The following is a 131034-nucleotide window of genomic DNA, read 5'->3' as shown; positions in this document are numbered from 1 at the left end:
TTCCATGTCAGTTGTTAATGTATTTGTATGAGTCCTTTACATGTTTTGTATGTTCTTACAAAAAAGAAAAAGGCAAATCTTGGAAGTTGCATATGGTGATGTGGAAAGAGATGTTTTGAATATTGGAGAGATTTGTGCAAAAAATATTAAAAAAAAAAGAAAAAATGAAATGCGGGTGGTCGTGCCCGCAAAGATGTGCATAATACAATAGTAATAACATATAATAGAATCCAATAGAACGACATTGTGCAATAAAACAAGTAAACAGAGTAGGGCATATCGGTATATGTACATAAGTTATTTACAGAGCATGGTAGGACATGCTAGGTCCTGTGGTAGTGCAATATTAGCTACGGATGAGGCACTGGGTCTTTATGCACATGCTATATTGGTGGTCAATGTCACTTCGGATTGCTACGACACATCTCTACTGCTTGTGACAGGCTGTGGTGCGTTCCAGACTTTACTCCTGTTGGGAAACTATAGCGATGGTCTGTGCTCACCACACTTTTCTTCGGCCTCCCCGCAGCGAGCCGTCGTCGACCCCCGAGCTTCATTTTACGACGGGCAACAGAGGTGGGTTGAGCCGCTATACTTGGCCCAGCACGGTTAGCGACTCGCCTGAGTGCGTGTGCACGTTTTGATGCATGGCTGATACCAGAGCGGCCGAAGGTGTGTAGCGCTGACAGCAGCTTGGAGGGATTCCCCTTCAGCTGATTGAAGGTCTTTATCATGGCTTTATCATCACCACCCTCTGTAGAGCCTCTTGCTCTGCCTTTGTGCAGCTGGATAACCACACAGACTTCACACAGACTGTCTGTACAATACTGCTGTAGGCCTATAATACTTATGTAAATAAGTAAGGCAATTGAAATATATCTGCAGTACAGCTCAATACACACAATTGTTAAGGGGATGCAGACCAGAGAAAGACTTCCGTCTTGTTTACATCAGGGTCCCCCATTTTCAATTCATCATAAATGTACAGTTCCCTCCCCCTTGTATATATTTACTGTATGTCACAAATGTAACAGTACTGCATGGTCTGCATCCCCTTAACAATTGTGTGTATTGAGCTGTACTGCATTCTGCAATCTGTTAATAAAGTTTTCAATCAATCAATCAATAAATCAATCAATCAATCAATCGGTCACTGTACCCATTCTGCAATCTGTTAATAAAGTTTTCAATCAATCAATCAATCAATCAATCAATCGGTCAGGTCACGTGTACCCATTCTACAATCTGTTAATAAAGTTTTCAATCAATCAATCAGGGCCTGTGGTCACGTGTACCCATTCGGCAATCTGTTAATAAAGTTTTCAATCAATCAATCAATCTGTTAATAAAGTTTTCAATCAATCAATCAATGAATCAATGAATCAATGAATCAATCAATCAATCAATCAATCCCGCAGTGCAACGTGACCCAAATCATACGGCAATCTGTTAATAAAGTTTTCAATCAATCAATCAATCAATCCCGCAGTGCAACGTGCAACGTGACCCAAAATCACGTGACCAAAATCAGCCAATGGAAGCGAGGGGTTGCTATGTGCGGGCTTGTATGTGCGGGGCTTGTAAGCGCTGGTCTGAACGGCTGCAGCTGGGTACTATTGCATCATAGCAGCATGAGAGAGGGGAGTGGGTACAGGCATGGGCATGGTAATAGTAGAAGACAATAGGAAATATAGGCAATAAAATTATAGTACAGTAGAAAGTAAAAATAAGCAGTGTAAACAATATAATGAACTGTGAATATAGGCATATGAGCAAGTAGGCAGGGTAATTAGGAGGATGTGGTGTCCATTAATTAAATCTGATTACAACATAATTGTAAATAATAAGATTATTTTTATAGAATGTATGTTTAATGGTTGCATGATATGTTTGTTTTAGCTGCATTGTGTACAGAGTATGTGTGTGTGTGTGTGTGTGTGTGTGTGTGTGTGTGTGTGTGTGTGTGTGTGCGTGCGTGCATGCGTGCGTGTGTGTGTGTGTGAAACCAGACATTTCTAATGTCACTTGCTTTTATTTCATCTTTCATTCACATTGTATTAATTATTTCCAAGAAAAGGACAAGCTTGTCTGTGACATCACAACAGGGATCACAATGTGCATACAGTAGGTCTACAATAATCACTAGATCATGAAGCCTTTTCACTTGAATGCTTTTAGTGCAACTAAAGAGTCAGACAATTCAAGGGGCTCTGGGGGGAAAAGACTGAAATAAAACTCACAATATAGACTTGAAGGCATAGTGAGCATGTAACTCCCTTGCATTATATACATTACTCTATGTCAATAAACATGACTTTAAAATAACAGAGTTGTTGCTCACTTTTGACACAAAATAACCAGAGCCTCTTATGTTAGCCTCCCAGTAAAGGTCATGTGGAGTTTTCATCCCAGGTCGATCAGATCATCACTGTGGCCCTCTTCACCTTCATCCCAGGTCTATCAAATCCTCACCCTCTTCAACCTGCCTACTCTTCAACCACTCCTCCCTCAGTTGCATCACTTCCTGGCCATAATGTTCATGGAGCTTGCTGAATTCTTCCAGGGGATCCAAGCCCACCAGTGGCCATTCCCCATAAAGTGGAGCGGGTCCATTAAGCGGAGTGACATGAGCGTTTCTCTTGGGCCAATGCTTAGGAGACTTCTTATTGGCCACTTTGGTCGGCATTGATGGTGCTTGCAAAACATTACTGGCGCTGAAGCTTCTCCCCTCTCTGACCATCATTCTTGCCCCTTGTGTCGGGTACTGTGACCCTGAGTCCAATGAGGTCATGGATCGGTTGAGACCCTTCGCCGTCAGAGCGCCAACAGAATCACTAGAGCCACGGTTACGTTTAGCCTCTGCAAATAGAAAACAGGATCGGCAGATATAAATGGAACCATTACTCACACAGACTGAAAGAGATGACTTAACAAACAATGGCCAAAATATTCACCTTCATACTGCCTTTCCAAATTTCTCACCAGCAGCGATAGATAACAGTGGCTGGCTGACAGCAAAGCTGTGACCCAAGTCTCTTGGCTCTGACGATCTTCCGCTGCAAACCTGTACGTTTTGAGTCCAGGCCCTTGGAACACAATGGAGAATGCTAGCTGTCCGCCAGACTCACAGTGCCGGACTGCACAACCCTCAAGGACAATAACACCCAATAGGTGGCGATCAGCGGGGCGATCCTGGTAGAACAGTAGGTTTGCCTTCAGCACGAACCATCTCCTCTGGTAAGAAGCGTTCCTCTCTCTCTGTGGACAAACATGTTAAAATAGAGGTGTGACATTATGGTGAGGTTAGGTGGCAAGGGAAGTACAACCAGAAATTAATATTTAAGACAGTATAAGTTTAACAACAATGTATGTGTTTCATGTTTTGACAAAACCTTTTTGTAGAGATACCCCTCTTTGTCCACAGGAGAGGTGCAGGACAGGTAATGGGTTAAGATCTTCTCGTGGAGTTTCATCACAACACCTAGTAAAGAATCTGGTTCCACATGGCGGATGGTACCTATTACAATAGATTCAATGTATTGTCATTGCACAAGTACATATACAGAGTACAATGAACTGAAGTTAGCATCTAACCAGAGTGCAAAGGTGCAGTGAAGTGCATTGTTGTGGTATACATGTATAAAATGTGTATATATGTGTAACAGTTGTCATATCGTCACCTCAAACTTCGATGCCCCGAGGGAGTTTCGAACCCGTGGTCTGCCGCACCACGGGTCGACAGCACAGACCGCTATACCAAGAAGTGAACTCACTGCTTTGCAACGTGTCTATGTGAGAGTGAGTTTAACCCATAGTACCGCTACTCGCCCCAGTCACTTCACAACATCTGAAGTCCATCATGACTGCGCTTCGCGGTACCATCCGTAACATATGGAGCAACAGAGTAAATATGCTAAGCTAATGTATGTACAGTATTATTATATACAGTGGTACAAGTATGAATCCATTATGATTGATATAAATAATATGAGTAGTAAATAATATAATGGTATTAAATAATATGACTACGACGATACTTGACAGAATAGGAGGACAGGATCTTCTTCAGAAAAAAACAAAATCACAATCATAAAACATGGATTTATTACACTAATATAATTACCTTTCAGATGAGCTCACTAGGTCCGTTTCTTTACTGTTCTCCAAGGAGTAATTGTTGTGCAGCATCAATCAGCCCCAAGTACAAACAAGTAAATGCAAGTATGAGCTGTAAGAAGTAGCATAACCAAATAAGCAAGGTCAAATTACAGTAGCGTAAATATATCTTAGTATGTACAATGATTCACGTAACAATCTTTTATTCTCCATTAGGTTTATCAACTATGATTCCTCGTACCTCCCTCTACAAGAAAGAAAATACTCCGGCTTACCTCTGACAAAAGGTGAACGGCTGACGGGTCACCCTATCCATCCAAAGACAGGTTTTACATTGTTGACAGCTATTTATTTGATGGTCCTTCTCAGTCCAACACACGCAGTCGTTTCCCTGGTTGGGATCCATCTAGAACAAGACAATGTTTAAATATAAAGTTTCAGGTTACTAACACCGGTCCTCCCACGGGTACTAGAGGACGAGTGTTGAAATATAAATAACTCGACCCACTTCCTGGTAACAGAACCCTGGTCCCTGACACATTATATTCCCTCTCCCTCCACGCACGAGTCCACCTTGTACTGATGGGTCAGACTCGACCAATCCAAAAAGTCCTGCACCTCCTACTCAAAAAACCTTGCTACCTGGAAACGAAATGCTGAAGTGATGTTTGATGCTTCTGCCTTTTCTCTCTCACTTCCACATTCTATGCGAAATGTGAAATCTCCTTTTGTTGTTGTATAATAGACTGTAGTGCACAAACTCCCACACATGGATATGCAAATCGTTACTGATGTTTCTCTGTAGATTGTTGACAGTGTTGCAAACAATCAGGGGGAAGATAGTTCCTTGAGGTAAAGCAATGAATGACATAACAAGAGGATTTATGTGTTCTCCTTTATTGCTTCAGAAGAAATGTAGTGCCTGCGCCTTACCAAACCAACCTTCCACAAACGAATGGCATCGCTGAAAAGGGAGGCATTATTCAATTTTAAGGAACAGGCTTAAGCCCAGGGGCCCAATGGTGTTGGTGAAAATATTGTAAATGAGTAACATTAGACCACCACAATTTCCTAAGCACCAACTGTCAAGTATCTGCGGTGACATACACCACTCCAGCTTCTGCTCTGTGCTGTGAGGTGAGAAGGGGGGGGGGGGGGGACTGGAGGAAACACAAGATGATGGCAGATCGGTTGGCTCAAAACTGGATTTTAACAGCCAGACCATGTACATGTCAAAATACTTCCCAAAGGTCTGTGAATACCACAACCACAACACCAGAGCGGAGCTCCACAAATCATGTCAAACCCAGATTCAGCTCAAACAAGGGACAAAACACGTTTTGCAATTATGCCACATCAATGTGGAACGCCCTACCCACAACTGTAAAGGAATGTGAATCACTACCCACTTTCAAAACCACTCTCAAAGAGCACCTACGGGAGACTGCAATTCGAAACTGGCCCCTGTAAATGTCCTAACCCAACTCCTAACCCAACCCCCTCCAATGTACAGTAAATGTCCTAACCCAATAATACACGAGACCCTCTTCTTGGGACCAAGTAAGGTTTTGTCGATAATCCAATGTACAGTTACCGCCCCACCCCGCCTACCCAACCCACCCCACCACCTCCAATGTACAGTTTCCCCCCCCACCCCACCGTTAGATTCTGATCAATCTGGCCAGTATCACGTCTTCTTGTGTTATCCTCTCTCCATCCACTCCTCTGCGTTGTGTACTTTTAATGATCCTGACGTCTCATATACTGGCTGATACAATCTTTATCTCTCCCCGTTAGTGCGATCCGCAAACCATAATAATTCTCCACCTTCGTAAGAATTCAACACTTTGACACAGCGTAATACCTTACAAGGAGAAGCAGTGTTTATTTACATAAACAGAGACCTCATAATCAGATGGGAACCAATTCGTATTGTCCTTGTAAAATCTATTCTAATGATCTTTCGGTGTGTTCAGTCTATCGTCCTTCTGCTATTCAGTCCAATGGTGGTCAGGCCTGGTCGTAGCCAGAACCCTTCTCCCGTTAGCCAAAACTAATGATGATGTATCATTCCTCCTCCTCCCCCCCCCTCTCCGTGATGAGAGGAGAGAGTCTCTCAGTCCTAGTCAGATTGTAGTCTGCCCTTAGCCGCTCTTGGTCTGGCTTACACCTGGAAACACTGTTAGATTTATAGGACCTTCGCCATAGCAACAACGGCCCGCCCCTCTTCTGGTTGTCATGCGCTGTCATGACAACTGCTAATAACCTTTCACACATTTCAAAACGTTTCATTACTGTCAAAACCTCCATCGCGCTCTGCCTCTGTGCCCTGCCACGGTATCAGCTTGTTGTGTCTTAGATCGGAATTCAAAACATTCTGCTGGCTGCTAAACATTCTGCTGGCTATGCCTCTGAACCGCTTCTTCTATCACCGTCTGCATGCACTTCGACCTCTCTGACACGTTACATGCTACCATCTCCCCCCAATCTATACATCACATACATTGAAAAACACCCCAGAACCCTATTTTCTCTCACCACCCTAGCCATTCCCACATAAATTAGACAATTAAACAGGGGGTATGTTGGTGTTTGTACAACTTTAGGACAAAACAAACTGCTTTTAAACTCTTTAACCCATGTTTTCCATACTGATGGACTGAAGGAGCCACACACTGTGATGTAAAGCTATTTAATTGTTGCATTCCTCCCCTAATTTGCAGCTGGAGTAGAGTGTGAGACACCGCCAGGCGAAAGAAAACCTGGGAGACCCAAAACTGACTGGCACAGAACTGGGACAGAGGAGCTGGACAAGATGAACCTGGGGAGAGAGAAAGAGGCACAACATGTTGCCTAGGACACAATGTGATGGAGAGAGCTCATTGCAGCCTTAAGTCGCCTAGGGGATGAAGAGGAGCAAGTAAGTAGAGCGGGAGAGATATTGAATGTTTAGAACGTTTTGAAATAACATTGTGCAGGTTCACACAAGACATTGTGTAGTTTCACACACCACAGATGGTAGAGAGTGCAGGAAATACAAGTTCTTGGTGCTTGAAGTGTAACCATGTTGAAACCTAGAGTGTGTGTGTGTGTGTGTGTGTGCGTGCGTGCGTGTGTGTGCGTGTGTGTGTGTGTGCGTGTGTGTGTGTGTGTGGGGGGGGAGGTAGGCATGTTGTCTACAGAGAAAACTGGGAGGTGATTTCTGATTTTGAAAAGTAAAGAGTCTATGGACTGGGGGTGGGGGGGTGTATTGGTGGAGGTGAGTGGGTATGGGGGGGTGTATTGGTGGAGGTGAGTGGGTATGGGGGGGGGGGTTGTATTGGTGGAGGTGAGTGGGTATGGGGGGGTGTATTGGTGGAGGTGAGTGGGTATGGAGAGGTGTATTGGTGGAGGTGAGTGGGTATAGAGAGGTGTATTGGTGGAGGTGAGTGGGTATGGGGGGCGGTGTATTGGTGGAGGTAAGTGGGTATGGGGGGGGGGGTGTATTGGTGGAGGTGAGTGGATATGGGGGGTGTATTGGTGGAGGTGAGTGGGTATGGGGGGGTGTATTGGTGGAGGTGAGTGGGTATGGGGGGTGTATTGGTGGAGGTGAGTGGATATGGGGGGTGTATTGGTGGAGGTGAGTGGGTATGGGGGGGTGTATTGGTGGAGGTGAGTGGGTATGGGGGGTGTATTGGTGGAGGTGAGTGGGTATGGGGGGGGGGTGTATTGGTGGAGGTGAGTGGGTATGGGGGGTGTATTGGTGGAGGTGAGTGGGTATGGGGGGTGTATTGGTGGAGGTGAGTGGGTATGGGGGGTGTATTGGTGGAGGTGAGTGGGTATGGGGGGGTGTATTGGTGGAGTTGAGTGGGTATGGAGAGGTGTATTGGTGGAGGTGAGTGGGTATGGGGGGGTGTATTGGTGGAGGTGAGTGGGTATGGGGGGGTGTATTGGTGGAGGTGAGTGGGTATGGAGAGGTGTATTGGTGGAGGTGAGTGGGTATAGAGAGGTGTATTGGTGGAGGTGAGTGGGTATGGGGGGGTGTATTGGTGGAGGTGAGTGGGTATAGAGAGGTGTATTGGTGGAGGTGAGTGGGTATGGGGGGGTGTATTGGTGGAGGTAAGTGGGTATGGGGGGGTGTATTGGTGGAGGTGAGTGGGTATAGAGAGGTGTATTGGTGGAGGTGAGTGGGTATGGGGGGGTGTATTGGTGGAGGTGAGTGGGTATGGGGGGGGTGTATTGGTGGAGGTGAGTGGGTATAGAGAGGTGTATTGGTGGAGGTGAGTGGGTATAGAGAGGTGTATTGGTGGAGGTGAGTGGGTATGGGGGGGGTGTATTGGTGGAGGTGAGTGGGTATAGAGAGGTGTATTGGTGGAGGTGAGTGGGTATGGGGGGGTGTATTGGTGGAGGTGAGTGGGTATGGGGGGGGGGGTGTATTGGTGGAGGTAAGTGGGTATGGGGGGGGGTGTATTGGTGGAGGTGAGTGGATATGGGGGGTGTATTGGTGGAGGTGAGTGGGTATGGGGGGTGTATTGGTGGAGGTGAGTGGGTATGGGGGGTGTATTGGTGGAGGTGAGTGGGTATGGGGGGTGTATTGGTGGAGGTGAGTGGGTATGGGGGGTGTATTGGTGGAGGTGAGTGGGTATGGGGGGGGTGTATTGGTGGAGGTGAGTGGGTATGGGGGGTGTATTGGTGGAGGTGAGTGGGTATGGGGGGGTGTATTGGTGGAGGTGAGTGGGTATGGGGGGGTGTATTGGTGGAGTTGAGTGGGTATGGGGGGGGTGTATTGGTGGAGGTGAGTGGGTATGGAGAGGTGTATTGGTGGAGGTGAGTGGGTATGGGGAGGTGTATTGGTGGAGGTGAGTGGGTATGGAGAGGTGTATTGGTGGAGGTGAGTGGGTATGGGGGGGTGTATTGGTGGAGGTGAGTGGGTATGGAGAGGTGTATTGGTGGAGGTGAGTGGGTATGGAGAGGTGTATTGGTGGAGGTGAGTGGGTATGGAGAGGTGTATTGGTGGAGGTGAGTGGGTATGGGGAGGTGTATTGGTGGAGGTGAGTGGGTATGGAGAGGTGTATTGGTAGAGGTGAGTGGGTATGGAGAGGTGTATTGGTGGAGGTGAGTGGGTATGGAGAGGTGTATTGGTGGAGGTAAGTGGGTATGGGGAGGTGTATTGGTGGAGGTGAGTGGGTATGGAGGGGTGTATTGGTGGATGAGGGTGGTGATGAGACTTGGCTTGGGACACACATTTGGCAATAATCCCTATAAAATGGTAGAGAGGGTCATGTTCAATCTACAGTATGACACATGCTGTCAATCTAAAGGAGCAGCCACAACCACAGGCATGGACTGCTGCCGGCAGCTAGAGAACAACAACAGCTGCAGAACTTGAGAACTGTTAGAAATGTCTGACTCTTAACCACTAAGCCCTGCATGGACTCTAGCGCAGTGTGTATTATGACCGAGAGGAGCATAGATAGATATATATCTGCACATTTTCCCCTCTACTGTTTACTTTTATTATTTTCCCCCAAGGGGATCTTATCTTACAACACACACACACACTATATTGGAAATGGATCCTAAAGACCTGAACGCCACACAAGGCGTGCCAGAGATCCATATCTTTATACGTATATATATATTCTTACTGTATATATATTCTAACTGTATGTATATATATATTATTATTACTGTGTATATATACATACATGTGTGTATTGAACCGTACGCGTCTTCAGGGCAAAATGCGGAATGAATGAATGAATGAAATGAATGAATGAATGAAATGAATGAATGAATGAAAAACTTTATTAACAGATTGCAGAATGGGTACAGTACAGTACAGCTCAATACATACAATTGTTAAGGGGATGCAGACCAGAGAAAGACTTTCGTCTTGTTTACATCAGGGTCCCCCATTTTCAATTCATCGTATTGAAACGATTCATTCAAGCGCTCTTGCACTCTTCGGCTGTGATAAATATAGACGCGAACCGTACTGTATTGTACCCATTCTGCAATCTGTTAATAAAATGTCCAATCAATCAATCAATCTTCCCCCTCCCCCCACAAGCTCCATGTAACGCGGAAGTGCAGTGGTCTCCCACGCACGCACGCACTCCTTTACCTAACCGGATCCGGAGGCGGATATGATGATGATCGTACTAGTAATTGAATGTCTATGAAAAAATTTCTTCAGGTTTGGACATGATTAACGTTATTATTATTAGCATTTTTTGTTAACTGTGCTCATCTATATATTTAACCATATCAAACCATAAAGCTAAATGGTACGACAAGTTTGTCAAGATTTGGGCAACAATGCGTCGCTTGTTCTGCGCGCGCAGTCTGTCGTTAGCTCGCTAGTTAACGTTAGCAACACAGAATAACAACTTGGTCTTTAGGTAAACGTGCTAAGTTAACTTACCATTGCTATAATATATAACCACGTTTTTCCTTCGCAGCAGCATGTCTAAAAGAAAAGTGACGTTTGAAGATGGTGACGGAGAGACTATTGAGGTGGAAGATGAAGTTCCTAACAAGAAGGTAACGTTAGCTAACGTTCATATACCGTCGCTAGAATCCACATGTTATATAATAAAGTTAGGACTTCTGTTTCCCTGTTTCCCTTTCTGTCTTGTTGCAAACATATATATCTGATCTCACGTCAGATTAACATCGCATAGAGTAGTGCACACAGTTTGGGCCGAAGGAAACGTATCTTGTTCCAATGCTTTTCTTGATTATTATTTCCTCGCTCAAAGTCGGGTTCCCGCTCGGTTGTATATTAAGTAATCATATCACAACAACCGGGCAAATTAGCATGGACTGACATTAATTTGAGATCTCTAGGCGACGGTATGTCATGTAATTTTATTTCACTTCATCAGAAGCATTTTAACTATTGCCTAGCTATACCTACATATTGATTGATTACAAATTATATGAACAGATTGCAGAATGGGTACAATACAGTACAGCTCAATAATACACACAATTGTTAAGGGGATGCACTGCAGACCCGACTTTCGTCTTGTTTACATCAGGGTCCCCCATTTTCAATTCATAGTGACATTTATGACTATACACAACATACAGATATACAGTACTGTTACATCCAGACATTTATGACATACAAGATATACAAATATACAGTACTGTTTATTTACAGACAGTTTCTAAAAGAGAATATATACATTTGAGGGGGAAGAAACTGTGCAATCTGTGTTGAACATGATTTGTGGAACTCCCTCTGGTGGTCGAGTCGTGGTATTCACTGACCTTTGGGAAGTATTTTGACATGTACATGGGAATCTTAGTGGTGTATATAAAATATAGGCCACTTATTTATATATATATAAGTTATAAATTTGTCAAACGTCCACCCCGAAGCTGTTGAAATGGACCAATTTCAGTGGAGTCTTGTCCGTTTACTGAGGGCTGCCATCGTGATTAGAACGTACAATCCGTTAAGTTTCATTCGATTCATCACGGCAGCGCCCAGTAAACAGGCTTTCCACTGATTTTTTTCTGTGTAACAGTTAAGTGTTTGACAAATTAGTGGCAGAGATTTTATGTTTAGGAAAATATCCCCTCCAGGGTTATTTTAAACCCTTAGATTATTTTTCTATATTAAATAACAATTTGTATAAATATGGATTTCCCCACCAAATTGTTAAATGGTTAAGCAGCATCTCTTCACATTTGCCCTCATTGAGAATGCAAGGTTTTATGAATATATGTAAATTGACAACAAGCACCCATTGATATATAGGAACTCCTAAATCTGCAGCTTGTATTCTTTTAAGACCTGTCAATACCTACTTAGCTTTCTGTGTATGCTGAAGCTAAAGGTTTAAAGTTACCACATGTTGAATCATGACCGGTTCGACCTATTAATAACATCACACATGCAACTCAGATTTCAGGGAAGTACAGGGAAGATAATTGATTTGATTGTTGAAGATGGATGAAGTTCAATATGTAGTCTTGCATAGCCAATACCTTTATCCACACTGTGTGCCAGCGCCAGAGAGAGGTCTGGCTGAACCTATTATCATTCTGCTATAGGGGGAAAACGCTCAGACTTGTTTGTATTTCTTTAGGGGGGCAGAGTTCAGACTGAAATAGTTGGCCAATGACATGCTTATACCCGCAATATCAGTCCTGTGATCCAGACTGAACAATATGTGGATGCCTTCTAGCCATGACCAAATTATACAGTAGAGCATTTTATAACACAGATATGTTTGTTTGCCTTGTCCTAAATGTGTTCAATTGAGGGCACTACTATTCTGCCTCTAGACTGCACGCAAAACTCAGTTTTGTTTTGTCTCATATTGCTCTGGGTTTTTTTCATGACCATGTGAGCCACTTTCATATGTGGTCCTAAATCAGATACAGGTCTGATTTTCTTTGTCGGAATTCATGCGACTTTTACGTCTTTCTAGATTGACATTCATACACATCACAATTCTGCACTGGTGGGAGCCACTCTGTGAATACAAACATGAAAGAGAGCTGTGATGGAGGTGGTCAGTGGAGGGAGGGACAGTGATGTTTTTACCTTATTGGTATTTGGGGTGATATTTATGTACAAGCAAAACCTGAGGGGATGTATAATAACAGGTCTGTTTGAAAGCATATTGAAAGAAGAAATGCCTCTCATTCACCTCCTCCTCACCCCCATTATATCATCTGCTCACAAATTAGCTGGCCTCCACTGCACATCAACTTAAACCATAAACTGTGACTTCAGTGTCTCCATGTTTTCATCCATCTTTGTTATTGTTCATTTGAGCATGCGGGTCAGTTCATAAGCGTGACCAGTTCGCACTTGAATTGAGCACTAAGGCTTGCAGTGTGACTAACCTATCAATCAAATTTATTTATATAGCACATTTAAACATGACACTTGTTAACCAAAGTGCTTCACATAGGATGCTTGGTTCATACACATACAGCTCATTATAGTAATATTCCACAATTATTACATTTGATAGTAATAATGGCACACATAAATTCACACCGACATGCGCATTTGTTGATACATGCAGGACTAGTCTAACCTATGTAAGGTTGTGAGTGAACCTGGCTCTACTAGGTTCAAGGCAGTACTACTATTTTACCTTTTTATGTGAATCAAGTGTGCCTATTATGTCATGATAGGAATGTCTAGCAGTTTAATATTAAACTGTACAAATTAAATTAATACAGTAAAAAAAAATGACCTGAATGGCAGCAGGTTTTTCAGGTTACTGTTGTGACCATGTTGATCAGATCACAAGTTTAGTTGTGCTGCTACACTGACAATTGTACTTTTGTTTCTCTTGTTTGACTTTGTAGGTTTGCGAGGCTGTGAGTGAATCTGGCTCCAGGTTAAAGTTCAAGGGCAAACATTCCCTTGATAGTGATGAAGAGGATGAAGAAGACGACAAGGAGAGCACCAAATATGACATATTGGCCAGCGATGATGTGGACGGTATGTTTCATCAGTTATTTGGGCTTACATTTTTAATTGGTGTCTGGTTGGCTTGAAACACTGTCTGCTGTGATCGATCAATATGTTGCCATTACCTCCGATTTAGTCTCTCTCCACACTATGTTAGGGCTGTGCCGGAGAGAGGTCTCGAGAGGAGTGTTCCGACTGAAATAGTTGGCCAATGACATGCTAATACCCGCAATATCAGTCCTGTGATCCAGACTGAACAATATGTGGATGCCTTCTAGCCATGACCAAATGATACAGTTGAGCATTTTATAACACAGATATGTTTGCCTTGTCCTAAATGTGTTCAATTGAGGGCACTACTATTCTGCCTCTAGACTGCATTTTTTTTGCTCATGTGACTTCTTATCTGGGGTTTTTCATGACCATGTGGGCCACTTTCATATGTGGTCCTAAATCAGATACAGGTTTACAGATACAAGTTTCTGACTGAAGGTTGCTGGTTTGAATTCCTTGACTGGTTAGGGCGAAAAACTGATTAGAAAAGTATACCTCCGCCCCCCAGCAACTTCAAAAGTGCCGTTAAGGCGGCCGGGTAGCGCAGCGGACTAAGCTTCTGTCTACCACCACAGAGCCAGTGGGATCGAATCCGGCTGTGGTGCTTCCGGGTTGGCAGTGTTGGCGGGTGGGAAGCCGGCGTGGGTGGGTCCTGGTCGTTGTAAACAACGACTCCTACAGTTCGGTCGGGGCGCCTGCACAGCAAGGGAAGGATCTGGGAGAGGTAGTGTGACCTTCCACACGTTACACTCTCCCAGTGAGAGTCCGTGCTGCCAGGTGAAAAGAAGCGGTGGGCTGGCTACACATGTGTCGGAGGAAGCATGTGATATTGTGATAGTCTCCGCCCTCCCAGACCGACGGTAGGGGGTAGAGTGCGCAACGACCAGGAAGGGAATTGGGAATTGGCATAACGACTAACATTGGGATGGGAGAAAAACGGAAAAAGAAGGGGGGAAAAGATAATAATAATAATAAAAAATAAAAAAGTGCCGTTAAGTTGAGCAAGGCAGTTCGTGTTTTTCACTTTGTTTTCAGGCCAGGAGGGAGCGACCATTGACTGTGACGAAGGGGTTCCCATTACTCCCTTCAACCTGGACGAGGAGATGCAGGAGGGACACTTTGACAATGCGGGAAACTACTATGTTAAAAAGGAAGAAGAGATCAGGGACAACTGGCTGGACAACATTGACTGGGTGAGTGCTGTTTATTTCAACGACTTCGCCTTACATTTTTGAAGGAAGTCCAAACGGCAGTAATCAATCTTGAGGAAACTGATAGCCGTCTGACTATCTTCAGAATGTATGTGAAACCGGGCGGCTAAGTGGCGCAGTGGGCAAGGCTCTCGCCACTAACGCAGGAGATGCTGGGTTCGAGCCGTTCATACTAATACAATTGGCAGTATTAGGGGGTGGGAAAGCCGGTGGGTGGGGATCGGACGTTGTGGACAGCGACTCCCGTCTCCTACAGGTCGGTTGATGCGCCTGTACAGCAGAATTAGGAAGCAACGGGGGCAGCGTGAGCCTCTCACGCGTTACTCCTCGCGGCTGAGAGACCGCGCTGTACAGGTGAAAAGATGCGACAGTTGCCTCCTCGTGTACCGGAGGGCACACGCAGGGAACAAAATAAACTTTTTGACTTACCAGCCATTTGGCTGGTAGATTTAAAAAACTACCAGCCAGGGGGCGGCTAGGTGGTGCAGTGGGCAAGGCACTCGCCTCCAATGCTGGAGACGCTGGGTTCGAACCCAGCCAGGGAACAAATTTAACTTTTTGACTTACCAGCCATTTGGCTGGTAGATTTTAAAAACTACCAGCCGGGCAGATTTTTTACCAGCCAAAAATCCAATTAGTATTTATATTGTAACGTTTGGCCACTTTAAATCATTGCACAGAGAGAGAGAGAGGTAGATAGATAGATAGATAGATAGATAGATAGATAGATAGATAGATAGATAGATAGATAGATAGATAGATAGATAGATAGAGAGAGAAGGCAGGCCTGAAAACCTACCTGTTCAAAAAGGCCTTTGACTGTTGGCTTTTTATTTTAATTTTATTGCGCTTTTGTTTTTAAATTGTCTGTTTATACTATGTTTTTAATTAACTATGTTCTATTTTTATCTTATTTTTATTCTGTATTTTATTTTATTTGTTTTACTAATAACCATTTTATTTCTATTTTTTTAACTGTTTTAACCATGTAGTGTAGCACTTTGGGATCCCAGTGAACAAAAAGTGCATTACAAATCCAATCTATTATTATAATGTGTAGCTGCCGCCCTGGCGGACATCTGTGCTCTACTGAGTGCACCTTTCTAGTCTAGAGAGAGAGAGCGCTGATTCTCCATAGCTGAGCAGGGTTGCATTTTGTCAACACAAGTTGGAACCCTGGAGGAAGCGATATAAGGAAACGAATTGCCAATAAATGTGAAGTTATCTTTGAACCTGTTGCAGGGAATATGCCTCCACATATTTGGTCAAATCAAATGCGAAATAGTAAAATATCAGAGCACAATCAAACGCGATTGCAGGGTTTTCTTGTAGGCTAAAGAACGGGTGATGTAAGACCTCATGTGCGTCTCATGTTACAAACTTGACCTCGTGAGCAGAGCGCATCTCATTTACATTTAAAGGTTCATTGTTTGTAAACATTAGAACGGACACGTGACACACACACACAGTTTCAACTCACCACCGCCGCATCATATTGACGCCGAGCAGTGCGAGCACAGACGACCCATTACCTGCCGGCCGAGGTAGATGCATGCAGTATTTTGTTAGCCGCCAGGTGGCGGGCAGACCTTAAATTCTAATCGCCAGACAATAAATCTACAAGCCAATGGCGCTGGGCGTCTAACTATTTTGTACCCTGAACCCAGCGCTCCACATTGCTTTCAGTTTAGGGGTAGGCAACCCTAGGCACGCGTGCCTGCATAGGCACGCAGGGGCATTTTCATAGGCACAGGGGGCAGCATTAAAAAAAAATATATATATATATATAATATAATTTTTTTTTTTTTTTTTTTTTTGCTTTGAAATATTATAGTGAAATATTTTGCACTGTTGTCGCATTTATCTTGTTGAAATCCTCCCACAGGTTCTTTTTACTACCACATATTTAATTGAGACCCTTTATTTGTTTATTATTTCAATTTAGCTGGAAATACATTTGCTACATCATTCAGTAACATTTGCAGAGCCTTATAACAAAAACATTATTACGGTCGCCATTGTGACCAGTGGGATTAATCAACAAATTTTATTTTTTATTTTTCTATTTCATTGAACATTGCACATGTTAAAAGCCATTTTTACTCAAAATGTGAGTATTACCAAGTCAACTTGTGTTCTTAAAACAATGACAATAAACATAGTTTTATTAGGTTGAAATAATGTGGTTGTGTACTTATTTTTCTGTTAACTTATTATGGATTGAAAACTGAAAACCTTAATGCACAGTAACTGAACTCAATATTTTTAAGTTCTGGTAACTTATTATTATTTATTTTTTTACAGTGTAGTCTTGCGATCAATCAAAACTTATTTACACGATATACCTCACATTCACCCTCCATTCACATCCTGGTGTTCTCCATTAGGCCTGTAGGTGGAGCTATGACAGCACACGATGGTGTGTGATGTGTCCAAAAATGAATGGGCAAATGTGAGTGAAATGGTCGCACTGTATGCAGCAGCTGTTTGTCTGCATTGCATTCCCCCCCCAACTCAGATTTAGGGTTAATACAACCATCATAATAATATTGTTAATAATAACAATAACAATAATGATGTAATAATGTAAAAATTATCATTAAAAAGACCTGATTATGAGAAAATAAATGTACGATGCATGGAATATTGTTGAGGCACACTAGTTACAACTATATTTCAAACAGGCACTCCTTGTCAAAAAGGTTGCTGACCCCTGGTTTAGCTGGTCGTCCGTACTAATACACATTGGCAGTATTAGGGGGAGGGAAACTGATGGGTGGGGATCGGACGTTGTGGACAGCGACTCCTACAGGTCGGTTGGTGCGCCTGCGTAGTAGAATCAAGAAGCAACGGGGGCGGCGTCCCTCCAAAGCCCAGACCCCTGACGCTGAAAGATCGCGCTGCGCAGGTGAAAAGATGCGACGGCTGCTACCTCAAGTACCGGAAGGGACTCGTGCTATGTATGGCTTCGTCCACATTGCAGCCGGCTTGTGGGAGGCATGAAACAGCGTTCGAGACAGGGGAGGGTTGAATTGGACCATACAAAATTGGGATGGGAGAAAAATTGAAAATGGGAGAAAAAGTGGATTAAAAAAAAAACTACCAGCCAGGCAGATTTTTTCCCAGCCAAAAATTATAAATAGCTTTTTAGTATATCGCCATGTGTTATTATTACTATATAATACTCTCGTATGCTATTTTCAATTAATATCATAAACAACATAAGGAATATTAGCATAATTTTGAGTGGACTGAAGGAATGAGTCAGCGTTAATAGTTTTAAATGCAAATAATTTATTGAAACATAGAAGTGGGGTTGGGACACACACACACTGTTTCAACTCGCCACCCTAGGGCTGGGCGATATGGAAAAAAATCATATCGCGATAACGATATGATAATTTTATTTTATTTCTCGATATCGATAATTATCGAATTGTTATAAGTATAAAAAAAAAATTTAAAAAAAAAACATTTTTTTTTTTTTTTTAACAACAGATGTATGTTTATTTTGCAGCAATTCTTTGTCACTGCCGCCATCTTTAGTGTTACATCCCCTCACACTCCAGTTCTCAGGCTGCAGCTGGTTTAAAAGCTAAAGTAAACCGGCTTCTCTGCTGGCTGTGGCTCCAGAGGAGTTGAACAGTTCTGGCTCTGCTAGTTTATTTTCGATCTTTTGGCGCTTTTTTGGTGGACAAACCACTGCACATGTGCACTGTGACTCGTGACTGGAGTCTAGTTCTGCTAGCACACATAGCCTACTGTGTACAGACGGTTTCAAAATGTATTTTAAATTAGAAAGCAAACAAAATAAATGGACAAGAGAAAAAGAAATCTGAATTTGGTCAGTATTGTCATTTGGACAAGCAAAGCCATTACTTTAAGTTGCAGGCAAGAAAGACAAGTCTGTCCACTGTCTCTGGTTTTAAAACTGCCCTGTTGCAGGTAAAAAAACAAATAAAAAAAAAAAAAAAAAAAAAAAACGATTTTTCGATTTTTTTTTAAATTTCGATTATTAAAATATATCGCGATATTTATCGTTATCGTTATATCGCCCAGCCCTACGCCACCCCGCATCATATTGTAGTATAGTCTGTCTTCAAACTTTTTTATATTTGAATATCAACATTATCTGTCCATCCTCAGTAATCCTCAGTTTACTATAATATACTCGTGTCCTGAGTCCTGACTAGTGACTTCATCGTCTTTCCAAACGCACGCACACACACAGAGAAAGGGAGAGTGCCCCCCCCCCCCATTTCCCTTTCCCCAGTCCACACTGTCTGCTGTTCTCTATGGCTCTGCTGCTGATCAGGATTAGCTTGTTAGCTTACGCTAACGTGACTCGCGGAGTTGCCACGGGTTTTTTCAAAATAAGAGTATCATATGAACCGAACGTTGCTAGCTGATGGAGCCATAGATATTATGACTGGAGCTGCGCTTGGGGCGGAAATGAGACCCGCACAGGATTTTCAAAACAAGAGTATCGATATGAACTACACGCCAGGTGGCGGGCAGACCTCTCATTGTTAGTCGCCAAACCTTAAATCTGCCCGCCATTGGCGGTTGGCGGGTACTTATTTTGTTCCCTGGAGACACGTGATGCAAGGCTTGGTCCACATTGCAGCCGACCAGTGGGAGGCATGGTCTAACAACGTTTGAGACAGGGGAGGGTAGAATTGGATAATTCAAAAAAATTGGGATGGGAGAAAAATAGAAAATGGGGAGAAAAAGTAGGTAAAAAAATAAAAGTATGTGAAACTGATGACAATTTCATCACAAAAATTACTCCCCTTTCTTTGTTGAACATGTGTGGTGGCAAAGTTATCCCTGTCTGTTGTTGATCCTGTGTGCTAAAGCTATCCCGGTCTGTTGTTCAACCTGTGCACTGCAGCCTGTCTGTTGTTCAACCTGTGCAGTCTGTCTGTTGTTCAACCTGTGCACTCTTGTCTGTTGTTCAACCTGTGCACTCTGTCTGTTGTTCAACCTGTGCAGTCTGTCTGTTGTTTAACCTGTGCAGCCTGTCTGTTGTTCAACCCGTGTGCTAACAAAGCTATCCATGTCTGTTGTTGAACCTGTGTGGTGACAGTTACACCTGTCTGTTGTTGAACATGTGTGCTGCTAACAAAGCTATCCCTGTCTGTTGTTTAACCTGTGTGGTGACTGGTGACCGTTATCCCTGTCTGTTGTTTAACCTGTGTGGTGACAGTTATCCCTGTCTGTTGTTTAACACTTTCCGTGCCAGCCATGCGGTGCCCCGGAACCCTGTTGCGTGCCACCACCCACTTCAATGACAGAGCTCTCATATTTGCGAACGCATAAACTATATCTTAAATTATGGCTATGTGTCTAATATGGCCGTCGCTTATCAATGACTTGTTTGCAGTCAACATTGTCGAAACGGATTGTTTTTTAATCGGTTCATTTCCGTTTTACACCATTTTGAAAAACGCTCGTTTTTTGAAAGTTTCAGAAAAAGATAAAGATTCTGTGATAAACGCCCTTTACTGGAGTACACTGGAATACACAAAACACGTTGTAATTTGTCTGCCTATTTATGAATCGTTTTCAAATAAACGCTAGATTATCGATAGTATATGTGTACTTATGCACGCTATAGAAGCGGGCTGAAAAATCGATTATCTTATTTCCTGATCGCACACAGACACACACATGACACACGCTGATATATAGGTGAAAATAGCTCTGATTATCCCAAGACTGGTAAAATAGATTCCTTACCTCAGATCAGATGTTCTCCAAAAAGATTATTCCAATTCCTGATCGCCATTCCAAATATCGATCGCGTTTATTGATCCAACGCTGGGTACTGAAAACACATATTCTCTGCTGTTCTGGTGGTGGACAATGACTTGGATCGTCTCCGGTTACTTGTCTGACAAGTAAAATGTGGAAGCAGGACTTTTTTTTCTCCATGCGTTTCATTCAATCCAATCCAAAGGGGTGCAGTACCATCCGGAGAGACGATAGGGGGCGGTATTTTCCCTGTTCGAGTTCAGACAGATCCCCACTGGTAACGTGAGGCTAGATTGATGAAAAATGAATGGAAATCGATAATAAAAAACGATTAAAAACGAGATCTCTCGTCGGCTGGCACTCAACGGTTGGCATGAACTAACGAGAAATCTCGTCGTTGGCACTGAAAGTGTTAACCTGTGTGGAGACAGTTATCCCTGTCTGTTGTTGATCCTGTGTGCTAACAAAGCTATCCCTGTCTGTTGTTGATCCTGTGTGCTAACAAAGCTATCCCTATCTGTTGTTGATCCTGTGTGCTAACAAAGCTATCAACCTGTGAAGCCTGTCTGTTGTTCTACCTGTGCAGCCTGTCTGTTGTTCTACCTGTGCAGTCTGTCTGTTGTTCAACCTGTGCAGCCTGTCTGTTGTTCAACCTGTGAAGCCTGTCTGTTGTTCTACCTGTGCAGCCTGTCTGTTGTTCAACCTGTGCAGTAACCACGTCATCCATGTCCCTCCAGGTGAAGATCAGAGAGCAGCCGTTCAAACCAAAGAAGAAGGGTCTAGCAGCCAAACGCAGACGCAGAGCGGGGGATGAGGACGAGGCGGAGGACGAGAAGCGGAGAGAGGAACAGCAGGCGACCGGCGACAACGAGGAGGAGGAGATGGAGGAAGAGAAGGAGCCCGAAGAGGACCCCCTGGCGTCCTTCACCCAGCAGCAGCTCACGGAGGCCGTGGTGGAGCTGCTGTTGCCCGGGGAGACGGTCGCCGCTGGACTCCGGCGGCTCGGGGGCCTGAGCGTACGCAAGAAGCGGAAGCTCCGGGAGGAGTCGGACGGCGTGGAAGAGAACAAGCGGGATACGGAGACGCTGGACAGGCTCACGGCGCTGGCCGACAGACTGGTGGGGAACGGGGTGTTTGAGATCTATCAGCAAACCAAGGAGAAACTGGCCTATAAACTGAAGCGCATGATGAACCAGAAGCAGCCGGGGGCGAGGAGTAAACCCAAAGATGGCGACGACGATGATGATGATGAAGAACAAGATGAACTTGATATGATTGGAGACAAATTTGATGAGAAGCACAGTGACAAAATGCAGGACGAAGGGGAAGATAACGATCAAGGTTACTAAGAGTTTACTATAGTACAACCACAAAGAGAAGAGGCTGCACTCTTGGATCAATGCAAATGTCATATTACTCTGCTTTCTGTCATTCAGACATTTGTCAGAGCATCCAATGTTTGCGTATCCTCTTATAATGTATGTGTATGCTCTGATGAAGGTCTAATAAGTAAGCTCTGTAATAAATGTGAAAATTGCATGGATCTAAGGGTCCTTTATAGGGTTGGGTACTGTTCACATTTGAACCTGTACCAGTTCCTGGAATCTGGTATTGGTAACGGTAATAACATTTAGTTATGTATTGTTGTAACACACCACACAAAATAAATCTCATGTATTATCCAATGCCAATCAGAGAGCGTCTCCGAGAAATGCGTCTAGGTTTCGTAATCACGCGTCTGGTCTTTCTAAAGACCCCAGAGATGGGAGTAATATATATATTTGTGGAAAAGGCTCCCTCTTGTCTAGTATATTACACTCTTGTACTTTATACTAAACATGTAAGGTACAGAAATTGGGTACTGATTCATCTAGCGTGAATCGGTACTCTAGTACTGATGTAATTGGGTCGGTACCCTTAAAAGTACAGAGTTCAGTACCCAACGTAGGGTCCCATAGAATCTGCTTTTTTTTAAAGGCAAAATTTACCCATCTCAAACTCCTGCAAGTTGCAGGAAAGCAACTGTTGCAATTGGAGGATGGAGAAAAGGCGCTGGGGAGATTTGCCTGCTTAATGTCTTCCTGTTCTTGTCTCCTCAGCGAGTGATTCAGTGATGTGGGAGTACAAGTGGGACAATGAGGAGGGTTCTGAGCTCTACGGCCCCTTCAACAGCCAGCAGATGCAGGTATGAAGCAAATTGAGCATGATAAGAGCGCTCATTGTCAACATAGCCAACAAAAAGACCGAAACCTACAATGCAAGTAGGGTCCATTTAGCCAACACCAGATTATAGCTCATATCCTGAATTCATAGAACTCCGTTAAATACACGTCACAGAAGGCGGTCGGGTGGCGTAGCGGAGATTGCGCTCGTCACCAATGCAAGAGGCTGCGGTCTCGACTCCCGGAGTCGGCATTGCCCTGCGGCTTGGGCCGGTCGTCATACTAACTCGTTTGGCTGAGTTAGGGGGAGGGAAGTCGTGGGTGGTAATCTGGCGTTGTGCACAGCAGGTCAGGTCTGGGCGCCTGCTCAGCGAAAGGCAGGAAATGGTGAAGGCAGCGTGACCTCCCACGCGTTACGCTTCACCAATGAGAGTCCTCGCTGCCAGGTGAAACAAGAGCCACTGGCTGTCTCCACATGTGTCGGAGGAAGCATGTGGTGGACTTCAGGGTTCGCTTGTACCGACCAGTAGGAGGAACATGTGCACAACAACCAGGTAGGGGAGGGGGGGAATTGGCATAACGACTAAATTGGGATGGGGAGAAAAAATTGAAAATCAGGCGGATAAAAAAAAGAAAATGCACGTCACAGAGCCGTATTGCGATGACCGCGGTCAGTGTACCTTTTTCTCAAACTACTCGATGAAGTGGCGTGTTCGCTTCGGGTGTTCAGATTCGGGCAGACTTGAGTGTGTATATAAGGCAGTGCACATGCTTAGGGACCACAGTGTTCCGTTTACTGCTGCACATAGATGGAGTTCGACTACTTTTAACTTTGCACAGATTACAACGCCCGGGTTACACTCTTGATCATTTTGAGGAGGCTGAAGGCAACACTGAAGCTAAATGGATCTGGTTTGGTTGGACCCATACTGCTGTATTTGTATGAGGAGTATTTGTAGTGCAACTTCAGCACTAGGAAAGGCACTACATGTAAATCCCATAATGTCTGCGTATGGATTAGGACTGGTTCTACCTTTCACCTGAATCTGGCCAGGTGGGCCTTAATCTTCTTACTGTGTTTTCCAGGGCTGGGTGGATGAAGACTACTTCAAAGATGGTGTTTACTGCAGGAAGGTCGGCCAAGATGGCACTTCGCAATTCTACAATTCCAAGAGATTGGATTTTGAGCTTTATACATGACTTCTGACTGGAATCACACGGATGACTGGCGTCATCCTCTCTCTCTCTCACTCTCTCTGTGTCCTCTCTCTCACTCTCTGTGTGTCCTCTCTTCCATTCTCTCTCTCTCTGTGTGTCCTCTCTTCCACACACGTTCAGTGGTTTGGTATCCAATCCGGAAATTGCGCCACACAGCCTTGAGTTCCTGTATATTGTTTTTAAATAAAACATATTTGTGTCTTGATACTCTAGTCTAAACCATTTCTTCTTGAGTGCTAAAATACTGTCTGGCAAGCTGGGTCTGTAGCTTGCATTCTTGACCAGTTTGATTCTGAACTGAGTTTATAGAACTATTTGAAGTGTTTGACCTAATGTCTATGCATACATCAGCCAATATGCTAATTATGAGAATGATACCCCTACTTAAAAATGTTTATCAGGGTGTAAACACTTGAATTATGTTGCTTCAGTCAGCGTACTAGTGTGTGGACTTGTATGCTGTGATAATAGTATGGACCCCAGAGGTTACCTATCTACAGTATATGTAGGCCTGTCAATCGGAATTCGCAACACTGCCCAATAAATTCAACAAGATTATTTGACTCTGGTTTACCGGTATTCCAATTTCCAAATAATAGGGATTTGTCAATATGTGCATATAAATATAAGCTACTATATTAACTTTTTCTTAATTATTATTCAGATGATTTAGGTGAAAGGCATTGTGTGTAGTTTCCACACGAATATACAAATGTAGACGCCTTGACTTACACTGTCATAGTAGATGGATAATTGACGCCCCTTAGGGGAAATTTGTTTCCACAGCCTGTACACAAGAACAATTAAGGAACACAAAACAGCCACAACAGTCCATTAATTGTTATTGTTAATTGGGGGCGGTAATGCTTTTTTACAGATCAGAGATGACATGATTTATAGACGTCAACCTGACATGGTCATAATTCTAAGAGAAATTGTGATTCCCGTTTTTTTTATTTTATTTTTTAATACATTTAATTTACATAAATGTTTTTGGATAAACATACAAAAACAATAGTATTCACTTTAAAAAAAAACGTTTTAATGAAAATATAGAATAAAGACTACATAAGTGTGTATGGGGAGGGGGTGGGCACATGCGCTGTGGATTATACCCAGAACGTTCCTGCACTTAAAGCTGGCTGCGTCAATTTGGCACCTAGGTACAGGGATAGAAGTGGTGATAGAAGCCTGTAGAGGAATTGTGACTAGATTTGAAGCATCCCCGAAGCAGGGAGAGTGGAGGGGACCTGAGATGAGTCTTTTGCCAGAGCCCAAGAGAGTATTGCTGAGAGTCAGATTTTAGACGGATCTTGGAAGAGGGGTGTTCACTCACTGGGACCAGCGACAAAGTGCTAAACATGTTGGAGATCTGGAAGACCTCCTTCGAAGGCTCTGGTGTATTTTTGTAGACTACTCATATTGGACTATGCTGTTTTTTACCTGGTCAGTTATTATGAGTATGTATATTGGGGACTGGAGTAAGGACATGCATATCTCTGTAGACTTAGCTGCAACAAGGCTTCAGAACCCCAAAAGTGTCCCTAGGGGAACTTGATGAATGTCACCCTTATCTTAAAAAGATGAATGTTATAGCCAATACATGATCTTTCAACATTTCTCCTAGGTCACTTGAAAAAGGTATTTACCCAGGACTGTAATGACCTTTGTGGCCTTTGAACCGGCACAGCTGTAACTACAGTAAGGCCAGTTGCTGTATAGGAACAAATAACTCAAGGAATTGTCTTACATTGTGAGTTTTGTGACGCTATCAGAAAACATACAAATAGGACCATGTTCTTGTAAGAGTTCGGTTGACTTTCTAGGGAAGGTTCCGAGTTTGGCTGTGTTGTGAACTCAATCTTTTTCTGCAGAAATTATTAAGATGCCTGTATTCAATAAAGTATTTTTGAAACTGGATCAACAGAGTCCCAGGCAGGTTTTTTTTCCTTCTATCTTTTCTTCAAAATATACTACACAGTGTTGTGGAAACTACTCCAAGAGAAGAAACGATGAGCTGAGTAATTCTGATTGAGTCAAGTTGTAAAAAATGAACATAGATTTATTCTCTGTGATCCCAGTGAACGTGCTCAGTTACTAATCAGAGACCAAGTGTACACAAGCGTCTGACCAGGAAATGAGACACTGAACATGACATGACGTACATTAAGATGACCAAACAGGTGAACATAGATTTAACATAGAAGAAAAAATAAAAACAGAAGATAGGTCTAAGGGTTGGTGTCCCTGAGACAAGACTGGAGTCAAGATTAAACAAGAAAAGAACAAGATGTGATTTACTTGGAAATGTCTATCTGTCCTGGCCCTTGAGGTTATAACACTATACCTTATGCATACTGCACCTTATGTGACACTGTGAATATATATTTCAGTTAGTTAGATAGTCAATTATATTGACCTATTTGTTTACACTGCTTGTGTTGTTTTTACTACCTGTACCCCCCTTCCCCCATGCTGCTATGATGCCTGAATTTCCCCAAGGGGATCAATAAAGGAATATCTTATCTTATCTTATTTTAAGAACATCAGCCAGACTGTCGCCCTAGTGTCTTTGAGCTCTGCTAGTTAACCTATATTAAACTAGTCAAGGCTATCGTATATGTATGATATGGAATATGTATTTCAACACATCTATAATGACATGATAATATTTCTATTACAACCGCTTACAGCAGACCAGCACTCTATCTGGGGAGACAAACAGCCTGTGTGTGCTGCTAGCTAGCCCAGCCACCACTGTGTCGCCAACTGTGGTACTGACACGTTGGTTGAACAGTTGTTAATCTGAGAGGAATGGTGGTGTTGACAGCAGATGACAGGGGTAGCAGTGGTCCCTATAGTTTAATTGTAGATGCACAGAGGTAAGACTGCTGAAGTTCTACTAAAGTGAAATATCCCTTAAAGTCTTTTTGTTTCCAACACATTCTACATGTTTAGAAAATAGTTGCTGAAAACATGTGAAAAGACTTTAGCTGTGCCTAACATCTTGGCTTGTTGACACACTGGAGCCATCCTTAGCATAACCCATCCCCTAACACTAAAAACTAGCCCTTTCCTAATGCAATAATGGAAGGCAAGCAGCAGCAGCCCTGTAACCAAAATGAGCTCCATGTGGCCTATGATGTTAGAGGACTATGAGGACAAAAAAGACAGTGTTCAGGAGGTGCTTGAATTGCCACCTGTACCCTCACATCTGCAGGTAGCCTGCTCCTCCGGGTCCCCAGTACCAGGCTCTGCACCATAGTGGGCCGAGCCTTCTGGAACAGCCTCCCCATCCAGCTGAGGGCACCACAGAGCCTGGACTCCTTTAAACACCTACTGGTTGGTTCACATCCATAGACCTGAAGGATGTGTATTTTTTTTCACATTCCAATTTTTACTCCTCACAGGACATTTCTGCACTTTTTCATTCGGGGAGTAGCGTACGAATACCAGAGGATGCAGTTTGGCTATTCCCTGGCCCCTCGCACTTTCACTAAGTGCTTGGAGACTGCTCAGACCTCTGTGTTGTCAGGGAATAAGAACCTGTTCGCTGTTTACAAACATACCGTGTTCGAGCCAATCAGCAATACGGGAGACTGCTATTCGAAACTGGCCCCTGTAAATGTCCTAACCCAACCCCCTCCAATGTACAGTAAATGTCCTAACCCAATAATACACGAAACCCTCTTCTTGGGACCAAGTAAGGTTTTGTCGATATTCCAATGTACAGTTTCGCCTACCCAACCCCCCCACCCCACCCACCCAACCAACCACCTCCAATGTACAGTCCCCCCCCCCCCCCCAACTACCCAACGCAATGTATAACCCCTTTGCCCATTTCTAAATCGCCTCGTTAAAACAAATAAAGCATTAACATTGGCATGGTGTACCTTTCTGTGCTTATTCATCCACAATCGCTCAACATGAAAATATTCGCAATTAATCATAAATAAAAAAAACGCGACATTTTATTTCAAACAATAATGTTAGTGATAGAAGGGAACTCATTTTGTGCAAAAATGTAAAGCTTTTCAATTTCCATGTGGCAGAATTGTTACAATAGCCGATAATCCATTTTCCCACTGATAAATCCCTATACCGGTGGAACAACCAGTGACGTCAGACTACACCTGTTGAGTCGAGTAGGGTAAATCTGCAGTGCCGCAGCCCGGGGCCTGTACTGTGCGTCGGGGCCTGTACTGTGTGGTGCACTACTGCGCATGCGAGAAACAAAGTAACATATAATATAGGACACTAGAAACATAAAGTAACATACGGAAAATAGGACCTAATGTCCAAAATAGCGAAATAGGTACTTACATTTTCACTGAAAAACATCTTTGGTTATTATTATTTTTTTTTTTTAATGATCTTTTCCCCCTTCTTTTTCTGTTTTTCTCCCCTCCCAATGTTAGTCGTTATGCCAATTCCCAATCCCCTTCCTGGTCGTTGCGCACTCTACCCCCTACCGTCGGTCTGGGAGGGCGGAGACTATCACATGTTTCCTCCGACACATGTGTAGCCATCCCACCACTTCTTTTCACCTGGCAGCGCGGACTCTCACTGGGAGAGTGTAACGTGTAGAAGGTCACACTATCTCCTAGATCAGGGCTATTCAACTGGCGGCCCGCATCCGGCCCGCGGGATAATTCTGACCGGCCCGCAAAAGATTACATGATAATTAAAAAAAATAATAAAAAAATTATAATTATTTTTTTCTTTTCATGTCAACGTTCAGATTTCATTGATAAAGTGAGGGAAAACTTTGCAAGTCGATTTGATGAATTTGACATGCCCAGAGAATTGATGCATTTTGTGAGCAACCCATTAAGCCAATGTAGCTGCTATTTCCACAAAAGGACAAGAGTTCCTTGCATCACTTCACATTGATGAAGGTCTCCTGCAACTTGAAATAATTGACATGCAAGCATCATCTGCTCTGAAGCAGGCACTTGAGAATGAATCCACCACAACATTTTGGATAAAGTGTATTCATGTCAACACATTCCCCAAAATAAAAACGCTGGCAATATCTGTGCTAACAATGTTTGGCTCAACATACACCTGTGAATCCAGTTTCTCTCACATGAATGCCATTAAAACAAGCAACCGTGCCTCCTTGACAAATGAGCATTTGCATCACTGTTTGCGGGTAGCCCTCACTTCCTATGAACCCTCTTTCTCTGCCATTGCCCAGTCAAAGAAGTGCAATCTCTCTCATTAGATGTGTGTATGTAGGCTAGGCCTGTCTGCCCCCCACCCCCCCTGACGTTTGAGAGTTAAGAGTGGACAATAAGTGCTAATAAGATGCTGTGATTTTCTGTTGTTGCACAGACATGAAGCACTTTTTCATAAGCTCAGCTGCACTATAAATGTGTTTTTTTGTTCAAGTGTTGATGTTAGAATGTTCAGATGCACATGATGCACTTGTTTGTTTTTTATTTTATTTTTATATTGAAATGTTGAAGAGGAGATGTTGCAGTTGTTGCACAGTCATAAATGAAGCACTTTTTGCAGGAGATGTTGCAGATGTGGCACATAAATGAAGCACTTTTTTTTAAAAGTATACTACTTTTGCAATGTAGTTAAATAAAAGTTGGGTAGGTGGGGAAAACTGTACATTGGAGGTGGGTGGGGGGGGACTACATTGGAAGCAGGTGAGAGTCCATTTTTTTCTAGCTCTTTCTAGCTCTGGTTTAATTAACCTAGTATTACTTATTACTATAAGCATTCATTATTCTTCGTTGAAAAATAACCAAAGATGTCTTTCAGTGAAAATGTAAGTACCTATTATGCTATTTTGGACATTAAGTCCTACTTTCCGTATGGTACTTTATGTTTCTAGTGTCCTATATTATATGTTACTTTGTTTCTCGCATGTGCAGTAGTGCACCGCACAGTACAGGCCACGATGCACAGTACAGGCCCGACGCACGGCACAGTACAGGCCCCGGGCTGCGGCACTGCAGATTTAGCCTATTGGATGAGTCTGGGCTTTGCTGTGAACTGGAAGAAGAGCACTCCTCTTCTCAGCCAGCAGGAGGAGTTCCTAGTTTTATTCCTGAACTCAAGTTCTATGGTAGCATCTGGCACTCAGCAGCACCAGGAGGACATCCAAATCTAATCTACAATCCAAATTTATTTGTAAGGCCCGACAACACACGTTAATGTCCCCATGGGCCGGACACGTCTTCTTTAAACAAGTCAAGAAGAAACATCACAATAAATCAAGAACAAAACAAAAACACCATGACGTCCAACAAATTTAAAAGAAAGAAAAGAAATTAATGCAACACTCCCAGACATACCCCACGTGAAAGTAAGGAAAAACTCACTAAAACCTAGCAATAGGAAAGAATGCACCAGAGGCAATGTGGAGGAGAAACCTTAGAAGGGCCGTTCAAGGGGGGATCTCCCTTCTAGATGTCGGTGATAGTGTTGCATCCTCGGTCTGCTCAGAGAGTTCCATCAGGTCGGTTACAGCTCTGTCTGTGATGCGCCTGGTCGGCAGGATGTGTCATGGTTATCTGAAAGGTAGAAGACATCTTTCAACGGTTTATTCAAAAGTGAATCAAGCAATAGTTACAGACAGGTATACGTTGCAAGGAAAAAGTGCATTGCAACAGGCAGACATTCTAGATTCTGCCCAGAACATAAAGACTGAGTTTCCTATATGTCGTCACTAAGCCAATGAAAATGCTTCTTCAGAAAATGGAATCAGAATACAGGGCTGACACAAGTCTATACATGGTTATAGTTACAGTAAGACTAGGGTAGGATTACGGCTGAGTCCAACACTTCTCAGTTCAGACAGAGGTGCTGTTGTATAAGTCCACAGGAATGTATGACATTCCCTGCATGAACACATATATAATTTGCCAGCTTTAATACAGTAAATAACAGTACATTTGTACACTGTTTAAGTCATTTACAATAGATACAACTATAGATAGATAGATAGATAGATAGATAGATAGATAGATAGATAGATAGATAGATAGATAGATAGATAGATAGATAGATAGATAGATAGATAGATAGATAGATAGATAGATAGATAGATAGATAGATAGATAGATAGATAGATAGATAGATAGATAGATAGATAGATAGATAGATAGATAGATAGATAGATAGATAGATAGATAGATAGATAGATAGATAGATAGATAGATAGATAGATAGATAGATAGATAGATAGATAGATAGATAGATAGATAGATAGATAGATAGATAGATAGATAGATAGATAGATAGATAGATAGATAGATAGATAGATAGATAGATAGATAGATAGATAGATAGATAGATAGATAGATAGATAGATAGATAGATAGATAGATAGATAGATAGATAGATAGATAGATAGATAGATAGATAGATAGATAGATAGATAGATAGATAGATAGATAGATAGATAGATAGATAGATAGATAGATAGATAGATAGATAGATAGATAGATAGATAGATAGATAGATAGATAGATAGATAGATAGATAGATAGATAGATAGATAGATAGATAGATAGATAGATAGATAGATAGATAGATAGATAGATAGATAGATAGATAGATAGATAGATAGATAGATAGATAGATAGATAGATAGATAGATAGATAGATAGATAGATAGATAGATAGATAGATAGATAGATAGATAGATAGATAGATAGATAGATAGATAGATAGATAGATAGATAGATAGATAGATAGATAGATAGATAGATAGATAGATAGATAGATAGATAGATAGATAGATAGATAGATAGATAGATAGATAGATAGATAGATAGATAGATAGATAGATAGATAGATAGATAGATAGATAGATAGATAGATAGATAGATAGATAGATAGATAGATAGATAGATAGATAGATAGATAGATAGATAGATAGATAGATAGATAGATAGATAGATATGGCAAGTGGAGGCGTCTGAAAGTCCCTCTATCTGTGATAAGGGACCTCAACCACTCGAGGGAGCCAGAGACCCTCGCTGGAAGTGTTGATTGATTGATTGAAAAGTTTATTAACAGATTGCAGAATGGGTACAGTACAGTACAGCTCAATACATACAATTGTTAAGGGGATGCAGACCAGAGAAAGACTTTCATCTTGTTTACATTAGGGTCCCCCATCTTAGTGGTGTAGTGTATCTTGTAGACCAGGCCCATTGCAAGTTGCTGTACTCTGTCGTCTACTCTAAGCCATCCTAGGTTGTCAAAATGGGCAGGGGTGAGGTGGGTTCTAGGAGTAGTAAGGTCAAGCAGTAGTCTGACCAGTTTGTTTTGTGATGTTTGTAATCTTGTTTTTAGCGCCTTTGAGGTGCTTTGGTACCATGAGGTGCAAGCATAGTCGTAGTACCCTTGAATGAGTGCTCCTGCCAGAGTCTTCAGGGTATTCTTGTTTACCAGAGAGGAGATCCGGTACAAGAATCTAGTTCGTTGGTTAACTTTTTTTTATTACATTGGATGCCATTTTGTCACAGGAAAGATTTGCCTCTAGGATGGAACCTATATGTAATTTCATCTTTCCTTGTGACAATATTGTCACCCACTGTAACTGAGAAGCCGTCGGTCTTGCTGAGTTTGTTATTTGATCCGAAGAGAATGGACTCTGTTTTACCCAGGTGTAATTTTCTCCCGGGCAAATATTGCGGCATGGTCATGCTGGACCTACAAAAGGCCTTCGACACTGTCAATCACACCATTCTGATTGACAAGCTAAAAGCAATTGGTTTTGATAGTCTATCAGTGAGCTGGATACAATCCTACCTGGAGGGGAGAGAACAGATGGTGGAGGTAAACGGTAAACCTCTCCATAAAACAGGGACACGTCCCCAAGGACTTCAAAATTGCGAGGGTGACCCCTCTGCACAAAAAGGGCAGCAAATTAGACCCAGGCAACTACCGCCCTGTTTCTATTCTCACCTCCATCTCGAAAGTCATGGAAAAAATAGTCTACGAACAGGTTGAAAAGTACCTAGCGGAAAAAAATCTAATCTACGAATTCCAATCTGGCTTCAGAACATCCCACTCCACTGACACATGCCTTCTCTATTTGAATGACCACATCAAACAAGAGGTGGACGCAGGCAAATACTGCGGCATGGTCATGCTGGACCTACAAAAGGCCTTTGACACGGTCAATCACTCCATTCTGATTGACAAGCTAAAAGCAATTGGTTTTGATAGTCTATCAGTGAGCTGGATGCAATCCTACCTTGAGGGGAGGGAACAGATGGTGGAGGTAAACGGTACCCTATCCCCCCCCCCTCACAGTGAGCTGTGGTGTTCCACAAGGAAGCATACTAGGACCGCTACTGTTCCTAATTTATGCAAATGACATGTCGTCAGCTTGTGACTGCAACTTGTTCCTGTTTGCGGACGACTCAGCCCTGCTGGTCTCTGACAAGAACAAGTTACAGGTTGAAAAAACCCTCAGCTCGGAACTAGGCAGAATCTGCATATGGCTCGCTGATAACAAACTATCATTACACATGGGCAAAACAGAGTCCATTCTCTTCGGTTCAAATAACAAACTCAGCAAGACCGACGGCTTCTCAGTTACAGTGGGTGACAATATTGTCACAAGGAAAGATGAAATTACCTACCTGGGTTCCATCCTAGAGGCTAATCTCTCCTGTGACAAAATGGCATCCAATGTAATAAAAAAAGTCAACCAACGAACTCGATTCTTGTACCGGATCTCCTCTCTGGTAAACAAGAATACCCTGAAGACTCTGGCAGGAGCACTCATTCAGGGGTACTACGACTATGCTTGCACCTCATGGTACCAAAGCACCTCAAAGGCGCTAAAAACAAAATTACAAACATCTCAAAACAAACTGGTCAGACTACTGCTTGACCTTACTCCTAGAACCCACCTCACCCCTGCCCACTTTGACAACCTAGGATGGCTTAGAGTAGACGACAGAGTACAGCAACTTGCAATGGGCCTGGTCTACAAGATACACTACACGACCAAGGTACCCATGTACATGTCAAAATACTTCCCAAAGGTCAGTGAATACCACGATCACAACACCAGAGGGAGCTCCACAAATCATGTTAAACCCAGATTCGGCTCAAATAAGGGACTAAACACGTTTCGCAATTATGCCACATCAATGTGGAACGCCCTACCCAAAGCTGTAAAGGAATGTGGATCACTACCCACTTTCAAAACCTCTCTCAAGGGACACCTACGGGAGACTGCAATTCAACACTGGCCCCTGTAAATATCCTAACCCAACCCCCTCCAATGTACAGTCATTTACCTAGTATGGTTTTGTCAATAGTCCAATGTACAATTTTGTTTGTTTGTACAGTGTCTCCCCCCCCCCCCCCCCTCAATGTACAGTTTTGCTTGTATATACAGTGTGCCCCCCCCCCCCCCCCCAACCACCTCCAATGTAGATTACCCAGTATGGTTGTCAATATCCCAGTGTACCCAACCCCCCCCACCCAACCTCCTCCAATGTAGTTTCTACGTCAAATGTATATACTCCCTTTTCCTGACTCCTTCTGTATCACAAACAGTACTGTATTTGCAAATCTGGTATGTCATAAATGTATAGATGTAGCAGTACTGACTATCTGTATGTCATGTATGTCATATATGTCCTGATGAATTGAAAATGGGGGACCCTGATGTAAACAAGACGAAAGTCTTTCTCTGGTCTGCATCCCCTTAACAATTGTGTGTATTGAGCTGTACTGTATTGTACCCATTCTGCAATCTGTTAATAAAGTTTTCAATCAATCAATCAATCAAAACCCTACCCCCCCCCCCCCCCCCCACCCCCCCACCCCCCCCTATGCTGTGGTGTTCCACAAGGAAGCATACTAGGACCGCTACTCTTCCTAATTTATGCAAATGACATGTCATCAGCCTGTGACTGCAACTTGTTCCTGTTTGCGGACGACTCAGCCCTGCTGGTCTCTGACAAGAACAAGTTGCAGGTTGAAAAAACCCTCAGCTCGGAACTAGGCAAAATCTGCATATGGCTCGCCGACAACATACTATCATTACACATGGGCAAAACAGAGTCCATTCTCTTCGGTTCAAATAACAAACTCAGCAGGGTGACAATATTGTCACAAGGAAAGACGAAATTACCTACCTGGGTTCCATCCTAGAGAATCTTTCCTGTGACAAAATGGCATCCAATGTAATAAAAAAAGTCAACCAACAAACTAGATTCTTGTACCGGATCTCCTCTCTGGTAAACAAGAATACCCTGAAGACTCTGGCAGGAGCACTCATTCAAGGGTACTACGACTATGCGTGCACCTCATGGTACCAAAGCACCTCAAAGGCGCTTAAAACAAAATTACAAACATCACAAAACAAACTGGTCAGACTACTACTTGACCTTACCCCCAGAACCCACCTCACCCCTGCCCACTTTGACAACCTAGGATGGCTTAGAGTAGACGACAGAGTACAGCAACTTGCAATGGGCCTGGTCTACAAGATACACTATACGACTAAGGTACCCATGTACATGTCAAAATACTTCCCAAAGGTCAGTGAATACCACAACCACTACACCAGAGGAAGCTCAACAAATCATGTTAAACCCAGATTCGGCTCAAACAAGGGACTAAACACGGTTCGCAATTATGCCACATCAATGTGGAACGCCCTACCCAAAGCTGTAAAGGAATGTGAATCCCTACCCACATTCAAAACTGCTCTTAAAGAGCACCTACAGGAGGCTGCAATTCTAAACTGGCCACCGTAAATGCCCAAAACCCCCACCACCTCCTAATAGACAGTCTCCTCCCCACCGCATGTACATATTCCCTCCCCGCCGTATGGATATTTCTCTCCCACCCACCCACCCCCTCCTAATGTACAGTCCCCTCCCCATCATATGTATATACTCTGTCAGGATCTAGGGGTAACAGTACTGTATATTTGAATACCGTTTATGTCACAAATGTATCAGTACTAAATACCTATATGTCCCTATGCCATAAATGTCATGTATGTTGTGTATGTCATAAATGTCTATATGAATTGAAAATGGGGGACCCTGATGGAAACAAGACAAACGTCTTTTTCTGGTCTGCATCCCATTAACAATTGTATGTATTGAGCCGTACTGTATTGTTTGTACCCATTCTGCAATCTGTTAAATAAAGTTTTCATTCATTCATTCAGCTCACTGATAGACTATCAAAACCAAGTGGAGAGGACTTGAATGTGCACAGGGATGGAATTCGTGCGTTGATGAATTGAAAATGGGGGACCCTGATGTAAACAAGACGAAAGTCTTTCTGATTGATTGATTGATTGATTGAAAACTTTATTAACAGATTGCAGAATGGGTACAGTACAGTACAGCTCAATACACACAATTGTTAAGGGGATGCAGACCAGAGAAAGACTTTCGTCTTGTTTCCACCAGGGTCCCCCATTTTCAATTCATCAGGATTCTCTGGTCTGCATCCCCTTAACAATTGTATGTATTGAGCTGTACTGTACTGTACCCATTCTGCAATCTGTTAATAAAGTTTTCATTCATTCATTCATTCATGGTTCCATTTGGGTCCCAATTTATTGCGGTACAAATCAAGGGGATTACCGTGTGTGTCAGTTCACTCGAGGACGGACTGCATCCTCTTTTATTGGCTGTACGTCACCCAACGTTGCCCGTAGCTTCCTTTCATTGGTTACATTTCTGGAGGGATACGCCAGACGCGTGATTTCTTCCCGTAGTCTATGTTTGCGAAGACGCTCTCTGATTGGCTAGCCGCGTACAGCGAAGACCCCCTCTGATTGATCTAGCGCCGAAGGGTCTCTTCCTCCTAACAATTGATATTGATTGATTGATTGATTGATTGAAAACTTTATTAACAGATTGCAGAATGGGTACAATACAGCACAGCTCAATACACACAATTGTTAAGGGGATGCAGACCAGAGAAAGACTTTCGTCTTGTTTACATCAGGGTCCCCCATTTTCAATTCATCAGGACATATCATGACATATACAGATATACAGTACTGCTACATCTATACATTTATGACATACCAGATTTGCAAATACAGTACTGTTTGTGATACAAAAAGAGTCCAGAAAAGAGTATATACATTTGACGTAAAAACTATACATTGGGGGAGGTTGGGTAGGTGGGGTGGGTGGGGGCTGTACATATGTTGTATGCTGTACATGCTTCCCTGTGCTGTTGTATGCTGTACATATGTTGTTCCCTAACCCTAACATTAACCTTAACCTTAACCTTAACCTTCCTTAACCCTAACCCTAACCCTAACCCTAACCCTAACCCTAACCCTAACTCTAAGCATAACCCACTTCGAAAGAGGGCCAAAGCATAACCACTTTGAAGCAGAGAATTATGTACAAGGCGGAAGAGACCCTTCGGCGCTAAACCAATCAGCCGCTGTACGCGGCTAGCCAATCAGAGATCGTCTTCGCAAACATAGGCCACGGGGAAAAATCCGCACCGACTATTAACCGAAAGCCGATTGGTTTATCCGCCTGTCTGGTTGTAGCGTTTGGTAAACGGACACGGCGTCTGCAAGGCGACGCTGTAGGGCGCCGTACCCCGGCATGTCTTGTTTGTGATGATGTTTGTGTGGAACCAACCATACGTCTGTCAATGGAGTAGGCTACTAGTGACCTGTCAAGATATCAGTGTGGTGAGTTCATCAAACGTTAGCTTATTACATTTTTTCATTTTTTTTAATAAACTGGTCATTTTGTGCAAGCTTAGTCAGTGGCTACGACTCGTCTAAAAGGTGGCTAAGACTATTCCCTGGCCCGGTGGAGAAACCTAGTGGACGTTATTCACTAACGCATTTAGCTAACGACGTTATAGCGTATAACATTATATATTGATTAAACCATGTGTAGATGGGATTGTTTTAACTTTATTTATATGGCTCACACGTCACATGTATAATAACTGTTACCTATCACATTGTGTTGTGTTCTTCTCACACAGCATCATTGGCCTAGTAGCAGGTAACGTTTCATGTTCGAAACTTTGGATCTTCCAGCAAATAGACAGCTCTTTTGATCAAAGCGGCTTTAAAAAAAAAAGACAAAAAAAGGCCTCAGTTATTATCAATCAATGAATTATTAATATAACGTTGCTCCAATTGTCTCATATTCCGTCAGTTATACACATTGATCATCTTAATTAGGCCTTATCGCGGAAGTAGTCGATTGAAATATATATTTTTTTTAAATCCTACGATTTTGGTCCATTTGTGCTAGCGTTGTTAACCTAGCTGGCTGGAGAGAGACATAACGTCAACGTTTCTTGAAGTTTAATCTCCATGACAACTCGAAGGATATTCAAATATTGTTAGTCTCTAGAACACTGGTTCTCTGGGTTCCAGGGACCCAGCTAAATTACCAATAGTTTAATTTAACTCATTATAATTGTGAAATGTGTTTTATTCATTATGTTTTATTCACTAGATGTTAACCAAATGAGACTATGTTATCTCCTCATCTACAGTATAGACTGTTTTGGAATTGTGGACTAAATCACATCAAACAACAAATATCTTCTCAGATGGGGGACCTTGACACAAAATCTTCAGGTGTCAATTTAGGGGTCCTTGACATGAAAACGTCTGAGAAGAACCAATGCTCCACAAAGCATACATCTTTGCCCAACGTTAATTATTTAGCTAATTTAACTCGCTTGCATTTTATTTTAGAAACAATTATTTATTCCGCCTGGTCTTCGTTGCAGAACCCGTCCCTAGCCAGCCAGATAGTAAGTGAATCGTTTCGTATACTTTCCAATGCTCCGACATTTGAATTGACACGCTGCATGTTTTCTTTTTTTTCCCCTTTGGTTATTGTTATTTTCAGCAGAAGACGGGGGAGAGAGAACACGGGGATGTTGACTTATCCCCCTGACTCACTCCCTCCAATAATTTGTCCGATGGAGGAAGATGCCATTCCGTCAAAGTCTTTCTGTAGTGCACCCCCCCACAGTGACCCTCAACCACCCATCCTCCCCCTTTTCTCCGTCACCCCCAGGTATAGTTCTCCCGGCAACCACCTTTTTTCCCCCTTTGGCTCTCCCGTTTTCCCCTTCCGATTTCCCCCTCTGCTTATTTTGACACACTTCCCTCCCGACACGTAGATGACATGTAGCCCAACTACTGCACGTGGTCAGTCCTCCTCAGTGTTTAACAAAACGTGCAGATTGTTGACTGTGGGCTGTTTTATTTTTTCTCTGTGTTCCCAGCATTGAGGATGATGGGCGGCCCAGTAAGAGGAGGAGCGGGCGCATCCAGGGGTTTAAGGAGCCGAGGCAGAAGAGGCAGAGCCACAAGGACAACGTCGCAGCCCAGAGACCATCGAGACGAACCCCGTCCTCCACCGACAGAGCGAGGGAGAATAACATGGTAGCAGCTAAAACTTAATACTTTTTCCCCCCAATAATATTCTCTATTAAGAAAATCCTATTCCTCATCCCCTTGTTTCTCCAGCTGTCCTACGACTCCTCGGCTACACTGTCTGTGATGTCTTCTTCCCTCCACCCCGCCCTTTAAAACTTAAAATACTTAATGTATGTATTTTTATGGACTTGCATTGCCAAATACACACAGCTCACACGATGCCTGTGTCCCTGATCTCTAGGTGCCAGTGTCTCAGTCCGTGTCAGTAAAACTGTTCAGAGCTGATGCAGCCCCCACACAACAACCAAGACAAAACCAGGTTTGTGTGATTGATTGATTGAAAACTTTATTAACAGATTGCAGAATGGGTACAATACAGTACGGCTCAATACAAACAATTGTTAAGGGGATGCAGACCAGAGAAATACTTTAGTCTTGTTTACATCAGGGTCCCCCATTTTGACAGCCATCATCGTAACATGTATGACATACACGACATACAGATAAACAGTACTGTTACATCCAGACATTTATGACATATAAGAGACAGAGTTTCTAAAAGAGAGCATATATACTATTATATATACATTTGAGGGGGAAGAAACTGTACATTGGAGGGGGTTGGGTGGTATTAAGTTTCCATATCTATATTCCTGTCAATGTCAGTAATAGGGCTGTATCAACATTCTTTTTATTCCGTTCATTTGACACTCGGAAGGAGGTTTTCACACGAAGCTACAAATATTTGGGACTTCAACTCCAAATTTGGTCTGCTTTTGAATGAAAACAAGAGCCGTCACTTGACCTTTATGATCATCACTTAACCCACATCTTTAGACTAGACTATTAATTGTAACTACTGCTTGGTGGTTTGTCTTCCATATTGCCAAAATGTTTGGTCCATCTTGACAGTAAAACATATTTTCTTTTTATAAAGACATTTTAGTACTAGTTTAGTAGCCTAGCATTTTGTTAGCAACTGCACATAATGATAAAATCTGCAACATTCACACGTTGGAAGCTTTGAATGATGTAGTTCAGCCCTAGTCTGTAATCTGTTTGGACAACAGGGTGTTTGGGCCACAGCTATACAGTATGGCTGTGTATAGTAACAGTAATGACCTATACAGTGTATTGGTGATCGGGTTAATTGGGTGATCTAATCCTCCTTCACGGTCTGTTGCATCTAACACAGACAACCAATCGCTCGTCTGTTAATGTGACCTACTATTGCCTAGAGCAGTGGTTCCCAAAGTCGGGGTCGCGACCCAAAGGTGGGCCGCGAGCAGCCACGGATGGGCCGCGAGATGATTTAAAAAAAATTAAATTTTTTTTTTTTTTTTTTTTATTTAATTATTTAAAAAAAAATTGTCAGGCCACTGAACTTAGAAGCAGGCTAGGACAGTGTTTCTAGTTGTATTCTAAAATTCTATTCTATTGTATTCTAAAATGTGACTATATGGTTTTATATTAACTTAATAAATAAACAAAAACGAAAAATCTACTTATTTCAACGAACATTTCAAACTAAATAACAGATTATGCACATAAAACGCTGAAAACAACCGAAGCAACAATAGTATTTTAATGAGGCTATTATTATTATCATTATTATTTTGCAACAAGTTAGCCCTCTCATAAATAGCACATATAAATGAATAACTAACTTGAACTAACTTAATAGGATTGAAGTGATATTTGGCTTAAAAAATCGGTCGCATGGCAAAAAAAAAAAAAAAAAAGCCAGACAATGTGCATTGGGCCGCGGCTCTCTGACGCCTTATTTTCTGGGCCCCGGCCTGAAAAGTTTGGGAACCCCTGGCCTAGAGGCCATAGATAATACAGAGTACAGTATCATCTTTGTTGAACTGTTTTGTGGTTGCACAAAACCTTTTAAGTGAGCTCATGTATTTCTTTATCATATTTTAATCTTAAATATTTTATTTCCAGGATTCACTTGATCTCGATGTTGATACAGAGTGCCCAACAATGTGAGTATGGTAGCTTATTGTTTTTAGCTGTGATCAGCAGCTCTATAGCCTGCTCTGTTTTTTGGTCTGTCCATAAAAGTGTCCTCACCCACTAGAGTAGTGACCACAGTTTTCACCTAGGAGGCTGACATTTGGCATGTGTTTGTGTGAAGGTGTGTATGAATGCATGCATGTAGATGTATGTGGTCACAGACTCTGTTTCAAATGACAAATATCTAGCTTTTATATTTATTTGAAGGAAAATGATAGGAAATTAATAATAACATTGTTGGCCTCATCGCTTATTAAAGTGCCCTAATTCTCACACGTCGGACATTGTCTCCCTATTCATTGGAGACAGGCATTCATTTTAGTTGGATTAACTTTAGTTGGATACATTTTAGTTGGATTATTTTAAGGATTAGATTGAATTGCCTTATAAACCAAATGCTCAATATCTGTCGGGGTCGGGTGGCACCACAGCAAAAGTGAATTTCCTTCCCTTAGGAATGACAACATTTTACTGTATGCTTTATGATTATTTTTGTCTTTTTTTTTTACATTTATTATAGACAAAAGACCCAGACAGACACAAGGAGGAAGGCAACTCCATCAACCACACAAAATGTAGAGAAACAGCCCATCGTAAATTCTGAGCGCGACCTTGACACCAATCAGTCGGCCATGTTTGATGACGGGGAGCGTGTCGCTGGACGGGCCGCAGAGACGTCGTCCTCTGTGAAAAGATGGGTGATTGGCCCGCTGTTTCAGTCGTTCAAATCCAAGATGGCCAGTTTCACGGAGATTGTCATGAGCCCCGTTAGACTGTTCAAACCTCCTCCTCCACCGCCGTCCTGTGACCACCCAGATGAGGTCGACCAGAGCGAGCCACCTGCTGCCGGTACGTCTAGCGATGAACTCACAGAGGCCGGAGAAGATTTGGATGTACAAGGACAAATGGAGAATGGGAGTGAGGACAGTGAAGCTGTCACAGAATCAGAGAATTGGCACATCTCCTGTACCAATATTGGTTCCAAACAAAAAAATCAAGCTGACCATCTTACTGGTTATTCGGCCCAACTAAAGTTGTCTGAAACCGGAATTCTGAGGAAGAGCCTTGAAATAGCTGTTGATAAACATCCAGTTGTACAAGAATTTATGTTTGATGTGGATTTGTCATCACACGGTCGTGTACAGGGGGATAAATGTGAATTGACTTTGGAGGAAACAAACGCTAATTCAGTGCCTTTACAACGCAGTCCTTTACTCCGTGATAGCTTTGAAGACGGGTCGGAATCGACTAAATCCTCTCTCACCACCACCTCCTCTCTGTCCCTCCACCCCTCTGACCAGACACTCGGTGAGGAGCAGAATGTCAAGATGGGCGGCGCTCAGTTGAAACGGTCACGTCAAAAATGTATCGGTAATAGGTCTTCATCGCAGAAAGTTTCCTCCAAGACTTTGCCGTCCGATATCTCTACTGCCACCTCAGAGCAAGATGGCTCCTGCCGTTTACCAGTCGAAATGGCAGAGTCCGAGCCCAGTGATGAGCAGTTTTCCCAAATTAATATTACGGAGAAGGTCAGTAGCTTATTTGATAATGAAAGAACCCTGTCATTGCCATCCTCAGTCTGTTACACTCCACCTGGCACACTCTGTCAAGCAGATAATAGCGGTAAAAGAGACAATGGGCTTTCTGTTCGAAAAAGCGCATGGAACACCTCCAGGGGTATTGCTGTCGATGAAAGCCTAGCGAGCTCCGCTCCAGATCCAGAACTTGTTGAAAAGCAACAAGGGGAGTGGCAAGGAGAGCAGGACACTGTTCTGGAGTCGACTCTTCGAGTTGGGAAAGCTAAGAGGAGATTACAACTGGCCTCTCGGGCAGATAGCGAGGCTGACTTGGCGAAGAGGAAAAGGCCACTGAGAGCCGATAAAGACGGTAGAAAAACGGGTGTGCGGTCAGACCGGGGCGCGTTGACGGACTTGAAACGATCAAAGAACGAGGTGGTTCCAAGAGATGCTGTCATAGATATGGAAACGGCTCTGAAACCTGCCGGGACCAAGGTGCCTGTTTCAAACGGTGTAAGAGGGAGGGGGGGTCAGAAGAGGTGGGCCACGATTAATGAATCCATAATACATATGGAGACTGAAAAACCCCCTGGTACCACGACAGCGTCCTCACCGGACCGTTGCATCGGTGCCTCTGAGAACAGCCAAGACGGCGGCAGTGATCGGGGGAATACCAGTGGTTCAAACAAAAGGCCCAAGAGAATAACTGCCTTCAATTGCGGTGAACCTGATAAGAATGTTCACAATATGAATGTGGAAACTACAGTGATAACAACTTTGATAAAGGAAGTGAAGGAAGAGCAGTTGACAGAATTCATCGTCCAGCCTTTAGATGCTATCCGTGTCAGATCTCAACTAGCGCCCAAGGCCCAGCAAAAATCCCTCTGCAAAAAAAGGGATATTTCACCCATGTTGGATGTGGAGTTGTCCAAGAGTTCGACCAAGGCCATGAAGTTGGACAAGAAACCACTCAAACGGAAACCACGAAGACAAGAGATTTCAACTTCAGAACTGGGCAACATTTTGGATTCTAACTCATCAGACCTGTTGGTGGAGATGTTAGAAGCCGGGCTTCAGGAAGTGAGAAGGGAAACGGGACAGAGTCAGCCAACCGATAGGCCAAGAAAGAAAGTGAGGGCATCTCCAGGATCAGATGGAACAGCGGTGGCAGAGGATTCCTGTCAGGGGTACAAGACGACGGTCACAGAAGGTCACTTCGAAGAAGACGAAGCTGAATCTTCATCTGTCCAACCGGAACCAGTTGAAGATGAATGTAAAGCTACACCCTCTCGTCTATACCCAGAATGTTATGTACATTTGAATTCACACACAGTGAAACATATAATTGCCAATTGCAAAAAAGAGACTACTACTGTTTCTCTGGCAGACGAGACAATTCCTACTGACTTTGAATCCACTAGTCACGGTCAGAACAAAACTACTGATGAAGTCCTGAACGGGGAGCAGGAGAAAGAGGAACCATGTGTAGATGGGGTTGGCATTGGCATCAATGAGCCTGGGTTGAGGCATATCACAAGAAGGTTAAAAAATAGGAGAGCAGAGAGCCAAAGGAGAAAGTGCAGGCTTATTGTTGGCATAAGACTTGAAGATGAAGTGGCAGAGGAGACAATCACTGGTGAGGACATGGACCTGTCCATAGCGGAAAGCGTTTCATCAGAGGACAACAGCCTTTCTCAAAGCCTGTTGCGGAGCTACTCCTGCCCGGATATTCTCTCGCTCCTCCACCGCGATGTGCCCTGGGGCTCTGCACTACCTTCGCTGCAGCACATCAGGGTCCACGAGTCGCACCAGCACCAGGCTCCCCACATTCCTCCCATTCACCACGCGCACAAATCAGCCACGCGTACCCGCCGGCACACAGTCAGCAGTGTGGAAATGGAGAGAGAGATCGCCCCGCTGTGCCTGCGCAAGGAGGTGTACCCCGCGAGGAGAGCCGCTTCCTACGGCGGCTCCTCCTGCCACCTGTCTCCCAGCACGCTGCTATCTCCCGCCACCTCCCTCTCGGCCCTCGCCTCCCGTTTTCTCTTGAGCCCCCTGGCCTTCCTCTCTAAGAAACTGGAGCAGAGGGGAGCCGCCAGCAGCAGCAGTAGTGTTTGTAGTCATGTTTCCTCCCCCACCTCCCCCGGCGTTTTCCTCTCCACGCCCCCTTCATGGCTCCCATTTGCCGGTTTCCACCCAAAGGCTGATGCCTCTACCACCACAGAGTCCGTCCTTTGCAGGTAATAGACCCGTTTATTCAACCTTCATTCAAGCAGCCGAGGTAACTTAAAGGGGGATGCCTTCCAAATTAAGATTTGCAATATGTTATTTCCATGGCCTAAGAAAGTTCAATCAATATTTGTGAACATGAGCTGCTCTCTCTAGAAACCAGAGAAGTAAGACTCAAACTTGTGATGTCGTCAGGTATAAAGTCTGGAGCTGCTCCATAGACAATGAATGGGACAATGAATTTTGTGGACCCACAGAATGTCTGTATGACCTTTTTATATTATTATTATTTTATATTAACTTTATTCTATTGTAGTGTTTGCAGTTCAGACTCTGTGTCATCGACCACATCTTTCCCAATTCATTGTCTATGGAGCAGCTTCAGACTTTATACCGGATGTCTTCACAAATTAAGAGTTTTAGCACTCTTAACTCTCTCTGGGAGAGAGTTGTTTGTGTTTACTAATATTTTCTATCTTGGATCATAAGAGTAACATGTATGCATTCTGAAATTGGGTATAGTTCCCCTTAAGACCACATTATTTATAGGAACAACCTGGGGGGAGGGATTGTGGGGGGGGGTGTAGTCACACAACCATAAACACACTACCTATTACCACCACAGTCTGTGTTGCCAGATGACCATAATTATTGTATTTGTGTGATAATTATGTCTGTACAATTGGTTTTGCCCTCTGTATGCCTTGCAAAAGAAAATGTTCCTTAAAAAAAAAAAAAACATAACTATAAGCCTCTGGGACAATACTTTAACATTTCCTATCTGGCAAAATTTTATTGAGCAATCCCTGAATGTTTTCAACGCTGATTGATTGCTTTTCTGATTTCTAGCTTAGGAGAGAGTGGTGCATGTTCACAAATACATCCTCATTTAAGTGCCTTGCTCGAGGGCATTTCAACGGTAGTTGAAATAACCAGATTTGTTTCTGGGATTCAAACTGCCGACCTTTCGGTCACGAGCCGACATCTCTAAACCTTTTGGCTACCAATGACCCCCAAATGTATTGTCTTCATCTCCACTGTCTTCATCTCCAGTGACGGGAACTTTCATGGTGATTCTTAAAGTGTGTCGACATTGTGCACCGACTGTGAATTGATCCCTTCCTCTAGCTCTTTGTCACAGGTTCCCTCGGAGTGCGAGAGTGAGACGGGCAGCAGGCAGCAGAGTGAGGAGGAGGAAGACAGGGAGGATACCAGCTGTTCCAGTCAGGAGTGCGAGAGTGAGACCAGGCAGCAGAGTGAGGATGATGAAGATGGCACAAGCTGCTCCAGTCAGGAGTGCGAGAGTGAGACCAGGCAGCAGAGTGAGGAGGATGAAGATGGCACAAGCTGCTCCAGTCAGGAGTTTGAGGACTTGGGGATGAGAGAGGAGAAATCTCTGTCGGATTCTGAATTCAAGGTATCATTATATACAGTAGTGTAATGTCAACACTTGAACACAGAATTGCGTATTCAACAAAGCCCATGTAATAAGGTTATTTAAACCTATGTGGACACTTTTTTAACTCTTCATTACAACTCTCATTCTAAAATCTAAAATATACAGCCAAAGATATACAGAGATATACAGTAACTGTACAGTACTAAGTGTAAAATTGTAATGTCGATTTTAAAAGTAAAAGTCCAGGAAGTTTTTACAATTTACATTTAGTACTGTACACTTACTGGATATCTCTGTATATTTTTGGCTGTATATTTTATATTTTAGAATGTATATACAATACATAACAGAATGTATATCCCGGACCGTATTTTATTCTTTATTCTTATTCGTGACTTTTGTTTCTGACTACCTAAATGTTTACTGTGAGCGATCTGTAGTGCTGAATTTCCCTCGGGATGAATAAAGTATTTCTATTCTATTTTATATTCTATTCTATTCAGCTGCCCAGTGATATTAAGCCCTTAAGCCGCTTAATCCTGAGCATCCTTGCACAGGATGGAGGTCTTCTCCGTTCTCACTTGGAATCACATTCTTGACACCAAAAACAACATTTCGGTCCCGATGAAGGTCTGAGGATTGCAATCTAATCTACTCTACAGGTGGTGATTAAGCACGAGGAGCGAGGGAAAGTGTCGTCCATTAGAATCCGCAAAGCTTTACCCAAAGCGCAGAACAACCTCACACCTATGGGCCTGCCTAAAGCTATCAGGTATGTATCTTATACATAAGCCCCGGAAGATTCAATGTCACAGACAAATGGGATCAATTCCGGTCAAATATTATCTGTGCTTATTACATGGCATTTTAACAATCGCCGAAATGCTTGATTGTGATTGGTCAATAGCCCCTGACAGCGGTGAATTATTTTTTTCGCAGCTGGAGCAATCAAGCCCACTGACGCACTGTTTCAGTGCAATCAGACACACCTGCCGGCGATAATAATAATCACTTTATTTGGGCTGACAGAGCCACAGAACAACTGCGTCTGCATTTGATCTTGTCTTGTCGATGGTGTAAAATGAATTAGGTATATTGTTAGTAAGTTAGCCATGTAATAAGCGGGATAATGTATAGCTATACTCGGTCATTGTCGCAAAATAATTGACCTTCACTGACGTTCTAAACTCCGTGTCGGTCAATTATTTTGCGACAATGACCTCGTCATTATCCCTTACTTATTGAGCTTATTGCAATAACGTTATACTCGATGCTTAATACTTATTATCAATCAAAACGGTCACAGTTACCATTTGTAATGATTACCGTTACATTACCTCCACTCTGTCTGCACTGCAGCAGCTCTCTTCACTCATGGAAAGGCAGATTTCTTCTATCTTTTCCTTCCATCCCCTAATTTAGTCATTATGCAAATTCTCCCCTGGTTGCACAGCTCTACTCGGTCTGGGGAAGGGTGTACCAGGGGTTCTCAATCTTTCTGCTGCCAAGGCACCCCTGTGTTCAATAAAATATTCCAGGGCACCCCTACATACGATAAAGACTTTTCCGGTCCCGTCTTTTTTGCTACAATGATGACAAAAGTGCTTGCTTTCAAAATAATGTTTATTTAAGAAACCGAGAAACACATTTGTATGTATATGCAGGCTATATAATGCATTATTAACAGGTGTTTCAGGTCTAAATGGCTTAGTACTGTTGACATTACACTGCTTGTAGTAGTAAATCAAATAGCATATTTCTTTAAATAAAATTACAGAAAATTATCACTAAAGTGCTATCTGTTGCAGCTGCACTGTTCTCCATAAAAATAGCATATTTGGATAAGTTTGACCATTTCTCAAAAACAGAAAATCATGTATTTTTTTTTAAATACAGAAAAGGATCACCAAGTTACCATTTCTCAAAAAATATAAATAAATACAGAAAATAAGCACTCGTTCACTCAGTGGACATTTCTAGCTCAATGCGAGGTCTGCTGCTGCTGGCTAATAATACGGTCAATACGTGGGGAGATCTTTGACAAGGCAACACGCATGTCATCCTCAAGGCTCAACTTGGCCCTATATTTTGTTTTCAGAGCTGTCATGGATGAAAAGCCAGCTTCACACCGATATGTGGTGCTGAATGGTATCAACACCTTAACTGCTGCATCATGAGATACTTGGTACTCAGCACCACACTCTGAAACTAGCTCTCCAGGTGGTATCAGATGAGATTTCAATGAGTTCTTCCAAGAGTTTGGATGGAGATGTGTCAGGAAGCTTTGTCTCAATGTTGTCTGTAAAGTTTTTTTTTATCCAGAGTAACTTGGTGATCCTTTTCTGTGTTTTATTAAATAAGGATTTTCAGATTTAGAGAAATGGTCAAACTTATCCAAATATGGTATTTTCATGGAAAACAGTGCAGCTGCAACAGATAGCACTTTAGTGATAATTTTCTGTAATCCAAAAAGAATGTTAAAAAAAATTGTGAAAAATCTTAAGGCACCCCTGGCATCTCTGCGGCACCCTAGGGAGAGCCTAATGCACACAGAGATTCACGCTATCTCCCCCAGATCCCTTCCCTGCTGAACAGGTGCTCGACCAGTAGGAGTCGCTCTTGCAACAACCAGGACTCATACTCTCACTGGCTTCCCACCTGCGAACACTGTTTATTGTGTTTGTAGGGACGACTGACCAAGCCGGAGGTACCGCTGACACTGTGATTTGAACCCCGGGTCACTGCAGGGAACGGCAGATTTCTTGAGAAAGTGTTATGCAACAGCCAGGATGTCTGGCTGTTTGGGTCCATGTAGCACAAGCTAGCCACAATTTAACCGTGTCCGTCGTCCATATCAATAGACTATGAGCGCTACGCGAAGTAGGCGGCATGTTGTTGGCACAAACCATTGTTTTTATCTTTTAGATAACACTAAGGTAGCTGTATTTCAATGCAACAAACGTTTAGTGGTAACTAGGGATGGGTACCGAATTCGGTACTTTTAAAGGTACTTACCGAAACACGTCGGTACTACAGAGTATCGATTCACGTGAGATACAGCCGACTCGTCACATGAAAATTCCTCCTCACCTGAAAGCCATAAATCAACTTGCCGGCTCTTTCCACAGCAAAACGGTAGGCAAGGCACCCTGGTCTAGAAATGCAGGCCAATCTATGTTGTTAAGTCTATCTGTTCAGTACTGCTCAGCACTGTTTCAAGATGCACAATGAGAGAATTGTTGAATATATATAGATACACAAATGTTCTAGAATGTTTGATTATGACATCATACTGTGACATCACGAATGCTCTAGAATGGTCCATTATGACATGTGCCATCACAAATGTTCTAGAATGTTTGACTATGACATCATACTGTGACATCACGAATGTTCTAAAATGTTCTATTATGACGAATAATAAGGTTCAATGCCTTATCTAAATCCAATCAATATTCCTAATGCCGTTTCAATGTAAGGTTATAAAAATAAACATATAAACATAAAACATTCATCTAATACAATAACCTAAATATATAGCTTTGGCTCCTCTACAATACTCTTACCTAGGATTTGACTTGATTCAACAACAAAGCAGTCGGGGCAATGGCAAGCCGAATACAGTCGAAAGTGTTGTTATTTGAAGTTTGGATATTTTTTTTCACGACTGAGGTAGGTAGATTACATTTTTAGAGACTAAAGTACCGAAAAAGGGTACCGGTACCGTATCGGTTCAAATGTGAACGGTACCCATCCCTAGTGGTAACATTACTCCAGTCCATAGAATCCTTCTTTGTTTTCCTGGCTCTCACACATTATCTCGCGAATTCAGCTGGATTGCAAGGTAAACACACACGCCTCACAGGATTTCAGCAAGATACTTCTGTTTCACAAACTAGATTTCAGTTTCAGTAGAAAAAACAAGCACTTTTAGTGGACGCACGTTACTTGGTAACCAAATGAAAATTAGAGGGAATTTTCACAGGACATTATGACATATCATGTGGACGGGAGGCCCAGATGCTTTAAAAGATACAAGGTTTCGCTCCATTCCTCCCGACTCCTCTCTCTCTCTCTCTCAGTGCATGAGTGAGGTTGGTGCTTCAGAACATGCTGTCTCTCAGAGCAGGAGCTCATTTAGCCTCAGCTGTTTCTCAGCACTGACAGCAAGCAGGAAATGGTCTATAGACATCGCTCATTTGCTTATTACTACCTCACGTGTTCACTTTATTTAAAATTTTTATTTCATACATTCACCCTATAAAATGAATTGATGATCGGTTAACCAGATATCCTTGCACGTCCCTTGTTTGTTAAATAGTTCAGCTTTTGATCAATAATGCTTTGAAACTGGACATTTCTTAGATATCAAGTCGAGATGATAATATGCTGGCTGACTGAGGATGAGAGATATGAAACGCTGTTCGTCATCCAAAAATGAATGGGTGAAAAGTGCTGTATAAAAATGCAGTCCATTTACTAAAAATGATTTCAGTATTGGCAACATGCATTATTTATAGCAAAGTTGTAACATTTGGTGTCAACAAGAGCTCCTGCCATCATAATGACTTGGCTGTCTGTCAGCCAATATGGCAGGCGGCGTGACTAGAGCCAGTCGAGAGCTTCCTTACACAACAGAAGCCAGACTGAGGAGGATTCATTCTGACACTGCATGTATTACAACAGGGTGAAGAAGAAGCTGTTCAGTCTGGAGGAAATATACACCAACAAGAACTTCGCCAAGCCCCCTGAAGGGTAAGATGATTCACGTATGCATTAATAATTTAGGCTAGTCCCCAACTAAGGATTTGTATAGTCGACTATGATTGACCAAAATGTGACGATAGTTGACTGGCAGAACCACAGCAGCACATTTTTAGGATGGGAAAGAACCTTTAGACAATACTTTAACTCTTAACAAAGGACCATACCAGTCTAATGTTGACTTCCCGCCATTAACTCATTCAGCGCCAACCGCTTAATCCACGAGATGGCGCTAGTGCGCCACCGCTCTAAGTCAATGGTGGGACTGAGATTTGCGAGTCCTTAAAATATATTTTAAAGTATAGCTATGGGTCTAATACACCTGTCGATTATCAGTTAGTTGCATCCAGTCAAATGTACAAAACGGATTGTTTTTTCATCTGTACATTTCCGTTTTATAGCCTTTTGAATATGAGTATAACTTTGGGTGCCTCTGAGTAATTCCAGAGAAAGACGGATACCGGTAATAGCGTTTTAGTGGAATACACTAAACGCGTTGTAATTTTTCGCCTGATTATCGTATCTTCCTGAAATCAACACTAGATTATCAGTATTATCCTTCCTCGTGCATACATGAAAAGAGCATTGGACCGCGGGGCTCCGCCGCAGCCTCCTCAACACACGCACACAGCCACACACACACACAGCCGCAACTCGCAGGTGCAGGTGCAGATGCATCAGTGTATCTGCCTACCTCGCCTGAGTATTTAAACCACGCCTGCACGGCTTGGATTGTCCCAGAAAATAAAATAGACTATTCCCAATGGGGTGCAATACCAACTGGAAGGCGTAGGCGGCGGTATTTGCCCTTTTGCAAGCTCGGACCCATTCCCAACGATAACATCAGGCTGGATGGATGAAAATGAATGGATATCGCTAATTTTAAAAATAACCATTAAAACCCGACTATACTCTGGTCTGGCGCTCAAGCGATGGCGAGTTAACCCGACTATCATCGTGACTGGCGCTGAATGAGTTAACAGAGATTGCCCCTCACAAATATTGTGTTCGTAGGCATTTACGGTGTGTTTTAGCTGGTGTGTGTTTAGTTTGAAATTCCTTTGACATTGAAAAGGGGTGGAAAATACTCCATGAGACTTGAAAGTTGTTTGAAAGTTACCCAGCCTTCTTGAAACCACTATAATTTTTATTTGCACTACTGTACATTCGACTAGAAGCCCTGCACGTCAAACTTCCACATTCAGTTGGGCGTGCTTGTCATTAACTCCCAGGCGCTCCCGATTGCGAATTTGACTAGCTTGTAGTAGAGTAATACAGTAACATTAGTGAAAATAAATAATTGTAATTTTTACAAGGGTAACTAAATTACCTATGCCTAGAGACATTTAAGTTTCATGGAGCATATTTTCAACATCAATGGCATATTATACACCTATGCAGACGAAATGTGTTAATGACAGGGACAGTCTGGGGACAGTCAGCATTTGACTGGTATGGTCCTTGAAACTCAATAGGCTCTGGATAAATCTACACAGTACCAGTGTTTGACTGATGGCTAGTGTTAATTCCCCAGCTTAAATCTGAAGAAAAAAAAATCTAACCCTAACTAACCGTACTGTCATGCACTTGTCCTAATAAACTAACCTACACTGTAGCACTCAACACTTTGATGAACATTGTTGCTCAGCTGATAGAGTTGTGCCCTTCCTGATGGCTTGTCGTACAGAACTTGTAAGTCGCTTTGGATAAAAGCGTCAGCTAAATGACTAAATGTAAATGTAAAACTGCTTAGTTTTAACCATGCACAATATTTGATTGTTAAATGGCACATTTATGCATTACATGTTTTATAGCTCAAGTCTTCATCAGCCATTTTTAGAAATAGAGAAACGGCATATTTTGCCGTTTGGAATACAGTCGACACTAGAGGTGCACCGACACCAATATACTTGATTATTGTAACGGATACCAAGAACAACCGAGTACTGCTAGCACAATACTATTTAATAATAATGAAAGGATGATCAATTCATCAGATTAGACAATAAAATGGGTGGTTGACATTTGGTTAGTTTCAGATTTTACAGAATATAAAGTAGCTGTCAAAAATGTTCCTGACACTGGGAATACATTCCATGAGGTCCATAGATGTCCCTAGATACCAAGAATATGCAAATAGCCTCATTTACTTGGGTATGTACTTTTAGGTGGATTTTCTAACCTGCCTGGTTAAATAACATAATAATAATAATAATAAAGTACTTTAAATCGGTCATAAATGAGTGGTGTCTGTGTATCTGTAGTTGACACCAGAACCTCGACAGTGTTTTCGTTCAGCGACCTCACTGTTGTATATTGTATATAAATATATATTGACTTTACCTACTTTTTACTTAATTTTTTTAACTTACTTTCTCTTTACTGTATGTAGCACACTCTCAGGGGCTCATAAGAAACAAGAATTTCATAATATAAAGTATTCTGTATTTTGTTCGGACAAATAAAAAAACAAACTTGAACTCTGACCCCGTCGTTAATCCTCCTCCTCCCTCCCTCACTCCGCCTCAGCCGGCTGGAGACCATCTTCGAGCTGCCGCTCAGCCGGCGGAACGGCTCCGAGTCTCACTTCGGACATAGGCGCGTGAAGCGCGTGGTGGAGTTCCCCGAGGTCGGCGTGGTCAGGAAACCAAAGAAGTCGCTCGCCGGCGCCGGGAAGGCCGGAGCGACATCTGTCCCGGGGGGGCGGCCGAGACGCGGGGGCTACCTCTCTTCCAAAGAGGAGCCGCCCATCAGCATGCAGGAGCTGGACTCGCTCCTTTGCACCAAACTGGCCCAGTTGGATCTCTGGCTAACGTCGGACCAGGAAAGCTGCTGACCCAGTCGAGGTATCTTTTGGTCTTCGCTGGGAAAGTGTTAACGGAGAGATCCACCACAGAGCTCTTTTGTCGATATCACATTTTTGTAAATGATTGTCACCACCACATCCATCCATCCATCCAATATGAAGATTTACATCATGTTATAGAACTTTTAACCACTCGGGTGCTTTTCTGTCCATCCAGTCTACTTCTTAGTGTTGTTATGAGAATAGAATTATTAGAAGAATTGTGCTATTTTGAAATGTTCACTGTATAGCACTTGTAGACTGAGAGTGAAAGAAAAAAATTTAACATTGCCGTATAGTCTGACCTGGATCGTATTTGCTTCTATTTTATAGAGGAGGTCGTTGTGTATATAGTACATGCATTTGTTATGAATTGTATTTCGCATTGCTACTGTACTTATTTCTGCACTCATTTTGATACCCCCGACACACACACACACACACATACATACACTCGTCTGCTGGATACCTGAGGGCCTACAATAGCTAATATCACTGACTGACTGGCTCCCCATTGTTGTGTGTCGTGGCCGTGCCTATAAGTCATGCCTCTTGTTACCACATGTATGGTAATTATCGTATTTGTACAATATTTTATGCTCTGTATAGGCGTACAATCGGTTATGACTTGCAAGTGATAATATTCCTCCCTCCTGAGAGGAGACACGGGACTCGATCCTAGGCCAGCAGGGGGCACTTTGTGGTTCCAGGGGCGAGGGTTTTGACCACTGCACCATCTCTGGGCATGGGTCGTCTGTACAGTATGTTCGGTTTGACTTAGACCTACCCAGGCCTGCCGTCCAAGTGGGTGTTTCTGGACATGTCCTTTTGACTATTTTCTACCCTCAAATAATACTGGCATCAATCTCTGTGCTTTTGCAAAGTCTGACTTGAAATCTGAATCAACACAGTAGTCATTGCGTTTTATGTATGTATGTGTGTGTGCATCCTTATTAAAGGTGCTGTACGTGGTATTCTTTTGTGTAAATAATATTTATGTTAATATTAATAAATGTATGTGTTAAATAGCTCTACATTCCAACAGCCATTGCTGATATAGTGTTTGATCAGTACCGTGGGTCTCCCAGTCCCTCCGCTCTGCAGTAAACAGGAAATGCATTTTCTGGTATCCCGTTCCCACTTTATCCAATCAGGAGAGAGAACCCTAGATCTTTTTACTTATTTCAAGAAATCTTGCCAAGCCAAATTTACTTACTGCACTGGTAGATTATTTATTAGGACTTATTTCAAGGACACATTTGTGTAAAACTAGCTGGATTGGATAAAGTGAGTGGATACCAGAACATTTATTTTGTGTTTACTGCAGAGCGGAGGGACTGGGAGACCCACATTATTGACCAAACAAACACTTGTGGGCTAGATCCACAAAAAATGTATTGCACGGTGCTAATTGCACCCTTACTTACAATTCATCATGAATTGAAAATGGGGGACCCTGATGTAAACGAGACGAAAGTCTTTCTCTGGTCTGCATCCCCTTAACAATTGTGTGTATTGAGCCGTACTGTATTGTACCCATTTCATTTTCATGACATTTTTATTAACAGATTGCAGACCAGAGAAAGACTTTCGTCTTGTTTACATCAGGGTCCCCCATTTTCAATTAATAATGAATTGTAAGTAAGGGTGCAATTAGCACCGTGCAATCCGTTCTTTGTGGATCTAGCCCTCGGTATCAGTGATGGCTGTCGGAATGTAGAGCTACTTATTTTAACAAAAATAAACAACCACTTACAGCGCCTTTAAGGAGTTTGACCTTTTGCAGCTTTGTTTAAATACTCAATGTCCTATGGCAGCTACCCTCCTGCTGAACACACCTGTAAACATGCCATGAAGAGATTCTTTGCATTTGTCTGTTGACTTCTTTGTACATTGTCGCCATTCACAGCCTTCAAGTACTCTGTCCAAGTACAGTACATTGTCTCTGCCAGTGTCTCAACGTAGTAGTATGGGAAATTAAATGTAGGTTATGTCATTCGGCTCAGGGTAAGAAAAGTTAGTTCCGTGTTCAAAACCGTTCATGTTCTGTGGCAATAACTTTTGAGGCTGAAGGAGTTTTACTGTACAAAACAATGACATTTAAATGTTACGCCACTTCAACAAGCATTTATATAATACATGGTATAGATGTCCAAATACCACTGTTGTTCTCTTGTGCTTTTCCGTATTGTATTGTATGTATCTGGATGGTTATTTGTGATTTTTATATTTTGATAGCTAAATGTAATCTGTTGATAAACGGCCTGTATAGGTTTATGTACAACTTTGCCTAATATGAATACAATTGCCTTAACTATGAGATTTGCTGTTTAAATAGATGTATTTGTATGTATTGGAACATTATAACAAGCTTGGCACTATTTTAATGAGGACATGAGAAGGAGTTTGAATACATTCAGAGCACAAGCGTTCTTGTTTTTTTTTATATCAATGCAATTTGTTTGAATAAAAAATACAGCATATTTACACATAATGACATGAATAAAGTAAATGTATTAACAATGCAATGATATACGCTACCTAAAGAACCTATTGTGTAACTTTATGGAATGTTGGCAAATCAAAGAGCAGCATTTCAGTGTTCACTGTTTGTAAAAAAGATAAAAAATGTATAATGATCATTTAAAAAAAAAAAAGTGCCGCTGTGGGTTTGTTATCTTTGTAATGGTTTGTTACAGTTCCAATAAAGACCTGATCATATTACATTTACTTTTCTAATTAATTGTACTGTAGGATAAAATGTTTGTGAGTGTCAAAAGTTAAGTCAAAGTCTTTATTTCTACAGTTACTGTTAATATACCAATAATACTATTAGTAAGGTTAACTTAAATTGTAAATGGCCTTTGAAAAATAAATAGGCTAACTGAATCTTTACCTTGGAACAAAATATTTACCTGCACAAAAATATCAAAGGAATGACAAAGTAATATATTGATATTTGTTTGTAAATGTAAAAGTTTGTTCTGGACCCATGCTTATGTCAAATAAATTATACAGCGTTTATAAAGCCCCCTGTCCCCCGTCAATTTCTCAATGCTCATTCATTCAGTCTTGGACTTGAGTTCATATTTTGTCCAATAAATAATAACAGTACAGTGTATATAAAAAGAAAACGAGTTTTTCCAATTGCATTCCTCCTCTCAGAGACGTTTCACGTCAAGTGCTTGACCTGTCACTTCCGATTGATGTGGGAAGGTGTAATAAGCCACGCCAGGAATGTCCAAGAGGAAGTAGGGCGCACGTGGAACTGAGCCAGCAGTGATCGCTTAGGGTGATCTGTTCAGTGGAGTCATCCCAGCTGTTAGTGTTTTGTGTTGCTCAAAGTGTGTCACGTCTTTGTCGCTGTTGCTGGGTTACAAGCAGCCATGAACCACATGTGATGTATCCATTCAAATCCAGGCATACGACCGTAGACTAGAGGGATCCGTGTCCCAGGGTCCAGGAGAGTTGGATCAGTCTATCAGTGTGAGAAGGTATGAAACCAGGCCCAGTAACAGTGGGGTACAGACCAGGATAGACACCCACACGGCAATGGAAATGATGCCCCATCTTCTTGCCCGACGGGTGAATTTCATTCTTTCTGGATCAGTTGCCCCTTCAGCCTGTGAAGATAAGGAGGATAACATGATGTGTACAATAACAATCTTCATAGATGTATGCAGAATAATGTGCTCATCTTCTGAAAAATGTAGACTCCAGTATTATGATTTTTCAAAGAGAGTAACATTCATTTGAGGAATAAAATGCTAAATAACCATATAGCGACTAGCCTACCTTGACTGAATTTATCAATGCCACAATTCCGATGCACGTGATGCCACAGATGATGCTGCCTATTGCCAGCTTCCTGTGGTGGTTGTCCTGGCAACCGGAGGCAGCAATATGGCCACAGAAGGCGGGTATTCGGATGCTAGTGGAGTAATTTTTCGTATCGTCCTTTTCACTGCACCCTGGAACGGTATTCAGTGCCATCTCTTCATCCTTCACTTGGTGTTGGTGAGCAGCTGGGAGAGACATTTCTGCAGGAATAGGAGATATAAAAGTAATTAAAAGATAAGTTCAGAATGTTTGACCCCAAACCCTATTTCCTACTTGTAGATTATGTTACCAGCCCTGAAATAAATGCTGGAACCTGCTCACGGTGCACCCAAAGTAGGATGTATTACTTTGCAATAGATTTGTGGCTAACTATCCAGAAGTACGGGTATTCAGTATGAAAAACAGCATGGATTGTGCTGAGAAAGGACAGATCGACATCATCATTGGCTTCTTTGGCCTAAGACTATAACCAGGAGAACTGGAGTACCGTAATTCCTCTAATAGTAACCCCGGCTTGTATTTGTTTCAACTGTAGCGGGTACCAGACTTGTATTAGGAGGAGGCCTGTATAAGAGGGAGGCCTATATTTCAAATTTTCAAACGGATCATAATGAATAAATCAACATTTTGTGTCAGTTTGAACCCAGTAAAATGTACTAGGTTCATTTATTGAAACCAAGTACTGTATGAAATAGTAAACAGTGCAATTACAGGTGGTCACTGGTCATTTCAACGTTTTCAAAGTGAAATCAAGTAACTAGCTCAGTATGCAGCTCAGTATATTAGTAACCCGGCTTGTATTAGGAGGCCGGCTTATAATTGCTTAGCTCAAGAGCGCACCCGGCCATTAATAGAGACCCGGCTTGTATTTGAGACCCGGTTACTATTAGAGGAATTACGGTATATGATTTGATACAAATACAATTTATTTTACATTTCTTGCTTGTTTTTATTCACTTCTACTTTTTGTGTGTTGTATGTTTTGTAAATCGGACCCCAGGTAGACTAGTTGGCGCTTTTTGCATCAACTAATGGGGATCCAAATAAACTGAACTAAACCTACTGCAAAGAAAAGTTGATAATTGGAATCAATAGAGGCAACTACAATATCTCTATGTACAGTAGTGGAGGGAGTACACAGTTCCTTTACTTAGGTAAACGTAGAAATACCCAGATAAGATAGTACTCTGGTAAAAGTAAAGGTCCTTCATTTGAAATTTGACTTAAGTAATAGTATTAGTATTGAATGTACTTACGTATCAAAAGTAAAAGTACATATTCTTGTATTTCAGTGCTTGGGAGCATGCAATCCCTTGAGCTATTGACCTCTGAAGGTTATATTAAAGTGGTCCAGTTATGCTGCTCTGATTATCTCCTCTTTAGGTTTGCTTGTTCTAAATACTTAATCGTCATCAATTTATGCCATGCCTTTTTTTTAAGTAACCGGTAACTAACGGATAAATGTAGTGGATTAAAAAGTACAATATTTACTTGGAAATGTAGTAGAGTAAAAGTACAAAGTTCCCTAAAATGAAAAGTAGAGAAGTACAGCTGTCGATCACTTTGGATATCCTCTCCAACAACAAACTGTCTAAAAAATGCTGCAGGGGATGTATTGCAAAACAACAGCCTTTGGGTAGTTTCCGCACAAAACGGAAAGCAGACGAGCATTTTACAATACAGGATGTAGTGTGTCATCTGTGTCTGCTATGCATTGAACAGGAGCCAGAATAACATTACCATTACATTGATGTGATTATGTCCAACTGCTGGGGTAGCAAGTTGATGTTCAGGGTAATGTTTATCAAAACATTAAAAGAACAATTTGAACATAAAAGACATGCACCCCATTCATTGTTTTACTATTCAATTCTAGTTCCAATCATTTATTTCATTATCATATGGGTGATGGAATGTTTGTGTTCAATACAAATAAACTGTTAAGTCCTATGAATCAACAGGAGACTGGGATAGAAACCGATAGATCAGTGGAATGACACTGTGAAAGTGCCCTAAACCAGTTTATATTAAAGTTAAAAGTTTCTATTCCAGAATCACACGACCAGAAATCAAAATAGGATTCTTAAAGGTAATGAGAACACATAACCTGAAATTAATCTAACTTCCATTCAACAAGACCATATGTCACAATTCACAAGCGTAAGAATTCCACACCACATAATCATGCTTTACTTACAAGTACAGACCTGACAAAGGTGCTTTTGAGAAGAAACACTCCTCTCTCCAATCTCAGTCCACTCCTTTAGGCAAATTTAAAAAAAGAAATCCGTACAGTAATTGTAGCGATAAGACTTGATAAGACCTCTTGTTGGATATACTGGAGGCAGGTGTCGCAGTGTTTAGAGATCACAGCTAGGCTCCTTCCTTGGAATATGAAGAGTTATCAGAATATTCCAAACGTGGGCTATCCAAAGGCTACCCTGCACTTGTCCTCTGAACTTCAAAATGTTTGGATCTGGGATTTTCTCTTGAAGTCCCTGCGTCGGAGCTGCCGTCACCACGGGTCGTTGGGGCACAGAAGTGGCACAGAATTGACACAGAGTGACTAAAACTCATCTGTAGTGAAACTACGTCCACGCCCATTTATATTGTTCATAGTCTCTACTCCCTCCTTTCTTCCCACACACTCCCAGTCTCCTCTCTGGTTACTTTTATTGTCCCTCTGTTTCCCCCTCAGCGACCGGTTATAGCCTTCCGCTCTCATGTAGTTAAGAGAATACTACCAGCCTTCCCTCCCCTCTGCAACATTCCTATGGAACTGGGATAGGTGTGTCACAACACGCCGTGCCCTTTAGGCAAAATAGACATACAAACAGCCTGCCTGCCTGCCTGCCTGCTCGGCTTCTAAAGCTATCTATAAAGAAACATTTCTAACACTGATAACAATCAATAAAAAGATAATCATTTTAAATAGAGAGACATTCTTTCTCATTCCCCTCGTGTTAGAAGGTCCACAGTCCTGTTCACAAGTTAATGTGCACACACACACACTCACACACGCACACACACACACACACATTCTTGACTTCCGCCATCCAACTGCTCTCTGACCTGGAGATAAGAAATACATTTACTCTGTTGCAGTTGAGTCAGTGTTCTGGGACTATACCTGACTGCATTCTTTCTAAGGTGATGGCACGCATTGTACTCACTCCCTGGGCCAGCCCCCACTCCCTGTGCAAGACAAAACATCTCCTTTACAGAGACGACGAGGAGGAGGGATTTTACCTGACGTTTGGGCCAATCATGTTTTCCCCAAACTGGACGACTAAAGGACCAAAGTCATAAAACAGGCCTGTGTCCTGAAACATCACTCAGCAACGTCCAGCCCACCCCACCAGTAGGTTGTGTTGGCTGAATCCAGTCTGCTGCTCCACTTAAGAAAACACAGCACTGGAGTGAACCGTTTAAATGGCAGATATAAGAGGGGGGGGGGGCACCCATTACCACGCCCTACTAGCCCTTAGGATTTCACTAGAGATGCCACTTGGAAAATTGGTAGGAAGAGGCGGCAGTTGTTGTCATCGTCCACGTCTGTCTTGAAGCTTTGTGGCGGGAACATGATCATTTCATGCTGGTTTAATAATTCAGACACTTTGCACCTCGGGAGTGATTTGAAACCAAAGTGTGATTTGAAACCATTGGAATGAAATGAGGCTCAAGAGAGTCTGCAGGAACACACATACACCAGGATTCTGGTCATGTTAATGGAATGCAGACTTATAGGAATCATTTACTTTATACAAATGTGTGTGTGTATTGAATATAATCTCGCTGATAAATTCGCTCAGAGACATGGATATCTGAGGGAGGAAAGAGAGGAAGAGTTCAGTATCATCGGCATAGCAATGATACGAGAAGGCATGAGACGTGATACTGTTGCCCAGAGATTTGGTGTAGACTAGAGGGAGAAGAGGAGGGGTCCAAGGACCGAACCCTGGGGGACACCCATCCAAAGGGGGCGGGGGCCGACAGGGTCCCTCTCCATGATACTCGGTAGGAGCGGTCGTCGAGGTAGGATGTCAGCCATGCCAGCGCAGAGCCAGCCACTCCCATTCCTGCGAGGGATGCAAGGAGGATCTGATGGTTGACTGTGTTGAAGGCTGCCGACAGGTCCAGGAGAATCAGGACAGAGGAGAGGCCCTTTGCTTTTGCTAAGTGAAGAGCCTCTGTGACCGCTATGAGGGCCGTCTCTGTGGAGTGACCAGTCCTGAAGCCTGACTGATTAGGGTCTAGGAGGTCATTCTGTAAGAGATAATCAGTAATTTAGTTGGATACAGCACGTTCAAGTGTTTTAGAAAGGAAGGAGAAGAGAGACAGGACGATAGTTGTCTATGACGGTGGGGTTCATGGTTGTTTTATGAGCGGTGTGACTCACTGTTTTAGGGAGGTGGGGACCACCTCCGAGTTGAGGGAGGAGTTGATGGTTGCCGTTAGGAATGGTAGGATGTCTGGTGCTATGGTCTAGAGGAGTGGGGAGGGTATCGGGTCCAGCTGGCATGTAGTGGGACGGTTCGACGTTACCAGTGTCAAGGCCTCACATCTGTAATGGGAGAGAAAGATGACAGAGTAAAGGATGAGGTTCTCGATTCAGCCTTTGGAATGGGTGGGGGTTGGGAGAAGCAGCTGCGGGTGTTCCCCACTTTTTTTCCTCAAAGAAAAAAACTCAGTCTTCGGCAGAGAGAGAGGAGGGGGGAGTGAGGAGGGGGGACATGGTGACGTGCAGTTTGTGAAGGTTCTTGGCAGAGGCCTCAATCTTATGGTGAAATAAAGAAGCTTTGGCATTAGTAATGGTTTTGGAGAAAGCCAACGAGAGGTTGTGATAGGTGGTGATGTCACCAGTGAGGCGTGACTTTCTATACTTCCTCTCGGCCGCTCTCAGGACCTGGGTCCACATTTTCTCAGTTTGAGTCCTGGATTGAAATGTTAAACCCTGGTTATAATTACTCTCTCTGTAAAGCGGAGAACTGCTGTGGTTCCACTGAGGCCATTTTCATTAAAATATCTCTAGGTGAGAGGGGTCAAAGGTCAAGGAACCCCTTTGAAAATAGCCATGCTCATTTTCTACCCATCAAAAATGTAGCCTGACTTTGGAGGAATATCCACCTCCTTTGCCATGAGACGGCGACATCTGTTCCTAAAGATCCCTCAAGATCTCTAGTTCCGCACGACAGCGACTACTTTCACTCTGGCCTATAAAAAAGAAAGCGAGCCTGCAGCTCGAACCCGCGGGAGAGACGGCTAATCGACCCACATCCCCGCCCTTCTTGTCATTTCATGGTCGCCGTGCCCCGAGGTGGCCTTACAGGATCCTCGGATACTCCACTGTCTCTTTCCAGAGGAGGAAGGGCCTCCCTGTAAAATTCGGAGTAACCACAGCATTATTCCTCGTCCAGCAGTTCAGTTCACGTCACCCCCCCCCCCCCGCTCTGTCCCTCCGCCTCAATCTCAGTCAGGTTTTCTTCCCTCTGTGCCTTCGATCTCTCTCTCCTTCATTTACAGACTCTCCTTTAGAATAGATTCTCTTCTTCTCTTCATTCCCGTATCTTTCTGTCAGCGTCTGTCTCTTCTCCACCTTCTCCGACACTCTTCTCTTTCATGCTCTGTCTTCATCTCCCACTGTCTCCATTTTTTGTATCTAACCCACTACCCTCTCCCCTTTCTCTCTCTTCATAAACACAGGGTCTTAAAACTTTTCTATATAGTCAGGCCTTTAATTGATCATGTATGCGGTGTAACATTTGTGTATGTGGTTGTGTTATTTTAATTAACTTTTTGTAAAGTATTTTTTGTTACCTGTTACCTGTTACCTATCCACTTCGTGCCTAGTGGCACATAAGGCCTTCACAGAGCGTTTCCACTTAGTATTTTTAAAGTATTTTTTTTTTTTTTTTACAAGCTTTTAATTTATATTATATGTGATGTAACGTTATGTTATGTTATTTTGATTAACTTTTGCCTGCCTGTAAAGCACTCTGTGATTTTAATCTTGAGAAGCGCTATACAAATAAAATGTACTTTACCTTACCTTCACCCCCCCCCCTCTCTCTCTCTCACTCTCACACGCATAACTGTTAACTGCAATCTGTTAAATAAAGTTTTCATTCATTCATTCATTCATTCATCCATTCATTCATTCATTCATTAGTAGGCTATATTAAAAAGTACCTTTACTTTGAAATGTAGTGGAGTAAAAGTACAAAGTCTTCTAAAATGTAAATACTCAAGTACCTCAAAAGTGTGCTTAGGTACAGTGCTTGAGTAAAAATACTTACACACACATAGTGAAATAACGCCACCCTGCAAAGGAATCAAACGCACCTTATTCAGAGCTCCACCAATAGGAATCCATACAGTATCAAGGCGGAACAACACGGAAGTACAACAAGGAAAACATGGAGAGAGATATGATGAGAGAGCGACACGTAGCTCTTCAATACTTAGCGGAACTGTGTCAAATGTTTCGCTGTAATGTGTAATGTAATCGCATTTCAGTGATTCTAGTACAGTGTGCATTAGCTACTTAGCTGCACTAATAAATTACTGTAGCTTTCTCGACCCTCTTGCGATATTTAATTCGAACGAAATGGAGAGAAAGAAAGACATAATTTTGGCAACAGAGAAATATGGCTCCAGCGAATCATGGACATATGTTGGGAAGAGTGGAGGAATGGAGAGAAAAAGAGAGGGGGTTGATGGATCCAGAGGGAATTCCATTATTGGCGTATTCAAAGTGAGCATCAAGTCATCAATTGTCGTTGAATTAAATGCACAGTTAGTTCATGCACCGTTTCCATCACATCTACATTGTTCTGTCTTTATAGAGCGTCTTCCTACCACAAGGGTATCCAGAGAGTGTCAGTGGTGATTACCTGCAGTATCAATTCTGGGACACCATGCAGGTATTAGTGGACTAATGATGACTGCATACTTACTAACAGTTAAGAAGATGACCATCCTTGATGATTGATTGATTGAAAATTGTATTAACAGATTGCAGAATGGGTACAATAGAGTACAGCTCAATACACACAATGTATAATGATGTACAATGTATGATGAATTGAAAATGGATGACCCTTATGTAAACAAGACTAAAGTATTTTTCTGGTCTGCATCCTCTTAGCAGTTGTTTGTATTGAGCCGTACTGTATTGTACCCATTCTGCAATTTGTTAATAAAGTTTTCAATCAATCAACCACGAACACTTATTCACCCTCTGCTATTCTCACAGGCTTTCTCCAGTTCGCTGTCCGGAACTCTCGCAACCCAAGCCTCTCTGAGAGGTGTAGGTGTTGGAAACCAGGAAGCAACGGTAGCCGCTGCAACAATTACTTGGTTACTGAGAGGTAAGGTGTTATCAATTAAATTCAATACACATACAGAATCACAGATGTGCAAAACTGTGTTATTACAACTGCTGACTGACTAAGTTGCAAAATGTCATTATCTTCTGTAGATGGCACTGGGATGTTGGGAAGAATCCTCTTTGCCTGGCAGAAAGGGTAGGTCATTTAGTTTGTTTGTCAATGTAAATGTAGTTTATTTACACACTTTAAAATGCATGCCCCTCTCAAATGCACTCTGGCAGTTTACAATTGGGAAAATTGCTGTGCAAAATACATATTTCAAACACATATTTCCTAACAGTCCAAATATATATATAATATAAAATAAAATAAAAACATGCTATAGGAGTACTGCAAATACTAACTACAGAGGGTCTATGACTCTGTTTTGCACCTGACCTGTATGTTTAGGGTGTGACGGACCTCTTGAGTGTGATCTGTAATCTGATTCTTTCTAGAGACTGGCCCTGTTTGGGATGTTAAAATGCCAAACAACAACAGCATATTTCACAACCGGACGGATGTATGTGGATTACACAGTTTTCAGGTCGTTTTCTGGAGTGACAAACCTTCCCAGTCTTCCCAGTCTTGACCATGCTTGAATGCATGTTTGATTCTTTCGTGATTTCATCCACCTGCATGTCCCATCGCAAGTCACCTTGTACCCGCAAGCCAAGAAGCTTTGTGGCTGGAACAATCCATCCGAATGCCTTCAGTACTCAAGTCAGGCATGGGTTCTTTGAGAAGCAGACATATTGAGTACCTTGCATTTGGTCAGATTACATTTCATTCTATTTGCCTCACTCCAGCCTGATGGTTCATAAAGGTCTTTTTGCATGGTGCTGGATTCCTTTACCCTCTTAATCCAGCAAATTCAAATCGTCCAGAAACGTCCACCTTTCTGCTCCTGCCGATAAAGGCATACATTTTAGCCCAAGAAGAGTATTGGACCCCAAATTGTCCCTTAGGCCTCAAGAAAGAGTCCCATTCAGAGAGGGTAGACTGATGCCTCACCCGCTGTCATCTTCCTGTCAGAAAGCTGCTCACCCATGGTAGTAGATCTGGAGGAACCCCTAGTTCACATACTGTAGGTCAGTGACTGCTAGCGTGTGGACAACTCTGTCTTGGAGAAGAGTCTGTGAGAACCAGGCCATTCCACTTGTTTCTGTGGTAGATATTTAAGAGGCCGTGGGTTGTAGATCTTCCCTTTTAACATTCAAATTGCTCTGTGTCTATTATATTATTATTATCTCATAATCCAGTTTGCTGCGTGCCTTTCCCCAGCTTTTGGCAGTAATGAGGTTAAAGATACTGGCCTAAGTTGGTCTCACCTTTGGGAGAGGAATAGTTGTGGCCTCCTTCCATTGCATTGGTACCAGACCTTGCCTCGGGATATGGTCATAATGCACCATTAGTGGGCTCAGGTCATATGCAAACTCCCTTATGAGTATACTACACATAAAATGGTACACTACACACATACAAAAATGTATGGAACCTGCCTGGAACTTATTGGCGAGAGATCTTTCATTACAGACCAATAGGTTCGGAACAGAGCTGGACTTTAGGTCATCGTCAATGCATTTGATCAATTTCAAATTGCTCTTATTTACTGATCTGGGAACAACCGTGTTCAGGACGGTCAGTATTAATTTGATTAGGTCTGAATCCTTGGATTGTTTCTACGTTCCCCTGGGTATTTCTGCCTCATTTTTTATCTCTTGGCCGCGACCTGAGCCTAAATACACAGAGACGTGTCAGCTTTTGTTTAAGTGCTGGGTGTATTGGCTGTCCCCTGGTCTGGAGGCTGAATAGTAAGTTTGTTGAGGTATGGTATGTCATGTTAACAGTGTAGTGACCAGGAAACAAAGTCTCCAATAGTTGTCAGTCACCATCCAGACCCCCTCATTATGTCCTCACCATGGTCTCTGGAGCCACACCAGGTCCACAGACTTGAAGAAGAAAGAACAAGTCAGAGGCTTGGTGCACCACGAAGGAGAAGGCAGTGTTTCCTTAAAAATCCATCAAAAATCTTCAATGGAGAACTGCATCCATACTTTTTTAGTTAGAACATGTGTTATTATTCAAACCTTTGTTTTGTATTTTGTATTGAGAGACCTAGTTCACGTGGCTGCCCTTAGAAGCACCACCTAGTGGTTCATAATGGTTATTAATGCATTATATGTCTGTTTTCAGGAGTAAACTGGACTCTGAAGCCAAGAAATGGAGGTATATTCGGGCTCTAAAACATTTCAGTGTTGGTCAATACGTTGAATATCACAAGACAATTTGACATTTCTGACAATTGCATTTTCTACCAGGCTCTTTGCTGATGTTCTCAATGACATTGCCATGTTCATGGAGATTCTGGCTCCAAACTTTCCCACTTGCTTCACATTGATTGTGTGCACTGCAGGGATATTCAAGGTGTGGTAACATGCCCCTTCACTGTTATTGTAGTTGTAATTGACAATAATTGAGTTGGTATTTTTTGAATGGTTACAAACAGATTTACAGATGTATATCTCTTTCCCAGTCCATTGTAGGAGTTGCAGGCGGGGCAACCAGAGCTGCCTTGACAGTTCATCAAGCTCGTAGAGACAACATGGCTGACATTTCTGCCAAAGATGGCAGCCAGGTGCTTTTTACATTTCATCTGACCTCTTGCCAAGTGGTGCATAGCCTCTGAATATATGTTGTGAAAAGATGATATTTTACTGACGTATGTCTTTTATTCCATGCAGGAGACTTTGGTGAATCTGGCTGGACTGCTGGTCAGTCTAATCCTTATTCCCCTTGTCACTGACAATCCAATGTGAGTCCTCTCATCAAAAGACTTGTTCATCTGGACATTTTAAACCCAAAAAAGTCGTCTTAAAATTCTGGTATTTGGTGGATTGATATAGTCCTGCAGTTTTGTCGATTGACATCTTAACTCGTCCTGTCCCCATCTGTTTCAACTCCTCAGCCTGACCCTTGGCCTTTTCTTCCTCTTCACAATACTCCACCTCTTTGCTAATTACAAAGCAGTGCGCTCGGTTGTCATGGAGACCTTAAATGAAGCACGGCTTTCAATTGTGCTGCACCAGTACCTGAGTGACGGACAGATCCTCAGTCCTGTGGAGGCTAATCGGCGAGAACCGGTGTTCTTGGGTAAGAACAATTGTGAAAGCTGTGACCATCTTTTGTCTCTCCAAAGAAAAAGCTATCGATGCTTTCAGTATCTAGTGGTAACGGCAACAACGGTTTATTATTTATAACTCTTAGTTGTCAAGTGTCTTTTAATACACTCTTCTATTTTACTCCCTTTCAGATTTCAGGAGAAAAGTGCACGTCAAACTCGGAGTGATGCTAGCAGAAATTATACAGAGGTAATTTCACACAGCGAGTCGTACCCTTGAAGTAAACATGGATAAAGCGTAAAGGTTCAACCCAGTTTGATTCTAACTTCCTTCATTATGTAGCCCAGAAGAACTGAACCTGGCTTTGAAGAACAACCACATGCCTTACCTCGTAGGAGTGAGAAACGGTTTGTAAACTCGTATGACATCATCTTCCCCGTCTTTAGGTGCCTTGAGTCATCTTTTTTTTGTATCCACTTTTTCTCCCATTTTCTATATTTTCTCCCATCCCAATTTCGTATCATCCAATTCAACCCTCCCCTGTCACGAACGCTGTTTCTTGCCTCCCACAAGCCGGCTGCAATGTGGACTAAGTCATACATAGCACAAGTCCCCTCCGGTACTTGAGGTAACAGCAGTCGCATCTTTTCACCTGCGCAGCTCGATCTCTCAGTGGCGAGGAGTAACGCGTGGGAGGCTCACGCTGCCCCCGACACTTCCTGATTCTACTGCGCAGGCGCACCAACCGACCTGTAGGAGTCGCTGTCCACAACGCCCGATCCCCACCCATCAGTTTCCCACCCCCTAATACGGCCAATGTGTAAACTATCATTACACATGGGCAAAACAGAGTCCATTCTCTTCGGTTCAAATAACAAACTCAGCAAGACCGACGGCTTCTCAGTTACAGTGGGTGACAATATTGTCACAAGGAAAGATGAAATTACCTACCTGGGTTCCATCCTAGAGGCTAATCTCTCCGGTGACAAAATGGCATCCAATGTAATAAAAAAAGTCAACCAACGAACTCGATTCTTGTACCGGATCTCCTCTCTGGTAAACAAGAATACCCTGAAGACTCTGGCAGGAGCACTCATTCAGGGGTACTACGACTATGCTTGCACCTCATGGTACCAAAGCACCTCAAAGGCGCTAAAAACAAAATTACAAACATCTCAAAACAAACTGGTCAGACTACTGCTTGACCTTACTCCTAGAACCCACCTCACCCCTGCCCACTTTGACAACCTAGGATGGCTTAGAGTAGATGACAGAGTACAGCAACTTGCAATGGGCCTGGTCTACAAGATACACTACACGACCAAGGTACCCATGTACATGGCAAAATACTTCCCAAAGGTCAGTGAATACCACGATCACAACACCAGAGGGAGCTCCACAAATCATGTTAAACCCAGATTCGGCTCAAATAAGGGACTAAACACGTTTCGCAATTATGCCACATCAATGTGGAACGCCCTACCCAAAGCTGTAAAGGAATGTGGATCACTACCCACTTTCAAAACCTCTCTCAAGAGACACCTACGGGAGACTGCAATTCAACACTGGCCCCTGTAAATATCCTAACCCAACCCCCTCCAATGTACAGTCATTTACCTAGTATGGTTTTGTCAATAGTCCAATGTACAATTTTGTTTGTTTGTACAGAGTCTCCCCCCCCTCAATGTACAGTTTTGCTTGCTTATACAGTGTGCCCCCCCCCCCCCCCCCCCCAACCACCTCCAATGTAAATTACCCAGTATGGTTGTCAATATCCCAGTGTACCCAACCCCCCCCACCCAACCTCCTCCAATGTACAGTTTCTACGTCAAATGTATATACTCCCTTTTCTTGACTCCTTCTGTATCACAAACAGTACTGTATTTGCAAATCTGGTATGTCATAAATGTATAGATGTAGCAGTACTGACTATCTGTATGTCATGTATGTCATATATGTCCTGATGAATTGAAAATGGGGGACCCTGGTGGAAACAAGACGAAAGTCTTTCTCTGGTCTGCATCCCCTTAACAATTGTGTGTATTGAGCTGTACTGTATTGTACCCATTCTGCAATCTGTTAATACAGTTTTCAATCAATCAATCAATTAGTACGGACGACCAGCTAAACTGAAAGCAAATGTGGAGCGCTGGGCTCGAACAGGCAAGCCCAGCGTCTCCAGATTTCGTGGCGAGCGCCTTGCCCACTACGCCACATAGCCGCCCTTGTGCCTTGAGTCATCTTTTGATACACAGAACAGCATTGTCCTTATAGCATATAGGGCGGGCCATATGAAATATATAAACGATGACTTCATATTAGGACTGAACACTATGTGGAATTTATATCGCAATATGAAAGGACAACATACCGACAACCTGAAAGACTGCCATATGGATTTATTATTATGATTAGAATACACATTATTAAAGAGAAAATTTGATTTGAGAAGAGTCTGGCAGATGTGCTTCACTCACAAGCTGAAATGTGACGTTCATATAATAAATACAAAGATTGGTCATCACTGGGAAGTCCAATTGACCGATATTAAACCCTGCCCTCTTTTCTTGATCCTCCACAGTTGTGATTGGAGAATCAAGAAAAGAGGGCAGGGTTTGAGATTGGTCAATAGGATATGGGGGGTGGTATTGGATTTAGATACTGTATTGTGTATTCTCACAATACTACTGATTGGGTTTCAAACCACATAAAAAGGAAATGTAGATTCTAAACGTAAGACTAGAAAAAAAAATCCAATTCTATCCATATCGTCCAGCCCTGCTTAACGAAATTATTAGGATTAGAAAATAAATAGTGTTTTGTCTCTCACTCAGGCTGTGTGTGTGTGTGTTTGGGACCGGAAGCATCCGTGTGTGATGAGATCAGAGCAGTGTGCCAAGCTCTCTGCCTCAGCAGTGCCCTGCATCCTGCCACGCCGCCACTGCCCGGGGCCCTGAAGCAGCTGGCGGTGTTCAAGAGCCAAAGTGAGCCTCTATTTCTTCTTCTTTCTGCCATTAACTCACCGACTGTCATTACTTCATCATAGCAAACATCTCGATTAGCAAACAGGTGATATGTAATAAAGTGCCCTAAACTGTAATCATAGTAATCACAACTACCTACCTCATTATATAGTCTACCCGTATAACTCTGTATGATAGCAAGTTCAAGTTCAAGTTCAAGTTCTTTAATAGTTGTCATACAGAAGTACAGAATACTTTCATACAAAATGCTTCTTACTGTTACGCTCCAGAGACTGTGCTAGACAAGATAGTATCAAATAACATAATATAGCATGTAATTTAGAAGAAGAAAAATGAGGTCACAGTGTTCGGTATAGACATATGTACAATGTTCTGAGTTACCATATAATATACAATACTATGCAGTGTACTAATGTACAGTACTATCTAGTGCAAAGCAGAAATGGGATGAGGTACAATTTTAGGTACAATTTACAGTAAGGTGTACGAGTTGTAGTGCAATCCTTCATCAATAAATATAAAGTGTGGGGAGTGGGTGCTACAGTGTGTTTGTTTAAAGTGGGTGTGTGCTATAAAGTGTGTGGAGTGGGTGCTACAGTGTGTTTGTTTAAAGTGAGTGTGTGCGTGTGGATGTGTGTGCTATGTGCGTTTGGTGGTTGTTGTTGTGTAGTGTTCATTCATTGTTCGTTTAGCAGCCTGATGGCCTGGGGATAGAAGCTTCTTCTGAGTCTTTCTGTGCTCGCCTTGAGACTCCGGTATCGCTTGCCTGACCGCAGCAGTTCAAAGAGGCAGTTGTTCGGGTGACTGGAGTCTTTAATGATTCTCTTAGCCTTGCCCTTGCAACGCTTGTTGTAAATGTTCTGGAGGGTGGGGAGCCCCCCTCCAATTGTGCGTTCGGCTGAACGTGTCACTCTTTGTAGTCTGCTTCGGTCTTGTGCAGTGCTATTCCCAAACCAGGAGGTGATGTTGCCGGTCAAGATGCTCTCTATTGTACATGAGTAGAAGTTCTTAAGGCTCTTCTGACTGACTTGGAACTTCCTTAGGCGCCTGAGGAAGTAGAGGCGTTGTCGTGCCTTCTTCACAACACTGTCAATGTGTGTGGTCCATGTCAAGTCCTCGGATATGTAGGCTCCGAGGTACTTAAAGCTGTTGACTCTCTCAACCGGTGCCCCGTCGATGCTGAGGGGGCTGTAGTCCTTGACCCCCGACCTCCTGAAGTCCACAATCATCTCCTTTGTTTTGCTGACGTTCAGGGAGAGGCTGTTTTCCTGGCACCATCCCGCCAGGACCTTGACCTCTTCCAGGTAGGCCCTCTCGTCGTTGGCAGAGATCAGGCCCACCACCACTGTGTCGTCAGCAAATTTGATGATTGTATTGCTACTCCGCTGAGCCACACAGTCGTGTGTGTACAGGGAGTAGAGGAGGGGACTCAGAACACAGCCCTGGGGGGCCCCTATGTTGAGGGTGATGGATGAGGAGGTGCAGTTGCCTGCTCTCACCACCTGGGGTCTGCCAGTCAGGAAGTCCAGCATGTAGCAATAGTGCTGTATACATATTTATATTTACATATATATCCATATATGTCTGAATATACCTGCATATAATTATTTCATATACCTACTTATACATCTGCATATAACCCATATAACTCTGTATGATAGCATGTACAATAATGCTGTATATACCGTATATATATATATATATATATATATATATATATATATATATATATATATATATATATTCTACCATATCTATCCACATCTGTCTGTACATACCTGCATATAATCCTTTTTACTTATCTGTAGATACTATATATCTGTACATATCCCTTACCTACTCTTAGTAGTTATGCTGCTGGCCAGTATGATTTACTACCATAGTCTCTTTATACCTGTATCATATTAATACAACAACTCTGTACATACATCTGATTAGCACTATACTCAGTAGTACTAATTTATATATTTTATACCCAGTTTAATCAACTGTACATTGTATATTACTATTGCACTTTACTGTTACATTTGCACTCTGGTTGGATGCCCAACTTATTTTCGTTGTATTGTACTTATGCTGTAGAATGACAATAAATGTATCTAAAGTAATGTGATTATCGTTACATGACAACTATGGCCAATGAGCTTTGTGGTAGTGTGTCATATTAGAAGGAAATGCATGACACGTTATGAGAACACTAAGAATAAAAACTGCTCTTCTTTTGACAGGTCACTGGGAAATGGTCTACGAGAGCCACAAGCTGATGGACCAGGTTTTTGAGCAATTTCACAAGGGTAAGCCATTAACAACAGTTAGGTTTATCTTAAAGGGCCACTTCACACATTTTCAACCTGAATCATATCGTTCCGTTGTGAGGAGGATGTGATAATCGACCATAAAACCTACCAACGTGTTCCGTGTTCTCGAGAGCTCAGCCAAATTAAGTCTAGTTAACCAACTCAAGAGCAGAACTCCTGTGAGCTGCAGGCATTATTTCCTCAACTATTTCCATGCGACCGACGGTACGTACTGTAGGAAGCAGGTGCTTATCACGTCTGATAAAGAGATGGGTATATACGTAGATGAAAAGGTATGTGTCTGATAGGGATATATTATTAAAAGATTGTATAATTGGCTGATATGAACATAGATAATGTATGTAAAAGCTAAATAGTATATTATGCTGTATTGTATTATGAATTAATTATGAGTAGGTATTATTGTATTGTATTATGAATTCATTGGGCGTATATATTGTTGTATTGTATTATGAATTTGATTAGGAGTTTTTATTGTTGTTTTAATTGTCTGTATGACATGTGAATGTTGTGAGTGTATAAGTCTGTAACTGTATTTTACGTGTTATGGACACCAGGAAGAATAGCCCCAGCACTGCTGTGGCTAATGGGGATCCAAATAAACTTAAACTTAAACGTTTGGTACGTTTGATGTCTGATTATCACATGTCCTCCTCACGACAGAAAGATGTGATTCTGGTTATTAAAAAACTGCAAAATGCCTCTTTAACAACAATTAAGTGATAAGCACCTGCTTCCCACAGTATGTATTTTCAGTGACAGAGAAATGTTTTCAACTGTTGATCTTTAGGCCTGGAAGTTGCTGGATGGCAAACCAGTCGAACCCTCCTGGACTGGGATGAGTGGAGGGTTGAGTGGAAGACGAAGACCAACTGAGGGGACGGACGACTGACTGACGGAGTGTTTTCTCCCTGATCGTTTTCAATCACATCATCTGTTTTTTTTTTTTTTTTTTTTTTATATATACATGCAACAGTGTTGTTGCCAGTAATTGTGTGTGTGGCCATTTTTAAGAATCCATAACATACTTTGTTTTGTTTCATTTCTTCTTTTCTCAAAACATATGTAGGTCCACATTTGTCATAATGGTGTCCTTCATTGTACTGCGGTGTGTGATAGTCAGGGACATTTACATTTAGTCATTTAGCTGACGCTTTTATCCAAAGCGACTTACAAGTTCTGTACGACAAGCCATCAGGAAGGGCACAACTCTATCAGCTGAGCAACAATGTTCATCAAAGTGTTGAGTGCTACAGTGTAGGTTAGTTTATTAGGACAAGTGCATGACAGTACGGTTAGTTAGGGTTAGATAATTTTGTCAGTGTCATATACTGCCATAGTGCTAACAAATAGGAGGAACAATATACAGTACTTTAGCTAATAGCTACTGTAGTCATGCTTGAAGGATATCATATTTCTGTTGGATGTAAATGAGTTGGGAATGTTGTCACTAGCTAGGCTGTGCTGTAAGCTGCACTCATGTGCCATTGATCCAATGACAGTTGTGATGGAATGAGAAAGAGCTGTGATGAGCAATGTTGTGTGAAACAACGATTTCTTTTGTTTTTGGCCTGTGAGGGATATTGAAGAGTGTTATCAATAATTATTATATAATTTTATCTTACACATTGCACACTCTAATCATTATCCCCAACAATCCAACATTGTTGCCTTCAATGCCTTGTGCTCTAACTTGCACTCACAATTGTTTATGACCATTTGCATACATTTACGATACAATTAAAGTGTTGATGTATTCATTCGTTCGTCGTTCAGTCATTACTGCTTCCAGAGATATAGCAGTTTCATGTAGGAAGGGACAGAGGTGTGCTAGGTGTGGCGGGGAGCATGACTATGGGAAGTGTGGGGAGGGAGTGAAGCTGAGGTGTTGTAGTTGTGGAGGGGAGCATAGTGTAGCGTTTAGGGGGTGTGAGGTGATGAAGAGGGAGGTAGTGGTTCAGAGTGTTAGAAGGGAGGGTAAGTTATCGTATGCAGAGGCGGCTAGGAGGGTAGGACAAGGAAGTCAAGTTAGGGTGCAGGGGTTTGTAGAAGGGCAGTTGGCAGAAAGGGTAGGGCAGGAGGATAGAGAGAGGGTGTGGGAGGAGAAATTGAGTATTGTGGGCTTCGTGGCAGGGGTAGTTAATACTGCGGCAAAGATTGAGGGTAGAACAGATAGAACAAAGATGATTGTTAGGATAGCGGTTCAACATTTGGGTATGGAAGGTCTGACATTGGAGGAGGTGGTTAGGGAATTGAATAAGGGGGCAGCGGGTGATGAATGAAAACTTTATTTAACAGATTGCAGAATGGGTACAATACAGTACGGCTCAATACACACAATTGTTAAGGGGATGCAGACCTGAGAAAGACGTTTGTCTTGTTTACATCAGGGTCCCCCATTTTCAATTCATATAGACCTTTATGACATACACAACATACATGACATTTATGGCATAGGGACATATAGGTATTTAGTACTGATACTTTTGTGACAAACGGTATTCAAATATACAGTACTGTTACCCCTAGATCCTGACAGAGTATATACATATGATGGGGAGGGGACTGTACATTAGGAGGGGGTGGGTGGGAGAGAGATATACATACGGCGGGGAGGGAATATATACATGCGGTGGGGAGGAGACTGTCTATTAGGAGGTGGTGGGGGTTTTGGGCATTTACGGTGGCCAGTTTCGAATTGCAGCCTCCCGTAGGTGCTCTTTAAGAGCGGTTTTGAATGTGGGTACAGAGTCAGCAGGGGGCAAGGAGTGTCTCGCGGTGACGGGAAGTCCCGCCCCCCCGTGTTACTGTTGCTATGGTCTCCCAAGCTCTCCCAAATGTTCTCACAGGCACACTGAAACAACCACATGTCAATCGAACAACATGGATTCTCTCTTAAAGATTCCTGAAACTATTGCTATCAGTTATTTGCCCAATGCCGCTACTCTATCGAAGAGAGTTCTCCAGAAAGGCCTGAATTATTTTACTCAAGGATATATCCATGAAATTAGGATTTCGGACGGAGAAGGAGATGACAACGTCAAAGTTGATGCCAAGTGTTGGCGGTCTATGCGGAAGACACAAACGCCTCACAAACTCCACATTGTAATTCGTCAGGATACAATTGTGGAGTCCTACTGCACATGTAAAGCAGGGTGAGTATGTTAGTGGTCCCTTATTATAAAATTGTTAGAGTGAATGAAGATTTAAGCCTAGTATCTGCTAACTGCTAGCTACAATGGGCTAATCATCTAACGTTATGCTAATCACACAAATGTCGCGGTATGTAGGTGACAAATAAACATTTGAATTTGAACTACTGTAATTAGCTAGCTTACCTTTAGTGTTGGCGCAGCTGTATATTGATGTGTGGAGTAGCTATCAACCATTTGATTGTTGCATGTGTATTTTCAGGATAAATGGACACTGTTCCCATGTCGTTGGCATTGTCAAGTCTCTTCAAGGATTCAAATGGCACAACTTTACCCACATACCAGAACAACAAAGTTGCACCAGCATACCACAGCAATGGCATGTCCCCAGAGGTGATAAAATACAGCCAGTACCTATTAACCATGTCGTGGTTGCAAAACCCTCTGAGAAGAGAAAGAGACGGCCAGTGGTGTGCCATGTTGACACTTCTTACAGGTAAAGTGGTAGTAATACACCCAACAGATATAATAAAGTGAACAAAGTCCATGAGTTACAATATCAAAAATGAATTTTATTAGTAATACTCTTTATAAGTTGATGTACATATAAAATTAGCTCATGAGACATCAATGTCAATGAAGAGAACACAATCTTAGAAGAATTCAGGATTCAGAAAATAGCATAGCACTGAAACTGCCCTCACCAAAATAATCAGTGACCTCAGACTAAACTCTGATGAGAATAAGGTCTCCATCCTTAGTGGTATTCATAAAAAAAAGAATTGGAACGAAATATTACAAATTAAGTTTTTTATGACCTTGAACGTGCCACATTTGACTGAGACATCTGAGAATGACCAGCAGCAAAAGGAGGGATATTCAAACGTAATCCAAGCTCTTTCAACTCGTCGTGTATTGTAAAACCCTTGTCAGCCATAACAGCATCACCATCCTTGATGTAACCATGAACTTTCAGTGTTTTAAGTAAATCATAAAAACCACTGCTTTCAGTAATCGCTTTATCGGATACAGCACCTGTAAATAACTCAGACACAAAAATGACAGACCCACTTGGATCACATCCAATCAATGCTTTGAGGGTTGTGCTTGACTTATAGTCACTATAAAGCTGACTTTGTAAAGCCAGTGCAGATGGCACCTGGGTCTTAAATTCAGTACCATCAATAATGACTAAAGTAGAAGGAAATTCCTTTCTAAAGTTTTCAGGCATGTTTTCAATAATAATGTCTCTATGAGGCCATATGCTAATTTGTCCAAATTTAAAATACATAAGTTCTATGCATGTATTAAAAACAAGTCCTGCAGACTGCATGGATACTCCAAATCTTTGAGACAAATCTTGAAGTCCAAAGTTGTGTCTTAACCTACACAATGTCAAGAATAGGCCATTGGATTTTCCTAGTGACCTCATGTCTTTACGCCCCTTTGCATAAGGTGCATCACAGCCAGCAGGCACAAGAAAATCTAACAATAACATGAATCTAACATATGTGATCCCAGTGTAGTACTTAAAAAGCCCTTTGATCTTTGTTTCTTTTTGGACAACACTTTGTACAGTACAGAATGTCTTTTTCTGAGCATCCTGTTCGAGAGACTGTATTATCTGTTCCTTTTCAAGAAGCTGCCCTCTCAACCAGGTTATCGTCCTCTCCTTCTTCTCCAGCTCTGACTTCAATCTTGCACCTTCCACAGCAGTGCCCAATACTTCTAAAGGGCAAACCCCTGGAAACAGAAATATTACAATTATTGTTAGGGAGTTTCCACATATACATGACATCACAATAATAACATTTTGCTTTTATTCTACAGACAAGAAATCTCAAGAAGAAAACAGACCCGGTTCCACACCAGAGGTGTGGAAATGTATCTGTGCACCAGCCATCTCCAGTGAAGCTTCCAGCGATCTACAAAGATCTGAATACTGCAGACACAAACCTGGTAGCACTGGAAGAACGCACTCGGGCCCAGGCTCTCTCAAATGACTGGTTTGAAGAGCGGAGGTCACGACTGACTGCTTCAAACTTTGCGAAAGCGGTAAACAGAAAATCTGCCCCAACAACAAAATTTCTGGAGAGTGTTTTCCGGTTGACATCCATTTGTGCCCCGGCTTTGGAGTATGGGAAAAGGAATGAGGCAAAGGCCAAGGCCAAATATCTGGAGGTTTATCCCGCCAGACATTTTCACGAGTGTGGTCTTGTTGTCAATTCAGAGTTCGATTTTTTAGGAGCCACACCTGACGGGAAGTTGTGCGACAATGGCGAGAGTGGGATAGTCGAAGTGAAATGTCCTTATAAGGCAAGAAACTGTTTGATATTGGAGGCTTGCGACAACTTCCCAGATTTCTGTTTACACAAAGATGAGGGGGGCAGTATTTCATTGAAGACGCACGACTATTATGTGCAAATACAAGGACAACTTATGGTGACAGGCTGCCAATTCTGTGAATTCATAGTTTTTACGCAGAAAGATATCTTTGTGGAAAGAATATTCCCAGACATACCATTTATGGAAAGATTACTGCACAGACTTGCTGCATTTTTTAAAGATCATGCTTCTCAGTTCCTAAAAGAAAGGTAGACCCTTACATTCTCCTTCAGTCTGAGTAGCTGTGCACGTCTGTGTAGCTGTATAACTGAGCTCCGATTGGTGGTTGATGACATCCAGAGAGGGATTGATGTCCCTGTGAAGTATCAAAATCATAATCAAATAAATGCACTTTAATTAATAAATCCATGTTCATTAATCATAACATTTGGTCTCAGTATTATTTATGTATTGTTTGATTGTAACAAGAACTTGCAGTATCTTTGGTTCACAAATTAATACTAGATATGAGCATTTATAACAAATTATTAAATGACATCTGATTCACACATGCAAATGGTGTTTTTAGTTAGTGATTCACATCTTCACTAACACATCACAATATTCAGACAATACCGCCTATAAGGACTTTGACAATACCCAGTCTTCAGGACTTACAAGTTAGTATTTTCCTGCAGTAGTTCTTTTTTAGATGGGGGGTTGTCAGGATCAAGCAGGAGTCTTTTCTTTGGCAACGGACGCACCGACTTACATGTGGTCCCATCAGCTTTTATAGGGTCTGGATATTGCACAGTAGGTCCATCCCCGCCAACAAAATGCTATAAGGTGAGATAGGCATGACAGAGAAGAGAAAGTGGATCACAGATTGTAAGGCATTCAGGTTACTCATGCTAGCTGATTGAAAACTGTATTAACAGATTGCAGAATGGGTACAATACAGTACAGCTCAATACACATAATAGTTAAGGGGATGCAGACCAGAGAAAGACTTTAGTCTTGTTTACATCAGGGTCCCCCATTTTCAATTCATAATGACATTTATGTGTTATGACATACACAACAGATATATAGCATGACATTTATGACATACAGATACAGTACTGTTACATTTGTGACATCCAAGATATGCAAATATACAGTACTGTTAAAAAGATATCCTAACAGGAAATATATACATACGAGGGGGAGGAAACTGTACATTAGGAGGGGGGGTTTGGACATTTACAGTACACTAACATTTAGCTAACGTTAGTTCGGTTGTTAGAATCAACTGGACAACTTCCAATTCATAATTTTCAAGGGTGTTGACTAAGTAGCTGTAGCTATATGTAGTTTTCCTTCAGCTCATGAACTGATCGGAATGTTTTCGGAGACTCTTTTTGGCGACGTTAGGTTAACGTTAGGTTAACCATGCGTTAGCATTAGCTATGAATAGCTGGCTACCTAACGATCGGCTAGCCATCTATCTATCTATATACAGTATATATAAGATAACAAGTGATGACTTCTGTTTAACTCAAATGTTGAAGCATATATTACTGAAGCATATTTTTCGGGCTTACCGTTGAGCATACAGCCTTGTTCTTGTTGATCTTGTCCACATTCAGCTGTGTATGGGGCCGTCCACAAGCCTTAATCCACTTTAAACATTTTTCCAACTGTGTTTTAGGCTTTGGAAAATTTATAAAACGCGCTCCCTTTAGTCTTTCTGGATATCTCTGGTCATTATTGCACGTTCCCCAAGCACATCTAAGAACCATTTTCTCGACAACAACAATGCAGGACTGGCTGGCTATCTGTGAGACATCATGGCGGCTCTATTTCAAGGGGCGCGGCCTTAAGAAATCGGGCAATCTTATTGGTTATTATTCTCTGTGTGATTGACAGCGGGGAAAGGTCTAATGGGAAGTAGCAGCATTAGTTGCACTCCATGAAGGTGAGGGGAATTGGATTTTGTAGGAGGTAAAGGATGCCAGTAGATGGCGGCACATACCCTAACAAGTGGTCGGCCGCCGTTAAACCTCAATAAGAAGAAGAAGAAGAAGAAGACCAGAGGTAGAGGTATTCCCGTATTCCCATACTCAAGGGGGCACTGTTGCACTTGGTATACAGTAGTTCGCAACTACACAAGGAAGGGAATAAACCAAAACAAATTAACTTCCGATCTGAGCCAGTGACCCACAGATGAAAGATAAACACATGCAGTGACCAACCTCTTTGCAAAACGTTACCTTCCAGAAGTCCCTATTGCCTTGTAGAATGGGCAGGATTAGATGCAGCGCGTATAATTGCGATAACACTAGCCTTTCAGCGGTGAAGGTTTTTAAGTAAGTATTTTTAAAGAATATCCAAGCTATATAATTTACTTTAGCTACATATGCAGTGAAGTTTGTACATTCAGGTCTAACACTAGGGAATTATTATTTATCTAGTGTAGCAATAAGAAAATAATGATAGACCATCGTCATCAGTACTTAAGCATTTCTGTGTATTAACCATAGGTATCAACCTCGACTATGTTACTTGATGAATTGAAAATAGAGGACCCTTGTGTAAACAAGACCAAAGTATTTGTCTGGTCTGTATCCTCTTAGCAGTTGTTTGATTGAACACTTCATTAACAGATTGTAGAATGGGTACACTAACAGTACAGCTCTATACAAACAACTGCTAAGGGGATGCAGACCAGATAAATACTTTCGTCTTGTTTACATCAGGGTCCTCCATTTTCAATTCATCAAGACATTTATGACATACAAATATACACAGTACTGTGTAAGAAAAAGATATTATAAAAAAATATATACTGTACATCCGAAGGGGAAGAGACTACATTGGAGGAGGTTGGGTGGATGGGGGATTTTGACTTTACAGGGGCCAGTTTCTAATTGCAGTCTCCCGTAGGTGCTCCTTGAGAGTGGTTTTAAAAGTGGGTAGTGATTCACATTCCTTTACAGCTGTGTGTAGGGCGTTCCACATTGATGTAGCATAATTGCGAAACATGTTTAGTCTCTTGTTTGAGCCGAATCTGGGTTGAACTTGTTGGTTGTTGAGTAATTTCCAAAGCTCGCAGGGTTTGTTTTTGTTTTCCTCAGTTTTGTTTGTGCTGATTTGATCATGGTATTTACATAGTTTTTTAGCCTGTTTCGTTGTTGTTTGAGTTTAACCAAGTGGGCTTGGAGATCACTGTTGAAGCTTTTGGTAAGCTTTGACTGACTTTTATGAAGTTCAGAGCATTGTTTGTCTCTGGTTTTCATAGCGGTCAGTATGTCTGAATGCATCCATGTGCGATTTTTAACCCTGGTGGTTCTCAGGGGGGCCATGTTGTTTAGTATTGATGAGAATTTGGTTTTGAAGCCAAGCCATGTTTCTTCAACTAGTGTACCACTGACTGAGCTCATCTGACCAGTCCAAGCTCTCCAGTTTTTGGTTAAGTCTCACTAGATTAGGTTTTAAGGTCCCTAGTTGTGACTTTTTTGTGACAGCCTGCCTTTTGTTTTCGTTTTTTTGCGGGTACAGAATATCATAAAATGATCGCTTAGCCCGCATACTATAACTTATTTGTCTTATTGTTTGTATTGAGCCGTACTGTATTGTAACTATTCTGCAATCTGTTAATAAAGTTTTCAATCAATCAATCGATGTCTTACGTGAGTCGATCACATTAATTCCCATTGATGTGTAGAAGAATAGAGACACATAATATGCAGTGTGAAAATTATTGTTACTAATTAGTCGATTCGTCGATTATTATGATTTCCATGTTCGAATGAGATATTTTCAGAAAATCAACACCTCTGATAAGTATGAGACTGACCTGTGTCTTTCTGCATGACTGCATGTGGTAAATGCATTTTTACATTTTTGTTGATATTAGCCTAAATCAACTGATTGATTAGTTGAAGAAAAAAAACAATGTTAGTGACTTAAGTGTTAGGGGGTGGGGCGGTAATGGCTGAAAAATACCTACTAGAATCTAGTAATCCACTACACTAGTGATTGGTTATATATGCTGTGTGTATTCAAGGTTGACCAGTTCACATTTAGTCATTTCTTGGATTTGTTTGCAATCACCACAGGTTTCCAGTGGATGATCGTCGAAATCTAAAGAAATGGCTCAGCAGGATGAGGTGGAAGGACTGGACTCCCTCTCGTGTCTCTGTCCTGTGCATTGATCACTTTGAGGAGAAGTATATTGACAGAACGGGCACATGTATAACACTTAGAAAAGACGCTGTACCCACCAAGTTCGAATGCTCAAAACTCAAATGCTCAGAGAAGGTACACATCTTGTTGATTGATTGATTGAACATTTTATTAACAGATTGCAGAATGGGTACAATACAGTACGGCTCAATACGCACAATTGTTAAGGGGATGCAGACCAGAAAAATACATCCAGACCACTTACATCCGCAGCATCGTCCGGCGCCCAGCGAATACCCTGTAAAGACACACAGGAACACATTTACACCATAAATCTAGTTAACCATGCAGTACACATCTAGTTAACCATGTAGTACACATCTAGTTAACCATGCAGTACACATCTAGTTAACCATGTACATGTAGTACTCATCTAGTTAACCATGTAGTACACATCTAGTTAACCATGCAGTACACATCTAGTTAACCATGTAGTACACATCTAGTTAACCATGTAGTACTCATCTAGTTAACCATGTAGTACTCATCTAGTTAACCCTGCAGTACACCTAGTTAACTCATCTCTATCCTCCCTTGATACCAAGCAGTCCTGGGAGAAGGACATGGACATCTCTATAGATGATGAGGACCGGCAGGAAATGTGGACTGATGCTCAAAGAAAAACTGTATGTAACCGTACTAAATCTATTCAATTTATAATATTACACCGCATACATATAACTCCTGCTCTCAAAAGTGAAATGGATGCCAATGCATCCTCACTTTGCTTTAAATGCAAGATAGAGATTGGAAATTACATTCACTGTTAGTGATGCACCGATGTGAAAATTGTGGCCGATACCCGATATTAATATTGCTGTTCTGGCCGATACTGATATTTACCGATGTCGATATCTCGTTTTTTTTTTTTTTTTTTTTTTTTACTTTTGTAACTTATTTTCAGTAACTTGTTTTTTTGAAACTATTTAAGGCCAAAACATGTCAAAAGAAAAAATATATATATTTTTTTATCTGCCCATATCGGCCCTATCTTGATATCGGACCATATTATATCGGCGGCCGATATATCGTGCATCACTATTCACTGTTTTTGGTCCTCTGTGAAGCTTCAGAGCTATTGGTCTGATATTGTGGGGGAACTGTCTTATGTTTTTGGTGTTCCTGTAGAATTGGATCCCATGTGTCTTCTACTCGGTCTCCCAGATGTTCATATTGTTAATGTCAAACTAGGGATGTCCGATATTATCGGCCGATATTGGCATAAAAATGTGATATCGGAAAATATCGGTATCGGTTTTCAATATTTTTTTTTTTTTTTTTTTTACATTTATTTAACCTTTATTTACCCAGGCAAGCAAGTAAGAACTAATTATAATTTTATTTATTGTCAAAGTATGCATAATGTTGTGTTAATTACACGACAAGACATATGTAATGTTAATTACCTGAAATTATTACGTTTTTTTTGGGGGGGGGGGGGGGGGGGGGGGGACCCTGCATATATCGGTATCGGTTGATATCGGTATCGGAAATTAAGAGTTGGACAATATCGGTATATCGGTATCGTTAAAAAAGCCAATATCGAGCATCCCTAAAGAGATTGTTCAATTTGCTAACATTTGCTGCCAGAAAGAATATTATTTTATTCTGGATCAAGGATGATACTTGTTGTGAAGGGCCAGATTAAACCGAATATATATATTTATTTATATATATATATTTAATTGTATTTGTATATTCTCTAATATTCCCTGATATCCCTTGTATATTCCTTGTACAATATGCATTGAATATCCATTCTAGCCTACTGAACATCCCATAATAGTCTCCATTCTACTATTGGTCGAGACCTTGGTGCCAGGCTGCCATACCCCTCAGACCCAGTTCAAACGTACCGCTCGACATGTACGAACAAGTCCTAGTTCCGCGTAGGAATTTGGCTACCGCACCACTAATGGGACTATTTGTTCATAGTGCGTATATATACTGCGCTACTAAAGTAGGACTTTCTTTTCAGTCCAGTTTCTTACCCTCCAATAGAGTCACAGACGTAAAGCCTCCCCGCGACGCCACGTGTGGGAGTAAGGCCAAGTTCGCCTACCATCGGTATTGAGACATTGTGTATATTAATATTTGAATAGTCATATTTGGCACTATATCGTCGAGTTGGACGTAGTCTATTAAGCTAATAATAGTCTGTTAATATATAGTGCTTCGTGCGGTGAGAATACTACCGTAGTCAGTACCCCATCGTTTCGGGCAGAGAACTGGCTGCTTACCCAGGGTGGTTGACCCTATGTGAAGCTGCACCCGAGGAGCCCCAGAGCCGACGAGCGAGTGGACCTGTATACCGGATTATTCTACCGACGACAGCCCGCCTTCCCAGGCACGGATTATGCTTTGGATACTTTGATTATTCCATGGATAAAGACCCCCGACACTGCCGTGTGTTGGAACCCCCCCCCCTGGAGAGGACGCAAGGTGAGGAGACGCTCTGCAAGACGAGGTCGCTTCACGTCTCTCCCCCGTGGACCGGAGAGAGCCGGCCCACAAAGAGTCCACCTGCTTTCATCTGTGGTCCAAGGATCGCCGGCGCATTGAACGGCACTACAGTGGGTTCACCTGGGATACCCTTGGCCGGACGAGGCAGCCGGATTCTACCCCCCCCCCCCCCCCCCTCCTACTCCTGTCGGCTTACAAGCGACCGGATTAACCCCCTCTAGTGTATCTAGTATATAATCATTAAAGTATCATTGCTGTTATTCCTTAACTATTCCAGGTCGTATATTTACCACCTGCGCCTTCAGAGATTGGACATTCTCTATTGATATACCGACGAATACTCCTTGCCATAAAAGTGCATACTATTTCAATTCATAAATTTAATTAAGTGATTAAGTGTTTATTCTACACACCATCGCTGTGTAGAAAATAAAGACCTGTTTCTAATTCGTACATTTGTGTTGGATCCGTTTCATCTACGTGAGAGTGTTCATGATAATATATTTATGCCGTGTACTGGGTGGCCGAATATTAAGTACAAAGGTAGTGGTAGTAAGTATCATATCTAGTAATACAGTCAGGGAATTGTACCCCTCAGTTACAATTGGTCCTTCGAGCCGGAGGGTAATTAGTGTAATATTAATATAGTGTTATTAATATTGAAATGGCCTATGATGAACACTCCACGAAACGATCCTCCTAACCAACGCCCGCAGCGCGAACGACGGCTCCCTCAGTACTTAGAGGCTTACGCTGTCAGTCAACAACCTAGTCTTCTACTAACAGTAAACGCGGTAAAACTAGAAAGTAAAAGTATGTCTAACCCCAACGCCCAGACTACCCCGACCATAGAGGCCCCTACGGGCTCTAATGTAACTGACCAAGTTCACGGTGGGGACCAGTGGGAACCAGACATGACTTCACACCCCGCCAGTACTGAAGAAGTAGTCCCCGATGAGTCCCGGGAGGAATACAACGCTACCGAGAGAGAACTCGGCACGGAAGAAGACGGGGAGAGCACCGTGGAGATAGAGCTCCAAGGCTCCGCAAGGAGTACCCCGAGGGAAGGCTCCCCTATACAACCGCCTTCTCCCAGCGAGGCAGAGAGGACCCTACAGCAGGCCTTCCTCATCAGCCTGAACGCCGCTGCTGAACGCGACCGACTGCAGATCCAGCAGCGAAGCGAACACGAGCAGATACGTCTAGAAATAAGACGCATTCAGATGGAAGAGAATGTGGCCCGAGAACGAGCCGGTGCTCAACGGGACGCAGCGCGCGACAGACAGCAGTCGCAACTAATAGAACAGCTGATCAGACGGACAACACCCTCTCCCTCCGCCAGAGGCTCCAGGAACTCGTCTAGACACACCTCCAGGGCGGCATCCCCTAGCCGAGTAAACAACCCTGAACTTGACCAACAGACGAGGTCTATACCCCCCACAGACCACCTCCCCCCACCGGTCCAAGCGAGACCTAGCAACCGGGAAGGAGCAGCATATCCTGTGGAGAGGCTAAACCAGAGACTACAAGCACTGGATGACCTAACTGAAGACGAAGAGGAAGAGGAGGAGAACCACGCCCGAAGACGGCACAGTACTCTACCGGACCAGGAGGCCCGGTACAGCCCAGGCTATACTCCCGCGGAGCTGCGCTACAGACCCCCGACTCTATACACGGGTGAGCACGACGCACGACCCGCACCGAGGAACAGCACCTGGACAAGCGGGCCATGGTACACTGCCGGTACCAGCCCATACCAAGGAGCGGGAGGAGACTCGCCTAGGAGGCCTCTCCCCCAACGCTCGCCGATGTATCCACAATCAGCGTCATACATTGGCACGCCTATGGTACCCGACTTCACCCAAGAGAACCGGGCCCAGTATACAGAACTCCGCATGTGTCTGGAGACCATGTTGGTGGATGTATTGGATGAACGCCACAAATACGCCATCCTACTGAAGCACTTAAAGGTACCCCGCGCACATAATATAGCGCTCGCCTACGCGACTTCCACCACCCCATACACAGCAGCGCTGGTAGCATTGGACCAGAGGTATGGGCGCATATGGGATTACGTGATCCAGGAGATCCGACACATCGACCGCTTACCCCCAGCAATAGACAATCGAGCACTGGACGACCTGTCCATCAGAGTGCAGTCCCTGGTAGGGATGTTGGGAGCGCAAAGAGAGAAGGGGAGGCATGAACTTTACGCCAACTCAAATGTGGAAAGGATCCTGGAGAAGCTGCCGCCCGCTCGTCAGGAGCGCTTTAGGCGGCAGAGGGACCACAGAGACCCGAATGGCCCCGAACCGAACCTCCTCGATCTAGCAGACTTCCTGGCGAGAGAAGTCAGCAGCCTACGGCTAGATACATTCGGACGGAGCACCCCTGGCTCCAGAGAAGGAACCAGACGACTAAATGATGGAAGAAGATCGGTGACTGTGATGCACCAATCGGAGTCAGTACCGAGCAGCAGGAGCCACAGTACCCCCTCCAGAACGGAGAAGTGGAAGATAGTGTGCCCCTACTGTGAGAAAGAACACTGGCTAGCGCAATGTGACTCCTTCCCCAAGCTGAACGCGGAGGAAGCAGGTCAATGGATAAAGTCCAACAAGCGCTGTTTTCGCTGTGCGCGCTCACACATGGCAGCCGAATGCCGCTTAAAGAAAAGGTGCACCAAGTGCGATGGAGCCCATCTGGACATACTTCACGACAGTAACAGACGGCGCCCTTCACCTGCACCATCCAGCCGCAAAGCGAGCGTCATGTACATCGATCCCGCCAGCAGCAGTGGAGCCCGAGTACTCCTAAAAGTAGTGCGTGTGACACTAAGCTACCAGAATAAAGTCCTGGACACTTACGCCGTCCTCGATGACGGGTCAGAGAAGACCCTGCTGCTCGCCTCCGCTGCGGCCCAGCTAGGGCTGCGGGGAAGCGAAACCCAAATGACAATTCGGACAATAAGACGAGATTTGAAGACGATAAAGGGCGAGAATGTCTCATTCTCTATCGCAGCAAGCGGCCAGCCTGAGCGACGGTACCAGATTGCAGACGCTTTCACCAGCCAAGAAATAGGACTGTCGCGGTACACATACCCCGTCGCCAAGCTGATGGAGAAATATGCACATCTGCGCAAGTTACCGATCCCGCTCATAGACAATGCTATGCCGACCCTGTTGATAGGCTCCGACCATGCAGACCTCATTGTCCCGATAGACCGGGTTCATACCGGACCCCGAGGCTGCCCTGCAGCAGTCGAGACCCGTTTGGGATGGACTCTCCAAGGCCCGCTCGCCAAATCTCTCAACCGAAGTACAGCCACTAGATGTCTCCACTCCCGAGTCACAGAGGGAGAAACCGCACTCCTGCAACACGTAGAGCGGCTATGGACCTTGGAACAAATGCCCTTTAAGAACGGAAAGAAAGACATTCGCTCTAAAGATGACATTTACGCAATTCACCTCCTCGAGACAGGGACCAAGAGAGTCCCGGTCAACGGCGTGTTGAGATACGCCACGCCACTCCTGCGGCGAGAAGGAATGCCTACTTTCCACGCCAAGACAGACGCCACAGAACGGTACCTGCTGAACACGGAGCGGCGCTTAGCCAAGAACCCCGCCCAAGAGAGTGTATACCGCGCTGAGATTGAGAAGCTCATCACAGCGGGACACGTCACAAAGATGGACATTAAAGAGGCTGACCAGACCACTGAATCGTGGTACGTGCCCCACCACAAGGTCCATCACAACGGTAAAGACCGCATAGTATTTAACTGCAGCTACCAGATCGGATCCCAAAATCTGAATAAAGAGTTACTGCCCGGTCCCACACTCGGCCCCTCCCTACTCGGCGTTCTACTCCGCTTCCGCCAGAAGTGGGTAAAGGAGAGAGACAATTTGACAGAAGGAACAGTCGTCATGATTATTGATCAATCACTGCCCAGAGCTATGTGGCCGGCCGGCCGCGTAAGCAAAGTGATCACCGGTGCCGACGGCAAGGTCCGAGCAGCTGAAGTGCTCGTCCAGGGTCGCACTTACACCCGTCCCGTGGCAAGGCTCATAGAACTGCCTCGACTCCCAGACACAATCGATGATGACCATGACCCTACAACCCTATGACTTTGTGAAGTTGACTGACCCCTACAGCAAACCCTTATGTGTAAATAGACAACGCGATTAATCTGTCTCTGTTTAACTGATTAGGTCTGGGACCTATTCAGGGGGTGGCTGTTGTGAAGGGCCAGATTAAACCGAATATATATATTTATTTATATATATATATTTAATTGTATTTGTATATTCTCTAATATTCCCTGATATCCCTTGTATATTCCTTGTACAATATGCATTGAATATCCATTCTAGCCTACTGAACATCCCATAATAGTCTCCATTCTACTATTGGTCGAGACCTTGGTGCCAGGCTGCCATACCCCTCAGACCCAGTTCAAACGTACCGCTCGACATGTACGAACAAGTCCTAGTTCCGCGTAGGAATTTGGCTACCGCACCACTAATGGGACTATTTGTTCATAGTGCGTATATATACTGCGCTACTAAAGTAGGACTTTCTTTTCAGTCCAGTTTCTTACCCTCCAATAGAGTCACAGACGTAAAGCCTCCCCGCGACGCCACGTGTGGGAGTAAGGCCAAGTTCGCCTACCATCGGTATTGAGACATCGTGTATATTAATATTTGAATAGTCATATTTGGCACTATATCGTCGAGTTGGACGTAGTCTATTAAGCTAATAATAGTCTGTTAATATATAGTGCTTCGTGCGGTGAGAATACTACCGTAGTCAGTACCCCATCGTTTCGGGCAGAGAACTGGCTGCTTACCCAGGGTGGTTGACCCTATGTGAAGCTGCACCCGAGGAGCCCCAGAGCCGACGAGCGAGTGGACCTGTATACCGGATTATTCTACCGACGACAGCCCGCCTTCCCAGGCACGGATTATGCTTTGGATACTTTGATTATTCCATGGATAAAGACCCCCGACACTGCAGTGTGTTGGAACCCCCCCCCCTGGAGAGGACGCAAGGTGAGGAGACGCTCTGCAAGACGAGGTCGCTTCACGTCTCTCCCCCGTGGACCGGAGAGAGCCGGCCCACAAAGAGTCCACCTGCTTTCATCTGTGGTCCAAGGATCGCCGGCGCATTGAACGGCACTACAGTGGGTTCACCTGGGATACCCTTGGCCGGACGAGGCAGCCGGATTCTACCCCCCCCCCCCCTCCTACTCCTGTCGGCTTACAAGCGACCGGATTAACCCCCTCTAGTGTATCTAGTATATAATCATTAAAGTATCATTGCTGTTATTCCTTAACTATTCCAGGTCGTATATTTACCACCTGCGCCTTCAGAGATTGGACATTCTCTATTGATATACCGACGAATACTCCTTGCCATAAAAGTGCATACTATTTCAATTCATAAATGTAATTAAGTGATTAAGTGTTTATTCTACACACCATCGCTGTGTAGAAAATAAAGACCTGTTTCTAATTCGTACATTTGTGTTGGATCCGTTTCATCTACGTGAGAGTGTTCATGATAATATATTTATGCCGTGTACTGGGTGGCCGAATATTAAGTACAAAGGTAGTGGTAGTAAGTATCATATCTAGTAATACAGTCAGGGAATTGTACCCCTCAGTTACAATACTCCCATCAAAGAGATTGTGGCATAATACTATTATGGACTGTATCCCTTGTGAATACATCACATGCATGTTGCATTCCAAGTTGGACAATTTCTATGAGATCTGGGACCCATATTTATCTCATATTGGACCTGCGTTGTCCGCCACTGTACTTGGTGGGTTTCCAGTTTCCACACTACTCATAGCCTCCTTGTAGGCCACTACTTCCTTGTTCTGTCGGTGCTGTATGTCGCTGCAGAGGGTGTTTTAGTCTATTTTAGTCAACATGATGCTGTCATTGGATATATATATATGTATATATAAAAAAACAAACATATTTGTAAAAAAAATAATAACATGTATCCTAAGAGTAGCATTTGAAAATAAAGAACAAGCTTTAAAAAGACAATAGTTAGAAAGTCAGAAAGGTGGTAATGTTTCTTTCTTTAAGAAATTGGCAGTGACATATTCTGTACATTCCTTTTAACTCTTTCAGTGCCAGCAGGGGGCGCACGATTTAGTGCTTGAATGCCCACCATCCACTTCAATGTTAGCGTTAATATCGCCTAATCTATGTTTTAAATTATGGCTATGTGTCTAATCTGCCCGTAGCTTATCAATGACTCATTTTCCAGTCAACATTGTCGAAGCGGATTGTTTTTTTATCGGTTCATTTCCGTTTTATAGCATCTTGAAAAGCCCTCGTTTTCAAGGAAAATAAAAATATTCCATAATAAACGGAATATTCTAGAATACACAAACATTCACATTTTTCGGCCTATTTATGAATCGTTTTCAAATAAACGCTAGATTATCGATAGTATATGTGTACGTATACACGCTATATAGGCGATCTGATATCTGATCTGATATATTTCATGATCGCTCGCACAGCCAAACAGCCACATCACACATAGGGGAAAAGCTTATATCTCCGTGAAAACAGGTCTGATTATCCTAAGATTGGTAAAATAGATTCCTTACCTGAGATCAGATGTTATCCAAAAAGATTATTCCAATTCCTGATCGCCATTCCAAAAATCGATCGCTTTTATTGATCCAACGCTACATACTGTAAACACATATTACACTCTGTTCTGATGGTCCACAATGACTGGGATCATCTCTGGTTACATGCGTGAGAAGTAAAATGTGGATTCCGGATTTTTCTTTTCTCATCCATTTTCATTGAGTCCATTCCAAAAGGGTGCATTACCATCTGGGAGACGATAGGGGGCGCTTTTTTCACATTTGAGCTCCTGATGGGGCTGGTTTCCCAACGGTAGACTCGGTTGATGAAATATGAATTCAGATCGCTAATAAAAAAATATTCACGCTAATTGTCGTGGTGGGCATTCAGGGGGCGGGCTGATAACATGTGTTATGTCGTTTTGGGCATTCAAAGTGTTAAAGGGGAATGAATGTCACCAATTTTAAGAATTCACATAATGTTCTTCCTGTACCCCAGCAGGACAGGTCAGTCAGTATTTGTGAACACGCACCACCACTCTCCTGAAGTTAGAAATCGGAGAGAGCCTCCCAATCGGTGATGTCACTGGAATGTAAAATATGGGGCTACTCCATAGACAGTGAATGGGGCTCTAACTTTAAGAGGCCATAAATTGTTTTTGTGAGCTCTTGCACCCAATTGAGGTTTATACTCTAGCTTTGGTAGACTATTTATATGAGATCACACAAATTGAGAAATATGCTAAACAAAAAAATGCAGCATGGTGTAGGCTACTTCCATATTGTTCTACTGTGGAGCATCCTTGGTGCAGCTGATGTAACCAGCATTTATTTATTTTTCACTTTCGGATTTTAGTGGGCCATCCCCCCCCCAGGTAGCAGCTACCAGGTAACCAAATCCAATGATCCAATGCATGCTGTTATTGTACTGTTATTATTCCTGACTCATCCCTGTAGTTAGATGTGATAACTTATCTTGTGCTCTCCTCCTCCCATTATTACAATCCTGTTTTCCATTTGAATGAAACGCTGTTTATTCTCTTCAGTGTGGGGGAAAGAACATGGGTAGAAGCAGGATATTGGGACACTTTATTTATTCAATGTGTTTTTCAGTTCAGCGTCAATTTATGGAACCTTTTAGTGATTTGCAGAAAATACTTCTCTTTCTTTCATTCAGCTATAATGGTAGATTTCCTCCTTGGTGTGTGTGTGTGTGCGTGTGCGCATAGATGCGGTGCTGTGTGTGCACTACATCCATACCCCATTTTTGCATTTAGCATTTAATTTTTTGGGGGCATTTTTGGACCTCATTGCCATTAGGTTGTACCTTAGTTTGTATATTTTGTATACTGTTTGGACTTTATTATTTTAACTTTTTTTTACTGTATGAAGCACATTCTCAGGGGGCTCATACAGAATCAAGCATTTCACTGTAATTTGCATGTACTTTATACATGACAGATGAAACAAAACTTGAACTTGAACTGGTCACTAGTATGGTCAGCTATAACGACACTAAGTTGAAACCATTTAAATGAATTGAGCAGACAGCTGATACCTGTATTTACTCACCTTTATTCTGAATGAAGGCATCTACTTCGGAGACGAGTCCAGCACAGTCTGCACCAGCACAGTCTGCACCAGCACAGGCTGCACCAGCACAGTCTGCACCAGCACAGTCTGCACCAGCACAGGCTGCACCAGCACAGGCTGCACCACCAAGCCCACCTGTTACCCAAGGCCCAAGCCTGAGGGACTTGCAGTTTTCTGAGTGAGTAAATTCTCGGGACTCCTTCATTCAGCCAACTGTCTGTGTCCCATGATCATCAGCAAGTAAACGGCCATTTCTGTTTACATTTTGAATGGATTTTAATTGAAAGTGAATGGACCTTTTTCTTCCCCCACTTGAACAGATTTCAAAGGGCATTTATTTTATTTTAGTATTTTTCTTGTAATTAAAATAGAACCCTTGTTTCTGATATAATACAACCTATAAAAGGAACATGCTTTCATATGTGTGCAAATTGGGACACTCCGTTGAGCCTATATGATAAGCTAAGAGACTGACCGCATACACCCTTGTTTTTAGGGGTATGTTTTGCACCCTGAATCCCAATTTCTGGGTGAGTTTTGTGGACTTCCAGGGGGATACCAGTATTTGTCCTGATTCCTTGTTAATTTCCTACATAAATCCTAAAAGAGGGGGGGAGACACACACATCATGGTACGTTGTCCTTCCAAGTGGTTAAGGTATTGTTTTCTTTTGGTTTTCTGGATCAGTCAACCAAGGAAGTTCATCAGATGGACCATCATAACGGAAGAAGAGTTAGCGAGGATAGAATCCTTTCCATCTTTTTTCCATGGTGACTACTGTAAACCGCTGGTAAGTACAGATGCATGCTGAGAGGATAAATATAGAACACATTTTGTCTGATTGTTGCCCCACGTTTATAGACCGCTTTCCAGTGTCGATGGTGTAAATGTGTTCCTGTGTGTCTTTACAGGGTATTCGCTGGGCGCCGGACGATGCTGCGGATGAAAGTGGTGTGGATGTAAGTCGTCGACGTGTTCATAAAGTACAACAGCACGGTTACCATCCTTACATTTTCAAGTTACATTTAGCTGTGACCAGCAGCTCTATAGCTCGCTCTGTTGATTGGTTGGTTGCTTGGTCCAGAAAAGTGTTGCCACCCTCACATCATTCACCCTAGGAGGCTGACGTGTGTGTGTGTGTGTGTGTGTGTGTGTGTGTGTGTGTGTGTGTGTGTGTGTGTGTGTGTGTGTGTGTGTGTGTGTGTGTGTGTGTGTGTGTGTGTGTGTGTGTGTGTGTGTGTGTGTGTGTGTGTGTGTGTGTGTGTGTGTGTGTGTGTGTGTGTGTGTGTGTGTGTGTGTGTGTGTGTGTGTGTGTGTGTGTGTGTGCACAGCTAGTAGGGATTCGTGTTTGTTTAAATGCTATTCTGTAATTTTCACAGGTGGACATGTTGGAAAGAATGCCACTTGAAGAACCTGAGAGAACGATACTGGTAGGCCTGATGTTTGGCAGAAGCAGAGTTAGCCTTTCACTTGATCTTTCTCTGCAAGATGACTCTCAAAATTCCATGGCATTCAGGAGTTCAGGCTGGAAGGAATCGGTGTCATCACATTTTCACCCACAAGCTGAACAAAAATCGGATGCCAACTTCAGTTTCATTTTCATTTGATCTATTGTATTCTTGTATTCCATTGTATTTTGTTCTTATCTAATCATATTGTATCTTTGTTTAGTCTTAGTTTGGGTGTAGGTTTTCTTTTTTTTATTATTATTGTTTTGTCCATCACATACTTATAAAATAAGTTTCTTTATTTGTATTAGTTAAACATTTCAGAACTAAGTGTATTATGTTTTAGCAGGTGAGCGAGGCGTGGGAGTGGCTTGGTTTGGACGTCAGGGGACCCTTGCCAGAAACTAAGAATGGGCACAAGTTCATTTTGACTGTGACGGACTACTACTCAAAGTGGGTGGAGGCCCTGCCTATGAAGTCGCACCTCGCGTCACAAGTCGCTAAGCTCATCTTGGACATCACCTCGCACTTCGGCTTCCCTTTTAGGATCCTCTCTCGACTGCCTCAAAATATAATCAAAGAGGTGAGCACATGGCAAATGTAATCACTTTTTCTGCTCACAAGTAGAGTGCACGTTATCTGCAATAATGTTATTGTATTTAGGGATGCACCAATATCGCTTTTTCACTGCCGATACTGATTAGGAGTCCTAAACTTTCACCATCGGCCAATACCAAGTACCAATCCGATCCTTTACTATTTATGAACAGTATACTGTAGACCTGGACTGTCATTTTGGGGGTCATTGGACAAAAGATGATTGAGATATAATAAATCTTTCCCCATTAGAGAGCTAAGGTGTAAAAAATGCAGCAAATCAAGTCACTTCGCTGTTATTTCCGGCATGTTGGTATCGAATTTTAGTATCGAGGAACATTCTCTGATACCAATATTCTCTTTTATTGGTATCTGTGCATCCCTAATTGTATTGGCTTCAGAGTGGCAAATATCCCACACACCAATATTCTGTACATTTATATTCCTATGTTAGATCAACGAATGGTTGAAAAACAGACTGCTCACCAACCTCAACATTGTGGTCTATCATCAGCAGACTGGCACGCTGGATCTCGTCACACAGCGCTTGATTGACAGGTCTTTTATATTACCACATTGTAAAATAAGGTGATGGTTGAGGTTCTAAAGCCTAAATCATTTAAATGTGTTATCTTCTTTTCCTGATCCTCCAATCGCAGTTTTTTGGAGGATTGAGAGATGAGGGCGGAGTTTTTTAGATCAATTTGTCTCACTGCCTCCCGACAGCATGGTGAGTGATCTGGTGGAGCAGCATGCGGCCGACTGGAACGTCTACCTTCCAGCTCAGGTGTTCAGTCTGTGCTTCAAGAAGCACTCGCAGACTAAGGAGAGGCCTTTCTCCATGCTGTGCTGTAAGGGAATGCTGCCCGTCATGACCACCAGAGGACATCAGGTGCCGACATACCTGTAATATAGACTCAAGCCTTGAATATCAGAATAAAAAAAATGTGTCATTATCTAAAATTACCTTTTTTGTGTCGTTTGTTTTAGTATTCCAATACCCTGATCCAGGAAAGCACATTTGTACTCTAGATGTTTGGGTGAGTTGAGTGTATGATCTTGAGTGATTCCTATTCTTGTGTCCTTTAAATCATTTGTATTATTATTTATGTTTTTTAATATTAATTAATTCTACCTCTATTTCACCAGGCGGGACAATTGAGTACCTCAGACGAAGAATCATGTAAGTCCATTTTAAGTTTTCAGAGGAACAATGTTTTTCAAACTTTATTATCTAAAGATCGTAAGTTAGTGTTGTGTTCACTCCTAGTTAAAGACCGTAGACGTTGAGTTGTTTCTGGTGATATATCACATTCACACTCAAAGTGATTTAGATTAACTTCACAACTGCAAATACATTGGCTGTCCGAATTATTTTTATTAACCGACTTATATGGTTCTTAGGTGCAAGGGTTCAATTAAGAACATTCAGAACAGATTCCGATTCACAATGATGGCCTGACGTTGATGACAAAATGCATTTATTATTATTTTCTTTTTATATATATATATTTGTGGGACAATGATGACCAAAATGCAGACAATGTTATCTGAATACATTGTGTTCAAGTTCAAGGTCAGATTTATTTATATAGCTCATTTAAATACAACCGAGGTGGACCAAAGTGCTGCACAATACAAAGTAATATCAATGCGTTATAGGGGTGTGTAACGATGCGACCTCACAACGATTACATTCGATTACGATTCTTCAGGCAACGATTCAATGCATCATGAAATCTCTTCATTTGACCACGATTCGATTAATTTTCTATCAGTTAATTCCCCCAAAAGAATTTGAATACACAAATGTGGCTGGGGGAACTGATTCACTCAGCATGAATGGACTATAGGTCAATAAAAACAATACACAAAAAAACTTAAAAAGATTATCAACTCTAACATTTTCAAATCGATGCAGTTGAATCGTCACATTAGGATCGATGCATCGTTACACCCCTATGCAATACTAATAAAAATACAACACAAGATACACAATTTACACAAACATAAATAGTACTGCAAACAGTACTACACATATACCGTAATTCCTCTAATAGTGACCCGGGCTTGTATTTGCTTAAACTGTAGCGGGTACCGGGCTTTTATTAGGAGGAGGCATGTATAAGAGAGAGGCCTATATTTCTAATTTTCAAACGGATCATAATGAATAAAATAAATCAACATTTTGTGTCAGTTTGAACCCAGTAAAATGTACTGGGTTCATTTATTGAAACCAAGTACTGTATGAAATAGTAAACAGTGCAATTACAGGTGGTCACTGGTCATTTCAACGTTTTCAAAGTGAAATCAAGTTACTTTACCTTAGCAGCTCAGTATGCAGCTCAGTATATTAGTAACCCGGCTTGTATTAGGAGGTCGGCTTATAATTGCTTAGCTCAAGAGCGCACCCGGCCATTAATAGAGACCCGGTTTGTAATTGAATACCGGTCACTATTAGAGGAATTACAGTAACAATACAAATATAAAATAAAAAGTAGGAGCATGGATGTAAGTGGAGCCAGTGAGAAGAGGTGACTCTTTAACAAAGACTTAAAGATTGCTACGATTGGGGCAGATCTAATGTAAACACGTTGTGTTGCTACAGGTGTGGATATACAGTGGACCTGGCTGTGGAATGAAGCACAAGGAAAAGATCCCAACATTAAAATACTTTGTGTTTTTTCTTTTTTTACGAGCAGTGACCTTCCTGGACATGCGTTTTTCCACTCCCAGGGAGTTATTGAACTTGCTGACAGTGTCGGCCTTAATCTTTTTATTTAATTTTTTCCTCCTCACACAACTGTCATTGTAAACATTTATGTAGGTCGTTTTTGAATTGTACAATTCAATAAAGATTTTAAAACTCTATTTTGCTATTTAGAACAATTTTCTGTAAAACGACATGAAACTGCTCACAACAAGTACTGCGGATTATCATGGTGGAATTCTGAAAAGATTTTTGGTCGTTTTGAACACCACAAACCAAGTGCCATTCAGTTCCATTGTAGAGTAGTGCCGGCAGATATCACATAAACTATCTGGATGGATAGATACTTTAGATAGCGTTCCGCGTAAAGGGGGAAAACTATTTATTTTGGGTGAACTGCCCCTTAACACATTGGTTGCCAACAACGAGATTTCTCGTTATTGGCCGCCATGCGTTGGTTGCCAATAACTAGATTTCTCGTTATTTAATCGTTATTTCTTTTATTAGCGATATCCATTCATTTTTCATCCGTCCAGCCTGACATTATCATTGGGAATGGCTATGAGCTCGAAAAGGGCAAATACCGCCCCCTATCATCTCCCGGATGGTAATGCACATCATTGGATTGGATTGAGTGGTCCAGGGTTTTCCCATCTCTGGCAAGCAGTGTTGTGTTACCAGATTCACTGGTGAGGCTGGGAGCAGCTTGGATTATGCGTTTCGGACTATAACGTTGGATCAATAAACGCAATCAATATTTGGAATGGTGATCAGGAATTGGATTCATCTTTTTGCAGAACATCTGATCTGAGGTAAGGAATCTATGTTACCAATTTTGGGTTAATCAGAGTTGTTTTTCACAGATTTCACAACGTGTGTGTGTGGCGTTAGGCGCTGAGCGCAGCACGAATAAATGATTTTTCAGCCCGCTTTTGTATCGTGCATAAGAACACAAATACTCTCGATAATCTAGCGTTTATTTGAAAACGATTCATAAATCAGCCGGAAAATGACAACGTGTTTTGTGTATACCAGTAAATGGCTATTTTCACGGAATTTCTCTGAAATTACTAGAACTCTCCGAAACTATACTCGTATTCAAAACGGTATAAAATGGAAATGTACTGATGAAAAAACAATCCGTTTCGTACATGTTGACTGCAAGCAAGTCATTGATAAGCGACGGGGGTATTAGACACATAGCCATAATTTAAGATATAGTTTATGCGTTCGCAAATGTGCTTGTCCTCCCATTGATTAACGTGGTGGCATCCAAGCGATAAATCGTCATATCCGGCTGGCAACCAATGTGTTAACGGGTGAACTGCCACTTAACGGGTGAACTGCCCCTTAACACATCCTGCGCCAAGAACGAGTTACGCCGGTTTTGCCCGCCATGCGTTGAACACCAAGAATGACTTACGCCGTTTTTGGGATCAATATTTCATTTTTTCGCCATGGCATTCATAATTCATCCAGCCAATCTCCGGACTGCAGTGGGACCCTGTATGAGATTGCAACGCCTCAATACCGCCGCCTGGTGGATGGTCGGGCGAGTTACACTCTCGCCAAAACCGGAAGTGCCGATCGGTGCGTCGAGGAAATCCCTCCGGCAGTGATATCTTGTTAAATGGCTCCAGACAAACACTATAGTGCATTTGGATCGCTTTCTAAACTTAATAATCTATATGATTTCTGCGTTTATTGCGCCATACAAACCGGAAATGGATCTAGGTCGGAGATCGGCGTCAAATAATTGGGATATTTTTCCTCCAGTCTCATTGGCGAACGGTAAGAGGACAATAACGTTATTTTCAGCCCGATTGTTTATTCATTTCACTGCAAACCATCTGATCAATATATCAATCCATACTAAATAAAGTCGTTACTGACGATCAAGGAATTATAAACGACCCCCCCCCCCCCTTTCCTTCACGCATGATGAAGCATAATGTATACCGATCATATACATTTGAATTTTTTAATATAGCGTGTATAGGAAAGAAACGCCAATCGATAATCTATCATATGCTTCAGGGCCTATAACTACTGTTTTTTGTTTTTGGAATTACAGCAGAAAAGATTAAAAACATACTTATATTCTCGACGCTATTTTTTTTTTTAACTTACATTTTTATTAACACTTTCCCCGCCAATCACGTTGTACGACGTGTTTCAAGTTCATGCAAATTCTGCCAATCCACGGCGTACGACGTTATTGTGATCATATTTAATATTTTCGCCATGGTATTCATATTTCACTCACAGAGCCTTGTCTGATGCAGTGGGACTCGGCACAACTCTGCAACGCTTCAATACTGCCCCCTGGTGGATGATCGGCGAGTTGCCAAACCGGAAATGGCCGGTTGGATATCGGTGCGTCTCCTAAATACGTCCGGCCACTCGCATATCGTCGCGGGACTCTAGCCACACACCGTGGATATGGATCGCTGCCATAACTCAATAATCGACATGATTTGGGCGTGTATTAGTATTATACAAACCGGAAATGGATCGACTCGATCCCCATCAAATAACTGGGATCTTTTTGCTCCAGTCTCATCGCCCAACGGTAAGACTATCATTACACATGGGCAAAACAGAGTCCATTCTCTTCGGTTCAAATAACAAACTCAGCAAGACCGACGGCTTCTCAGTTACAGTGGGTGACAATATTGTCACAAGGAAAGACGAAATTACCTACCTGGGTTCCATCCTAGAGGCAAATCTTTCCTGTGACAAAATGGCATCCAATGTAATAAAAAAAGTCAACCAACGAACTAGATTCTTGTACCGGATCTCCTCTCTGGTAAACAAGAATACCCTGAAGACTCTGGCAGGAGCACTCATTCAAGGGTACTATGACTATGCGTGCACCTCATGGTACCAAAGCACCTCAAAGGCGCTTAAAACAAAATTACAAACATCACAAAACAAACTGGTCAGACTACTACTTGACCTGAACCCCAGAACCCACCTCACCCCTGCCCACTTTGACAACCTAGGATGGCTTAGAGTAGACGACAGAGTACAGCAACTTGCAATGGGCCTGGTCTACAAGATACACTATACGACCGGGGTGCCCATGTACATGTCAAAATACTTCCCAAAGGTCAGTGAATACCACAACCACTACACCAGAGGAAGCTCAACAAATCATGTTAAACCCAGATTCGGCTCAAACAAGGGACTAAACACGTTTCGCAATTATGCCACAACAATGTGGAACGCCCTACCCAAAGCTGTAAAGGAATGTGAATCCCTGCCCACATTCAAAACCGCTCTTAAAGAGCACCTACGGGAGGCTGCAATTCGAAACTGGCCACCGTAAATGCCCAAAACCCCCACCACCTCCTAATAGACAGTCTCCTCCCCACCGCATGTATATATTCCCTCCCTGCCGTATGTATATTTCCCTCCCACCCACCCACCCCCTCCTAATGGACAGTTCCCTCCCCATCATATGTATATACTCTGTCAGGATCTAGGGGTAACGGTACTGTATATTTGAATACCGCTTATGTCACAAATGTATCAGTACTAAATACCTATATGTCCCTATGCCATAAATGTCATGTATGTTGTGTATGTCATAAATGTCTATATGAATTGAAAATGGGGGACCCTGATGGAAACAAGACAAACGTCTTTCTCAGGTCTGCATCCCCTTAACAATTGTATGTATTGAGCCGTACTGTATTGTACCCATTCTGCAATCTGTTAAATAAAGTTTTCATTCATTCATTCATTCAAGAGGAGGCTGCCGTGACTTTCAGCGTGAGTGTTTATTATTATCCATGCAAACTGCTCTGATCTATATATCACCCATACCACATAAAGCATTCAATGACGATCACGGAATTATAAACGACCCCCCCCCCCTCCGTTCACCCGCGCATGATCAGTCATAACGTTTAGGACTATGTACAGTTGAAATTTTTAATATAGCATACATTAGGAGGGGGTGGGTGGGTGGGAGAGAAATATACATACGGTGGGGAGGGAATATATACATGCGGTGGGGAGGAGACTGTCTATTAGGAGGTGGTGGGGGTTTTGGGCATTTACGGTGGCCAGTTTCGAATTGCAGCCTCCCGTAGGTGCTCTTTAAGAGCGGTTTTGAATGTGGGCAGGGATTCACATTCCTTTACAGCTTTGGGTAGGGCGTTTCACATTGTTGTGGCATAATTGCGAAACGTGTTTAGTCCCTTGTTTGAGCCGAATCTGGGTTTAACATGATTTGTTGAGCTTCCTCTGGTGTAGTGGTTGTGGTATTCACTGACCTTTGGGAAGTATTTTGACATGTACATGGGCACCCCGGTCGTATAGTGTATCTTGTAGACCAGGCCCATTGCAAGTTGCTGTACTCTGTCGTCTACTCTAAGCCATCCTAGGTTGTCAAAGTGGGCAGGGGTGAGGTGGGTGGGTTCTGGGGTTCAGGTCAAGTAGTAGTCTGACCAGTTTGTTTTGTGATGTTTGTAATTTTGTTTTAAGCGCCTTTGAGGTGCTTTGGTACCATGAGGTGCATGCATAGTCATAGTACCCTTGACTCATCATAGCTTTTTGCTTACTGATGGGGTCCCATGTTGTGCAGTAGGTGCCCTTTTTTATTTTCGCCCCTGCCCTTCAAACAGCCTGAGTCCGCCACTGCTTTTCAGTGAATTTCTTTTACAGTTATTACAAGATTGTGTATTCACTTTGGCGAGAGAGAAATGGTTTGTTTAGAGTGGCTCACTGCTGCCATCTAGTGGTCAGGAAATAATTATTAGCAGCAGTGAAAGTACACGTTCAATATGTCCAAAACGAAGAGACATTCTTGGATGCTTCAATTGGCTGACTCAAGTGTAAGGTTGGATATTGTTTTTATTTTAGTTTAGCAAAGGTATCCTATAAATGTCCCTAAAATGGAAACTCGAATAAAGCATCCTGCAAATACTGTAAGTAACCCTACAGTATTTGAATTAAATAACTTAAGGGGATGTACTGTAGACCAGAGAAAGAATTTCGACTTGTTTACATCAGGGTCTCCCATTTTCAATTCATAATGCACCTATTACAGTTCCACGAGTGCATTATCAAATTAATGTGTATTTTAATATATTCCAGTAATAGCTTCCACAATATGGAAGCAATTACTGGAAATGTGTCTATTAAAGTTCGCCCTCCGCGTGATTCCCCCCCCCCCCCCCCCCGTAGCCTAAGTTTGCGAAGACGCTCTCTGATTGGCTAGCCGCGTACAGCGAAGACCCTCTCTGATTGGTTTAGCGCTGAAGGGTCTCTTCCGCCTTGTACATAACATATATATTCTCTGCTTCAAAGTGGTTATGCTTTGGCCCTCTTTCGAAGTGGGTTATGCTTAGAGTTAGGGTTAAGGTTATGGTTAGGGAACAACATATCAATTGTTGTTGAATATGCGGAAGAGACCCTTCGGCGCTAAACCAATCAGAGAGGGTCTTCGCTGTACGCGGCTAGCCAATCAGAGAGCGTCTTCGCAAACATAGGCTACAGGGGGAAAAAATCCCGCATCTCCTCCTTGTACTGAATTAAAGGCCCACAGCGCCCCCTCTCGCGGACCCAGCGGCGGTGCATGCTCCTCGGGCTGACAGCTGTTGTGATCGTCGCTGTGTAACGTGGGAGCGGAGCAGCGGAGGCGTAGCTAGCTGCTGGTGTGCAACCAACCGTGAGAAATGGTAAGTGAGGCCAAGCGAAATAGCTCGTTATTTCACAACAAACCGATTAGCCCAAAAACACTGCTTTAGCCGGTCGTTGTTAACAATTACGTGTGTTTGAAATATTCCAACATTAGCAGCCGAACGTGTATTAGCTACAACAACAATAAACGCTCACCGAGAGGCTGATGTCTTTGTTTAGCTATGCTAGGTATCGTTAGCGAGATTATATTGCTAGCTTGCTTGTTAGCTAACATACATGTAGAAAATATACAAACAATAGCGAGCTAGTCGAGCTGGAAAACAAATAGGAAGTTGACACATTTGTCCTGGTTTGATGACCGGCGAGCTCGCGTTAGCACAGTAGTGTCCAGGTCACTAACACTAGTAGCTTGGTTAGCTCACTAAAGAAGCTAGCTGGCTAACGTTGGCAAAGTTGAGTTCTCAGTGATGTTAGGCCCCTGCAGCTTGACAACCTGGCTGACTGCTGGAACGTCGACCAACTGTCTGAAGACAACTAACGTTAACGTCGGCTAACTGGGCTGTAAATGTGTTGTAGTTATATATCTAACGCTGGTCGCTTACGTGGTTAACTGACGTGTTTGTACCTAAACCTGACACACCGTGATCCAAGACCGCTGTGAGGATCATGTTGTGCCATGATCGTGCAGATTTGAAGTTGCGAATATCTTTGATAAGTTACTGCTTGTTGTAAATAAACGGAGGCTTGGGCTATGATGAATTGAAAATGGGGGACCCTGATGTAAACAAGACGAAAGTCTTTCTCTGGTCTGCATCCCCTTAACAATTGTATGTATTGAACTGTACTGTACCCATTCTGCAATCTGTTAATAAAGTTTTCAATCAATCAATCAATTCAATCAATCAATCAATCAATCAATAGAGTGGTGGGAACCTCATAATCCCCTCTTCAGAACTGTGGCCCATGATGTCAGTCAGTTATAATTATTATGTATATAGGAGAGGCAAATTAATCTAAAATGCAGCATTCTGGTTAACGCTATGAATTTGGACAATTTTGAGAGATGGTTGTAAACAGCAGTGTTTTTCTAGCCGTTTACCCAAAATCAATTAACCCCAGAAATGAATTGCGGTGTCAAAACAGGTTTTCGTCAACTTGTCCACTGGCAATGCATTTGGAGGTAGACATGTTTTCACAGAATGTGAGATTTTACAATCAAATGAGCTTGATTTCACAGTAGTGCTTCTGAACCAGGACATGTCTCTAGGACATTATCCTGGATACCGTCACAGTGTAAAACAAGGGTTGTCTCATCTCCCATTCAAGTCAAGTCAAGAGTTTTATTTGTCACAGCATACAAGTATACAATGAAATGCGGGTGGTCTTGCCCGCAACGATGTGCAATACAGTAGTACAACATATAATAGAATCCAATAAAAACAACATTGTGCATTGTTTTTATTTATTTTATTCATTTCCAATTGAGAAACTCCAGAAAGTGCTTATTGCTAGGGCTGGACGGTATGGTCTCAAATTTACATCACGGTATAATTTGAAGCATAGACTGTAACGGTATATATCACGGTATATTAATTTATCTTAAAATGTCTATATAAATGCTTCTGAAGTGGTAAAACACTGGCAGCTATTACTGTACTTTTTTTTTTTTTTTTTCCACTTTTTCTCCCATTTTCTATATTTTCTCCCATCCCAATTTCTTATCATCCAATTCAACCCTCCCCTGTCACGAACGCTGTTTCTTGCCTCCCACAAGCCGGCTGCAATGTGGACTAAGTCATACATAGCACAAGTCCCCTCCAGTACTTGAGGTAACAGCAGTCGCATCTTTTCACCTGCACAGCTCGATCTCTCAGTGGCGAGGAGTAACGCGTGGGAGGCTCACGCTGCCCCCAACACTTCCTGATTCTACTGCGCAGGCGCACCAACCGACCTGTAGGAGTCGCTGTCCACAACGCCCGATCCCCACCCATCAGTTTCCCACCCCCTAATACGGCCAATGTGTATTAGTACGGACGGCCAGCTAAACTGAAAGCAATGTGGAGCGCTGGGCTCGAACAGCAAGACCAGTGTCTCCGTCATTCGTGGCGAGCGCCTTGCCCACTACGCCACGTAGCCGCCCTATTACTGTACTCTTGTATTACTAGGACATATTTCACATATTACAGAGGTATTTTAAGAACATTTATTGTGCAAAACTGCAATAGGAAAATGCAAAACCTTTTCTCAAGTTACTTCCATCTCTAAAAAAACTCTTTTTTTCATGAAATACAATAAAATCAAGCGGCACAAAGTGAAAATAAAAACTACTGCAGGACTGGAGGTTTCTTTCCATCAAACAACTCAAACACAATAAAACTCCAACATAACTTAACTTTAGTGTACATGTTTGACACCGTAGAGAGAGAGCGTGATGAGTTTGAGGTTTAAGCGTCCACTCCTAAGTTGCCGTAGTTGATGATGTCACACCAGGATGTCATTGTCAACACAGAGTTGGAAACGAGAGCAGCCCGATGGATAAAGCGATATAAACAAACGAATAGCCAATAAATGTGAAGTTATCTTTGAACCTCTGTTGTCGAGCCTCGTCAATATAACCCCACCCTCCTTTCCTCACTAATGAAACTGGTGCCGCAGTGTCACGTTAGAATGTTAGCTTAGCGGCTAACGTTAGCCCGTTGCTGCGCTAAAGCAAGTCTCCTCTCAACCTCCTTAGCCAAATTGAAATGCCCAAACTATATGGCAAGGTCCGTGAGCAAGTGGAGAAAAACTCAGTACAATTAAACACTTTGCAACGACCACTGCAAACGTCGAGGCAAGTGCTCTAGTCTACCGGTCACAAGGTATGAAGGTATAGTCAAAATCCATACCGTAGCGCAAATTCATACCGTTTATACCGTCCACCCCTATGATGACCTCACAAGAAGTGACTGGGTTTTCTTGTTTCTACTTTTGTGATATTAACCCATCTGTATATGTATTTAAACTAAATTGACTAAGAAATGAAACATGAATTCTGTTTTAGGGTTTTTGGTTTGTCTTTTGTAATGGGCTGATGTTTGAAATTTCAGCCGTTTTTAAAGGACAATAATGGTATAGTCTTGAAATAAATAGCCAATCTGTCATATTTCAGCTAATTGAACTTCACTTTCCATCTCGCCTCAGGATGTGTTTCTAATGATCCGACGTCACAAGACGACCATCTTCACAGATGCCAAAGAGTCAACTACAGTCTATGAGCTGAAGCGTATAGTGGAAGGTATCCTAAAGAGGGGACCTGAAGAACAGAGACTTTATAAGGTATGATCGACGGGAGCATTTCCCCAATTGAAACACTCTCTGTCCCTAGAGGAGGTCATTGGGGCTCATCTTATGTTTCAATAATTGAAATGAATGAATAAAAAAAATAAGTTCCAAATGTGTAAACGACAATCATTCACATAGGCTGCAGCGTGTTAAACGCACCAAGTGACCTCAGGCGAACACCAAATGTAAGCCAGAAGGTTGGTTAACGTGAGTGTGTGAGCCAAACATTTGACACTTTGAGCTTCACTTCACCTGCCATTTTTTTGTATCCACTTTTTCTCCTATTTTTCTGTATTTTTCTCCCATCCCAATTTTTTGTAGTTATGCCAATTCCCCCCTCCCTGTTCGTTGCATGCATGTGCCCCCCACTGGTTGGTCTAGGGAGCCCTGAAGTCTATCAGATGCTTCCTCCGATACATAGGAGACTGCCAGCATCCTCTTTTCACCTGACAGCGAGGACTCTCACTGGGGAAGTGTAACGCGTGGGATGATCGCACTACCTTACCCAGTTCCTTCCCTCGTTGTGCAGGCGCCCTGACCGACCTGTAGGAGTCGCTGTTTACAACGACCAGAATACCACCCACCGGCTTCCCACCCACTGACACTGCCAATTGTGTCAGTATGACGACCGCCCAAGCCGGAGGGGCCGCTGACAGCCGGATTCGATACCAGTGTCTCTGCGGTGGTAGACAGACGCTTAGTCCGCTGCGCTTCACCTGCCATTTGTAAATGCTCTAAATAGAGCCCTTACTGACGTGCACTCGGGACGATGCGCGAATAATCGGGTGCGGGCATCGCCTGGAGTTGCCCTTTTCGTGCATGTAGCACACGGCATGTAATTCTCTGTGGCAGACGTGTTCGGACGTATGGAAATACTTCACTTGGTTTAGGTGAGGTGTGGCACCTAGGTAGTGCGAGGGCATGATGCAGAAGGCCTACCCCCTCCGCCAGTGTATGGAGGTGTGTTTTATATATTATGTAAAATAAAGGTTTTAAATAAAACGGAGTGAAATAAGCGACCAACGGTGTTCTGTACAGTGAAACATTTTTAAAACGTGTATTTCTCCTAAAGTGCTAAATTATGTAAAACATTTTGGATGACGAGCTAACAGCGTTTCATATCTCTCATCCTCAGTCAGATAACTGGCCAGCATATTATGACATTTTAACAAATGATGACCACTTAATAATAATTTCATACAGGCTAAAACACAGAAAAGAACACATTTTCTATAAACGTACAACTTTACTGCAGTCTCCGAGGCGCCTCCACACTGTCACTTTGGAACATTGGTCGCATCTTGCAAACTCACTAAAATCTTGAGACACATGAAAAACTAAAACTTTAATTATTTCCTTCTGTGGATTGGATTGACTAAATAAATCTGTTCGCTAGAACGCTGCAATACTAATTGTAGTTCACCAAATACCGTCTTGTTTGTGGTGGTCTGGCTGGAGTGTCACTAGAGCAACCATGTGTCATTAGAGCAACCATGCATTGACAGCTGTCAACGTCATATCTGGCAATAAAAAGAATAGTTAAATATAAATGCTGCAGTCTTTGAGGCACGCCTCTCCCCACTGTAACTGTTGGAACATATTGGGCATATCTCACAAATTCGCTCACATTTTGTGTGTCTCGTCCTTGGTCGGGAATAAAATGTAAGAGAATGAAGACATACATTTTATCCATAGCCCATACGTTTTCATTTAACCACCAACGGGAAAAGGCCACCTGTACGCAACATCGTTGTGTATGGAACATGGTTAGTCTATATTAACACTTTCCCGGCCAACCACGTATATATACGTTATTGGGAGCCAGTGGTTGATGGCCAAAAACATATATATAGAAGGTGCAGTACCGGCCAGATCCTGCTAGTAGCGCTGTATCGAGAATGCAGTAATCCCTGTTCCAGACCGGGTGTCACACTGAAAACGCTCTGGGCGCTCTTTTCTACTAACCTGAACCTAGGGCTTCACCCGATCGCATTGAATAGTTTTCGGGACCCCCGATTCATTATGCTGTGGTCGGTTATGTCGTCGACCAAATGGACATGATCTACCAGATGGCGATCAAATAATTGGAATATTCTGTTTGGAATCCCACCGGCCACAGGTAAGAACAATTTGACGTCAATTTCAGCTTGATCGTGCAAGGTTTTCATAGCCATCTCCCTGATCAGCGTATGTTGTGGTAATACCGAATGCCGTTATTGGCAATCAATTAATCAGAAACTACCCCCCCCCCCCTTTCATGCATTCATGATGAAACATAATACCTATCTCATGCATTTGATTTTTTAATTGTAGCGTGTGTAGGGACGAAACGCCAATGGATTTGGTATAATACACGTTGCGGCTTATAAACAGCCTCCCAGGAATTAGCCCCAATCATTCCGAAATAACACTCATATTCACCACGGTATAAAACCGGAACGTATGGATGGAATCTTTTTTTTTTTTTTTGCATCTTGAACGGAAGGTTCTTACTGTCAAATGACCATATATTGTATCCATAGCTATAATATAAAATATAGATTTAGCTCTACAAACAACGTGAAGCACAGTGAAAGTGTGTAATGGAAAGCTGGCCCAGCTATAGCTAGATGGGGATATCGAATGGCCGTGAATGTGTTAATCAATACGCCCACTCGCTCGCTGTGTGAATACTACGAACAATGATCTTCTGGTGTTCGGACGTCACGTGAGTGCAGTTTGTAATTACGCAGATTTAAGACTCGGGAGCTGGGGGGGTAAACTCGGCATGGAATTATTGGCAAGTTTGTGTTCGGACATACAGCCCCTCTGATGAATGTGCGGTTAAGCGCAGGAGTCCAGTGCACGTCCGAAAGGGGCTAATATTTGCTCTGTTCCACTAGAACAGAAATTCCAAACTGGCCCACCTACTATGCATTTTATCTCTACTACCTTGAGAGAATTGAGAGAAATGTTAACGCAAGTCAAGTGTTCCTTTATTAATCCCTATAGGTTGTCATGCATAAGCATGTGTAGCCCAATTTCTTATAATATATATTATATTTGGCTATGGCTATTGAACGACTGGATATTGTGTTCATATCCCGGCACACCCCACTAGCACCTTTTTATCATGGAAGCCTCAACAGACGCTGGGAAAATCCCTGGAAAGACATTCTAACATCAAGGGGACTGCTGTATGAGTCTGCTCCATTGGTAGACATACTGTCAATAAAGAGCTGTCTGTGCTTCTAACCAAATATCCTCTGTTCATTTCTTTCCTCAGGACGACATGTTACTTGAGGACAGTAAAACACTTGGAGACTCTGGGTTCACAAATCAGACCGCCAGACCCCAGGCCCCAGCCACTGTTGGCTTAGCGTTCCGTTTAAGTGGTAAGTACTGGTATTCATGTCATCCTGTTTTATTTTTTTGCCAGGACTGAAGTTGTCATTCATGATGGTAACATTTTCAATACTGAAATTAAGAATTTTGCATGCAAATAAATTCAATGTTGCAGTGTCTTTAACTGTTGGTTACTTTTACCAAAATCTTCACGAGCTGCTAGAAGATGGCGCCGCTGTGCCCGGTCGCCTGTCTGTTCGCTCCGTCGAGATTGTGCTTACTTTTGTTAATATTTATAGTTTTACTTCTAAATTACATGCTATACTATGTTATTTGATACTATCTTGTCTAGCACAGTCTCTGGAGCGTAACAGTAAGAAGCATTTTGTATGAAAGTATTCTGTACTTCTGTATGACAACTATTAAAGAAACTTGAAACTTGGAATGACCCGAACGCCATTCTACAGGCTTCAAAATACTAATTTCTTCATTCGGTATCGGGGATCTTAGCCTATTAATTGATAATATGTTATTTTTTTTATCCGCTTTTTCTCCTGTTTTTCTGTGTTTTTCTCCCATCCCAATTTAGTCGTTATGCCAATTCCTCCCTCCCCTTCCTGGTTGTTGCTCGCATGTGCCCCCCACTGGTCGGTCTAGGGAGCCCTGAAGTCTATCAGATGCTTCCTCAGAGACATAGGAGACAGCCAGCAGCATCTTTTCACCTGCCAGCGCGGACTCTCATTGGTGAGGTGTAACGTGTGGGAGGTCACACTACACTCACCATCTCCCTCCCTCGCTGTGCAGGCGCCCTGACCGACCTGTAGGAGTCGCTGTTTACAACGACCAGAATACCACCCCACCGGCTTCCCTCCCGCTGACTCTGCCAATTGAGCCAGTATGGCGGCCGGCCAAGCCGGAGGCAACGCTGACAGCTGGATTCGATACCAGTGTCTCTCGCGTTGGTGAGCGAGCGCTTAGTCCGCTGCGCCACCCAGCCGCCCTTGATAATATATTCTGTACTGTAGGTGGGGACTATTAATAATGTAGTTTAGAGCAGGTGAAGGATGAATGAATGTGCTGTTTTCGCACACTTATTTGAATCCGCCTTCATTATGTTGATTGAAAAGCTTGAAGAACACACATTTTTAAGACTTATGTTTAGATGAACACATTAGAATAGGGGAACAACACGGACCAGCTAAACTTAAGCTGCCTGTCTATAGTTTAGGCCTATATAGACTAATGGATAACAAAGACAATTTGTCTATAGCCTAGGCCTATATAGACTAAACTAATGAATAACAAAGACAATTTGTCTATAGCCTAGGCCTATATAGACTAATGAATATGTCTTACAAACTACAAATAATCACAATTGGCATAGCTAACATCAGTTACTGTTTGTAGCAAACATTCACTAACATTAGCAATGTTAATCCAGATCAGCGAAAGGCTAACATTTATCTACTTCTATTCTCTAAGAGGATGTGGCAGAGGTCCTGTGTGTTGCTGGTGAATGTAGCATGGGTTTCTGGCATACAGAACGATTTGTCTGACACATTAGTATCCCTGTTTATTTTCCATGAATGGAATTAATTCTTGCCACAGCTTGATAAGACGGCTCTGAGCTAACTAGCTGTTTCAGCATGTGTGATGTCTAGGAAATCATCAGCTCTAATTGACCTATCTCAAATCCAGCCCTCTTGTTTGACAGTTGTGATTGGAGGATCAAGAAAAGAGGGCGGGTTTGAGATATGTCAGTCGGTAAACCTTTCAGCATGTGACGTCAGTGAAATCATCAGCTGTGATTGGTCTACTTTTTTTTTTTTTTTTTTTTAACTTAAATTTTTATTAACATTTATAGACAAACAACACTTACACAAAAATGGGTCCCATAACACAATATGAAAGAATGCAGTGAACATAAATGGTTACATGAATAGCATTGTTGGTTATGTTTCCACTACAGTTGTTTTTCCAGGCACTTAATACAAAGACTGATTGTATACCGCCCTTGAACAGGTATAGACAAATTTAATATCTACTCAAAAGGATTAGATACTGACTAAGGCAAATATGTATGGTATGGGTCCAGTGACCCTCCTTGAATTTCCTCCTTCTCTTATCCTTCGCCCTTTCTATTTCTTTTATACTAAATTTCTCTTTGCCTTTTGATTCACCCATTTACAAACCACATCTTCCTTGATTATTAATACAACATTGTTAAACAGACATAAATAATAAAGTACAAAAAATTTAATACAATTGTAATGCCCAAAAAAATTAAAAATAAAATCAGAAAATACTAACTAAGTCAAACGTGTGTGACATGGGTTCAGAGACCCTCCTTGAACCTCTTTCCTCCTTTACCCTTCGCCCTCTTGTGATGCATTTGGTTCTTCCTCTGTGATGTCATTTTCGTTCCCCTTGTAATCCTCTCACTTTCGATTGGTCTACTTTTGTGGGGACAGAAAGACGGATAGACCAGCGCTGTTCTAGATTGCATCAGGCCCCTTTAGGCCTTTGCTCTAAGAACGTCAATGGTAGGCTATAGCCTTTTTATTTTCAGGGAATACTTCTATAGTGCATCTAGCTATTGTCTCTTTAGGCCCAATTGACCCATCCTCACCCCACCCTCTTTTCTTGATCCTCCAATCACAACTGTTGCTGTCAAACCGCTCCGTGTCCCTTACTGACCTCTCTTCATGTTATGCACAAGGCACACAAGTTTGTTCACATAGAACAGAATTCCTTTGATTATAATCTAACTAACCTGACTCAGACAGATGGGCCTGTTACACAGAATCATCTGGGAAGTCGTCCTTTGAAACGATTTGTAACTTTCATAACTTTCCGTCTTCTCGCTCTCGTCAAGCCTTAAGCCACGCCCATGAACAGGTAAAAACACACAGAGGCACTGTACAAGAATGGCCAGAGCCGACTACTTCCTCAGAAGGCTGAGATCCTTCAATGTCTGTACAAGGATGTTGAGGATGTTCTATGAGTCGGTGGTGGCGGGCGCCTTCTTGTACGCTGTGACCTGCTGGGGCAGCGGACTGAGAGCAGGGGACACAAACAGGCTGGATAAGCTGGTCAGGAAGGCCAGTAGCGTGGTTGGGGTGGAGCTGGACTCTCTAGCAATGGTGGCAGAGAGGAGGAGCCTTGCTAAGCTCCAGGCCATCAGGGAAAACCCCTCCCACCCACTATACACAGACTTGGCTGACAGGAGGAGCATGTTCAGTGCTAGGCTCACACTCCCTAAATGTAGCACTGAACGGCACAGGAAGTCCTTCATTCCGACAGCCATCAGCCTTTACAATGCATCACTGTGCCTCACTGCATCACTGAACCATCTTCCTGGACTTTTACTTTTGAAACAACACTGTGCAATATTACACTTACTGTAGACTTCTGTATATTTTATTCTATTCTTATTAGGCTATTTGTTTTGTTATTCTTATTCGTGACTTGTTCTGTCTAAATGTTTAATGTGAGCGATTTGTAGTGTCAAATTTCCCTCGGGATAATAAAAGTATTTCTATTCTATTCTATTCATAGCTGCCAGTAGCTCCTCATAGGACGCTGATTGAATGAAAATGAATGAATGAATGAAAAGTTTATTTTTGAACATGTAATTCTCCATTTCCTCCAACAAATCACGGTATCTTGTTCCGTCAAACCAAACAATCATAACAACAAAAAATTAAAAAAAGAAAAAGGAATTATAAACAAAAGGTCAAGAGCAATGTGTTTGGTTAGCAGACATGTCCAAAAGAGTAGAGGGAAGCTAAGCTTATTGATCCCTACCCCCTTACATTTATATTTGTTCTTCCATTAATTTCACTAGATATAACATAATTTAGTATATTACAATATAGAATATACTTTTACTTATATTAGAAAAAAAAAAAAAAAACTTGATTCACTTGACAGCAGTTAATCACAGTTCAGTGATTGGTCTGAACCACTGTGGTTTGGGCACAAGCGAATATCTGACAAGATGGATTCTCTTGACAATGTTTTGCTGCCAATGACTGTTTCGGTTAGCGGTCCGTGCGTGTTCCACCACTCAAGTAGGGGTGATTCTACTAATATTAAAAATATATTCCAGGGGCGGCTAAGTGGCGCAGTGGGCAAGGCGCTCGCCACTAATGCAGGAGATGCTGGGTTCGAGCCCAGCTCTCGGCATTGCTACCAGCTTGGCTGGTTGTTCATACTAATACAATTGGCAGTATTAGGGGGTGGGAAGCTGGTGGGTGGGGATCGGACGTTGTGGACAGCGACTCCTACAGGTCGGTTGGTGCGCCTGCGCAGTAGAATCAGGAAGCAACAGGGGTGGCGTGTCCCTCCCACGCAGACCCCCGCCGCTGAGAGATCGCGCTGTGCAGGTGAAAAGATGCGACGGCTGCCTCCTCGAGTACCGGAGGGGACACGTGATGCAAGGCTTCGTCCACATTGCAGCCGGCCTGTGGGAGGCATGGCCTAACAGCGTTCGAGACAGGGCAGGGGAGAATTGGACAATACGAAATTGGGGTGGGAGAAAAATAGAAAAAAATGGGAGAAAAAGTAGATCAAAAAAATAAATATATATTCCAAAATTACAACAAAACATGCCAGTCTTGTGATGTTTCACGTCTTTCATGACCATAAACATCTATAAGTTGTTAGCGTGCTAAATCCTACAGTTTGCTGAAATTGGCCAAGTGGAAAGACATCATTTACAAGCTTTGTAACAAGGTTAATGGCAATCTAGAATTGAATCTATTGAATTGTCTAGATAATCTTGATGGGAGATTCTAATCGTGAGATTTTTTTTTTTTTTCTTTTTTCAATCATCTCGATTATCTGCATCCTATCATCTGAGTGCGACAATGTATTTTTTGAACGAGGCCTTTACCTGCTACCTTTTCTCCGTGACCCTCTGCCACCTCTTGCTGTTCTTCCACCTGCCATTCCCTTGTGCAAATGTCAGGTGTGTCCAAACGTTTTGACACGTTAAATATAGGCCATTGCCCATTAGGACATTGATGATTTTGGAATGTAAGTAGGTCAGGACCTTTGTTTTTTTATATACCTTTTTTAATAAGCAATTTATCTCAAAATATAATATCTCCTGAGTCTCTGGAACCATTTGGAGGGCCAAAAGGAATGTTGAGGAGGGCCATATATGTCCCTACTTTGGGCAGCCCAGCTCTGTACACAAGATCCCTTTTTCTTATCATCAAGGAGCTCAGGGTTTTTGAAGCAGGGATTGAGTGCTACATAAATACTTGTTTGCTTCCAATGTTGATAGCACCCACATTGTGTCAGTCTTCCTGACTAGGGCCTCTATCAGCGCCATGATGGAAGTCAAGTCAAGAGTTTTATTTGTCACGGCATACGGATATACAATGAAATGCGGGTGGTCTTGCCCGCAACGATGTGCAATTGGTACAACATATAACATATAATAGAATCCAATACAAAAAAATTTGTGCAATAAAATTGTGCAAGGTAGTAGGTAACAATAAATTTGTGCAATGACGGGTAACAGTTGACAGTTAACAGTAGTAGTAATAGTAGTGCAATACACTGTTACTGTTGCTCATACTAATTTAAGTGGCCTTTCCTTTTGGCAATAAGTGAGGGTGCGTGCGGCCTGAGTGTGTGCCCGCTCATGCTAAAGTGTTACAGTGGTACTCAATGTTCATTGTTCAGGACTCTGATGGCCTGGGGGAAGAAGCTGAGCCTAAGCCGCTCTGTCCTAGTAGCTGGGGTTCGCAGGCGGGCTGTAGTGTCTCTGGTAAGGTCTTTATCTTTAGATTTTCAGAATTTGGCTTATCTCAAACCCCACATACTTGATCCTCCTCCTTGATCACAACTGTTGCTTCCCTCAGACAAAAAACGTTGCTTCCGACTTCCGAGAAAAGAGGGAGTGGTTTGGTTGCCCCCCCCTGGGATCTGTCAATACAGCTGTCGCTCCTTGTGTTGTGACATACCATCAAGAGTACCTCTATTTGAAACTCCTTTTCCTGTCCTTGCTTATCCCCACTTCTGTAAGCGATCTCCTTTTCCCAGACAAAGCGGTCTTGAGCAGAAGAAAAGTTCTAAACAGAAGCTTGCTCGATCTCCTTTATGCTCTCATTTGGTCCAATTTGGGATATCTCAGGACCAGATACCTTCTTACAGACTAGGATGTTGTGCATTATAAAGAAGTAGGAAGGAGATTCATGAAGTTTTCAACAGAAATCCGCTTAAAGAGGCAATGTAATTAATCAGGGTGGCCGTGCATATTTAAAGTGTCTTAAATCCACTTTTGCTAATTAAAGGCCTTAAAAAGCATGAAATAGTCTTGGGAAGATCTTGGGGCACGTTCAGATCTAATCAGGCCATGCAGGACCTCGCTGCAGGGTGGTGCGTCAGTGTTCTACCCAAAGTTCTACTTTCTCGCGGAATGCTGCTTAGTTCTTTTGGGCAACCCCGTGTGGTAACAACTGTTGGAGCCCAATCAACTATCCCCATTCACAAGAAGGGAACTTGCATTTTTTCCAACATTGATAAAATAAGATATTCCTTTATTGATCCCCTTGGGGAAATTCATGAATTGTCTGAATGGGCCAAATCCCTTTTTTTAAATGTAATTCTAGGCTAAATAATGTGAAATATTGCCGGGTAGAACATGGTCCTCCGCCAATATTTAGGCAAAAGACGAGCTGTAAAACGTTTGCAAAAAATTTGCATCTAGGGTGAGGATTTTTGGTTTACTTAAAAGCCGTGTATAATCTATGAAACGGAGAACCACCATAGTAATAGTTGTGGTCTAAATCAGTGGTTCCCAAAGTCGGGGTCGCGACCCAAAGGTGGGCCGCGAGCAGCCACGGGTGGGCCGCGAGATGATTAAAAAAAAACAAAAAAAAATAAAAAAAAATATTTTTTTTATTTTTTATTTTTTTTATTTATTTATTTTTATTTATTTTTGTCAGGCCACTGAACTTAGAAGCAGGCCAGGACAGTGTTTCTAGTTGTATTCTAAAATTCTATTCTAGTGTATTCTAAAATGTGACTATATGGTTTTATATTAACTTAATAAATAAACAAAAACGAAAAATCTACTTATTTCAACGAACATTTCAAACTAAATAACAGATTATGCACATAAAACGCTGAAAACAACCGAAGCAACAATAGTATTTTAATGAGGCTATTATTATTATCATTATTATTTTGCAACAAGTTAGCCCTCTCATAAATAGCACATATAAATGAATAACTAACTTGAACTAACTTAATAGGATTGAAGTGATATTTGGCTTAAAAAATCGGTCACATGGCAAAAAAAAAAGAAAGAAAAAAAGCCTGACGATGTCCATTGGGCCGCGGCTCTCTGACGCCTTATTTTCTGGGCCCTGGCCTGAAAAGTTTGGGAACCCCTGGTCTAAATTACTTTAAAGGTCCCCTGTCTTATAAATAGCCTTTTCCAGTGTTAGCTCTCCGCTCTCTCCCCGTCGGCACTCGCGTCACATCAACCTGTTGCAAAATATCATAGCGCACAAGCACATGCGTATTCCGATCCGTGCAATAATATTCACAGGGGTATATATTGTCATTTGAAAGTTACCAATGCATTGTCCTGTGGGATTATGCCCCCCCGTGGCGAAATTATTTAGTATCCCCATTGATCTTTCTATGTCTCTCTCTGTCTGCCAGTGCAGACTGTGGGTGACTGTCACTCAAAGCGCTTTGCGAGTATGGGCGGAGCCCAGCTCAAAACAGCTTGAAATCTTGAAGTGGAAAAATGCTGCTTTAGAGTACTTGATTAGAAATACAAAACAATTAATCTTTTTGAAAAAAAACCTTACAGATGTGTTCCATAGACTCACAGGAATTGTGTAACATTTCCCAAATAGTGAAAGGAATAGCAAAACATGGGACCTTTTAAGCATAGACATTGTCATTCTACCTTGATATAGTCTCAACATGGCCAGCCCAACCACCGAAGCCACACTTACAGGTAGCACAACACACTATTATGAAAAGTAGGCCTACAGGAGTCATTGGCAGTTGAGCCAAAAAAGTTAACTTCAGACTGTAAGATGTTTGCAGGACTTCTCACGCACTGCACCTCGACTCTGGAACTCCCTCCCTCAGACCATCAGAGACTCCCCCACACTCTCCACCTTCAAATCCTGCCTCAAAACCCACCTGTTCCCCTAGCCTTCAACCTCCCCCCCCCCCCCCTCCAACCTGTTTTGATCTTTGAAGTGCGTCGATGTTAAAACTGAGTGACTAATGCATAATTTACACTTGTGCCAATTGCATGCGTTTGTCTAAGTATTATTATTATTATTATCTACCGGCATGGGGTCAAAACCTGCGTGTGTGCGAGGGCTCTCGCATTATTATTATTATTATTATCTACCGGCGTGGGGGCAAAACCTGCGTGTGTGCGAGGGCTCGCGCATTATTATTATTATTATCTAGGCTCATGCTCATGCGCATGTGCGCGCTCATACCGGCGTAGGGGCGAAACTAGCGTAGATCAGTGGCCAATCAGAGCAACGCGGAAGGACAAGCCAGTTGCTAGCATAGACGCCTCCCGGTTCCATCGAAGCGCGTCAAATATCTCCGATCCATATGCTGTGGTGAATTATGCCATCGACGAAATGGACATTGGATATACCAGATGGCGATCAACCAATTGGAATATTATTTTTGGAATACTCCCGGCCACAGGTAAGGGCGATTTGACAAAATGTTTTGCTTGATCCTGCAATGCTTTTGTAACTTACTGTAATTCAACGCTATCGGTTCTTTTTTTTTATCTACTTTTTCTCCCTTTTTCTGTATTTTTCTCCCATCCCAATTTAGTCGTTATGCCAATTCTCCTCTCCCCTTCCTGGTCGTTGCGCACATTTGCCCCCCACTTGCCGGTCTAGGGAGCCCTGAAGTCTATCACATGCTTCCTCCGACACATGTGGAGACAGCTAGCCGCTTCTTTTCACCGGACAGCAAGGACTCTCACTGGGGAAGTGTAACGCGTGGGAGGATCACACTACCCTCCCCAGTTCCCTCCCTCTCTGTGCAGGCGCCCTGACCGACCTGTAGGAGTCGCTGTTTACAACGACCAGGACCCACCCCACAGCTTTCCACCCGCTGACACTGCCAATTGTGTCAGTATGGGTGACCGACCAAGCCGGAGGTACCGCTGGCAGTTGGATTCGATCCCACTGTCTCTGCGGTGGTAGACAGACGCTTAGTATGCTGCGCTACCCGGCCGCCCCTCAATGCTATCAGTTCTAACTGCAGTGGTACATCAACTCTAGGTTCAAGGAGACTGGCTCTAAGAAAAATACACAGGCACCGTGATCTACGTTTTACCTTTTATAAGTATCTTAAAGGAGTTCACCAGGTTCAGTACACAACATCATAGGATCAATGAAATGGTCCACATTTATAGAAAATAATAAATCAAATTTTAAAAGGGTATCCAATAAAGTCTGTTTTGAGTGCACTCAATAAAAAAAGGGGGGAACTGATATTCTGTTCCTACCACCAGGGGCCAAGTTAAAATTCACAAGCCGACCGTTGGGTGATGGTGAGTAGAGAAGGTCAATGAAGCCGACCACTTCAGTTGATGCAGATCCGTGTTCAATGAAGGGGGTAACAAAAACCAATCTGCACAGAATTGTACAGGCAATCAATAGATTAGCATCATATACTGTAATTATATACCATTAGGAAGCTTTACTAACACAGGATGATCATGTAATGTTAACTGCAGGGCACGCAATTTCACTCTGCACTCGTGCTTTACCCTACAACATCTCAGCTTGAGTTAGCTAGCGATTTGACTCGCTAACTCACCAGGATTCTTCCATTTGTTTCTCAGTCTTTCAATTGGCAATGGTTTCTCCTCCAATTCGATCTTCAAGTCAGCTAGTCTTTTCCTCTCTTCCTTGTCCAGTTCCAGTACGGTTATGTCGGTGAACAGAATCACTGTGTTAACCCTTTGGAGGCCAAACCCGAGATAAGTCGGGTTAACTCGCCATGCTCTGGGCGCCAAACCCGAGAAATCCCGGGTTTTAATCGATATTTCTTTTATTCGCTATATCCATTCATTTTTCATCCATCCAGCCTGACGTTATCATTGGGAATGGGTCTGAGCTTGCAAAGGGCAAATACCGCCGCCTAACGTCTCCCGGATGGTATTGCACATCATTGGCTGTGCATCAATCTAAGAAGTCCGGTCCAGGTTTTCGGGCATGCAGTATCGTTATAACACAGCGTGGATTATGTGTTTTGGACATATAACGTTGGATCAATAAACGCGATCAATATTTGGAATGGCGATCAGGAATTGGATGAATCTTTTTGCAGGACATCAGATGTGAGGTAAGGACTTTATGTTACGAATCTTGGGTTAATCCGATGTTCCTTTCTCCGCCATCGAAGCGTGTGTGTGTGTGAGGTTCGCGCCGACCAAAGTACGGAGAAGCGAATTTTCAGACCCTGCTTCTATTCGCCCATGATGACTCATATAATATCGATAATCTAGCGTTTATTTGAAAACTATTCATAAATCAAGCGACAAATGGCACGATTTCTAACTAAATACATTGAAGCTCGATTTGCTGGAGTTTATTGAGATGAGACAGAACGCTCTAGAAATATATCATATTCATCACGGTATAAAACAGAAATGTATGAAAAGATTATCTGTTTTGTGCATGTTGACTGGAAGCAACTCGCTGACTATCAGTGTTATTTAGATCTATTGCTATTACAGGTGCAGCTCGATAAATTTGAATATCGTGGAAAAGTAATTTTATTTCAGTAATTCAATTCAAAAAGCGAAACTCATAGATTATAGATTCATTACACACAAAGTGAAATATTTCAAGCCTTTATTTGTTTTAATTTTGATGATTATGTCTTACAGTTCATGAAAGCCCAAAATTCTGTATCACCAATAAAAAATAAAAAAATAGATGTATTTTTCTTTTGTATATAGAAATTAGGGATGCCCCGATCGATCGGCCAGCGATTGGTATCGGCCGATATTCAGTATAAATATGAGATCGGTGAATTCCGATAATGCTTTATTTTCGCCGATCGTGAAAACCGATCGAAAAACATGATCCAATTCTTAGCGGAGATCTCACTCGCTGAGTTCTGTCTCAGACACACGGAGCTGCAAACTGCCGCTCCTCCTCCTCCTCCTGCCCCTCCCTTCCCCGTGTAAACAAGCTCCAGCAATAGTCTGCTCTAGTGCATACAACCTCTGTGAGCTAACGTTAGCTACCGTTACTGTTTAAACAAAATTACCCAGTCAACTATTCACTTTTAGTTTAATACATGAGGCATTGTTAACGGTATCTAGCCGGCTAGCTACTGATAGCTCCTGATATCAACAAATGCTCCAGCAATAGTCTAGTAGTGCATGATAGCTCACGTTAGCTCATGTTAGCTCACTGTTCAAAACTAAATGTCCCATTAAACTAAATAGTTCACTGAGGCGTTGTCTTAACGTTATCTAGCCAGCTAGCAGTAGCTACAGATAGCTCCTGATATCAATGTCTTATAACATTGATTCGATGCATATTCGAGCTGAGGGCATGCTGAATGTGATCAATAGGGTTCAGCTGCAGCGCAGGAGAATCCTGGCCGTAGCTGGAGGCTACTCGAGTACACACAGACAGTGGAGCTGTTTGCAGATAGCGAGCATTTTGACTTGTTGCGTGGTGGCGATGTCTCGCAGATAATACAACTACAAGTATGATTATATAATTTTTTTTAATTATATATCAAATTTATTAATTTTTTTATACCAAAACGATCTATATCGGTATCGGCCGATATGGCTCAAGACGATCTGTGATCGGTATCGGTGGCAAAAAAACGTGATTGGGGCATCCCTTATAGAAATGTCGGCCTTCTGAAAAGTATGTTCATGTATGTTCACTCAGTACTTGGTTGGGGCTCCTTTTGCACAAATGACCATCAATACAGCTAAATATATAGACTTTTCCACGACATTCAAATTTATTGAGCTGCACCTGTATATTTGATATATTTTAAGCACTCGCAAATAAGTCCTATCCTACATTGGCTAAAGCACTGACGCTGAAGGGCCATCAGCGCCCTCTGCTGTTGGCGCCGGAAGTGTTAACATTCTCCTTTCATCCAATATCCTGACTGGTTTTTGATTACACACTGTAGCTCCATATTAGAAATGAGTAGGAAATGCTAGCTAGCATGAACACGGTATGACTCACCTGAATCTCTCTTTAATGAGCTAGCAGTAGTTCTGGTTCTTCTGTATTCTTTTCCCTCTATATTTAGTTTTTTGTCCAACTATCACTTTTCTAATATTCTCCAACTGCTCCAATATTCTCCGTCTGCTCCGTTGATTGCTCGTAACCAGCTAAACAGTTTCCCGCACTCTGCTCGCGAGCAGGGCTGTACCACGTCAATCACTTTTCTAATATTCTCCAACTGCTCCAATATTCTCTGTCTGCTCCATTGATTGCTTGTAAACAGCTAAACAGTTTCCCGCACTCGGCTCGTGAGCAGGGCTGGCTGTACCACGTCAATCACAGGGAGCGTCAACAAATCACACTCTTCCAGGGAGCGTCACCCAATTTACAGTCCATAATGAATGTTTCAGCTAGACAAGAAAATAGCATGGGCTACACTTTCATACCGATCGGGCTGATAACCGTTTTTAGTGTTCAATGCGACCGTTTTTAGTGTTCAATGCGAATGCCGTTACTGACGATCAAATAATCAGAAACGACCCCCCCCCCCCCCCCCCCCCTTCATGCATTCATGATGGAACATAATAGCTATGATCTAGATTTGATTTCGGGATAATAGCATATACAGGCTGATGCAAGACATGGTAACGTCTATAGTGGAATCGACATATAGGGCTTTAACTCAGGATTTCATGAATTACCCTAGGCCGCTCTAAAACCATACTTATATTCACCACGGTATAAAAACGGGAACGTATGGATGGAAAAAATTATTTCTGTTTAGCATCTTGAACAGAAGATAGTTACTGTCAAATGACCATGGTATTGTATCCATTAGCTATAATATAAAATATAGATTTAGCTCTACAAACAAGGTGACTCGGTCCTATATTTTAACATGTGGCAATGCGACCACAGGGCCCGACTAATCCCTGGCGCTGAATGAGTTAAGGTTGGGTGTGGTCTCTTCTATGAGGTTATTGTTGGGGAGTAAAGTAAGGGTTAGGTTTATGAACAGCAAAAATCGGATAACGTCTAGCCATGACCAAAAAATAAAGAGTTGCAATGTTCATTGTCACAGAGCTGCAGCCTTTGGTGGAATTCTACGAACATATAATTACCAAAAAAAAGTATCTAATGACATCAAAAGGGAGAGGGAAAGCTTGGCAACAAATTCCTGATCAATTGAATGCATAGCCTAACTATTCCAAACGAATAATTTAATATCGGGGAGGCCCATTCCCACAATATTAAATTAACTGAAAAGCAGTGAAACTATGTATAAAGCCTCAACACTAAATATACCAATTGTTTCATCATGTAAAAAATTTCAATTAAAATTATAAACGTAAGTGGCAAGAAAGATACATTTTTTTAGTCAAAATCAAATACGAAAATATAGTTCAGAATGGTAAGTATTAAGTGGTCCGCACACGGCGAGCGACAATCGCTTGGCCCCCCCCACACCAGAGGCGACCGTTCACAGGTATAATAAGCTATATGTGTCACTCTGTCTAAGTTAGCTGGGGGTGTTTCCCCCCGGGAGATATAGGAGGATGGACCGCCGGGACCGGACGTTAGGTTGTTATGAAGCGAGCGTATTAGCAGGTAGCTGTGTTGTGTATTACGAGGGAACTATTAACCTGTAAAACCCATATTGAGCTGGAATTAAACCACCATATACGAAATTACGAATACAACCTCTCCTCATTCTTTCTGACATTACTGCACGACGGATCGCTACAATACGTTCACTACCACCGATTGGACAAGTATTGTTATGCACCTGCTGAGCGAGAATGTTTTTTCACTGAAGACTCAAACTGTTCTGTTCTCAACCATAATTTCTTTGGACAATAAACCTTATAATCTACATCAGCTGCAGCCTGGACATTAAACTCTGTCAACATCCACAACTTCTTCTGTTACCCGAGTATAAAAAACACTAGTAGGTGCATCGTGGCGTGGCGCATTGTTCATTTATTAGTTAACGACAAGCGGCCACTATAGCTTCTCCAACTAACGTTATTTATTTTACCGTACTTTTCGGACTATAAGCCGCGGCTTTTTCGACCCTGCGGCTTATATAACGGTGCGGCTTATATGTGACTCGACGTGACCAAACCCGAAAATGTAAAAATCTAAATATTGCTTTTTTGACTGCATTGAAATGTTATTTATCTGTTCCCTTATTTGCTAAACTTAATACAACTTGTAAATGAGTTAATTCTTGATATTTGTCCGACAGTATTGTGTCCCAATGCTAATTACATATGGTAATTAAACATTAAAACACCTGCGGCTTATAGTCCAGTGCGGCTTATATATGTACACATTATTCAATTTAGCTGCTGCGGCTTATAGTCAGGTGCGGCTTATAGTGCGAAAAGTACGGTAATTGTTCCTGTTAATAATAATGAACATAAGTAGCATGGTAATACGTAGGTTATTGATCAATGAATGTATTGATAAATTAATGGTGTACAAATGATACACCAGTAGAACTTCTGTACTACTTCTACTGTAGAAGTCATGTTATTTCCTCATTGTCCTTGCTGTGTCGATCAAGGCGATTTTATGCCAGGCGACAGAAATTGCTGCGCGACCGTCGCTTCAAAATCTCCTGCCGTGTGGGTTCTCTCATTCATAACAATGGAGGCGATAGAATTCTGTTGGTCGCCTCGCTTAAAAAATCGGTCGCCTCACAAAAATCGGTTAACTGACCAATTTCATCATTGTGTTTTAATAGTAATTTATAAAATATGTTTTATAATTTTTTATATAATTTTTGTATTTTCTATTAACCTTACACTTTATTTCTGCATGTTGTCACTGAAGAAAGTTCACTAGTCTTCAAACTTTTGGTATGTTTTTCACTAGAGCCTACGCCAGAGAGCAGATGCATCACATATACAGCACCAGAACCATAGATGGTCTTTTTGTTATTGAACTAATAGGCACACCCCCATTTCACTAAATGGGAACAAAATGAGCAAGAGAGAGTTGGTTGTCAATAGTGGGACCGAAGTGTTAGCCTGGTAATTAGCCTACGTTTAAACTATGTTGAACTTGCTTTGTGGATCTAAATAAATGTGAGAATGAGACTAACTGAAATAAGCCTGGCTAATTTGGCAAGCTCGCTTTGTGGACCAGGCCTCTTGACATGGATATGTGAAGAGATTATATATATATATAACATTTTGTATATATATATATTATTTAATATATATTATTTCTAAAATGTGTACAGTAACCATGCTTCTGACATATTCTGCTTCACCCTTATTGTTCAGAGTAGTAAAACCGAGCCAAAATTAAAACGATTGTCAAAATTGTAAGCCTAACATGAAAAAAGGTTATTCAGCTAAAGCTTAAATCTCTTAAAACCAACTGAAACTAAACTTAATATATATATATATATATATATATATATATATATATATATATATATATATATATATATATTTTTTTTTTTACTATGCTGATTGTAAAGCTATAACAACCCTGCTCGCTGTACACACATTCTCCTCCCGCCTGTGCGGGGTCACCCCATGTACTTAGTGCTCTTGTTTTTCCATCCACACCTTCAGACAAACTCTGTCTCACTTTCACTTCTGTCACTCTGCCTCTCTCGCCCCGTCAGATGATTCATTTGAGCAGCTGAGGATTGAGCCCTTCTCCAGCCCCCCAGAGCTTCCTGACGTCATGAAGCCTCAGGACTCGGGCAGCACAGCCAACGAGCAGGCCGTGCAGTGAAGAGGAGCGGGGAGCATGGAGGCGGGAGGGGGGGGCAGAGGGAGGATATAGGGTGGGGTTGGGGGAGGAAGGGGGAGGGGATGATGATTTTGGTGGGTGAGTTTTACAAACTGTAACTTGCAGTTGTAGGTGGTGTTGTGAGCTCCTCGGCTCTGCGGGAGGAAAGAAAATACAGTTTCCCTTATATGAAATGGTCTGGGGAGTGGGGGACAGTTTCAAACTCACACATTTGATCCTGAAACAGGTTCACGCATGCTAGATCAATTCACAAGACCCCTTCAGAGGTGTCTTGACGGAATTGTCACAACACTGTCAGGTCATCCATGGGATTGGTAAAAGGCTGAACATAAAAATTGTACCTCTTATTTAATTAATTGTATTCATTAGTTGGGGTGAGGTTATTCTAACCTTGCTTGTGTTTGGTTATTTCTGAGGCTTTTATTGGGATTTGAGGGGGAGTGAATTTATGGGCTTTTATGTTTGTGTGTTTCTTTATTAAATAATATTAGTACATTAGCATTTTTAAATGTTCTTTATTTTGGGGGGGGGGGCTGGTTGTATGTGTTGCAACAATAGCTAGAGGTTTGTGTGTTTTGTATGTTTACCAGCCTATCGAGAAAATGTGCATGAAATGAATCTTAAATGATGGAAGAATCATGTAATGCGGAAAATGCACACAACACAGCATCTGATATGAAGATACACGTTTGTTAGTATTGTCGTTTTCATATCGAGGGTTTTATGTTTTTCGGTCTGTTTTGTTACCTCTTCACAGAAGTTACTGTCATATGGTATTTGTCTCCTCCCCAAAACACATCATTTTTTTGCTAATGCTGCCGGCTACGCTGCTCCAGCATGAGTCTGTCAACAATCTTGATGTTCAAAATTAAAACTACTGGCAAGCGTAGCGGCAATCAGAAACGAACGTGGAGAATCTGCTTCATAATCCATACCTAGATAATTCACAAATGTGGCAACCAATCCCCTCTATATAATTTGATTGGAGCCAATGAGATGCTGATTCCAACCAATCTGCCTATTTTTTATCTTCCTTTTCTTTTTTACACAAACTTTGCCATAGTAATTATGAATTACATAGAACCATGGCCGTGATTGGAGGCAAAAGTATCCCCACTATATTGAGAATCTGTCCATTTAAAATTGTGCAGCAACTTGTATTGTACCTTACCCCGTATAGCTACTAGACATCCTTTTGTTTTCACAAAACCAAAGGAGAACTTGGAAGGTAATCTTCTGTATGTTTAAATTCTGAATGGAAGAATAAAGGAGGATTCTAGCTGTCTAATCCCCCTGTTAAAATGGAAATCTTCCATTGAATGTGATTTCAGATCATGACTTGGATTTTCTCTGGGGATTGGGGTCGGGGGGGCGGGCATAAATTGTTGACTTTGGCATAACAGATACAAATTGCAATGTATTGAAATTGTTTGGTTGTTTTTAAAATGGGACTTGATCAAAGCTGCACTTGTAACTGACTTGAGTTAACATTAAAACAACCTTTTCTTTTTCAACCCTGTATATTGTGGTCTTTTGTACACTGTATGATGAAGCTTTTACCCTACAAGTAATATCACATTTTTCATTACCTGTTATAATGTTTAATGTGGTAATAGTGTATCGCTACAGGTTAGGGTTACACTGTCGTTTTGGGATTTTTTTTGTTTTGGGAAATTGGAGAAGTGACATATTTAAGGCATATTTTCACAACTAAAATAAACTTCATAGGAATATTGGTTACTGAAAACTACAAAGGCAGGGACTGTAACTTTGCTTACTAATATTCTACGCTTTATGCTTTGAAGTTGCAATGTCAAGCACAATTGGAAAATATAGCATGATTTTTATGAACAATCTGCAGTGTAAGGTTCACATAATTAAATTATCAACAATCCATCAAGATAAGTGGAAGGTGGAGATTTAGAAAAAACCTAAACTTAGAAAATATGTTGTAATTAAAAATGAGTATTTTACTGAACCTTATATAATGTTAAACTTAAAGAGAAGACGGAGGTCTCTGTGTGCCCAGTTGAGGTCTGGCACCCTGCCATTGGCTGTGGAAGTGGGTAGATTCCAAGGTAAACCTGAGGAGGAGCGGTTGTGTGTTCTATGTGTTCTGGGAGTGGTGGAGGATGAATATCATTTAGTTTTTTATTGCCCTTTGTACACCGCTTTGAGGAGGGCTTTATTTGAGAAAATTCAAATTGTAAATCCGGATTTGTTTTGGCAGTCAGTTGTATGTTGAGTTTTTTTTTTTGTGGAGGACATCTTCAGTTTTGCAGGATTTTTGGAGAAAGCATGGCATTGAGACAAAACACACTATATCCTATATAATTGTATTTGAATTCCTCTTGTTTCTTTGTTTATATACATTGCGTACAGCTTGTGTTATATTACGTTTGATTGTATTTTCTTGTTCTTGTGGCCATCTTGGTCTATATGTCATTTGTCAAGTAATTGGTCAAGTATATTATTATATACTTATTGTTATGTGTCTTGTAAGTCCATATGGGCTGGGCATACACCTGTATGTAAGACACGAAAATAAAAAACTTCAAATCAAATCAATGTAGCCTTGGAATTACAAATGTTCATGTCAAAATTATTTATACTGAAAGACATACCCATGTTTGTTTTAATCATAGATATGTTTTTCTATTTCTATGGTTTTAATGTAAAATAGGTGTTTTTCTTGCACTTGATTACAAAAGTGTGCCCCTCTTGATATTTCCATCTCTGACATGTTCATGTGGTATTTTCTGGAAACTGGACATCTGGAAAAGTTTGATGCATAAGTTGCTGGGTTTTGATGTTATATTATCAAAAGTGGGAAGAATCGCCACACTCCTACGTGTAGAGAGACAGTTCTGCACAGGACTACAGCTCAGCATTCAATACCATAGTCTCCTCCAAACTCGTAGCCAAGCTCAGGGACCTGGGCTTGAACTATGACCTCTGCCACTGGGTCTTGGACTTCCTGACAGGAAGACCCCAGGTGGTGAGAGCAGGCAACTGCACCTCCTCATCCATCACTCTCAACACAGGACCCCCCCCCCCCCCCCCCCAGGGCTGTGTTCTGAGCCCCCTCCTCTAGTCGCTGTACACACATGACTGTGTGGCACAGTGGAACAACAACACAATTATCAAGTTTGCTGACGACACAGTCGTGGTGGGCCTGATCTCTGCAAATGACGAGAGGACCTACCTGGAAGAGAGGACCTGGCTGGCGCGGTGGTGTCGGGAGAACAGCCTCTCCCTGAACGTCAGCAAAACGAAAGATGATTGTGGACTTTAGGAGGTCGGGGCCAGGGACTACAGCCCCCTCAGCATCGACGGGGCACCGGTCGAGAGAGTGAACAGTTTTAAGTACCTCGGAGACTTGACATGGACCACACACATTGACAGTGTAGTGAAGAAGGCACGGCAACGCCTCTACTTCCTTAGGCGCCTAAGGAAGTTCAAAGTGAGTCCGAAAATCCTCAAGAACTTCTACTTGTGCACAATAGAGAGCATCCTGACTGGTAACATCACATCCTGGTTTGGGAATAACACCACACAAGACTGCAGCAGACTACAGAGAGTGGCCCGTTCAGCCGAACACACAATTGGAGGTGGGCTTCTCACTCTCCAGGACATTTATAACAAGCGTTGCAGGGCCAAGGCTAAGAGAATAATCAAAGACTACAGAGACTCAGAAGGAGCTTCTATCCCCAGGCCATCAGGATGCTCAATGACTATGTAACAACTATCATCTACACTCACTGCACACACATCCACATGTACACACTCACTTTAAACAAACACTCACCTTACCACTCACTTTAGACACTTTAA

At 42.4% G+C, this 131034-nt stretch overlaps 6 protein-coding genes and 1 long non-coding RNA gene across 15 annotated transcripts; 5 read left to right on the top strand and 2 right to left on the bottom strand.

The window, feature by feature from the left end:
• Positions 1 to 2197: 2197 nt before the first annotated feature.
• On the bottom strand, positions 2198 to 4877 carry pheta2 (PH domain containing endocytic trafficking adaptor 2). Of its 2 annotated transcripts, none has more exons than XM_084329547.1 (6): positions 4759 to 4877; positions 4392 to 4522; positions 4124 to 4228; positions 3393 to 3517; positions 2955 to 3258; positions 2198 to 2859 (listed from the first exon to the last, which is right to left on the bottom strand). In XM_084329547.1, exons 4-6 carry the CDS (start codon positions 3471 to 3473, stop codon positions 2447 to 2449), a joined length of 798 nt encoding a protein of 265 aa, XP_084185673.1. In that variant the 5' UTR covers positions 3474 to 3517; positions 4124 to 4228; positions 4392 to 4522; positions 4759 to 4877; the 3' UTR covers positions 2198 to 2446. The 2 variants fall into 2 exon arrangements, with proteins under 2 accessions (XP_084185673.1, XP_084185672.1); XM_084329546.1 differs by lacking the exon at positions 4759 to 4877 and adding an exon at positions 4625 to 4685.
• A 5360-nt stretch (positions 4878 to 10237) lies between these two features.
• On the top strand, positions 10238 to 24160 carry cd2bp2 (CD2 (cytoplasmic tail) binding protein 2). Of its 2 annotated transcripts, none has more exons than XM_084329540.1 (7): positions 10238 to 10294; positions 10560 to 10641; positions 13441 to 13576; positions 14636 to 14793; positions 21306 to 21909; positions 22668 to 22753; positions 23817 to 24160. In XM_084329540.1, exons 2-7 carry the CDS (start codon positions 10564 to 10566, stop codon positions 23928 to 23930), a joined length of 1176 nt encoding a protein of 391 aa, XP_084185666.1. In that variant the 5' UTR covers positions 10238 to 10294; positions 10560 to 10563; the 3' UTR covers positions 23931 to 24160. The 2 variants fall into 2 exon arrangements, with proteins under 2 accessions (XP_084185666.1, XP_084185667.1); XM_084329541.1 differs by having other exon boundaries at positions 10240 to 10294; positions 10563 to 10641.
• A 13337-nt stretch (positions 24161 to 37497) lies between these two features.
• prr14 (proline rich 14) lies at positions 37498 to 55508 on the top strand. Of its 2 annotated transcripts, none has more exons than XM_084328609.1 (10): positions 37498 to 37626; positions 38816 to 38986; positions 39198 to 39357; positions 39593 to 39670; positions 41302 to 41342; positions 41894 to 45130; positions 46248 to 46536; positions 47181 to 47290; positions 51205 to 51273; positions 53812 to 55508. In XM_084328609.1, the coding sequence occupies exons 2-10, from the start codon at positions 38844 to 38846 to the stop codon at positions 54116 to 54118; spliced, it is 4434 nt and encodes a 1477-aa protein (XP_084184735.1). In that variant the 5' UTR covers positions 37498 to 37626; positions 38816 to 38843; the 3' UTR covers positions 54119 to 55508. The 2 variants fall into 2 exon arrangements, with proteins under 2 accessions (XP_084184735.1, XP_084184736.1); XM_084328610.1 differs by having other exon boundaries at positions 37526 to 37626; positions 38819 to 38986.
• Positions 55509 to 64390: 8882 nt separating this feature from the next.
• On the top strand, positions 64391 to 75514 carry rusf1 (RUS family member 1). Its single transcript, XM_084329996.1, has 14 exons — positions 64391 to 64721; positions 64813 to 64890; positions 65223 to 65337; positions 65448 to 65493; positions 67534 to 67566; positions 67659 to 67764; positions 67874 to 67975; positions 68082 to 68152; positions 68306 to 68490; positions 68651 to 68708; positions 68802 to 68866; positions 71294 to 71443; positions 73672 to 73737; positions 74552 to 75514. The coding sequence occupies exons 1-14, from the start codon at positions 64575 to 64577 to the stop codon at positions 74635 to 74637; spliced, it is 1308 nt and encodes a 435-aa protein (XP_084186122.1). The 5' UTR covers positions 64391 to 64574; the 3' UTR covers positions 74638 to 75514.
• A 2032-nt stretch (positions 75515 to 77546) lies between these two features.
• LOC311240785 lies at positions 77547 to 81034 on the bottom strand. Its single transcript, XR_014620493.1, has 4 exons — positions 80822 to 81034; positions 79917 to 80077; positions 79520 to 79614; positions 77547 to 78656 (listed from the first exon to the last, which is right to left on the bottom strand). It is a non-coding gene; the product is annotated as an uncharacterized lncRNA (long non-coding RNA).
• A 413-nt stretch (positions 81035 to 81447) lies between these two features.
• On the top strand, positions 81448 to 99045 carry LOC311239989 (uncharacterized protein). 6 transcript variants are annotated; one of them, XM_084328465.1, is made up of 14 exons: positions 81448 to 81586; positions 83339 to 83540; positions 84014 to 84091; positions 93399 to 93431; positions 94132 to 94313; positions 94823 to 94925; positions 95047 to 95094; positions 95515 to 95565; positions 95930 to 96166; positions 96635 to 96738; positions 96907 to 97072; positions 97171 to 97220; positions 97330 to 97363; positions 98789 to 99045. In XM_084328465.1, the coding sequence occupies exons 1-12, from the start codon at positions 81519 to 81521 to the stop codon at positions 97210 to 97212; spliced, it is 1314 nt and encodes a 437-aa protein (XP_084184591.1). In that variant the 5' UTR covers positions 81448 to 81518; the 3' UTR covers positions 97213 to 97220; positions 97330 to 97363; positions 98789 to 99045. The 6 variants fall into 6 exon arrangements, with proteins under 6 accessions (XP_084184591.1, XP_084184592.1, XP_084184590.1 ...); XM_084328466.1 differs by having other exon boundaries at positions 84011 to 84091; positions 95933 to 96166; XM_084328464.1 differs by having other exon boundaries at positions 84011 to 84091.
• A 5413-nt stretch (positions 99046 to 104458) lies between these two features.
• elob (elongin B) lies at positions 104459 to 127210 on the top strand. Its single transcript, XM_084328220.1, has 4 exons — positions 104459 to 104580; positions 107726 to 107860; positions 111132 to 111240; positions 127070 to 127210. The coding sequence occupies exons 1-4, from the start codon at positions 104578 to 104580 to the stop codon at positions 127180 to 127182; spliced, it is 360 nt and encodes a 119-aa protein (XP_084184346.1). The 5' UTR covers positions 104459 to 104577; the 3' UTR covers positions 127183 to 127210.
• Positions 127211 to 131034: the final 3824 nt, after the last annotated feature.

This window comes from Notolepis coatsorum, assembly GCF_963971535.1.
Source record: "Notolepis coatsorum genome assembly, chromosome: 14".
In the NCBI taxonomy this organism is placed as follows: domain Eukaryota; kingdom Metazoa; phylum Chordata; class Actinopteri; order Aulopiformes; family Paralepididae; genus Notolepis; species Notolepis coatsorum.
The sequence above is the reverse complement of the archived record's forward strand: the minus strand, read 5'-3'. Positions and strand labels throughout refer to the sequence as shown.

Bases quoted from the DNA above. Each gene is read 5' to 3' on its own strand.
- cd2bp2 (XM_084329540.1), top strand. From the start codon at position 10,564: ATGTCTAAAAGAAAAGTGACGTTTGAAGATGGTGACGGAGAGACTATT. The intron at 21,910-22,667 runs GTTACTAAGAGT...TTGTCTCCTCAG, and splicing joins AGGGGAAGATAACGATCAAG to CGAGTGATTCAGTGATGTGG. The intron at 22,754-23,816 runs GTATGAAGCAAA...TGTGTTTTCCAG, and splicing joins TCAACAGCCAGCAGATGCAG to GGCTGGGTGGATGAAGACTA.
- rusf1 (XM_084329996.1), top strand. From the start codon at position 64,575: ATGGAGAGAAAGAAAGACATAATTTTGGCAACAGAGAAATATGGCTCC. The intron at 64,722-64,812 runs GTGAGCATCAAG...CTGTCTTTATAG, and splicing joins CCATTATTGGCGTATTCAAA to AGCGTCTTCCTACCACAAGG. The intron at 68,867-71,293 runs GTTTGTAAACTC...TCTCTCACTCAG, and splicing joins CCTCGTAGGAGTGAGAAACG to GCTGTGTGTGTGTGTGTTTG.
- prr14 (XM_084328609.1), top strand. From the start codon at position 38,844: ATGTTGACTTATCCCCCTGACTCACTCCCTCCAATAATTTGTCCGATG. The intron at 39,358-39,592 runs GTAGCAGCTAAA...CCTGATCTCTAG, and splicing joins GAGCGAGGGAGAATAACATG to GTGCCAGTGTCTCAGTCCGT. The intron at 39,671-41,301 runs GTTTGTGTGATT...TTTTATTTCCAG, and splicing joins AACAACCAAGACAAAACCAG to GATTCACTTGATCTCGATGT.
- pheta2 (XM_084329547.1), bottom strand. From the start codon at position 3,473: ATGAAACTCCACGAGAAGATCTTAACCCATTACCTGTCCTGCACCTCT. The intron at 3,259-3,392 runs GTTTTGTCAAAA...GTTTGTCCACAG, and splicing joins AGGGGTATCTCTACAAAAAG to AGAGAGAGGAACGCTTCTTA. The intron at 2,860-2,954 runs GTGAATATTTTG...TTCTATTTGCAG, and splicing joins TTTGGAAAGGCAGTATGAAG to AGGCTAAACGTAACCGTGGC.
- LOC311239989 (XM_084328464.1), top strand. From the start codon at position 81,519: ATGGGCAGGATTAGATGCAGCGCGTATAATTGCGATAACACTAGCCTT. The intron at 81,587-83,338 runs GTAAGTATTTTT...CAATCACCACAG, and splicing joins TCAGCGGTGAAGGTTTTTAA to GTTTCCAGTGGATGATCGTC. The intron at 96,739-96,906 runs GTCTTTTATATT...GCCTCCCGACAG, and splicing joins ACACAGCGCTTGATTGACAG to CATGGTGAGTGATCTGGTGG.
- elob (XM_084328220.1), top strand. The intron at 107,861-111,131 runs GTATGATCGACG...TTCTTTCCTCAG, and splicing joins AAGAACAGAGACTTTATAAG to GACGACATGTTACTTGAGGA. The intron at 111,241-127,069 runs GTAAGTACTGGT...TCGCCCCGTCAG, and splicing joins CTTAGCGTTCCGTTTAAGTG to ATGATTCATTTGAGCAGCTG.